The sequence below is a fragment of the Magallana gigas genome, chromosome 4 (genome assembly GCF_963853765.1).
Source record: "Magallana gigas chromosome 4, xbMagGiga1.1, whole genome shotgun sequence".
Lineage (NCBI taxonomy): Eukaryota > Metazoa > Mollusca > Bivalvia > Ostreida > Ostreidae > Magallana > Magallana gigas.
Genome location: NC_088856.1, coordinates 8,935,938 through 9,061,075, shown reverse-complemented (window position 1 = coordinate 9,061,075; position 125,138 = coordinate 8,935,938). Strand labels below are relative to the sequence as shown.

The following is a 125,138-nucleotide window of genomic DNA, read 5'->3' as shown; positions in this document are numbered from 1 at the left end:
TTATCGTAAAAACCTTTTTCATATAGCCTGTAGACAAATCTGAAATTTCATAAAGACAGATTTACTTATATAAAAGCTATATTGCATTTCATATCGTCAACTGTTTTCCGTGTTTTATTTTGAACCTTTATCATACTTGATGCTTTGAATATAATTTTGAATTTACAAACTGATTATGTGCAGAAATAGAATACTTTACAGTTTTACAACTGTATTCATTTCTTTCAATTGTTTAAAAGCCGGGAACGGGCTGGGGATGAAAATCGTCGGTGGTCGAACTATACCAGGAACAAAAACCGTAGGTGCCTATGTAGCCGCCATTTACCAAGGGGGCGTGGCCGAGCAGCTGTTAGGAGAACTACAAGAGGGTGAGCATACATACAACACTCTAAATTTAAAGTTCCATAGTAACCATGCGTGGATCCAGATTTGTTTTGGCAGAGGAGACTAATTTTCAAAAGCGTAAAATTTATGCTAAAATGATATCGCTTTATGACAGGTGATCAGATTTTGGAATGGAATGGGATTGATCTCTCGGACAAGACTTATGAAGAAGTCCAGACAATTATATGTCAGCCTAATGGAGAGATCGAGCTGGTAGTGCGCCCGTAAGTCAGTCTACTAACTTATCTGTATTAGGAACATGCTGAACCTAATTGTTATGATATTATATGCATTGTACATGTTTAAAATGTAAATTTCTGGCCTATGGAGGAAAAATGTGTATTAATTGTCAAACTATTAAAAGAAAAGAACTTGCTTATCCTTCTAGAATAAGGTTTTTTGTAACTGGATAGGGCAAATATATTTTTACCCTATCAAATATATTGATATAATGTGTGATCATATGTAAGACTCCAAGTTTTAACTGTTATATAATGCAAAGCAAATATTTAAAAAGAATTTCTTGCCTAACTGTTATGTGTCTTGTTAACAAGAGCTCCCCATAGAGCAGGAAGATCTAAAACAGAGGAGAGTTATGGTTCTTCCTATGATAACTTCGAGTTCGTCTCTGATGACGTCTATGGTGAGAGGGATTTTTTATATATTTAAAACGATTTTATAATTCATTTGTTATTTACGTTGATTTTTACTTTTTAGTTTTAATTTCAAAAAGATACGTTAATAATCAATTTTTTTAAATGAAAAATGTGAAAAATTGTGTATCGATCATCTTGTCAGGAAATCAAGAAACAAATTACTAATAAATTGTTAAAAGAAGCAAGTCTTAGAATATTGAAAAATTCATTATAATTACCTTAATTCGTTTTTATACTTCATGTAAATTCCTTTAAACGAAAATGTTATATGCTATTAAGTGCCTGAATTCACATTTGTAGAGAAATGCGTCAAGTCCAACCTTGGAGTGGACCCCGGTCAGCTTGCAGCACAGTTGGCGGGAATTAACGACACAGAGTCCCCCAACGCCTCTCAGTCGTCCTCCCAGCACGAGTACTTCACCCCCAGCGTGTCCTCCCAGTGTAGCTCTCCCCGGTCAGACCCTGCCTCCGTGTCCTCGGACAGACAGCGGGGAAACAGCTCGGACGACCGCTCACAGAGAACCAGTTTAGACGATAGACAGACGACGAGAGCAAATGTTGATGAAAAGACCGCAAGAAACCATACTCAGGACAGGCCTCAGAGATCCAGTTTAGATGAGAGGTCTCAGCGGTCCGCGTCGGACGATAGACCACAGAGATGTAGTTTAGATGAGAGGTCGTCTCGGTCAACTTACAATGGCAGGTCGCAAAGAACCAGTTTAGAGAGCAAATCGCAGAGGACTAGTTTAGAAAGGTCACCAAGGCCGTCACCACGACCGTCGCCAAGGCCGAGTGTGGAGGAGAAGCGGAAACAGGTGGCGACCCCTGACGACAGACATCAGTCACGTGTCCTAGAGAAGTCCGACTCTGTGGACAAAGTTGACAAGGTATGGTTCGTCAAATTACAGGAACAACTGTTATGTTTTCACTTCTTGTTGGAATCATTTTACGAGACCATAATGCAAAACATTTTTTATATTAATTGAGTTTTGCATAGAGAAAAATCCGTTTGAACCATCGCTAATATGAATTAACCTCCTCAAAGTTATCTATTGCTTATCATTTAGATGTATTGTGTGATAGTCCAAATAATTGATTTGAAAAATAAAATATCTAATGTTCAGATAAGGGTTGAAATTTAAAACATTGTTATATGATAGTGCTGTATGTGTCATGTAATGTTGTGCTAAAGATTTATTAAATAAATAGCTTTGTTCTTTTCTTCAATGTAGTCTACACAGCAAGAAGACAAATACTGGGGAGATATCCAGGTACGAAACAGAGATCAGCTGAAAAACGGAATCATTCTTCCTTTTGATTTCCAGATATATATTGTTAATTTTATTGATAAGATTAATTGTATCGTAAATCCATGATGACTCTCGTTGTACATTTGGTATCGTCTGAATGGCTGAGTTCTGGATTAATGTCGCGCCTGTTGTTTGTAGCTGCAGCTGGGCCATGATGAGCACGAGAGTAACCTACACATACACGTGATACAGGCGAGGAACCTGAAACCTAAGGACATCAACGGCCTGTCCGATCCCTTTGTCAAGATTTACTTGCTGCCAGGAAGGTGGTAGGTTACAGCTTCTTTTTTTTCCTAACAAAAACACCCCTTTAAGTTTATTTGAATAAACGATTCAGTTCAAGAGCGGATTTTCCATGTGATGAAAGAGTGTGTGGAGAAAGTTGCTTTAAAATCACATCTTCGAAATAGTAGATTTTCGAAATCCCTCTAGATTAGTTATAGTGAAAATAATATATTAGTAAATGAATGGGTTTTAAAAAAAATTGTAATTTTTATGTTTTTAATTAATTAAACAATTAGAGAAAGGTTTCAAAATATCTGTTTGAGTATTTATAATTAGGCCTATATAAGTAAGACAAAAAAGATTAATATGATTTTATTAAAAGACAATGTTTCAGCTTTGCATTATAACTTTTATCATCAAACAGTTCCGAGAACAAGAGGCGAACGAAGCACATTTCACGGACACTGAACCCAGAGTGGCATCAGACCGTGACTTTCCAGAACATCCACCACGAGGAGGTCAAGTACAAGACCCTGGAGATCACCGTTTGGGACTACGACAGGTTCAAGGCCAACGACTTCCTAGGGGAGGTCGTCATCGACCTGGCCGGTGAGGTTCTTGTTGATGCATTCTTTTTGTTCGAAATTTTGCCATTTAAAAAATCTTCACATTTTCTTTACATAACATTAAAATTGACGACATTCTGATATTGACATTTTATGGTCAAGATATTTCTCTTTAATTTTAAACTGATAATAGAATTTCACATCGCAAATCCTATATTTTTTTTATTGTTTAAATAATTTAGAATGGGGCAACGGGGAAATGTTGTGGCCGCAGACCAGTTTATCATTGCAAATAGCAAAATATCCAAATTTAGTCCTTGTGAATGAAAATAGGTTTTACAATCATCGACATCTTTTCGTGTAGTTGAAGGGTTTCTGAATGACGAACCTCATTGGTACCCTTTACAAGACCACGACCCGACAAGAGGGGTGGAGCTTCCAAAGCCAACCGTGCTGCCACCGTCCGGCAAAACTAACGACGTTCGGAAGAACTTCGCTTCACAAAGCGTCTATAGGACCTCTCGGGATTCGCCCAATATGCAACGACGAAAGGTTTGTTATCAAAAGGTTTTTAATATGACTTTTGGTTTATTTTAGCTGCACAACGTTTGAAAAATGTTGAGCATTATAAAGTAATTATGGCAAAAATTTTATCTTTATCGTCCTTTTTCGATCATGCAATAGTGTTAATTTTGGGTTACATGAAGGATTTCTTTGGAAATGAAAAAAAAAGTTATAATCTAAGTCTATTGTTAATAAGCTTTGCCCATCGTGTCCAGAGCAGCCTAACCTATCAAATTAAATCAAACGTAATACAAAAAAAATTAAAATAAATTTGGAATGTTCTATTTTGAAATTGGTTTTTAGCTTTTGAAGATATAGAGAACATGATGCCTAGTACAAACATATACAACCAACCACGGAATATGGACAATAATTTGTCAATAATTAAATAAGTTGAAGCTAAAGAAAGCTCTCTGATTTTTGATAGAAGGAAAAACCAGACAATATGGGGCGAAGACGGCGGTCCCTAGGGAACTTGTCTGATGTAGACCGTAAGACAACATTTACCCTTTACCATATAATGTTGTTAACATGCATGATAAAAACCTTTTTTTGCTACGCCTGCATTGAACATTAATAACTAACCATGCAAAAAATACTTCTTATTTTATGCTTTGTTTCTCGATGATGTTAATTGTGCTGCTTTCTTTCTGCAGAAAACGATGTTTTTATGTAATTTTCTCAATATATATGTAAACATTTGTTCTTTCGTTTTTGCATGTTTGTTCATTTTCCGTTTGATTTTTGTATTTTGTTTTATTCGAACAGAATTAAAGTCAGTCAACATGAGAAATGCTGTTTTTGTTCAGTAAAGTAGAAGAAGGTATTGCCATGTTTTCTTTTTACAAATAAACAAATTTACACATGTATATTTAAATTGCATTATAGAAAATATACTTCTAGTACACTGTGAAGTTGTCAACTTTCAATATTTACTCAGAACGTTCTAGTCGTTATATACTATTGTTTTAATGGTAATGATTTCCATTGTTTTCTTGCAATAATTGAATTGTTTTATGACTTAATATGTGCGTCAGATACTAGTTTGCGAAAATAAAACAATGACTTCTAGTAAAACGGTTAAAATGCATAAAGACATCTCGATATATTTTTTGTTATTCTTGCATTTTTGTGTTTATTGTTTATCACAAGAAAATTTAAACGTCATCCTATACTATTTTACTGACAAATTAATCCTTCAAACGAATGTTTTAGCGTATTTTGTCTTTTGACTAAGACATCTTAACATTCAAAATTTAAACACTTATGAATGCGGTCACTAGTATGAAGACGTTTAAAAGTTCTCTCGGAACCCCTCCAACCTTTGCCTTTTTCTGCTGTGTAGGTTCTTCTACTTCTGACTCCTTGGAAACTTCCTCTACTCGCTCGACACCTCTTCTACGTCGCAAACCACGTGATTTGCAAGTTCAGTGTTCTGCGCATGCACCTGGTAATGTAACCCATTGTTTCAGTGGTTTGTCGCACATCCTGTCTCTAGCACGACACTTCCTGTCTCCCTGTTCCCCGAAGAGAAAACCTCCTTCCGGTGCACGTTCATTTCGGCGGTTCTTTCATAAGAAAAAAAATGACAGCAGGTTATACATATATTGTAGTATGTCTATGTGTCACACCAAATATGGAATGCAATAGATTCAAAAAAGGGCTGAATGAATCAAGTTTTGATATCTGTTTGTTTTTAAAATAAAACCTTTGCAAACCACGTGCACGTTTGCTTTGAACCGCATGATCTTGTAGCAACCTCTGTCATTTCTATTTTCTCTTTGGGAAATGGTGTATTGATTTTTTTCTTTTATTATTAATCTGTATATTTATGATTGGTTTCTTTTACATGAGTGTACGTTTGCTATATGTTGATTATAATCATTATTTGCGTTTTCATATGTCTTGTATACTAACAGAGAAAAAAGGAGGAACTGAACATAACCTCAGATTTTAGTGATATAAACAAAGGCGCTAGTTTTATGTTTCGTTTCATTTTATACTGTTAGTAAGTACTAGCAGATGTTAATCCAAAATGTTTTTAGTGACATTACATCATACGCATGTGTATGTTTGTAGATAATAACTGCAAAGCGTTTCATATTTTTTTAGCTTTTACAGTAAAACAGATTTGTAGTCCTGATTTTAAATGTGCACGTGGAATTCCAGTGAATTAGATATCCATACCACATTCGTATTTTAAAATTTGTTGAAGGAACATCACGGCAAATTTTGACACATCACTCACTCAAATTTGATATATTGTCCAAAATGATTAAACCTATAGCTTTTACTCACTAATTTTAGAATCTTTAGAGCTGTTGCCACATATTGGGACAAAACATTTAAATGGAAGTGTTGCTAATGATGATAATACAATGTATAATAATTTGCAGATAAAGATATTTCTGATACTTTGCCCCATTATTTAGTTATATGTTAAGGTAAAACTCACGCTGAATAATTTCTTTTCCAGGAGTATGACAACCTACTGGCACTATCAAAGTTTTGATTGACCAGAGTGTTCATCTAGGTATAAAGGTTTGAAAATTGTATTGATTTCCTACAAAATTATAATTATAAAGTATTTTTTGAGATACGTTAAAAAGTTAATTTTATATTGACCACAGTTTTCAGTATATCACCCACTTTTAATTATTCTGACGCTTTTAATTTATTCACAATCCATAATTTTCATTACCTCTAACCTTAACGTTGAAAACTATATTTAGGCAAGTTGCTTGTTTCCTCAAAATATCATATACTTAAAGAAACGTTGGCGTGAACCTGATTTAAAATACTCTTGAATTTTTTCATACAAAATTCTCTCCTATTCTAAACACTCTCCATTATATTTTGTTTCAGGTCTTTTTCCAAAGCAACCTGTGATATGAACTTCATCAGAATTGTTTTCAAATGTAAACGGTGATATGTATATTTGACGATCTGTGGCTTTTGCTTGGAAGTCAACAAAAGTCTTACTAAATGATATAGATTGTTTTAAAAAATCTTTTCATTTGAGTATTGTTCTTCATTGAATCGGCAGTGAATCGGCAGTGAAAACAATTTCATTATCGTCTGATTTTGTCACAGTTTGTATCACAGTTCATTATTTAATGCATATACACTGGATAGTAGAATATAAAAATATACTTTCGATTAGAATTAATTGATTGTAGATATTTTACTTTAATTAGTATATATATATATTCCATATTTCTTTTCAAAGAACATGTTTCATGATATGGTGACATTCTGTTAAAATTAAGTGAATTCAAATTTCTTTTGACATTGGTGCAATTTTTTATATGTTATACAGTGTAGATAATGTAGCTAAGATATATCATACCATTTATTTTACATTTTTACTTGGTGTTGATATTGCGACAGATGAAATAATGATTAATTTTACCAACAATATTCTTTAATGATACAAAGGTTGTTGGCTGGGAAACAAACCCAAGAATTCCATTTTTACTCACAAAATACCCATCCCATCTATCATCATTTTTTTATATGAAAAAAAAAATAAAGTAAGTTAAAAAAAAATAAAATGAGTTTTTGTATAGACGACATATTCACCCAACTCCACTGTAATCCATCTTCATTATTGGTCGTTAATTGTGACTCTATTTTAAGTTATTTTAAAGTGTTTTACTGTTAATATATATGTATGAAGTACACTTGTTTACTGTATGAACATATATAATATGCTCTGTAATTGTTGAATTTTCGTGAATGTGATTTTTCGTATGAATTCCAGTTTATAATAATTATTATTTTGTACTACGTTGGAAGTGAGATAGGAAGAGAGGAAGCGTTATGGTTTTGAAGGCAATAAAATAAACCCTTTTTCAAAAGTCTTTGTTTATTTGATTTATCCAGGAAAATAACTAATTATCGATTGAACATTTCATTTAAAAAGCTTTATTATTCAATGAATTACAATATTTAATCAAAATCATCATATAGATATTTGAAAAAAAAATTTTTATACTTTTCTTTTGAAAAGTATTTTGCGATAAATTGAATAGATATTTACATGTATTTACGTGTTTGGAATTTTTAAAGACAATTAATTATCTTTCTTTTCACTGATAGCTTTAAGTTTTATTTTTACCGTATATAACAATTTTTTTTTACTCACAGTAAGTCGCCCAATTTATTCTTACATACTAATGTGTGTGTCATTTTAACTGATGGACTCAAAACATTCATGAAAATAATACAGAAAATTTTCAAATACAATTGTAAAAAAAAGCATTAAATAAAATTTTCTATAGTATGAAAGTAACGGCTGTATCATAAGTGTATTTTTTTCTTCCACAAACTAACCAATTTACTAAGAACTATTTCTTTAAAAGAAATGTCATGTTATAAACTGCATGGTCTATTTGTTCGTATTTTCAAGAAAGGGACTGAAGATAAAATAATTATATTGCCCTTTTTAACATTTTTGAAGTATTGAAGGTTCCAATATTCAAATAAAAATTTTGTTAAATATTTTACAACTGAAATCGGGGAACAATGATTTTTTTATGGGTCAACAAAAGAATTGAATTTAAATCTACTTAGGTAGCGTTTGACCCGGAATTGCTAGCAAGAGGGCAGATCAAAATAATTCTAAAGATACCAATTCTGAACTTTTCTAAGGTTTATTAAATTTATGTCAAATTCCCAAGAAACCGCCCACCGCGGTTGTTTTTTTAAATTTGATTTATACATTAATTTTGCAAATCTAGAGCCTATTTTTAATGATATTCTAACAATCTCATTAAATTGGCTATTTTTCTATTACACGAACTGATTTTGATTTTTGCGAATCAAATCGGGTCATACGCCTGGAAAAAAAATGATAAGCTTAACAGTACTACGAAGATCAAGTACTCACCAGATAAACCTCAGTCGCTGGAGACGATGGACGGTGGTTACATTGGCGGCAGACAGACCACACAGGAATTTGTACCAATAGAAGAGCGCGGGATTCCGCGTGCCATGGTTACTGACCGTTCCGTGAGAAAATTATGAAGTCACCTAATATACATGGACTCTGCAAACATGTAAATACCAAAACGAAGGCGGGTTTGTTTAGGATAAATTCGGTGGTTAACCTTTAAAACTGTAATGTTGTTTTCACGCATTAAAAGGTCTTTATTTTTCGCAAATTCAACAGTCTTTGATATTTTTTCTTACATTTTCTGTTGATTTGGTTTCAGGGAATGTATTATTTACCACGGAGAGAACATCAAAACTTTTTAAAAATCCTAATTGTTGAAAATTTTAATTAAAACAATCATATTTATGATATTTGCTAATCTTATTCTCTCCTCCTCTGTTTAATGACCAACTAAAATGAAAACATCAACACCATGTTTTTTTAATATCGTATTACCATAAAAATATTTTATTAAAATATGATTCTATAATCTTCCTTTTTATTGTTATAGAATACATAAGAATCCTCCGTGATCTGAAGTATCGAGAATTTTGAAATGTATTGAAATTCTCTAAAGAGGAGAGTCTAAAATCGGTATCTAGAATGTGACTTGGTTTGTTTACATGTAAACAAATCTACAACATAATATGATAGTACTTAACGGTTCTCTCTGTCTCACCCCAAGAATGTCTCCACAAGGGGTGAAATGAAAGATAGCAGATATTACTAACTAGGGAAAACTGTATCTTCCCTGCTAAGAATACAAGATAAGATGATTTGGGAGGACTTTACGCGGTTTAATACTAATATGTGTCTAATTTTAAAATGATATCTATGTTTACCAAACTGTCACATTACGCCTAAGTTCATAAGGCAGATATGTTAGTATTGACATGCCTTGATTCTCTTCTTATTACCATAGATACTTAAATGATGAAACAGATACACAGTTTTTTCATAATGAAAAGTACAGCAAAGGACTTTTCAACCCTGGTCATTAGTTAGAAATATAAAATCAAAACACCGGTTCGTAAGAATGGGAATCTTTTAAAGTGCAAGAAATTGAAAGTAAATAAACATATTAAAAATTATAAGATTTCATAAAACATGCATCTATTATAGCCATTGTTCAGATTAAGTGTTGGCATTAGAATGAAAAATACACCTATGGGCAAACAGACTGCCTTAAATACTAACATGTACAAGTAATAATGGATATCTGGTAAAGGCTTCTTTTCTATGAAGTTAAATAAAAAAACCTGATACTTGAATAATTATATTTTTTTTAATTCAATTCCAAATCATTATTATTTATTAACCATTTTAAAGAATTAAAAATTTAAAATTAGACAATTTCTGTATATTTATTTTTCTTAAATGCATAACTTATCAGGAAAATTTTGTGGTTGCTTGTACGTATATTTTTTTGTTAAGATAAGAGTGTAATCTATCATTTTGAAATTTTTTCCAATGATGTACAACTTGAAAGAACATGTTTTTTTTTATAATTTAGATAAAATGCTTAGCGATAGATTGTTGAATAGTTTGCATACATTAAAAGAAGTAGCATATATGTTTAGCCTAATAACATCTAATGGAAGAGTAATTAATAATTAACACCTTCTAAAAATATTCTTTTAACATATCTGCTGAATTGATTAAAACATTTCTAATATTTTTACTTTTCAAAATTAAGTTGACAGGAATATGGTAAATTCCACAGGAAGAATGTTTATTAGAGCAGAATATGAAAGAAATACTTTTCTTGTGATATAAAGTGAATTTTATAATTAAATGAATTTAAACTTTTTTTTGTTTTATATATTATAGATAATTTCATTCATAATATTGTTTATCAATATCATGCATGTATATGTATTAATTTTGCATATTTCACATAATCAAAGCATCTTTAATCGATGAAAATATGCTAAAAAGTTTTCTCCAAAACGAATCACACTCTGTTCTCATTTACTTTAATACAATTTATTTCGGAGGTAATCAGCCATCTTGCTGTCACTTCTAAGTTGAAATAATGTCAGCAAGATACCGGGCTTACCTGATTAAACTGTCCACGTAATGACCTAGATAAGAAGCAGACGATGGAAGAATGTTCCCAGTGACATGGTGACGGGTCCCAAGTTGATTACGGTCAGCAATGAATAAGTTAATTTATGACCACAACATGAAGATATGATTTAAGAGTGAAAGAGTAAATGATTTCATCTTTACTGTCTTTTACTGATTTTCAATCTAAATGTATAAAATTATAACAAGATAAATTATTTGTAATAAATGTATAATGATTTTTAAATTTTCGATTGAAATATAGCAAAGGTTGTTACCATGAAAGATGAAAACACTTATATTTTTCTGATGTAAGTTTGTTTTTTAAGGAAGAACTTATTTTCCTCTTTAGTTCAATTCCTTTCGTTTTATTTAAATCAAAGTCTTCATGGATGGATTGTGGAATTTTCTTTGAACTGTGCTGATTTTAATATTAGAAATTGGTATTATTTCAATGTATATTTTTTAATTTTCTTAATTATTATAAATATTTCAATTTCTTCTTCTGAAACTTTGTTTGGTTGTCAACCAAATTATAGTGCTCTATGTACTGTTCAGAAAGTGTTGCAAGTTCTTCATTCGGAAACCATTGCCGACATTTAAATCATTCTTAAAATTGAAATAAATTACAATAAAAATCGTGGACCTTTATTTTTAGAAATGATCTTACTATTAACAATATATAATTATATATGCATGCCAAGAAAAACACTCTACATTTCATAAAAATTATAATCTAATATAAGAATGAGAAAGCCAATTTCAAAAATTACCAATTGAATAGTACCTTAGAAACTTTTTGTTGTCCAATTTTATCATGAATCATAAAAAAATTATTATTATCAAAACCAAAATATATAGATAAACAAATGTGGAAGATGTTGTATTTCACAATACTCAGGCACGGAAATAAACTATTAAGTTGTACTTGTAGCTATTTTTTAAGTTTGTTTTTTTTTTTAAACAAACGATAGCTTCATCACAAATCTCCACATGGATAAGTTCAGCTTGGGTCAGGAGAAAAAATGCAGCGTTCTTGAGTATGTTTTATAAATATAGGATTTATTGGCCAACGTTTTTGTACTTTTATCGACTCCGAGGCGGAGCGTAATGTTTCTTAAGCCGATGTTTTCTGTATTTTATCCAATAGGAGATAAATTAGCCATTATACAAACACGTTTCAATTAGCCTTATCTGAGCTACTGCAGTTTTAATAGCTTCAACCAGGGCGATACGCAATGCTATCGACAGACATGGTATTGTTTTTACACAATCCGTCAATATTTGTGCGCACTTTTATCTCAAAAACAACAGAAAATACTGATTTGCTGTATCAATATAGAAGACCACGTTTTGGAGTCCTTATGAACTAATCACTTTTTAATTGTCCAGCTTTTAAACAATTATAAGAGCATCTAAAATTTAATTATGATTTTTAACGAAATCAAAGTGTTTACAATTTAAAGTTGCAAAGGAATACATGGTCAATTTTTTTAAAACTGCTATTTATTGAAGTAGATTGATGTTAAACGTTTTTGTGTTTAATTCACATGTAGACATGTATGTGTCTGATTCGTTCTTGAGTGGTGATGTTGGTGAATTATATAAATGAAACTTCATGTCATCTTATTAAAGAAACTTTAGCTGAGAAATATTATGCAACCTCATTTTGACCCATTTAGATAGCCATGTATTTAAGAAAGTTTTACAAACCATGTTCGCCTACTTTGTATAGCAATGTTGTCTTTTGGCATAAACATTAGAATATTTAAAAAAAATAGAACATGTAATTTAAAGAAGGTTTTAGCACAAAATGTTGTATTTAAAAACGTTTTATAATCTATACAATTTTATAACTTTAATTCAGTAACATCTCATATATTGAGTTTACATAAACTGCTTTATAGTTGCAAATGTTTACAGTATGTACATGTAAGTAAATAAATTTGTTTTAGGAGTAAGATACTTTTGTCGTGTGTTTTCGTCTTTTAAATTGTATGATTCATATGAATAAAATAAGAAACTTGGTTGGAGAAATTACATGTACGGCCAGTAAATAGAGTACTACAACTGATAATATGTTTACCTAATGTTAAATTAAAGTAATATATTTAATAAGCGTTATATGTATTTATATATAATGCAATATTTCTTGCACATCACCGCAAGATTACCAAACTGTTGTTTATCTTTATAATTAAAAATATCCTGGTGTTAATTTACCCTCTATAGAAAAGGGACTATTTTGTGAAACATTAATTTTATCATGATATGCTTAGTTTTGTGTTCAAAGAAACAAAATCTACCGTACAAAGTACATAATAAAATATTTTGAAGATAATGTCACTTTTCAAATTATTTCTTTAAAAATATAACTATCTATGCTTATTCTTATTTAATAAAAAGTTTAAAATTATTAAGATAATATTAAAACACGCTTGACAAATTATTCTTAGAAGCAATAAAGTAAATCATCTTATCTAAATTTGTTTTGTATTAACTATTTCATGTATCTGTAATATTTTATGATCAGGATACAAGTTTTGTACATAATATGGAACAAACAAGCCATTCGTTGGGTAATAATATGAAAGACTTAATTTAGAAGGGGTTATATAAAAAAAATATCAGATATTTTGAAATATCAGTCAACATATTCTTAAACTTATTTGCGTATCAATACACGGGTTTTAAACAAAGTTATATTCATCTAAGTAATTGAACATTACAAATAAGAATTGAAATAAATGAATTTGCTTTTATGTAACCATGAATTGCTCAAATTATATCATTTTATGATGAACATTTTTTATCCCATATGATGTGCATTGTACGTGCATGTTTTCAGAAATACAAAGAGATATATTCTTTTTTGTTCCTTTACTTAAAATGTATCATAATGTAAATTTTATTTCCTAGAAATGCTATGTTAAATTATTTTAAATAAGTATTTTGTTTGTTTTGCATGATAAAACAAGGTGTGCAATACAGAGTAATACACCATTTATTTCAAGTTTCTAAGTTGAGTATTGAGTGTAACGAAACAAAAAAAAGATTATGCAATTTTATTTTATTACAGTGTCTTTTGCAAAATCTTTCAAAATTACAAATATCAATATTAAGCATGCTTATAAAAAGATTGGCTAAGTTCCCTACCGCTAAGTGAAGTAGAATCACTCTTCCCAAAATTAAACTATCATTATTTCTAGGTCTTTTACAAGTACACATTTGCACCCGGGGAACGGTTTCCTTTATCTGAATTTGGATTCTCGTATTGGGTAACCCCTAAGGCATGAATCACATTGCATATTTATATATGAGGCGCCGAGGATCAATTTTGTCCCAAACACGGAATATAAACATAGCCATTACGCTTCCATTACGGAAAGTAGGTTTTGATGTGTTTGTCTGGGGCCTTCGCTTACTGCAGAGCACCCGACTTCTTCCCCCCGCCCTTTAGTGTACGCGGCATGACAACTTAAATCTCTTGAAAATTAGCTAAGCTGCTTTACAAAGGTACATGCAGCTTAGTATATTTTAGAGGTGTTGAGTTTTAGCAAAACATCTTTTGTTGATCAAAACTAACGTTTTGAGTTTATACTAAAGCAAGGAGAAGAAAAAAGGAAAAGTCAAAATTGAAAGTCCTTCGAAAAGAAAGTCAAACTTATTTCTCATTACACAAATGCAAATGTCATGTCAAAGTTCGTTTACCATTGACATACCTAAAACAATGGACACGTATTTCAGTCTTCCTTGTACATTATGCAAGGGATCATTTTTTCCAAATTCTAATTTTGATATTTTAATACGTTTTCGTGTTTCGATATATTTCAGTGTTTGGTTTGTCATTCAGAACATATTACATGTATTAAGATAAAATATTCCTCTAGCAATTTTATTTCGGACGTCAGAAAATTATTGATTCTTACATCAGATATTTTAGTTTATGTTTTGATATCTGGAAAATATATAATTTTAAATCATCTTTTTTTTCTTGTTTGATCATGTTTCATTATTTCTTAAAATGAATTAAATTTGTACGACTATGTTTTGATACAGCACATCAAAGTTAAAACGTAGGTCAACGTGAAAAAAAATTAATCTGCATAAAGAAAGAACAATTTATAACAACACTTGTAGAAAAATGCAAGATCAAGACAATGTTTAAAGAAAGACGTGAAAGAAAACTAAGAAAGTTTGAAATTTTATTTATGTTAAGCATCAAACAAAAATGAGCTGAATATGCAATAAACATACTATGCAATGAGGTGATGTAGTCAGTAACAATAATTTCATCGTTGTGTGAAAAATGTATAGTTGTATTCTTCCATCTATTGACGTACAACAAATGAATTATCTATGAAAGAATCTGCAAACAACAAATAATGTAAAACTTATATTATTTGTTTCTAGATTCGGTAGACAATTTTAACTTACTATCAATTCATTGAAAACCAATGTATATTTTTATACATTAAACTTAACGAATTGTATAAAAGTATCGTTAAAATGTAACGCTTGCGCTTTATACTTTTTCTACTTAAGAAAACAATTTTGCTTCAAACATAAATGCATTTTTAAAAAATATATATAAACTTACTTACTAGTAAAGTAAATACATTGTACAATGCTATTACAGTAAATAGTATCACATTCTGTATTTTTTTAAATGTACATTTCTAAAAAAAAAAAAAAAAAAAAAAAAATGTATTTTATATTACATTAAAGAATTACTACAGATTTTGATCAACTGGATCAATTCGAAATAACGCAATCCTATGAAAAATCACCGTACGTAGCAAAGTGTGTTATTAAGTAATTTAATTTTCTATTATTATCAAATTCAGGAAAAACATAGAATGAAAGTATTCTACATGTAAGTAGTAGGACCTGGGCAAATCGAAAATATTATTTTCCTTGAGATTTTCAGAATTAACATAGATATTAAAACTTGAAATTCAAAACATCTTCTAATTCTACTAAGGTATGTCTTTGTACGTATTCTGTGAGCATGGTATTCTTATTGTGTTAACAATATGTTTAGGGGGATCATTAATCTATTCTTTTAATTTTTTTTAATTCTATTAGTTGTACATGTATTTATTATTTTTTTTTTTTACATCTGATAGTTTAATTGTCAATTTTGATTTTTATGTCTAACTACATATCTTTTAATTTCTTTAAAATCAATTTTACACATTTGGATAATTATATTTTTATATATTCATTTGTAAAATTAACATTTTTATAAATCATGGCAATGAGACTTTGGCTAGCTGAATTCGTATTCCGTATAAGGAAAGCAACATTTTATAGAATTCAGTTATAATGGCAAAAACGGTGAAATATATCATTATAATGTAATAATATCTACATCACTGCTTTTAACACGTATGGATTTAAATGAAGACGTCTTGTCGTTGTAAAAAATCCTTTGGAAAATATAGCAATGGTTTATATATTAGTCATACAGTCCTTAGATTAGTCTTCAGTAGGTGACCCTTTTTCTATTCTGATCCAAACAAAATATTCCAAAATTCCAAAGGTCTTATTATAAATTTACATATCGTCAAAAAATGACAGAATGTACAGGAAAGGTCGCCATTCTAAATACCACAATTAAACCTTCCATCGCGAAGAGGTCTAAAATTCTCAGCCAAAGCTCTAGACCTATCAAAACCTCTTAACCTTAGACAGTTAAATGTAAAAATCGGTGTGTTCTTAAAACAAGTACATGTAAGGGTTTACAACTCTTCTGAGAGAGTTTCTCTTGAGCGAATTCCAGAGGTCTTGACGATTTAACAGGTTTGAAAGGAAATCAATTCTATTTTCTTAAACACGATTTCTGTACTGTATCACTTGACCTTTCTTTTGGAAAAAAAATGCATTCTTTTGGTCAACGAATAACTTCTAAATACCAGTTATAAATCTCTGATTTCATGGTTTAAAATATTGTAATACTGAAACAATATTAAGGTTTCATTTAGCCTATGGAGCTCAAAATCATATTAGATTTGTAATGTTTACCAACAAATTGTTTAATTCCTATATCTTTTGTTTCAAGTCTTTAACGCTTATATATATATATAAATTTAACAATCTCAATGTTTATTGAAACGCTTGCCAATGGTTCATTAATTAAACAAACAATATTTAAACAAATTAAATAAGTAGTTGTACCATACCAGCACCTAAAAACAATTGATAGACTTAATCAAAACTAAACTAGTTGCATTACGTGATCTATAACATTTCTTCCGATCAAGGGATGGGTGGGACATCAAGGCTCGATATCGATAGGGAAAGGCCTTGTAATGTATTATCATTTCCATATCGTGGTTATAGATAAAAAAGACCTCCGTCGGGCCAAAGTAGTCCGAGCTGGCTGTGAACCGCTCACGACCCATGACTTCTGTCGCCACCTAGCCGTCAGCTAGATTAGCGTCCGGTGCTTGTCCTGCTTCGACCACAATCAACTCCAAAGACAATTGGTGACGATGTAAATCGTTCTCAAGTGTCCATTAATTTATAAAATTCTCTTGTCCTTTTAAATCTTACCCGCTTCCCCATAGAAAGCGATGTTAGCATTCCAGAGCACCGGTTCACGGACTTGGCATCCGGGCACTTGGCCGACAATTAAAACTACGTCACAAATGATACAATTCGCTTGCAAACACTCGGACTTTCAATAGTCTGTCGACGGCCATATAAATTCCGAACTCTCCACAATCCGGCAGGCATGTCTGCTGTGAAGATACAGGTAGTGTTGTCAGTTCCCACGCTCTGAACACAAGATGAAGACAGAATCGGTTTTCTCTTTAATTATGAACGGAAACAGATAATCTTTGAGTGATGATAACAATTTGAGGTTACGTACAGGCAGTAATCAACCAAAGGATTACAAAATCTAAAGCACAAAAACGTTCTTTTTGAGAATTTTATAACACTGCTCAAAATTCCAATTATGTTCATTTCCAGAAAATAATTTATGTAAATGAGACAAATCTTTGATATTGCTTTAATTGCTGATTGTACGTTGAGATGTTTACCCTTTCACATCTTGCAATGTTGTTAGTAGAACGTTGTAGACAGCTAAAAAGTAGTTTGTCTTTATGTATAAACCTACAAAAGGAAGTATCTTTGTTTTTTCACCCAGTTACACGTTTAACTTTCCTTAAAGAAAACTACTTGTCAGAATGTATTTATGTAGGGTTTATATTTACAATTTATGGAAAATAAAATAACATTTAAGATTTCATTATAAGACATTCATTCAGAATCGTCTGAACACCATTTAAGAAAAATCTTTCTCACTTAAAAATATTATAATCCTTTAAGGTAAGTATCTTACATGTTAGGTGAGATAGTAGAATACAGTGTACATTGAAAACAAAAGTAGTCATGTCAGACTTAATGGTTCATCATTACAAGCACTGAAACACAGTATTGATATTTCAAAAAGATGATGGGTGGTCAACAAATTAGCCATTAGATATACCTTTTTAAATACGGTTTTTTAATGCTATAAACATTAATTTCGTGAAGAAAAAAGTAATTAATTTTAGCTTTAAATTTAAAACACTTTCCCATTTATAATTAAACAGAGCTCTTCTTCGTAAGGAGTCCCATATAGTCTATATATGGCAACGACCATCAAGCTCTCTTTAACCGTAGTAGTAAACCAGCAAACTTATGTCCTCGTGAACTTGTACGTGGTAATATGAAATCTTCGAGCATTTGTTCCAGTGATAAAGCACAGTTTGATATACCGGTATGGTACATGTTTACTAGTATATGACATTTTAGAAATGCGCTTTTGACGGGTGCAAAATGGGATGGTAGCAATAAAATACACTCTGTAAGTTAGGTGTTAAATTCTGCATTTACTACAGTAACTGTATTAATCCAAGTATCCATTTGAAAACTTTTTGACATTACAATATTCGCCATTTTGTTATCAGCTATCTACATTTTTGAAGAAACTGTAGAAAACCTATTGATAGTAAATCACTCTTTTGCCTTTGCTCGGAAAAAAAATAAATGTCTCCAAATAGATTTAAACACTGATACTATAAGTCTTCATGAACTTACCAGTAATTTTAATTGAGATATTTGATATGTTTGAACCCCAGTAATATCAAGCAATTTTATTCCATGTTTGTTCATTGATTAATGAACTACCAAGCAGGACTGAAGTTATGACCATCCAGGAAAATGCTTTCCAGGGCTCAGAAGACCTCCCAACAGCAATATTGTCTCATTTCCTCAGTGGGTAGAGGGGCGAATCTCTGGGAACATGCCACTTAAGTCAGTTCTCGAGAACCTGCTCCTGTTTTAAGTGAACCTGTGCATGTTCCAACTCAGAACGATTCCTTCCTTTGAGACACTCAAGACCAATACGTTTCTGCTCTTTTAACCTTTCAATCCATTTGTCAAGCTGAAATGACATAGAAGTTTGGATACAAAGCAGTTTCTCATTATTTGGTGATCCATAAAGGGGGTGCATTTTCCTATCATTGCATTGGCGGTATTAATTTTGATTTGAAATAAAAGAAGCAAATTTAGCACTTTGTACATTGAAGTTGATCTCAAAGGTAATAAATGGAGAACTAAAAACCTTATAACGGTATTTAATTGATTTGTAGGTTTTTGAATAATCCTTTTGAACATTTGAAAGACGATGTGGGCAAAGTTTAGGAAAAAGGCACTCAAGATAAAAGGAACCCCCCAAAATTACAGTTCACAACGTGAAGATAGTTATTTTTCTTTGTTCTTAAACTTACAATAAAAAAAATCTACCTCTCAATTGAAGTTTAGCCTTTTATTCTTTTTACGTTGTTTTGATATGATTTTGTTGTTACATCTGTTCATAAGTTGTGTCGAAACTCGTCAAACGAAGTTTTGTTCAACCTGATATGAATAATAGGCTGTGTATTTGTTTTAATTATATAATTGCAGGTGTTGTTGCTACTTAAGCAACACTCCTCGTTTAATAGTTTTATGCACGAAATAAAAAGATTACCGTTTTCTTCCATGATTGTTTTGATACTTCGACTCTTGGAACACAGAAGAGTTTTGTTTGCAGATTTGAGTAAATTGTTTTGCATTTATTAATATTGTTTACATGCAACGCAGCAAAACTATGGACTTACAACTGCTTATGCTGAGAAGTTTCTGGTTTTTCTAACAGATTGCCAACGTTCGAGTATATCGTGTGTTTGGTATGTTTTCTTGTTTAGACATCCGACAAAACCTTGTCAAATGTTCTATAAAATGTGCTAAAGCAAAATTTAATTAAATTTCAGATTTCTTTGAATACAAAGAAAATTTGACCATTTTATTAATGTTATTGAAAGAAAAGATGTAGGCTATACTATACATAAACATAATGTAATTTATTCTTACAGTTATGTAAAAATTACATCATTTTTAGAAATATTTTTGTAGAATTAGTCCTTCCATTATTATTACCATTGCTATGATGATAATAATTACATTTGTAACAGAAATATTATCTTTTATTGGTTTAAAATTTATCAATATTTATTGAATTTAAAATAATAACCTCATTCTTAATTAAATCTCTTAACGAATTCATTTCACAACATCTTGACGTTGCTACCTTTATTAATTTATTAATCAATCATTGGTTTCATGGATTTTTGGAGAAGGTTGGATTTTATATTTATCATTTACTTTTCACTGATAATAAAAAATTTTAATGTTAAATTGACCAACTCATGTATCCTTTCAATTTTTCCATGTTTGATGGGTTTTTTTTATTTTGCTGTTTGTGAGTTCTTTGTTTAGAGCTTTGAAGAAGGGTTTCAATGGATTACATGTACGTGTGAAAGTATTGTATAAGTTTCTGTGGTTTTTTGTTTGTTTGGTTGGTTTTTTGTTCTTTTTTATATAAGCAAGACAAAGTAAGAGTGATTTTTTAAGATGATGAAACGCAGTTATAATGAGTCATTGGCCCTTGCGTTAAATGTTCATCAATGAATGAATATTTACCATACAATTGCTCTTAATATTTGTAGTTTACATCGTGAAATGGTAATAATTTTAATTTAATTTCACTATCTGACTTTGGTTTAAGACTGATTACCGATTCCGAGGCATTGTGACTCTTCTGACTGTCCGTTCAACATCATGACTGCCTCGGCTTTCTATGACCTGTTACATCTAACATATATTACTGATACAAGTATGTCTTTTTTTAAGAAGGAAGAGTGTGCTTTTAAAATTACTCTCTTCAAAATGTCAATATGTTTGTGCTAATTTACAATGATTTCGTTGTTAAAGCTAAAAATATTTAATTATTCGTTATATGTTGTCAAAAACAAGAACTACACCTTGAAAATAACACGCAAAGGACACTACAATGCTTGTTTTGAAAAACTGTGATTAAATGTTACTATTGAAAGTAATGAGATTTAAAATGGAAATAAACAATGCGTTTGTTACAAGTTCAAAAGGAACTTCATATATATATATATATATATATATATATATATATATATATATATATATATATATATATATATATATATATATATATATATATATTTTCAAAGTATATGCATATTTTCATACAACCCAAAGTAACAATTTTTCGTACCCATTCCTTTGTTGTTATTTACATTACAGTCATGTGCATATTCAATAACGGAAAGAATTTAATATTTACCTACATGGGTAAGTAATACGATATCACACTTTGTTGACAGTTTTTGCTATATTAATCGCAAAGCGGATTAATAGATAGGGTAAATTGTCTCGAGTTATCTTATACTCGCATAACAACGGTGAACACTAAATTCATTCCTTGTTATGATAACTCTTTACCATTGAGCCCAGAAGTATTATTCATTTAAATCTAAAAAATGATGTTGATTTATGAAAATTATATATTGTTTCGCGTGCGCCTCATATGACGTTGGCAAATTAGATAATTATATGTATGCAACCAAAAAATGCATTAAAAATGCATTGTATCCAGATTTAAAAAATAAAAACTATACAAGACTGACCATAAGAACCTTGTGTAATAGAATAATCTACAATCGGTATTCAATATGGTCCAATATGTATTATACTTGAAACTACAGATAATCTAATATGATGGAGTATGTAATTGGATTAACCGCGCATGCCCACAAGTTAATTTATATTATGTGTGTGATGGGCTTGCTATTTCTATTTTTTCACATTCACAAATATCTTTTCGGATTTATCACGTATGCATTGTATTTGTATGAACAAAATAACTACAAGTTTCTTGTATTTCTAACAATGGATACTTCGTCAATAGTTTGATTGAATCATATGAACATAAAAAGTTGACTTATAATAATAAGGCAATAAATTTATTTTCAATATCAACAAATATCAATAAATGCAAAAATAGAGATGAAGTTGCACTATGATAAAGTCTTTATGTTCATAGAATGAATTGATGCAACGTCCTGTGTTTTCATAAGCCACTTTGAACAAGAGAGGTTGTCGGGTAATTCCTGAAAATAAAATAAGTAGAGTAAGAAAAATCTGTTTATGATGTAAATCTGAACGGGACTGCATATAATCAAAGATAAAATTCCTATCATTGTATTTGTAAGGTATTTCTGTTCATCCTATAATCTGTCTTCTTTTGGTGTAAGTTATTTTCCTAGATTTTCGAAAGTTTATTGCTGTATTTAAGTGTTTATCAATAGTTTGTATACATTGTAGCACATAAAAGAACACGAAAAAAAGAAAATGGGGGAAAATGAGTTTAAAACAATTTATCTACGCACATTTGACAGAATAAAAAATAAAAATCACATAAACTTTTGTATATTTGCTATTTATAGCGACATTTTTAAATCGTGTAGTTTGTTTCTAACAGTTATGAAATGAACGAAATAGTTTTCTGACTATGTACTTTAATCAATCAAAGAATTCTATTAAAAAGATCTTTTTGTCTTACCTCTAATGCACGTACTTTTTGTCTTACCTCTAATGCACGTACTATAATTTACAATCAATTAAGTTTCGCTTTTCCATGTTCTTTGTCTCAATAAAAAATGTTTTTAAAAAATTTTATTCAGAAAAATGCTTCTACTTAGAGTTACCTAGTTTCTCTCTCAAACAAGATTTATTTGAATTATACAATTATGATTACCAAAAGTTGTTCTATATCTAATACTGTGTTACAACTAATCCTGTGTCAGCACGTGTGTATGGTGTTTGTAAACACACTGTAAGATTTTATCTACCGCTTAACACGGTCAAAGCAAGACTGCGACTCGTATCATCTATTATATTAGTTTTGTTTATGTTATGATATTTTGGTTGAAGGCCATATTTGGTATCCCGCTGGTATTTTGTTGGGTAATACTGATGTACCGAAACTTCAAAGGACTATGGCAGCGTAATTTTGCATGGATTGTTTTGTTTCTTAGAATCCATTAGTCTGTCCGCACAGTCAGGGGTAAAATTTTGTCTGATATGTTATTAATTGAATTTTTTAATCATAATCATAAAATTCATGGGTAAAAAAATATCAATTCAATACTTATATTCATATTTCGTTAAAGGTATCGCTCCTATATAACAAGTGTGTTATGGAATTATTTTTATCATTTTCTCATATATTTGAAAGAACATTTGAAAAATAATATTTTTATCCCATATATAATTTCAAGTTTTAAAAAAAAAACGATGCATGATCTTCCTTTCAAAGCTTTTAGGCATTGATAAAGCAAATAACGTTGAAGGAAAGCTGTGAAAAATGAAAAAAAAAATAATAAAGGGAATCTACAAAAATTTAAAATTGCATTTTATCGGATAACAAAAAAAAATTCAATCATTAAAAATGAACAGTTCCCAAATGCATTTCATTTTAGAAAAGGATATTCCCTTCATATATCATTTTTTGCGGGATATCGACATAAATGAATCGGTAGCGCATTGGGTGTCTTGGTGATTGAACTGGAAGAAATTTATCTTATCAGGCAGATTACTGAAATTTGTGTAACGGAGCCACATAGTTCTAGGACCCGGGGTGTCATTCCTGCCCGCTATAGTTACATAACATCAATAGTGTCCAAAACCCCTCGTAATCACTAGTTACTGAATTATTATGATACTTCTTTAATAACAAAATGATACAAACATCATTCAGTATTTCTTCATTATTTAAAGTTACCGAATTATATTTCTTTTATAATGCAATAAATTTATTATTTCATTAAGCAACATGAATATCATTTATGTACGGAAATATACGTCACTATATAAGTTTTTTTTCTTATTTCTTACTTTTAGAATTTGATTTTCGCTATGGTTCAATTCTTCTCCAATTACTAGTGATATGTAGTTTCTTGCATTTACTACTTTTTAAACATATATGTATGCAATGCATGTTGTTTCTATTTAGGAAACAAAATTTATATGAAAACATAAAATACAGCTTATAAACTCATTTAATCAAGGTTTTTTTCATTTCTATTATTCATGATATTTTTAATTTTTTTTTCTTTTATTTTTATACAAATAGGGTGAATTTTCATTAAGTTTATTCTAACTTTTATTTCACCCCCCCCCCCCCTCATTTTTTTTACTTTCAAAACTTGATGACGAAAATAAATGCGAATATAGTTATTTAATACAAATGTGTTTACAACTTTTAATTTTTTCCAATTTAATTTTTTTTATAATAAAGATATTTAAGCGGGAGATTTTTTGAAGAACGATTACATTTTTCCGCAAACTTACCGAGACAGGGGTGAGTGGTAGACGGTCTGTGAGGACTGGTCCCCGTATCCCTGCCACTGGGCGGACGTATTATTGTACATCCCCGTGTTACATCCGCCATTCTGTGCGGGATAGGTTCCATTCGGAACTCCATTGTGGTACCACTTCATGAAAGGATTGTTCATGCTCTGTCGCAAAAGAGCTTCATCTAGTCTATATGCGCGGCGCTCAGCTTCTGTGTACGGTGAATAGATAGAGTTAAATGCGGTTGCGGAGGGTGAAAATGGGACACTTGGTGTGAGAGGGCTATATCCGTTAGTTAAATGATACATTCCTAACTCAACCTCCTTCTTCCTTCCACGTCTCCTGGACCTCCTACGTTGCCTGAAATCGCCCCGCATAAAGTCCTGTATGTTGGCGGGGTGTATGGCCCAGTAGTTGCCCTTCCCATCCTCGCACCTACCCGCCTTGATGAAGCAGTCGTTCAGAGACAGGTTATGGCGTACACTGTTTCTCCAGCCCTGGCCCCGGTTCTGGTAGTACGGATAGTTCTTCTCTATCCAGCTGTATATGGAACCCAAGCTCAACCTTTTCTGTGAAGATTCCAGGATAGATTTTGCAATGAGGGCAATGTAGGAAAGGGCTGGTTTGACGTCCGCATTTCCTCGGGCTTTCTCGTCGTGGCCCTTTTCGGGGTTTGTCTGGTCCACCGGTTCTATTTTGTCATCTTTTGATTCAGTTTTACTACCGCTGTCATTGTGGGTAAGATGAGTTTCGCTGCCTGGAATGTTTGTCTGTAGTCCTTGCATTTCCGGTTTGTACTCCACGGAATTCTCCAGCTTCACGTTATCCTCGTGACTTGAGTTCAAATCTGTCTCATGCATGAGTCGAGCACCATCTGTATCATACCGCGGGGTAATATCAAGTGAGCCAGTGGTCTGGTCCATAATATCGACTTTCGAAAGAATCTGCTCTCCGCCTCCCCGAGTTATTCCATACTCTGGAATTTCCTGCCGTCCTGTGGACATTTTGTAATAAGACGGACTCGAATTCGGAACGAAACCTGGATGGAAAATTGTTGTAGATTCTGCATAAGATGGAGGGTCTCTTGGAAGAAAATTTCCAGGCGATGAAACGTTGGAGAATAAGCCGTTGAAACAAGGATCGGATGTCTCTGAATAATGGCCATGGTGCAATTTGATTGTCGATCCGTCAAAGTTCGTGGAAGACCCATAGATCCCATTTTGAAAACAACCACTGTCATAATGTGCCGGTTGCATTCTGAAGCTTTGGTATATATCAAGAATCAACAAATATGATCACGAAGTTATTAAAAATATTTACGAGAAAACAAATCTTCTTCAGTCGTTTGTTTTTCTAAACATCCACCGCTCTGGGTAACACACAAATAAATCTACTTGGATTTCAAACTCCAAGCTAAACACTACAAAACTCAACCAAACATTTGTACGTTCTGCCAATATAACGGCCAGATCGCCTTATTTTATATTTCCTAGTACACCGGGTCGCTACCTAAATCGGCTCCATATTTGCGTGTCCACATTGAAAACGATATTCGCTACCAGAACGCCTTCTGATTGGTTGAAATTCGCCGTCGAGAGATTCACGAGATGTCACAAAAGAGCGGGAGGCGGGTACCTTGATATGGTTAAATTGTTTTTAAATTGATAATAGTTGTGAAGTATTTAGACTACGACTTAATAGACAAACAATCTATGATCCGTGGCTAATCATGATGCAGTCATCGATAAGAGTTTGTCAACAGAAGTTGATTGACTTATCGCGGCTTCTGGACGCCATAAGTACCCAGAATTATCTCCGCTTCAGTCAAGAATTTCACTGATTTTTATTTATTCTAGGGAAAAAATCTTTTTTAATTACTAAAGTAACATTTACTATCATTCTAGTAGGAAAATTTACATTCATACTAGTAGCTATATTTATAGAAAAAAACCCAGAAAAATATAGAGAGAAAGAAAGTTACCACTATCATGTTGAGAATAGCATAGAAAAATATTAACCCTATATAAATATATTTGAAATTCTCTTTATAGATCAATACATTTAGAATAAAGGAGGTTGACTAGAATACATTTTAGAGTGTTTTTAAAGAAATGCTTGTTATAATAAAAAGTGTTGATTGCCAGTTGTCAATCATATTAAAATTTCATTGGGATAGAGAGAAAGAGATGGAGAGAAGAGAGAGATTTCTTCACGTCTGTTGTCTAGACACATCATCTAAGGAACTGTGGGAAGATTCCTGTGAACACTGTGAACACGTATTGGGGCCATCCACGGACAACATCGCCAGCTTTGACGAGGACCCGGGGAATACCAGGTTTTATTTATATATCCAGGGTCCGCGCTTCTCTGTCCCGCTAAATAGCCCAAATCAAGGCACAATACAATCTAATGTAAACACAATGATTAACACAGAAAACAAATTAGGAGTTTTAGGATACCTTCTTAACTTTTTACAAAAGAGTTCGTAACGCTGTTCAAAGCAATGTTCGTTCGGCAGCATCACGATACCCAGCCCTTTATACTGTGTACTCTGGGAGAGTAGGGGGAGATGTTGGTTTTTATTTGGGGTTCGTTACACCGGGTTTGTCAATACTTACTTTTGGAAGAAGTAAGCGGATAGATTGGTTCAGATCAAAGATGACAGAAATGTGTGGGGATTTACATCTATTTAAAACAAATGTTCTAATTCTTCGTGTCTTTATACACCGTGGTTGTGGAAAGGGTTAACTTAAAAGCAAGACTCCAGACTACATTAAACCGTTTTTTCTATAAAAAAAAAAAAAAAAAAAAAATCAACTACAGCTTTAGAAAAAAATCCTTGGACTTACAGATTATAATGGATTTTACAGAACAAAAGAATTTACGGCAAAATAAAAAAAAGAAAAAAATGTCGCTTTGGTTCCCTTATCAATGTACTTTAAATTTACCGCAATTTGCGATCAATGATGCTTGCCAATACTTTTGGAGAACACATGACGTTGGTTGCAGATTTCTTAGGTTGATTACATGATTACATGCCTGATATTAAGATTTCTCTGCGTTTTCCCCTTACTCCACTTCTTTAACAAAAATGAATGCTCGTTTTTAATAATGAGTTTGCACGGCTGTCTTCCAAGGGAGGGACAGGCGTATTTTATCCTGATTTTTTATGGTGGTGGGGGGGGGGGGGGGGGGGGATTAGTTGAGGCTACTGTAAGTTTTATTGGTGTTGATAATCATGATACACATAAAGTATATCGTTATTTGCTAAATACGTCTAAGTAATAATTATGCTCTCCATGTCACGCTTACTATTGTTGCTGAATTCTTATTTCATTAGATCACAACAGGTAAATATGTAGGTGTGGACAAGGAAGTCAAGGTAATTGAGGAAGTCCAGATTTATTTTTTTAAAGCGTAAAAGTAAAAATGGGAAAGAAACCAATTCCAAATAATCTTTTTATTGCGTTTGTTTATAAATACAATGTAGTCAGAAAAAATATCGTAATAATTGAAAGATAGAGCAGAACAATTACGAATTGTTTACGTTCTTTGAACTGGGTCATTCTATTCACTAATTGTAGTTCTTTTGATAAAGGAGGCTGGAAAGTCAATCAGTTACCACTCAGATCTACCTTAAAATTTTGCGGTAATATGAAAATTCCTTAAGCTTTAAAATTCGAATTGTTTCTTTTGTCCTTATGCGGAACTCTTGTTTCTAAGGAGATTAATACAGTCTTAAAATAACAACGACCATCCATCTGTCTTTAAAAACAATGGTGAATGTGCAATTTATTCCATGTGTAGGACGGGATTTTTTTTAAAAAAAATATATTGTTACGAGTGGAAATCACGACTGAAATATGATAAAAAAAAAATTTCCTTGGGAGCGGAAGAAAATTCCAAATCCAACTATTTAAAATTGAATTTTATATCTACTTGTACAACATGTCCTTTTGCTCCCCTTTTCTTTGTCTCTTAATCAAAATTCAAATCAATACAAGTATTGTACAGTACATATACGGGTTCACGTACAAAACAATTATGCAAAAGATTTCAAAATTCCTTTGACTGATTTTTTGAAAATCTAAAAGAATTGATTTGCATTTTTTTTCATTTATCACATGACAAAAGAAATTAAATTTATTTTGATAAATGTCATTTAAAAAGTTGTTTAATTCTGTCATTTTTTTAAAAACTGTTTCTTAGTCCTTTATTTCTTTATTGAAACGTATTTAGTTTCGGTAGTTTCCGTTATTTTTTTTTTTTTTATTCTCTGACAATCGTGTTTATTATATAAAAGAGATTTGCCGGGAAATGTTCGATTAATGAGACATTCGTTACAAAGCACCGTTGGCAGTTTTGTTTTTTGTTTTTTGTTTTTTTTTGGGGGGGGGGGGTTTGTTTGTTCGTTTGTTTGTTTTTGTTTGTTTGGTTTTTTGTTTGGTTTTTTTTTTTTTTGCTTTCCCTGTCCGCCAAGCACCATCGTGTTTTTCGCTAGGAATGGACATAGAATAATTAATAAGGTGATGGTTTTATTTTTTCTTTTAATATTGTTAAACTCGTGAAATTTGATCCGTATTTGAAACGAACGCAAAATTCTTAACAAATTGTTTACATCTTGTTTTCAATATATTAGTCCAGAAAAAATATTTATGTCTTTAGTGGCAAATATCGGTAAACCGGTCCCTATTCTTGCAGGAAATACTCATAAGTGTACTTGTTCCGGGTTTTTTGAGTCCGCGAATGAACACCCTCCCCAAACCTTATATTATTCCAAATGTGGTTTGATAAAGGATATGTAACTATAAGAGTGTGATTTGCAGTTTAATTCATATTTGAGTCTTTTCATTTGATTAAGCTTTTTGTGTGCTTTTGGTATTATAATATCAACGTTCTGCATACGTGATTATTTTCGCCCCGTGTTATTTTCGCCCGTTTTCACTTGCAAACGGTTTCGTCCCGTCTTGAATTCGCCCAGACAAAGATGAAAATAAAGATAGTTTGAGACATAGGATTCTAAAATTCGCCCGCTGACAATGAGGACAAAAGGGGCGAAAATAAAACTGTCAATTTCATTCGGTCAGTTAATGAATATGTAGACTTTCTATGAAGCCAAATAAGCTGATCTACGAATCGATCAAATAAAAGGTTCTATCTATATAATATAAAGACACTTGCAAAGCTATGTATACATGGAACTAAACTATAGAATGAATGTTACATATATTAACATCATTGATAAACTACATGTACATTTGGTCTGTTTAAATCATTTGTTTTGTGTTGCTTGTTTGTCTGTTTGATAGTTTTTAAGAAGGTCGTCTTCTTTTAAGGGGGAGGAGAGTCAGGGGGTCCTGTTCTTATTCTGTTTTCCTCTTTTCGTTTTTTGAGATAATTTTATCTAAATTATCAAACAAATAAAGTTGTGTCCTTCTATTATCTATTACTACACAATTCAGTATCTACATACACATGTAGTTACATGTATTCATTTTTATTCACCAACGAAGAAAGACGTTGCATTTACTCAGCATCATTTAACCACGTGTACCCCGTCAAATTTGGTGCATTGCAATTAAAAATCTCAACCTGGCAGTATTGATCTTGAAAACCCAAAAGTGCAAGTTGAAAAATTCTACCATCTAAACTCTTTTAATTTCTAATCAATTCCATATAGCCGTCCTTTAATTTTTATACCATATATTAATACACCTTGTTACCCTTATTTACAGATGCCCTTGATAATCTAGCTTAGTACTTTTGGTTGTTATTTATTATCAAATCCTCAGAATTTTTTTCAGGGTGAAGGGGAGAGTGGGTAATCATAGTCTCAAGCTTATAAAAACTCTTTGAAAATGCATTTTCTCAAGTTCATTTCCCGTGCGCTCTAGAAGCATATAAATGTATCTGGATCTTGAGTTAAGTTTTTTATATAGTTATGGTGCTTTGTGTTTATTTTGTTGCTGGTATAGATTGACTATTCCTTTTTTTAAGGGGTGGGGGTTAAATACATGTACCCGTTCTCAAAATCACTGTGAACGAAATCTTAGGAGAAGGTTAATTAAACCCTGACTAAATTGAATGTTGATCAACCTGAACAATAGATTTTTACTTAATTTATATGTTATTCTGCTATAAGAATTTGATATAAACTCTTTAAGAAGTCAACACATATATTACAGTGATTTTCATTTTTAAAAAATTCTCAGACTTTAAAGTACATTTTTTTGTAAAACATTTTTTTCCTGTAATTGTTTTCCTGAGTTTACATTGGGGTGATTTTTTAGAGTCACAGTGGGAGAATGTAATACAAAACAAATTTAAAAAACAATCACGGAAATAAAAAAGAAAGAAAGGAAAACATTTTCTGTGCCTTTTTGTCATTACACCAAGGATTCCAAAATCTTCTAAAAGTTAAGGTCGTACATTTCACCTGTTGTACACAATTAACAGTATGATTTAAATACACAAATTTCTTCGTTCAAATACATGTTAAGTGTATCAATTATTATTGCCATCCTATCAGCATAATTGAAACATTCATGTAAAAAGAAAACCATTACGTGGAAAGTTGGTCTATTTTTTTGACGGGCTATTACTGCGAAATTTTTTGGAGGATTCAATTGTGTGTAATATTTCAGTGATTAGGTTAGACTATAACGGCAGGATCCAATGCAGTCTATTTCTCAGTTTTATTCGATATCGCAGAAAAAATTATTTATTTTAAAATAATTTGTTAATATAAAAAAGCAGTTGGAAAATAGTACAGAATTGTCAATAACACAATTATTCTTTATTTTAAAAAAATTGTATTCGTATCAAATCGTGTCGTTTAGTAAGTTGATAAATCTGAACGTGTTTTGCTTAATAAATAAATTCTTTTAATCAATGTAATTGTTTTATGGTTTTATTATATGCGTAAACAAATTTTCATTTGATATTCAACAGATAATGATTTTTTTTTTCAATTCCTAAATAAAATCTTTAATTAGGTTTTATAAATATGTTTTTCTACTCATATATAAAATCTTTTTTTCTCATATTCTGAGCATAGTTTCTGTTGAAAAAAAATCACATAAGGTGAAATAAAACTACGCATGAACGTTTCCTATATAACCAACTCTCCAGCGCGCAGATTTCACACAGATTTAAAAACTATAATGCAGGAACAATTGCTTTATTTATAAACACGGTCTCCGGTGCATCTCTGCAAAATGTAGTTAGATTACAAAATAACAAGAAAAATGAAACTTTTCTTCTAAAATGCACTCAACTTATAAGTACTTTTCCTCCCTGTAGAGTGCCTGATGGCGCCCAAGTGCTCGTTACAGAAGTCATGTTCATGGTTAAATTATTTATTTGTATCGTCGGCATTCTGGTCGGGATCAAAGTACTAATCCTATAATCCGGATTGGTCAAAGTGATGACGTAACTAAATCCGAAATCTCATTTAACATAGATCCGAAACAAAACATAGAAAATCGCCGTCTTATCCGCCGATATATTTTTTCCATTAAAACTGACCCGTAAATTCGTGTGTTTTGGGAAAAAATGTTGATATTTGCCGCTAATTGTTCAAACACCAGAATTTACTATCAGGCCTCGTCAAACTAAGTCATTTGCATACATCAGCAGCGGAAGACTTTGCAAAAACATGGAAAGATCGCAGCTGATAAACATTTATGTTGCTTCTTCGGCTGTCAACATTTCGGATCAATTTTTCTGAATCCTTTTAATACAAAGAGTCCAGTTTAGCTTTTTTCTGACATATTGTGTCGGTGGTTTTTCCTCACTTTCATGAAAAGCGTGTGAAAAAAATCTTTATAATCAAAGGTAACTTTTGGCTAAAACAATGGCTAAAATATTTAAAATCTACTGAGTCCATGGAAACAATAAATCAAAAAGTATAAATATTATTTTTTTTTAAATATCCAAGGAAAACCTATCAATTCAAAAACAAAGCATAGTCATTATAATTTTCATTTTAAAATCATGACATTTTATACATTTTATCTAACCATGAAAAAAGATTTTACTCTTTCTCCTGATAGAATTTTTTCTGTTCAAACATTTGCCATGCATTGATTGAATTACACTTAATATAGTAATGGCAAAAAACAAAATACAATAAGATTTAATCTGATAACATCGATTAATGATATTTTCAAGTAAAATTGTGCATAAATTAAACACAAAAAAGTTTGGAATTCTTCATCTAATATAGAATAAGAATTTTAAAAAAAAAATTCTTTATCATTATAATTAATTTAAAAAAATATTTAAACAAGACATTTTACAATCTGTTTACCTCCATATGTTTTTCGAATAATTTTAAATATTAGTTTGTTTTAAAAAAAAAAATTGTGCAGCAAAAATATTTATATTTGAAAGTTTTTAATATAATATTTGCAATGGCACGAAGGTTCGGAGTTTCATAGGTTTTGATTTATACATGTGGCTTTTTTTAATTAAAATAAACAATTATTATTTCTTTTTCTAAATTTAAAAAACTTGAATTTGTTTCAAAATATAAGATAGATTCATGACATTACAAACTAAAAACAATAACTTTATTTTTAATTGCACTATAGAGGGTACAGGTAAAAGTTTTCTGAGAATAAAACATTTTGTTACAAGTTATTTTTCATCTTGGAGCTTCATCGTATTTCGTGTATAATTAACCATATGGATACATTTTGTTTTTAATTCTTTACAAATAATTTCTAAAAGTCAAATAGAATAGTGAACTGGAGTGTTAATTTGTTATATATGTTGATTTTGATGATGATGCAAGTAGTTTTAATAAAATCTTTTTGCAAGAACACTTTCACATGAATCTCTTCAACAAACGCATGGCATTTTTTAATATCAATACTGAAATTCTAAATTTGACGTATGTCACCAAAAGTCAAAGCAATCTTAAGAACTGCTTAACTATGCCACTATTCAATGACCCAAAATAGATATTTATCGATAACGTAGTGTACTCTTACATTACAGCACGAGGATCAAAATTTTGTTTCATCTTTTGAAGTGGAAAGTTGGAATTCTAGTTCTTACAACTTAAGTACTTTTTCAATAATGTGTGTACCAAATTTTCGAGTTCAAAGACATGCCACAAGAGAGTCTACACCTCATTGAGAGGTGTTACAATGGCGGTATTTTGCAAACGTGGGCTAATAGGCATCAATAAGCTTGTTTACTGCATTCTGACGAGTCGTGGGACCCCATTCTCTGTGGATCGGGTAGAAATCAGTCCGCGGCCAGACAAGTGCGTGTTGGAGCTTATACCAACAACTAAGCGTCCCCAGACAACGCAATCCACCTCGAGGGTCCCGCTACACACAGGCGAACGAGTCAGGGCTTTAGCGAGTCAAGTTGTAGACCCCTATGGTATTATCGCCAAAATCCCAACCAAAGGCTTCAAAGGGAAGCCAAGCGAAATTTTCGCCCGCGCTGAAGTGCATTGATTTGAATAAACTTTTCTGTATGTTTCTCGATTACTCCACTCTTTGTAATATCAAAGTTTATCCACTTCTGTTTCAGTTTTAGATGGCGTTTAAATTGCTCCCTTATCCCTGCAATGAAAATGAACCCTTTGCTTATGGTGTGAAATATAATAGATTATTATTGAAGCATCCTTTTCATGAACGCAAATTGTATCAACTCATTGTGTAGGAATTTATTCATGAATACTTTGTTTTACTAAAGTACTTATATACTGCAATATAGTCAAATCTTTGGAAAGATCTTTACATTCTTGGATTTGAACATGTATATGAGGGACTGAGAGTATACATCTAACTGTACTCAGGATGTTAGGCAAAGTCATTTAAAACTATTTTATACTAATTTACAATCGGCGGTTGATGTAACTTTTCTTTGTATACACGTAAGATGGACACTGGTCAGTATTTTGGAGTTTATTTTTATGGGTGCAGTGACATAGAAAGACTTAGGCTAAGTTCTGACTCATAGAGTTAACTCATTTGATGACATAAAATCTCAACATTTTGGAAATTATGCAAAATGTACAGATAGCAAAAGGTTAATCTATTCAATGAAATGAGATCTTTTTAACCCGATTACATACTTCACTGCGCACCATATTATTTTTGAATATCTCTTGATATATGTATTTTCATACTCATTTATCCATCACCATTGATTATTGACTATTGTGAAAAATCAAATAGGGGAATACATTTTGAAACAGATCAGTGAAGAATGTACGGGTGTCGCCATCTTGGAACAACCTTAGTTGTGTTCGAAACGATATCAGATTGAACGGAAAATGTATCCCTGAATAATACTGATTATTACATGTACAATATAGTTATAATACTTTCATGTTAAAGACTGAAATCTGATTGGTTTGGACGCAGTTCACAACCCGTTCTATTACCCTCAGCGTTAGCAACACACTTAGCAACGGGTAACACAACGAATTGGTACATGCGCGTAAACTATGCGCGTACGGTTCGCCAAAGAATTCACGTCATTCGTATATATAAGTAGTAAAGATTTCTTTAAAATTAAGACATTCAGTATAATAAAATAAATAGTGCCCTTTTAGGAGGGTAAGAGTTGAAATTTCAACTCTTACCCTCCTAAACAGGCACTATTTATAATAATATTGTTGTATGGTATTTGCGGCATGGCAAGGGCAAACTATCGATCCCTTTTTACCTTTACTGTCAGCTTCAATATAAACGCGGGAAACTGTCTTGAACAAACTGTATTTATTGAAATATAGGCACATCCACTGAGTAGTTTCCCTTTATTTCTTTAAAATGTCGATTGTTGATCATTCTATAAAAAATGTTGTTGTTTTTTCAATTATATATGATAAAAAAGACTTTCAAATACTTGTAGGAATTTTCATATTTGGAGGTTCTTCTTTTTTTATACTCGCTTCATAATTTATGAAAAATTAGAAGAGGGGGGTAAATACACGTACAACAAAGATTTAAAAATTTTCTTTAAGTGTTTCATGCTGATTGTGAAGTAAGCGATCATTGCAGAAATTTTTTTATACATATAATCTGCTGACGGAGGTTATAGGTTTTTTAAATTTTCAAAACTCGCAATCTTTACATATTGCATGTACAAACCTGTATAAACAATAAAATGCTTTCTTTCGTGCTTCATGTGGGTCTTAAGTAATTAAGCTAGCATATGCAGAAAAAATACATAACCCATTAGAGGTTATATTTTTTTCTGCAATGATACATATACATACAGTAGTTAATGTACGTTCATAGCCCGACTGAATCACCAACAAAAGCAATGTACTGTGTAAGTATTTACGTCTATCTTTGAATCCTTTAAATAATAATAGATAAAAATGAGTTAAGATACGTTGATAATTAATATATTCAATTAGAACTTTACACAGAAGGAAGAGCCAGTTTTCCATATATGTGAAGGTTACCATGGTGACTACAGCTACGTTGAAGTCTGTGGTCAGTCCGTGCAGTTTAGAATAGAGAATTTACAGATGAATTAATGTATTATAAACACAAAAGCGACAAGGTGTTGAGCGCCAAAGTGATAAGGAGGTAACAAGTCTTTAGCAATATACCATAGTCTGCCCCAAGTTATTGCTTCCATCAATTTTTGATGATTTTTACTGATAAAAATACACATACCTGTGAAAGAAATGCAGTTGAAATCGATAAAAGGGAAGGAATATAGCCAAGATATCTTCATTGAACAATTATCATTTTTCAGTGGAACGAAAACAAATATCTTGCAGATATTTATAATGGAAAATGTTTACGTCTTTTCTCCATTTGGAAGTACTCGGGATACCTCACGCAATTTTTCAACGTTATCATCCGGGCTTCTTAATGGCTGATACAATGCAAAATCCCCGTAGACTTTCTATTTTTGGATGCATGTGTATTGAAACCTGAAGCATTCAATCTTTATTTCCCCCTTGCGGAGATTTCATGTTGTAAATTACAAAATATAAAGAAAATCAGTCAATCGTACGAAAATAGGAAATAATTGTGAAGACAACGTATATACATATATAATAAGGAAAATATTTATAAATTGTTACATTTGCTCTAAGAATAATAGAGCTATATTGTAGCATGCTGCTGCACTACATTCAAATTTTGCGCAACTGCAGATAATTTGTTTCTTGTTTTCTTTATCTAATAATGTTGTGGATTCAAATCCCCCGAGCAAAAAACTTCATCTCTTAGCTGTGAAAGCTCTACATATAAATGGACATCAAAATTATTGATTAAACTGTTGTAAAACGAATCCCTAACAAAAGCTGTGGATGGACACCCCCAATACAGCATGCTGAAATTGGTTGCTGTAAGTGCATAGACATATTCTGCAGTTTTGGTCTATATACACGGGTGGAATGGTCCAGAGTTTCGCTAGTAATCTAATAAATGGAACTTCATCAAATGAAAATTCAAATTTCCAGAGTCTGATAGGAGAGACTGTATTGTGAAAAACTTTAAACATTCGGAAGTCTGGATCATTTTCCGTGCGACTTCTCCATTCCTCAGTATGGTGATTATGAATCGACTTTTTAACTTTAATTTTCCAATCCTTTTTTTTTGTCAAGCTTCAAGTAAATTATATTTGGCTAGAATTTCGTAAATGTCTTTAAGAAATCCGGAAAATGGTTTGATGCCGTTCTGTAAAAGGTCACATAATCTAAGTAAGAAAATACTTTTCGTCAGACAGTTAATATCAAGCTTGCACAGTTTTCCAAAAAAAATGCTAATTTTCTTTTATCTATTTCCGAAACGATGGGATGTAGTCCAAGCATACTCTCACACATATCTGACCTTGTTGAGATTTTTAGACCTTGGATGTCTTTTATCACGAAATGTTGAAATTTATTTAAATCTTGTAAATATGTTTGCTTTAAATTATTCCACAGTTCACATCCATACAATACAGTAGGTAATACTATTTTTTTGGTAGAGTCCAACAAGAGTTAGATGAGACAGGTCGTTCCGTATTGCGAAGTATGCTTTCCTGCCTTTGTTACAGCTTTCAGTTGTTCGCTCACCAGGCTTGAATTGAGAGTGTTGGATAATACCTAATATCAAGCAAAAAGTGGTGGAGGCAAAAACTCGGGACAGAGTATAATTCAAATGGATAAGTGTTGTTGGTTTTGAAATAAGCATGGAATATTCACGCAAAAGTTTTGTAATTAAAAAAGTTTATTAATTTATTTGACATTTCAAACAATTTTTAAATCTTCAAACGAGAGTGGCCCTGTGCTTCGCGCCTGACTATAAAATAGGCTGAACGCACGGGCAACGGAACTCGGATAATTAATGTAAATATATTGGATGTGCCTGAAAAAGAAACGTGCACATACAGTATATAATTTAGGGCCTAATTTTCCAGTGTTGAACCTAACATTGTGTTCCTGTGCCATTGAAATCTAAGTAAAAAAACGATTGTAAAAATAAACAGTACTGTTTAGCAAATTTCAAGTTGTATAACAGTCGAATATCGAGTGAACGAGTTAATATCAATACAGCGAAGTTTCATTTTCATATCGAAAGTAGAATGCAATATTCCTGTTCGATTGACTATTTTGTTGTTGTCCATGTTGTTTAGATCTCTAAAATGCCTACTAACGCACAAAAGAGATTGTACATTCAAAATCCAGAACCTATTACAGAGGTAAGACATCTCTATGTGCTCTTCATTAGTGAAAATACATACTAAAATAAATGGTAAGTACATATTCGGAGACTAAACTTTCATGATCTCTGGTGTGTTAGTGGTATGTTAGACTGATATAAAGAAGACAGGGTCGGTTTGTTCAGATTGGTGCTTTTCTCAATTGCCTTGGTCTCTTTTCTAACTTAAGTTTTGTTTCAAGTCTCATTGTTTAAAATGAACGAGTTTGTAAAGAAGTATACAGGTATAGGTATACAACTGACACTTTGCATTAATTATCTGTAATTTCATTCCAGCCGGTCCAGACTTCAACCATAGTCATCATACACCCTGGGTCTCTAAATCTCCGGATTGGCAGAGCATCAGACCCTCTCCCAGTAACGATACCTCAATGCGTGGCTAGGAAGCGGATCTCACGAACAAAGACCTCAACCTCACTCATTCTCAGACCAGAGTGTGTTGTAAGTTTCAAGCACATTGTACGGAGGTGATATTGTCATGACACTGTTCTAATATTAATATTGTGAAGTATTGTAAATTTTCTGTGTAAATTGATGAAGATAACGAAGTGAATGTGTCTCTTTGTGTAGATCTTTTCAAAAAATTGGAAATGAAAATGCAATTACCAGAAATGTATTTCCTGCTTGATACTTTGCTGAAATAATTGGCAAGCTTCATGAAATAAGATATGAGGTTTTAAAGTCAGACTTTTTCTGTTCATCCAGCATTCAGAAGCCAAGCAGCAGTTTAAGGCTGGACTCAAACAGGCCGAGGACACTGTATCTACCAGGCCAACCTCCACCGGAGAATACAGGCAGACCTCATCCTATAAACAGGTCTGTCAGACCTCACGTAAACTGACGTAACTAGGATAAATAAATGATAGTAGCGGTGTATGATGAGGCACAAGCTCATTTAAAAATCATCAGTATTGTAAACTAATTCTTGCAGTTCAGATGTAATAAATACACTCCTCATCATCGGAACCCACGGGTTTTCTATCCAGTGTAACGGATAGAAAAGTTAGAAAACCCATGGGTTCCGACGATGATGCACTCCTGTAAATTGTTTAGGATATCACTAGCGAGATTGAGCAATGCCATAGTACGCTATAAAAAAATGAATTCACTTTTATTGCAATGTTTTACACTATTTACATAATTGCTTCAAAAACAAGTTAGAACAAATAAAACCTTAACACTTATTGGGAAAACATCAAAATTTGTACAATAATGTATGTAGTTGGAACATGAATTTCTAATGAGTTAAGATGAAAAATATCAGTATTTGATTCTTTTGTAGTTGTACAATTTTAATCATGGTGTGAAAGGTCAGAGAACAGAGGTCATTTGTCAACAGACCTGGACAAAGACAGAGAACCAGCCAGCCATTATTGTGGGTCAAGAGGTCAGAGCAAATCAGATGTAGATGTGGCATATGTTGGTACAGTGGGAACTGTCATAATGATAAAAATAGATATGTATTGTCTGTTAAAAATTATGTACTTTCCAATAGAATTTGTTTGGATGAATTTATCTGTCATTCACAATACACATGTACATGAACTAGCATATCAGCTGGATAACTTCAAATGACATTTGAGCTTGAAGACTATTATTTTGAAAGACATATAGTGTATAATGTAACTGTGTTATTTGCTGAAGTTAATTTTTATCAGATTTTGCATTTACATCGATGCATCTATTATAGACAATTTGTGTTGGTTTCACAAAGTAATATTTATTTTCAGGCTTTGTATGTAAAGCCCACAGACAATTACGACCTCCACTGGCCAATGAGGCGGGGCAGGCTGAACATCCACCCTGGGCCTGGGGGGACAGTGACTGCGGTGTTAGCTGATATAGAGACCATCTGGGCCACCGCCATACAGAAACACCTGGACATACCACTCAAAGATCTCAAGGTGAGAAACACCGTAATCACTCCAAGTAAAAGTCAATCCGTGAGACATACCACTCAAAGATCTCAAGGTGAGAAACACAGGAAACACTCCAAGTAAATGTCAGTCAGTGAAACAATTTTAATTTAGAGGTCACACACTGTAAATTTCTTATATTACGCAAGTACTTAATTCCACAATCCCGCTGTTTTTTATCAAATTGCGAGAATATAAAATTGCGAACGCAGATCATTTATCCATATTTCTTATAGTTCTTTACTCTCAGAAAATAATGGCAAGGTTTTAAAATCCGAAAGGGGTGCTTCTTGCGATTTTACACGAGTATTAATTCCTCGCATTTAATAAGGAATTTACAGTGCTGAGACATTCAAATGAAAGATTTCAATGAAATATCACAATACCTTACTCAAAGCAAGGCAGAGGTAATGCAAGACTATTTAAAGAAATCAAATTTTATTTTTAAAGTCATGCAATGACTGATTACCTTTTGCAATTATCTTGTGTATTATTCTTACAAGATCTCGAGGTCAAAGAACACAATGATTTTTTTTCTGAATGAATGGTCTGATGACTGTTTTCAGATGTATAAGGCCATTCTGTTGATTCCTGATGTCTTTAACCACAAACACACAAAGCTGCTGGCCAACCTGTTACTGGAGAGGCTGGGCTTTGGCAGTGCAATCCTACACCAGGTGTGTACATCTGTAACACTTTACCAAAGATTTTTTTGTGCCATCCTTCAATAGCTGTGCATGTCTTATGTTAATAATGGGTTCTCAACAGGAACAGTGGTTGGCTCTGGTGAAACAATTTCTATACTTATTTATATTTGCACCCTTACTTACACATGTTATGAAATAATGCTTGCAATTATAAGGTTTACTATAATTATGCATTTTTATGCAAATACCAGTACAGGTGGTGGACATTGACAGCTGTTTATTTTTGTAGGAGTCTGTCTGTGCGTCCTTTGGGTCAGGGGTAAGCAGTGCCTGTGTTGTAGATATTGGGGACCAGAAAACCAGTGTCTGTTGTGTAGAGGATGGAATATCTCACAGGAACACAAGGTGAGGGAACCAAACAATGTGTGTGACATGATTCATGTCAAGGAAACCTTATATTTAGAAAAGAAATACAAGATAAGGAACCAGACAAGATTTTTTAATCATTCATTGTAAACTAGTCGTTTGAAGAAATACAGATAGTATACCTTTGTATTACAAATTTTACAAACTTTGAAATCGTTTTGATTTATAAATGTAATTGTTTCACTCTCTTCTCTATTTTTTAATCAGGGTGACGATGGACTATGGAGGCAGTGACATCACCAGGTGTTTCCACAATGTTATCCAGCGGTCAGGGATAAATCTACGAGAGCTGGATCTCCAGCACACTGTGGATTGTCTGTTACTGCAGGAGATGAAGGAGAACCACTGTAGTCTCGATCAGGTACAGTCCCATGTACTAAACTCGCAAGTCTCTTCTGTTCTTTTATTTTTGGCATAAAAACTAATTTATTGTAGTGCTCTCCATAGACTTTTCACTTGAGAGGCCAAAATTATTAGGTTTTTATGGGAAATACAATGTATGAAGACTAAATTTTTCATATGCAACAAATATTTTCAAAGCCGCAAATATTGTTAAGTTGAATATTTTGTCTTAGTGAATTGGCTTTTTTAGATTTATTATTCTAGCATTATACCAAAAGTGACTTTGTGTAAATTATTTGTTTCAACACAAATATAAATTGTTGTCAGCCAATTAGTTCTAATTGTTATGATGTTATTTATTTTGATTTAGGATGACTGGGGAGTAAAAGAGCACTCCATTTTGATAAAGAAGCCGGAGCAGCACATAGTAAAGTATCCCATCAAGCTTGGCGACGAAGGCATCATCACCTCCATGAGCTTCTTCATCCCTGACCTTTTGACCCTACATGGAGACTTGGCACATGTTCAAAAGAGAAGTGAGGGAGATCCAGAGGACCCTCATGATGAGTTCTATCTCAAGATGACCACAAGGGAGGTAATGACAATCTCAAGTTAGCATATTATAGTAAGACATGGAATATGAATAGTTTTAAACTTGACTCAATCCTTGATGCTTATACAACAGTGATATATAATGTTTGCCATGGTTTTGCATTACATGATCTTTTTACATGTATATTATAATAGATATATAAATCTCGATTTAATTGTTTATTCATGTATTTAAAAAATTCTGAATTTTAGTTTTGCATCCTTCCTTTTAGACCAAGTTAGCAAAAAAGAAAGACAACTCAGATAACAAAGATGCCAACGAGAGCAACATAGGACAATTTGATGACTCGACCTTTCAACCCCAAATGGACGATGACTCAAACGACAACACAGAGTCCCTACAGGTGACTGACAATCAGAAAGGTGGGCGGGGCATGGAGATGGAGGAGGAGCCAGAGGCGGAGTCTGCAGACTCTGAGGTCCAGCTGATGGGGATAGACCAGGCCATCCTACACAGCATTGATAAATGTGGTCAGTGCATATACTGTATACATGTGAACATTTGGGATTTACACACTCTATTGTGATAGGAAATGAATTTTACTTCATTTTTCCTTTCATTTTTTTTTTTTATCAATAATCATATGTAATTCCTGGTAGACTAGAAAAATAAGATGGCATTATAAGCCATTATGTTCTTTTGCTAGTTTAATAAAGTACCGTAGTCTTTTTCTAAGTAAAAGACTGACTTAGAGTTTAACATTTAACCTTGTCTTGTAAAATCTCATATTTTAAATTCTGATTTCAGACAATGATGAGACAAAGAAGAAGATGTACAGCTGTATTGTGGTGGTGGGGGGTGGGATGATGATGGAGGGGGCCCAGCAGTGGCTCCAGTACCGAGTGTGGGTGGGGATGCCTCCTCAGTACCGCCTCATGCTGGAAACCATGGACGTCCTCACCAGACCAAAGGTAAAGACTTGAATAACAACATGGTGAACTCAGTGGTATTGACATCGATAACTTCAATGAACTCAGTGGTTGAAGATACTTCTATGATATATTATTGTTTTAATTAGTAAGTCCACTAACTGGATCAATCTGTAGCTATCTATTGATTTTTAATAAAGTAATGTTCCATCTCAAATTAAACATTTTTAAGGTACCATTTTTGTGATTGCACACCATAAAGATTGATTGGGTTTGGTTACCGGTATGTGAATGAATATGAATGAGAGTGAACCAAAAGTGTTGTGACCACATCGCAGCACAGTTAAGGCTGTCAATAAACTCCGTTCAGACAAAAAGTACGGGAAATGTGCATTATGACATCACTGTATATTACAAACCTCGAAAGTACTTATTAATCTATTTATTAGTAAAACTAACTTATACTAATCTTTAATTTAAAAACAACAAATGCTATTACTTACAATTTTGATGTCCGTTATATCGTACACACTGAAAAATAAGCGAGATGTCTTTCTCGCTGTACTACAAAATATGACGTCATATGCTTCAAAATGACGCATTAGGTTAAATCATTGAAGGCTATCGTGCAGTTTTATAGCGAAGAAAAATAAATGTCATACATTAACGGAAAAGTATAAATGAATATTTTGTTTAAAATTAGTAGTAGTAGAATGCTACCTATATAGTCTTATTTTCATTTTGGTAAAAGTATGCATCGTATAAAGAAGCCACCTCGGTTTTGTATAAAATATCGTATATCTAAAATCTGTGTACCTAAATAAATCACTTAATTGCAAGGGCATACACTTACCTGATCCCGACAAACTTTTACATGTGAATTTGAAATATGCTATGTAACTTAAAAACTTCTACGATCCTTGTAAAATCTTACAAATTAATTATTTTTTAATGAAATTAACCCTGTGACCTTCAGAATTATTCAACATATGCATTATAAATTACGGTTTCTACTAACAAATATTCTTATCTTAAAAAGTTCGCACCGTTTTTCAAAATCTACGATATAACATCAAGTTATTTCATAATTCAGTTGTGAATTTTGACATGATTATGCCCTTGCAATATTGATTTTTTTAAATGACCTCAAAACCACAAATACATCTGCTTGTACCATGCGACTGCCATATCACGTGACCACTATGAACATAAAATATTGTACTGTTATATATATATTTTAGAAATATATTGCATTTGAGTGACTTTTATTGATTTTAAAAAGGACATGCCAGTTTAACTAAAGTATACGTGTTTTCATCACATAAATTTGCCCATATTTTTATTGACCGCCTTAACTGTACTGCGATGCATTTCTAGATATTTTGTTTATACCATGCCACTTTTCCTTCATGACACAGGATCTGGATCCGCGCATGGTTTGCTGGAAAGGAGCAGCCATATTGGCTTGCTTGGACACCACCCAGGAGATGTGGATTACACAGAGAGAGTGGAAGCAATTCAGTGTCCGCATGCTGAGGGAGAGGGCACCGTTCATGTGGTGAAAGAGAAGGGCAGCAACCTTTCTAAAACAGTGTCACAAATCAAGAGATGTAGCTTTCTTTCTGCTATCTATACACCACGAAGGAAGAATATTGCATTGATTGATTGACAATGAAAAATTACTAATGGTCAGGGAAGGAAGACTTTGTAATGTGTTCACTAGTGAAATGTATATCACACCATGTGGTAAAAACCTATTGGAGCCGACTAGTGGTAAACTAAATAGTTCTCAAAGTTAGGAGGACACAAAAGTATCCATGGAAGATCATGAATTCTTTTTATTTGATAAATTTCCAAGTGCAGTGCACAACATGGATTTATGACTGCAGCCTGTACATAGAAACAGTTAGTTTGATTGTCATGTACATGTAGATGGTGGATTCTGAGAGGAATGCATTTGTACCATGTCTTGAGTTGTAATTCTAGTAATTCTTAGTTATCTCTTTGTAATTGCAAACTTGTTATACAACTGATTACTATTATATATGTTTAAATAAACTCAAAAATGAAATCTGGCTCATGATTGAAATTGCAAACATGACCTTGACCTTCCATCATGTGATTTCAGATCAGGTTAATATAAAGAGGTATAGTGCACTTAATATACGATTTGTCCTCAAATATAGCCTTTTACAAACATCAGACATTTTCAATATTATACAATATTTAGTTTAAATATAACCAAAGAAACGCAAATTACACAATCACCATGCTCTAAGAGTCTTAATTATCTTACACGACATCATTAAAATATTCAGGTTCTGTTAGGGATATATAGGAAAGTAGTTAGTATACGATAAAAAATTGAATATTTGACTATTTGAACCACTCTAAACCAAAGACATCTGATTAAAATTAAGTTCTACAGGTATTGTAGTACACGTTTACATTGAATTAGTTTTGGTTTAACGTGGTCTTCGTACTGAAAATTAGACAAATATTTCAATTAGTGTCTTTTCTATTAAATAATGTATATAGCTATATATATTTAAAATGCATCTGCTGAAAATGTTAGATGCGTGGCATAGTGGTAACGCAGAGGTCTTGTCGATTTTGTGGTCGCTGGATCGAATCCGCTAAGTAGTAATTTTTATTCACTTAAATTGAAACATGAACAGAATAGAGAGGTTAAGTTACACGTATCTATTCTTCTGGGTTTTTTTTTTAAATTATCTTGTTTAATTCAGACTGAGTATGAGCACACCCAATATATATAGATCTCTTCATTAACACTTTTAATGAACTCTATTTACATATTCATTGCACTTTGCTTGAACTTATCACGTTTCAGAATATCAACTACTGTTATACACAGAGATTCCCGAATTTATGACAAATCAGTTGTTACAGACACCATTTTAAAATCAGTACAGTGTATCCAGGTTTCGAAAATCATATTGTGACAGCTAGGTAGCTGAAGCTATTTTTAGTAACAGGCGAAATAATGGGAAAAGGCGGCATACCTCTTTAACACATTGTTTACCCCCCACTCTTCCAAGTTCTAAAGTTTCTAGGAATAAAGGTTAGGAGTAGACAGGAATGATTCAATATGCTGTTATGTTTTGTGAATGGTACGTTTCATTTTATGCTGTTACCTTGACCTTTTCTGAAACGCATGAAAAGCCACGGACATGGTATTGAGCAACCTTTTGCATCGAGTATGGGCTTTGTAATTCATTTCTTTAAAGATAGCTATGGACCAAACATAAATTAAAATGAGTATAGACCAAGGAACATTACACTCATTAGGTATATTCTTGTCTGTCTTCTGTTAGACCATATAAAGCTGTAATGTGTATGAAATAAAAAAAGCTTGTCAATATGTACTTTGTTGACATCATGACCTCGGACAAATTTGCAACATTTTAAAGATGGTTACTTAGTTGGAATAATTGTTATTGGTAACTAAGTATGTGAATTGAGTTGATTTATTGACAACAACAAAAAAATAATAAACATGACTGACAGTCACCTAAGCTTGTGCTGACTCTTCTAAAGTGCGATATAGTTCAATAAAGTACTGTACATAAGTTTAACAGTTTTCAATGATACAAGTTATAATGTCATCACGACTTTATAGTAGTTCAATGTAATAAAATCACTCTTCCTTGATCAACAATCAATAAGCATTTCTTCTGAGACTATCATCTAAAATCTCACTCTCATTTTAACATCTCTGTATTAATCACAAATTCACAATTGATTGTTTCTTCAATCATCGCTTCTTTTTGGACTTTTGTTTGTTGTCCTTTTTCTTAGCCATTCCTTGAAGTCTCTTTTTGTGTTTTTTGACCCGTCGTGAGTTCATCCACACTGGGTAGTGGCCGTTTTCATCTCTGAGTGTTTTGGGATCTCTGGATTTTTTGTCAACATCCATGCCATCTGAACCTAAATGTATGGTAATTGTTAAAACAAAGGCATTACACACAAACAACAAAAACCTAAATGTATGGGAATTGTTAAAACAAAGGCATTACACACTAACAACAAAAACCTAACTGAAGGAGTGACACAGCTTTTGTTTTTTACTGCTAATGAAAAATAAATCTTTCCACTTCTCGATGTAAAGTTTCTATGGCATTTCTCCCAAATTTTAACTTTGGATCACTGACGCCACAGAGAAAACACTATGCTAGATGAAGACACTTGACTAACAATCACTGCCATATATACACAGAGACATAAATTCCTTGACAATGGCTAGTTTTTACTGAACCTCAGTAAACCAGCACCCCCTGTAAACCGGCCAATTTGTCCGGTCTGCCAGCCTGCCTTTAGAGAAGTTTCACTGTAATTGGAGACAAATTACAAACAACTCTCAGATCTACAGGACATCTCTTGTCATTTTGACAGTAAGCATAAGCAGGGGTGAAACATAAGACACTATGCATTCAATTATGGTATAAACTGTAGCAGGCAATTTGTGCCCATCAACTCCAGGACCACTACTCTTTGTGAGATTGCAGTAGGTCTTTGTTTCTCCACTACAGTAAAACAAGCTTTTAACGAAGTGCCAGGGACGATCAATTTTGCTTCGTTATAAGCGTAATTCATTATATCCGTCAAATTTACAACATGTAATAAAGTCATGGGGGAATGAAAATCACTTCGTTGAAAGTGTCAATTCATTATAAGCGTGTTCGCTATAACTGTGTTTTACTGTATTACTTTTAAATAAAATTAAATGAATTTTTACCTGATGGTTCACCAGCTGACTTTGCACTTCCAAGGGGTTCTGTCACTAAAATTATATAACACAATTTCATACAATTATAATGCAATTCATATTCAGATCCAATATGTAATATTTAACACGTTTACACATACATGTACCTATAAGTTAAAATCAACTGAAATTAGTATTAATACCTCTTTTTACATGTTTTATCGATGAAAACGAGTATGTATGAAATATGTATATCAAAAAAGATATATAATAATAGATGGACAAGCTGAAAACATTTTTCTTTGAATGACTACCGTGTGTTCGCCGTCAACAGATCGTCAGGGTTTTGGGTTGTTTTTTGTTTTGTTTTTTTACCTGTGTAGAGTTCTTTCATTTCGGTGTCTTTATCTTTTTCCGCTAGAGCCACCATCTCTTTTAATTTTTCAAGATCCTTTTTAGCATATCGTTCTCTCTTTATGTTTCTCAACATCCGTTTTCGCTTACTTCGGATACTTTTTGCCATTTCACTGATCTCAAAATACAGAAATTGTCAACAGTAAATTTTACACACGTGTTGTCAGTTTACAAGTAAGAATCTAGACCGCTAAAGCGTTTCAAAGATGTGTATAATTACAGAACATAACTAAAATCGGTTTCAAGCAGAAAAATAAAAATTATTGAAAATGGAATCGTTTTAAGGTATACGCATGTAAATTAATACTCAAAGTAATGTGTACAATAATAAAATGATTTTTTCTTTTTCTTTTAACGACAGTACATAAATAAATAAATATTCAGGTTCATCAATCGTTTGGTTCATTAGCCCGTACTGCAAGCGTTCAATTGACATTGAAAGAAAAAAAGAGAGCAAGGTTTGATAGCATTGCAGAGCAGGTAATACTAATAATTTTATGTCCATGGAAGTAATGATGATGGCGATAAATTCTGATACAAATCCAATCTCAATACACAGCGTGACAATTAGAATGACACTTTTCTCTGTATAAAATAAAAAAAAAAAGTTTTCTGTCATGAATGGTCATTGCCCCAATTTAATCTCACAACACCTCGATAAATGGACAATGACTCTAGATAAAACATGTACACAAATAACTTGAATACATGTCTGTGTCCAAAGGGGGGACGATGAACAGATTCATTGAAGAATCATTTTATTGTAAAATTTCAAAGACTGTCAATTTAGTTATTAAAAGGTACCGATATCAAACTTTTTGATTTAAAATTATAATATCAGATTGTGCTTAACCCAACTTTTAAGAATTTAAACTGACATAAATCAGTCATCAGCCAACTATTTATGTGATTTATTTAATCTGAGTCAACTTTAAAATGTAAGCAAGACATATACTGTATTTAAAGAAAAATAATGAGTGATATTTATTGCGTATTTCAGCAAACATGTAATACATAAAACTATCTAAGAGATTCTATTCATGCATTGTAATTAAAAGAATTTGGGGCTGAGTTGACTAAGGGCCGATTTATTGTGTTAATACCAAGAGTAAAATTGATTTACCTGCAGGTGAGTTTCCCTAAGTGTTAAATTCACTAGGTGCTACATTTTCCAGATAAGTTGTTTACACCAGCCAACTTCTCCCAGGCATACATTTTATCTAGCAATGTGTATTACATGTACCGTAACACAAAAGAAATGTTAAGATCTATCGGTATACACATTTTTTACCCACATGCATACTAGGATAAGATTCTTTTATTTTATATCATATCTTGAGTCATCTTTGCAAGCTAAGGGTTTTAAGTCCACTAACACTAAGCCCCCCCCCCCCCCAAGTTTATGTTGACCGTAGAGGAAACTTTTGGCTTGCGAAGATGATCTTGAGTTGTAACTGTAGAACAGTTTAGTCAGCCATTACCAAATACGTATTTTCGTAATAATGTAAGTGATCCGTCAACTTAAGTTTATCATAACAGCTTTATTTTTTTTTCATAGATTTATGGCGTCACTGGGTAGAAAAACATGCAGACTCTTTGGTTGTTGTCACATTAAGAAAAGAGAGACAAAATTCTCACAGGATTTGATATGGAGCCTTTCTTCACGTAAAAGATATTTTCATGAGACCACAGGAGAAGTTAAGGACAAATCAAGAACGCAAAGACAGGACAATGTGTTACTGGATCTGATAAAGTACAATAATGATCTTGTCAGCAGTAGTGATCCATTCTACATGATGAATCATCTCTTGAAGAACAAATTGTTTGAGAATGGTAATCTCTCTCTCTCTCTCTCTCTCTCTCTCTCTCTCTCTCTCTCTCTCTCTCTCTCTCTCTCTCTCTCTCTCTCTCTCTCTCTCTCATGAAATATGTGTATATCAGGAGAATTCAATATTCTTCTCACGACTTGAACATTTTTTTCCTAAAACTGTGGCAAATGGCAGTACACCTAAATTTATTATGTTTAGAACACATTGTTGCCTTCAACAAGCCAGCAGGATTTCCAATGACTTGTAAGTACAAACAATATAACGGTATATGTATCACATTAACATTCTATTCTGCAAAATTATGTTAAAATATTAAGATATACAGTAAACCATACTAATTAAAACTCTGTGTTTTCGTCATTAAATTTTATTTAAAAAAAATTATGCATTTAACCAGTTACCATTGCAAATTCTTATCTGTATGTTTATAAGGTTGCTTGTGGTTAAAATCAACCTATGCCTTACTGTCAAATTTTTTATCTTAAAAAATTCTTTAGATCATAGTGGTACATTAAAAATATGATGAAATTTAAGAATTCTATTTGAGAACATAGTATGGACTTCATTTTTTCAGATTATGACATCATAAAGTGTTTGTCTAATACCTATACAACTGTCATGATCTGTAAAAATATTTTCATAATAAAAGTACATTTGAAACTTTCCATTTTGATAGATAATCCCCCAAAGAATATAAGGAATTGTGACTTGGTTGACCGTGTTGTAAACTTGGATGGACTTTTACCAGAGTTAGCCGAGCGCTTGCTCTGTACCAAGCTCTATGTGGCTCTACCAATAGACAGGTGGGTGGTTCTACAAATAGTCAGAAAGGTGGCTCTACCAATAGACAGGTGGATGGCACTAGATTTAAGGAACACCAATTCAATTGAATTTCTCTGCTCATATTAACAGAAAATTTCAGGAATGTGACTGTGAATCCAGAGTGTTGATGAAGATTATCAGATTTATTCAGGTCTTTAGCTTAATTTAACCATTAGCATTTTATTAATGATTATAATGAATCCAATTGCCATCAATATTGACTAATATTTAATCTTAATGGGTAGTTGTGTCCTTTGGAATTATGAATTGTTTATGTTTAGTAACTGATTTTGTAAACAAGGAGGTTATTGCATGGAGGAAGTTTTGAATTGACTGATATGTATCACAAAATTCATCACCATTAGAATCATTTCAAAAAGAAGTACTGGTATAGATCTAAAAAAGAAGAACATGCAGCATGCTCTGCAATAAACTATGAATAACTTGTTTGGTTCATTCTTTTTTTGCAAAAATGACCCATTTCACAAACATGTTGTTATTATGAAGAAATACCAAAGCTTTGCCCTACCAAAATATTCACATTCATGATATTCAACATTTCCAAAGCTTCAATCTAATGGAATTTAAATCTGGGTTTTTTTCTCAGAATGTGCAGTGGTGTCCTGATTTTAACCAAGTCAGAGGATTATAAAGAGTTCCTCCAGAAGAGGTTCAACAGTCTTAAAACCACCAACCAGTACCTTTACCAGCACTGGGAGTAAGTCAGGGGTTTTGTGGGGTTGTAGGGGTGGGAAGGGGGGGGGGGTGAGGCAAGGAAGTCTTTATTTTTCCCCAAATTCAGTAAATTTCTAATTCAACTTGAGGAATCAATATCCATGTAAAATCACAAGATCAATTTTTTTATATCAAATACAGTACAGGCAACGCGGATCCCGTATTGGCCCGCGTTACCGTCACGGTATTTTTATCGTTCCCGCGATACACCATCGCGGTTTTTGATCGCGGTATGGATTGCGACCGTGACGACACCGCGACGGTGTGATTTACCGTTATTCCTGCTGCTGCTTGTTGTTACTTTACCTGTACTGTACATTACAGGCAATGCAGGTCGCGTAAATCCACGTCAAAAACGCGACTTCAGATTTAAGCATAACAGCTGCATTGTAAATAAATTGTGGTCCACATTATTATAAAATTAATTAATTATATTTATGAAATAGAGTTTCATGAAATCGGAAACTACATTCGAATTACAACATAACATGATTATTATGCTGTTAAATTTTGTGATGTGTAAATAAGAACACATATCTTTGTATTTGACGGGCTTATTTCAGTTATTATTTCTATTAGTTGATAATCCTGTTTTTATAACAATCTTAAAATTAAATATTTTCATAAGATGAACTCGTATCAATGCAGAGCAATTTTATCTTCTCATTTTATAAGTTGACACGCATAGCGCCGTAAACTGTCAATACATGACTTGTGTATGTTTTAAATTGAGAAATGAACAAATGTCGGGAATCAACTAAGAAATTTATTTTTCCATTCAATAATAAAATTATCATTCATATATAAAGTTGGTGCTGCGTTAAAGCACATGGAATCATAACGTGTATCAGTATGCGTTTCCTGTGTATACATATAAAGTTTAAGTCACGATCATTTTCTGTGTATACATGTAGTGATTAACAAACTCAGGGTAGAAAACGACATGCCCTTGAGGGTTTTCACACCTATCCACGACAAAAGAAAAAGTCTATATCGCGTACGGCTTCGTCTAATCGCACAACACCTTACGAGAGAGAGAGAGAGAGAGAGAGAGAGAGAGAGAGAGAGAGAGAGAGAGAGAGAGAGAGAGAGAGAGAGAGAGAGAGACGTTTTGGCGTAATTTAACGTACACTTATTTGAAATATACTAATATCCAATACTAAATATTCATAAAATTAGTATTCATAAAAGAATATGGTACACTGTGATTGAATCCATCATGCAATTTCAGATTTGAGTCCACGTGCTGCACATGTCAATCAAATCAACCCGCTAGCTCTACCACGTGTTTCCTCCATGATAAAGTTTCGTTCTATAAGTTTTATTCTTAATAAAGAAAATAAGAAGTATGTTTAACAGTTAAGTTTTTTTACAATGTTCGTGATGCATGATATACTGTGTTTGGAAAGTTTAATTCGTTGTGTTTTTTCCCTATCTCTTTTAGTTTATAATGGAGGTTTTTTGCGGGAAGGAACATCTTCAACACGTTTAGCGGTTAAAGAATGCACTAAAATGAATCAATTATTGCCTGACGTCATGATATAACTATTAGTAAAATTGTTTGATATGCATGTAGAATTCTTCTTGGTCAATCGTTACACAGATTATCTACCTGCCTCATTCCTGTGTATTCTGTGCGTTCAAGCGTAGAGTGATTTCCTGTCAGGGCGACGGTTTCACACCTTTGTGTAAAACAATTGGGACTAAAGTCAAATAAAGTTAACTTCGACAGTCATAAAGCGGTGGGGGGAGGGGGGGGGGGGGGGGGGTAAGGTTACGATACATGCCCACATAAAATGATATCAATACATTTACTGAAATGTTTAAATGTTTTTTTATCGGCATGAAATGCAAAACTTTCAAAACATGTTCTTAATTTCTTTGAAATGTGTAAGAACATAAGAACGGTTTAACAACATTTCCTTCTCAAAATTTTTTATCTAGTTATTCTGTTAAGAGAGAGAGAGAGAGAGAGAGAGAGAGAGAGAGAGGGGCTCGGTCGCGAGCGAACGCTAACCTCCGTCACGGCGGGTAGCTGGTACACCATCACGACACCATGACATGGGATACCCACAATATCTTTCGATTACATAATTTTATGCAACTCTGGGTATCTCTAAGGCTCCTTACTCTCTCAGTCAGACTGAGTCTTGAAGAACACACGGCTTCGCACTTAAAGATTGACGTCGCAAACGTAACGCACTAGAAAGTGGGAATCCTCGCGCTATGACAAACGACGAGCCATATATGTATCTAAAGTAACGCAACACAAATTCACTTAAACGTGAATTCACAAAAAATGTTCTTTACGCGTAGAAGACCTTGTAAGAAATGAACGGAACATGCTAAAAATACCGGGTTGGTAATTTTATAGGAAGCCCTCATTTTTATTCACTTGCTCATCATTAGTTGACACGCATGGACTTCAAAACAAACAATACAAATTTAGGCGGACCAATTAATTGTGAAGAAAACACAATCACACTGCGTACATATTTATAATTTTATTGGCAATTAAAATCATTTCATGACAATTTTTAATTTAACGACCTTCTTAAAATATGATAATGGATTCGAAAATATTTTATTTGCAATTGCTGCACGAGTATTAAATTAAATACTTTTATAATTTATTTAATAGCTATGAAATAAAAAAAATAGTAAAACAGACTCCAAGTATTTCGATATAATCTCTGTCAAAATCTGGTCAAATATCGTCATTAAATATTAAGAAACATTCAATTTATTTGTCATTCGGGGAGATAACTCCCGCTTGTATACGATACTTTTCCATCGATAATTTTACCGTGGCGGGGACAGGTAGATGATGAGTTTACCGTGATGGGAACGCGGTATACCTGTCTCACCTGGCCGATCACCTCGATGTGTTTATACCGTGACGGGGCGCGGGAAACACGGGATCCGCGTTGCCTGTACTGTATCTTTGTTTGCAAGTATTGCCTATTTCCTTTCAATTTCATACAAAATAGCAGAATCATGGAACTTAGTACTTGCATGAAATAAGAATTTATAGTATATGATTTATATGTAGCAGGAGGATTATGCCTTCAGTCTTTGGTTTTATTTTCCATGTTCTACAGTGCTTTGTGTGTTGGAGTCCCTGACAAACTGCCAGCCGAGAAAGTGAAGCTTTACTACAACAAGGAAAAGTTCAGAGATATATACCTTCCACAAGTATGCAAAGCATCTCAGGGAAAAGTTATATCTGTTGAAATTTGATTTATTTTTTTTTGCCATTTTGGTGATCATATTTAGACTATAAAATAATAGAGGCAAAACTTAATCCTGTTAATGTGTATTATGATAAATAAAAAACTAGATACAGTACATGTTATTGATTTATTCGTTTAAAAAAAACTTGCAACAAGCAAGAGAAACACAAACCTATATAAATGTTCACAAAAGTATGAGATTTAATTTCTGATCAGTAATTACATAGAGAACTTGCAGAAATATGTGGGGTCCTTTATGTGAAAATATGTTTTTCATAAAATGAAAATTTAATTGAATTTACAGATCCAGGCTAAAAATGTTCTCTAACTAATCTTAGATTTCTTTCATTAAGTTTCATGTATCAACATATAACATGTTGTGACATAAAGTTATATCCGATATATATTTATGTTTTGGACATGTTTCTTACAGACAGTTTTTTGTACTCCCAGTATGAATACAAGAAAAAGGGGAAATGTGATGTACACATCGTTATCAGGGGAGATAATCACAAAAAATGAAGAGCGCGGAGCCAGGAGTAGCCATGTTAGGGTCTCTGTAACCTCAGGTATTGCTAATTCTTTTGTTGTTTTGGGTAAAGATATTCATGTTAATTTTGCTGTGAAAAAATTAATTTTATTGATCTCTTATGTCTCAACAAAATACACATATTTTCATTGATGCAGATGTTGTAAAGGGAGATAATAGTATACACCAGCTGGTGTTCAGTTTTCTTAGTATATTTATCTGATCTGACTTGCAACTTTAAGGAATTCTACTTAATATAATTATATACCAAAATATCAGAATATATTTATTACAATAAATATACCAGCTCTTTAGTGCTTCTTCAGAACAGTTTCCAGTGAGCTACAATTCGGCAGTTGAACATGTACAGAATTTCATTTCACCTTGGACTATAGTTGTTAAATGGGTACTTTCAGCATCCAATCATGTGATTCCTGCATTCCTGAGCGAGAGTTTCGCCCCGATTCTGGGGGACCAGGAGTACTTCTGGAGAGCGGTGTCAGTCATGGGAGTCAAAATGTCAATACTCAAACAGATCCCCTCCTCAGGAATACCCAGGCCACAGGTAGTACAGGGTTAAAGCTGTCAACTTATTCACCCTGTAGTACAGGACTAAAGCTGTCAACTTCTTCACTACCAATAATTCACCTATCTATTGTATGCACACATACGTGTAAATGTAGATACATTAATATTTTGTATTATTGCATGACTATACCATTTTTCAGAAATAAATAATAATAATCTCCACTGGATAAATTTATGTCTATTTATGTCAGATTTTATACATATGTACATGTAATACAGTCATGTATTTCTTGTTGATAGAACATGTATTATCTCAGAATTAATTTTTGAATTTCAGTGACACTTCCTTAACTTAAAAATGCATGTTAAAGATGGTATTGGTATATCTTAATTATATAATTTACAGGAACTTTCAAAAGGAATTCTACATAACCTTGGAATCAAGCAAGGACATGTGCAGAATTTGCCGGTGTTTCTTCACAGATATGCAGTTGATATTGTGTTTCTGAAAAACGATCACCAAGAAAATTTCCAGATAAAGGCCCCACTACCCGACACTTTCCTCCTGGCGAAATATAAACTTCTAAAAGACAATCAGTCAGAGGCGGAGTGTATGGAACGGTTCGCTGGTGGCCATAGACTTAAATACAATCCTTCAGAGGAAGGAGGAACCACAGATGGAGAATTAGGATTGAAGGAGTGGGAGAAAAATATCATAACCGATACATCAACAAAAGACTCTTGATAAAATAAAGTTGATATTGTTATTTTGTTCAGTATTATGGTTTGATTTTTGGGAGATGATTTTTAAGATCAATTTTTTGTATCCTTGTGTTTGACAATGATTGAATAATCGGCAAAAAGAAAGTTCTTTTCATGACTAGCTGTCATACTGTCTGGTTTTTTACAGTTAGATGGGAAAAAAAACATTTTTGATCTTTGAAATCAAAAGTATTAGATACCACCTATTTTGAGACTGATTGGTCACTACTGGCATTGAACCAACTTTGAAAGTTTATTGTAGAGTCTACAATCCATCTGGCGTCAAAGAATTTGAAACCCCTAAAGTTTGTTCGACTTACTCTATGTTGCATGATAAGAGATGTGTAATATAAATTCCAGTATCCCTGCTTTAAGGCTGCTATCCTACTGACCTTTGTTACACCAATGTCGGTAGTGACCAATGGAAGGGCATTGTCAGACCCAGTATTGTAGACTCCTGGAAGAGGAGATCAAGGTGAAAAATGGAAAATATCCAAAAACATGTATATTAATTTTATGCCCTGCAGGAGATCAAGCTAAATTAATATATAATATGAAAAAATATCAAAGAAAAATAAAATGAAATTGCTGTGGCCTTGACCTTTGACCTGGAAACTTGGTGGAAGCTCACTGCATACTCTTTACCCACAACACTTTCTTTTTGTGACAGTGTGAAGTACCTTAAAAGCAAGATAAGGTCAAGGAGAGAATTTATGGACGTGGATTTAATTTACATCTAGGCCTGCTATGACTTTCAATTCCGCTAGAAATTTGTTTCAAGGTCACTGCATACCCCTATCCCCATGGCAGTCGGTGGGGAACTATACGCCAGATGGAGCTAAGGAGGGAATTTACAGTAATATCGGAAATACAAACGGACAGATTTATTTCTATAGGGTATCTGCAGAGCGGGGTCCTAATTAAAATATAATAAATAAATGCGTATACATATATAGCCCGAGACTCAAATATCAGCCAGAGGGCTGGAGGCTGATAACGGGTATTATAAACAGTGATATGGGGTTAAATTAGCTGTGTATTTATTACTACAAATGTATGTATGTAATAAATGTATGTACACGACAAATAATACAAAGATTTACCAACTAAGATAAATACAACATAAATAAACATTTATGTCTCTGATAGAACTATAAAAAGAATTTTTGATTATTTATAATTAGTCGTATATAGGACTATTTTTTTTAAATCTCATTTATATTACATGCATGTACATGACATTTAGATCAGTTTTACGATTTTTTTTGGAGTCGTAATAACGACTTTTTATCTCGTTATACTTTGGGGGGGGGGGGGATCACTTTCAATTTTACCTCCTCGAAATATTATTTCTATTTTTAATGTTTTAAACATGCCTTAGATCCAATTTTGGAACTGATAAAAAGGCAAATAGATGAAGAAAAACATACATTTATAGTGACAAGATTCTAAAAAACATCATTATCATCCGTGTACTCGACGCATCCCTAATGACCACTGTAATACGGAAAATGAAAGTTAGACCGACATCATTTTTATTTTAGTAACCGAAAATAACCTCCCGTGGTGAGCTGCTGAGGCTGACAAAGAAACTGTTGTTTTCCCATTTTTGTGCATCACCTCCGTCCTGTGCCCAGGTAAATTTTAAGTTGTAGTTTGACGTAATATGTGACTTTTATTTGTGTATCCATGTTTTGTTAAGATGCAGTGTGCGCAAAGAATAATCTGAAATACAGAAGTCTGTCGATCATCATCATCATTGATGTCAGATTAATGTCATTGAAGAAAAGAGTTTATGATCCTCATATTAAAGATGTTTACCTCATGAAAATCATAGATAATTTAGAATCTTATTACTTTAAATTAGTTAATGGCTGAAAGTTGATGAACTCGCCAATTTTTACAGGGTTACCTCGGTTACTGTACATAGTCTGACTCGGTCCCAAGTTTTTTAATTAAAATAAACATTTAAGTCAATGAAGTACAATTCAAATCAATAAAAGTGAAAAAAAAAAATTATTGATGCATCATCTGCTTTTTTGCAGAGATTTTCACAGGAATGAAAACCAAGGCTATGGTTTCTATTTGATTAAGTAGTGTGAAAGAAGGTAAATTTATGAGGTTGTGATTTGGTCCTTTCATTAATCTTTTAGAATGTGTGGGTTTTATGTAACTGCTTTGGTTCTTATGAGCATCCTGCAAATACAACTATCAAGCTCTGATCTTTTGGAACAAGACTCCATTGTTCTAACCTATTCCATGTCTGGATCTACTCCAAGGGAGCTAACTGGAAAAGTGGGACAGCACCTAAGATACTCTATTTTGATGCCAACTGGATTTCAAAGTTATCTGGTGATTTGAAAAGCAAATTGCATTTGATCCTATTATTAAGTTTGATAAAGTAAATAAAGTTCTGATTTTTTATACATATTTCTTTAATAAAAGTGCATTTTATTATGAAGTAAAATTATATAATACCGGTAATACATGGGTAAATTAATCTGCAAAAACCACATTGCTACATGATAGTGTACAGGCAGTATCCTAAATTTTGTAGATGAATAACTCTAACCCAGAAGTCAGTATAAGGGAGGATGGTCTGATTGAAGTTCTCTCTGACAGTCCTGGAACAAGGACCATATCTGTATCCATAATAGACAACAGGAACTCTACCAGTCCCAATGCTACTGGACACTGTTCCAGTTTTCAAACCGATTTACTTATAGAAGTATTGAAGAATGAAACTACAGGTAAAGTGTGATGGCATGGAGTAAGTGCACACACAGGAAAGTTTGCAAGTATTTATTCTGGTACGTGTGAAAATTATGAATGATTGGACTAACAATTTAGAGAACAAGAAAGAGAATTAACCAAAGCTTGCATGACTGAAGCTATCAGTATTTCGAAATAAATTGTACTGCTACAAGTACATACAGTCAAACTTTGTTATCTCGAACTAGATGGGACTGTTCAAAACTTCAAGATATCCGAGTATTTGAGATATCAAGAGTAAAATACTTAAAAAATAAGTAGTTGGGACTTAAAAATCATTTCGACATGTATTTGAGATATCATTGTTTGAGATATCGAAGTTCAAGTGTAATTACAAATCAATCATTTCATGTAGTACACATATTATATTTGATGCTTGGTTGATTTGTACTGATATATTTTACTTGGAATTGTTTGAAGTGTGTGTTAAACCATATATTACAAGTTAAATGAGCACGATTGTAATGATTGCATACAACTTGCCCTGAACACTATGGATTAAGTAATGTACATGTAAATCATTAAACATTGATTCTTGCAGAGTGCTAAAGTCACAGTGCATGTTGCATGATGAGATTGGCTAACTGATGAAATGGCACCCAGAGTTTGAGTGCTGGTGTACTGGCATGCTGATGCTCATAAAATAAATGAGTGACACAGAAAGCACAAAGCATCAACTTCATAGGCGATGTAAGTAGAATTCTGTAAGTAGTTTTGCCTGTAGAATGAGTAATTTTATTGTTACCAGTCTTTATTACATGTACTTGTAGTTGCTTTTACTTGCATATGTATTACATGTACTTGAAAGATAATCACATTTTTAATGAAAGTGTCTGTATGAATGTGGATGAAATATACCCTACATAAATGTGAACATCAAATTCACTGAATTTTGTAAATATACATGTACATCAGTAGATTGAAAACCTGTGATTGAGTAGAATTGACTATATTTGATTATGTAGATATCCATAAACTTGAAGTGAGTGGATATTCTTAAAATTGAGAAGTGTAGATATTGGTATAGTTGTTGATGATATCATTACAATTATGAGTAGGTATTTGCTCTTCTGGTCAAAAGTATGAAATAGCATTATAACTGAAATTGAATGCTGATGTTTTCTGTAATTTAGGTTCTTGTGGTAAGCCACCTGCTCTTAGGAAATCTTTAGACTTTATCACTCTCTCCTTGGGGAAAATATTCCGTCAAAAGCTGGACCCGGACTACTTTTATGATATTGAGGATGGGAATACAGGACAGCTATCTGTTACCATGACAACAGGGTATGGAGACCCATTGCCTAGCAACCATTGGATACAGTTTGATTCAAATAACCAAGTAATCTATGGATTAGTTACGAATGAAACAGCCACACAGGAGGAGGTTTTGTTAGTAGTGGCCAAAGACTTGTGTGGGCAGTCTTCATATGATGCCATTGGAGTTGATATGTCTATTGATAGTTTTGATCACACCAAAGACAAGAAATATGAATTAATGGTTCAGTTTTCAAGTGTCCCCACATGTCCAGTTGAAGATTTAAAGAACATGTTTGTGTTTGTTCAGGAACTTAAAAAATGGTTTAATGACAGTGGAGAAATATCCATAAAAGAAAGAGAGAACTGCAAATTATATTTGTTTATGGAAGTTACGGAAGAGGAAGTGTCAATGGGAGCAGGGTCTGAGGAAAGAACTGCTATCTTTGATGACAAGGGAGACTTAGTACACAGTTTGAATGCTTCTTCCTGCCAAGTTTTCAAATCACCAGTGTTCATTTCATCAAGCTTAATACCTCTCCGCTGGAAAAAGACTACGAATCTCCAACAGCTCACTACTCCTCAGACATCAACCACTGGCTGGAGATCGTCCTTCCTGTGGTCATCATTCTGTGCATCATCGTCATCATCGTCATCATTCTCTATGTCTACTACGCAAGGAAGAAAAAGCTGTACATCTTACAGTCCGAAAAGCCCACGTTTCTAGAGGAGAGGAGCCCGGTCATTTTCCAGACCGAGGTTCCAGTGGAGGACCCCACCCTCAACCCACGGGATCCCATCATTCTGTCCCACTTTGATGAGATTCCCTCGTCTGAGGCAGAGTTACTGGAACACAGGTCCCTCCCGTCCACCCCTGATTACACCCCTCCAACCTGTGAGCCCCCACCCTCTTACAGGCTCCCCCCACCCTACACCACCAGTCACCAGTACTGGTGAAAGTACACAGGACTTCTACTGGAAAAGTGGTTACAATATATTTACGCATGGGGAAATTTACAGTTGTTAGGCAATAAGCTTAAAACTGCAGAAAATACCCCTGCACGTACGGTAAAAAAATTAAAACTTCAGTTTGGTAAATCATGTACAGCTTATATAAGTATGATACCCACGTGTATTATTTAACTCTAGAAAATGCGTACTTAATCACCAGTGTAAATAACCACTAAAAAAGACCTAGAAATGAGTAACTCACTTTTTCATTTCAAAGTTATTAAGTACATGTACCCAGGATAAACACTGTATGCAAACATAAAGGTGTTGGTTGAATTCTAATATGTGACGTTAACACTTTTTTGCGACTGAAAACAAAACTACTCTACCTGTTGTCATGATTTATTTAATTTTTATATTATTATTATAATCATTAAATTATTTATTAGAATATATATTTTCTTGATAGATTTACATATATTTACATTAACCAATTACATCAGAAACCCCCTTTTCAGTAAAACTGAGATGAACCTTTACTCATAAGTGCAAATCTCTCCTTAGTACTAAAGGAATGCTTTCTTGGTTCAACAAGTAAAAAAAGAAAATGTTATCAAGATAATATTGTTTGTTTGCTTCAGGAATACATTTTAGTTCCATCAACGTGTGTATGAATTGATTGTTATACTCTTGATGTTGAAAACTATAATATATATTGAAAAATTCACATACAGTATGTACCTACAAATGTATGTACCTTTTAAGTTAAAAAGTTTCTATATAAACAGATTTTTATGTCATGCTAGGATAAGTAAAAAATTTAGAATCTAATTTTATTTCAGTAGCAAATGTTTTGATATGAAATTTGTATATAATTTCCTTAATGAAATAGAGATGTTTTTATTCTATTTTGATAATATTATATAACAAAATCTAAATAATTACAAATGCCAATAATTTTTTTATGACATAATTGATGATGTCTTTTAAAATTACTCTCTATATTTAGATAAGTTACGCTTACTGAACCTTAGCATGGCAATAAGCATAGATAAGCTGTCTGTCAGTAGATGTAGATTCTCTGTGAACTAATAATATGTGTATATCGCTACTAGTGGCATATTACTACATGTAACTGAAGGCAGTTATTTACCTGTAATTCTGTCAGTATTTTTCTGCTGTGGCAATGCCAATATTTTATTTTTAGACGGTGAATATAACTTTCGTTAACATTTGTAAGTTTCATTAATTTTTTTGGGCACAATGCTCTCTGCTTGTAAGCTGTGAAAGGATACAGTAAAACATGGTTACAGCAAACACGCTTTTAATAAATTTACACTTATAGAGAAGTGATTTTATTCCTCATGACTGTATTACATTTTGTAAACTTGATGGATATCATGAATTACGCTTATAACGAAGCAAAATCTCCCATTCCCGGTGCTTTGTCATAACCTTGTGTTACTGTACTTGGCTTAAAATGGGCCTTAACACATGGATCAAACAGATATGTAACACTAGAAGCAAGATTATTACATAAGAACACAGCGTATCTGCTCTGCGGGAGGGTGCTAATCCAATCAAATAATCTTTAAAATGTATTTTGTGTTTGCTTTTGGATTATTTATATCATAACTCTGTGAAGAATCCAGGGATTTCTGAGGTGACTAGATACACAACGAACAAGAATATATAAAGCTCTTATAGCACCCTTGTGTTTCTGACTTTTTTCAGGATCCTTTTTAGTTTCCTGGGTCTTAAGTTGTCAAACAAGACTAAATTTATCAAAAATAAACTAGCCCAGACAGTAAGACTCTTTGAAGTTCTCTTAATGTAGGAAAGTTCATATGTTCTATCTATATGTAGTCAAGAGTAGAAATCTCCCATACATGATACGAAACTATTATATTCAGTGATGTACTCTAGTTAAAAACTTTTTGAGAGAATTCCATGTTAGGCCTTTAGATGTACATGTATGTACTGGGGAAATCGATATACCATTATCTTCAAACGACATATATCTTTCATGTTGGATATTCTCTTTGATACAAGTTCAAGGGTCTCTAACTGATGTTTTAAAAATTTATGATCCAGATTAAGTGTGGGTTTTGCTATTTTATTATGTTTGATAATGTGAAAGTGCATTATATTTGTAAAGTAGGAACACGTATTAAGCACAGAGTGCTTGGTCTCTAGCCCCCAAAGTGTAAGGAATAATGAGGTCAAGATTAAAGTTAAGGTCAAGGTCAGTGATTTACAAAACAAACAAATTGCTCTTGCCCATTTTATTTCTGTGTGAAGTGTGATGAAAAAATCTGTGAACAGTTTCTTTGAATCTGAGCTAAAGCAAAGTGTGATGAACAGAAGACAGATATTTTTTGCCCTGGATATTTATACTTACTCGAGCATAAAACTACTGGTACATGTATTGTGGTAGCTGTGATTGAATTACATACATATTTATTTAACTTCTCTGGTGAAGATAGTGTGATAGATTTTGATTGATGTATAGTAGAAGATTTATATTTTTGTCAGTAGTAGTATTCAATTTGAATTAATTATTTAAATCTTGAATGAATGATCATATTTAGTGTCGTATTGTTGTATTCGTATTGCATATATAACTATACCCAGCTTATTTACAAATCATTAGTTATGACCTGGAATGAGTTGTTTTTTTTTTAAATCTTGGTCTCAAATTTTCGCTTTTAATATGTCTCTTTTATAAAAACCATAATGAGATCAAAGGAAGGTTACCCAAGTTTCATGGCTCTATAGTCAATGTTCCGGAATCATGATCATGTATCACATCTTGCTGAATTAAATTCATGTGAACATCCATATTTTTTGTAGAATGACTGACTGCACGTGCTAGTTAGGCACAGAAATTGCATTGTATTTTTTTGAGAAGCTGGGTGAAATAAATGATTAAATAATATAGAAAATGGTTTTGGATTTTGTTTTGCAAGTTTCAGTCTTTATTTTAATTACTGTCTTTTACGTCGTATTCCAAGGATTGGGTAAATGTAATTATGATATTACATTGTTCAGTGTCTTTGCCTGTGATAACACTACGTATCGATTTTGTACTATACAGTCCAATAAATTCATATGGCGTATAGTTGGGGCGCAAGCGTACAAATGCTGAAAATTATATGAATACAAGTAATAGAGAATCAATTTTTTTTAAAAATATTATGGGGTGATAATTTCGGTCATGGCGTTATCAAATCTATCGTAAAGCCCTTTGGACTTTATTGGATTTGATCACGCCCGGACCAAAATTATCGCCTCATGATACTCAAAGAATGATTCCTTATTCCTTAAATAAAGGAAATTTGATTTATTGAGTTTCAATGTAGTTATTTTCCAAATAGACACAGCAGCTTTACCCCAGCTAAATTGGCTTCCTGGTTGCATTAATATAGCTGTTCTAATGTCTTATATTTCCTTCTTGTTTACAAATGCAGGGCCACGTCCATTCCGATCGACACCTTTGTCTCTAAGCAAAGTAGTTCAGCTCTCCTTACATAAACACGAGTGTTACAATAGTTTACAACCTTTATAATTCGTGTTGGGTATGATTTATTGGTATCCAAATACGACCGCTCCAAAGGAGAAGGTCTCAAAATAGTCAAACTTTTTCTTCAGCTCCTTTTTGGCGAGGTTAAACAACCTTTTTAAAGTAATATTGACTACCAACTACAAGAGGGTGTATTTTGAGCTGTTATATTTTCTACAAAGATCAAATCATTTTTGGGAGTTGATTTTAATCAACTCTCCTATGCAGTCACTCAGACAAACCGAAAGTGAAACAGTGTTTGGACCTCAGCACAAATCATTGCTGCTGACAAGATTTAGTTCTTGAAAATAATTGATGAATTCGATGTAATGTATGCTAAAGCATTGTTTTTCAAAGAAACCTATTTATAAATACCTTGAAAATAGTCAGATTTTAGATGGTATTAACAATTTAAATATTTTTTTGTAGTCGTATGTATTCCTACGCCAGAGTTCAATATAGTCTCGTTCAACTCGACGCTCGGCGGTCTCCGTAAATCCTTGTCTGAGATTTACGGTGTCAGCCGAGTGTTTGGTTGAACGAGACTAGAGTTTAATATTGCTTGGATCCATACAATTTTCGAGAAATATTTCTATCACTGATACATAGTTTGATTGAATTAATTTTATCTTTAAATATTATTTAACATGATTCATATGGGGGTTTCCCGACATTCTTGTCGAAAAATTCATATTATAAAAATGTGCGTAATTCAAATTAGAAACTACATGTACTTGTCATGCAAAATAACATATCATTGATTTTAAAATAAAATCAACTCCCGTCAGTTCTTCAGTACTTTGATTTTTTTACTTTCTATTAAAATCCTTCATTTTTTAAAAAGTTCTGCCCACAAAGTGGTAATGTTATTATTTACTCATTACAGATTAGTGGAAACAACAAAATATTTATTATGGATATGTTATTAATTGTCCATCAATAATCGTTTGTGTTTGGGTCTATATCACTTGCAATATTCACCTTTTGTATAGCTGTAGTTAAGAGGGCTGGGTTATTGTGTCCATTTTTAGACTAAATGGATCTCCTTAGGAAGAAGAGCACTGTATAAAGATGTAGGAAAACATTCAGGATTTTAAAGTTAAAATATATTTATCAGAATTAGTCTGTACAAAAAAATAGTTTATGGCCCAAAATATCATATCTAAAATTTCAAGGCAGATCTGCATGATGGGCATATACAGGGCGTAGCTAGAACTATATAATGTGTAGACTGTCAAAGAGGGTTACATGCAGGAGGGAGTAATTTTCCAAGATTTTTTTTTTTGAGGGGGGGGGGGGTAATATTATGCTTATCTGAGTACAATATTGTTATACATGTACGTGAAGACATTTTGGATTTCTCATAGTTTTTGTTAGCCCTGTATATAGATGAGTGGTATGAGTATCACAGATCGGAGCATATCAATATGTATAAATGTTCCACAGATCAAATACCATTGATAACTTTGAACATTCAATTTCGTGATAAATCAAATGCAGTGTCATGGTAAACAGTTGTACATTTAGCACAACTTTTATTTTTGTTTGCTGTAGATAAAGTTTTTTTTCATTGGTAATTGTCGAACTGATAAGACATGCGACTTTAAACGTGAAACAGCAGGAAAATTAAGATCTTTTGCGGATTATGAACGAACTCATGTCTGTAAACTCCGAAACAATTTAAAAGCATATCAGTGCAGCTGATCTAATCAGGTTGACCACGAATGTTATTTATAATACAGTGTATAATGAAAGAAAATAAACACATGAAAATAGGGTTTTTAAAAACAATTGAAACATGAGACATGTTGTGGATGTTTGGAAATTAATGTGTTTAATTGATCCGAGCCTAACGAAGCTTCCCTAAGAGTCCTTAGAAGTCATGAGGATTTGTTCGCTCAATTTGCAATTCAAGCACTTAATTTTTTCTGCGATGAAGTTCTTGAACCATGCATACCCCCCCCCCCCTACACATACACACACGTTTATGCAACGCTAGATAAGTTACCCCCACCCCACCCCCCACTGCCATGAACGACTGTATATATAAATCATCTAAATTTATGCCATATTAATTATGATGTCACAGTTGAGTGTTATTTAAAAGAATGAAATTAAATCCTCATTCACACAATTTTCTGGTATGAAAGTCAACTGCTTATATTATCTTTTTTGGGATGGGATGGGGTGTCAATGAAACACGTATGTATAAACCAATTTTTATGGTCACATCACGTATATAAACATATTTATTTTTTCATGGCACTTGGATATCCTATAATTTTCTATTCCAGTGCTTTCCTTTAATTTAGCAGTATATTATTGGCAAGATACATGTATATCAATAATGATTTTTAAAACTATTCCTAATTAAAAGCAGATTGAAATTTAACAAAATTCTGTTCTTTAAAAAGCTAACACCATGTAATGATTGATGAATGATAAGATGGAATATAAATTAGTTTCACCTATAAGTAAGGACTTTGGTTCAAGATATAACCCCGAACTTTGTAGATTATCAGTCCTACATCGTAAGATCCCTTGGCACGTGGTCTTTTTATTTTATACAATATATATCAAATTTAACAACAATACAGGCTCATAAACATATTATGCATAATTCTGTTTTGATGTGAAAGGGAAATGCTTTAATTTATAAATGATATAAGACTATTCCATAGGAATCCATCCAGGATAAATGTAATTACTGGGATCATTGTTGAAGTCTTTTGCATATCTAGAGCCAGGGGCGAACACCTGTTTATAGTACAGAGTCGTCCCCCTTGTCATCCATGCTGCCCACCAGCCGAATGTCCCCACCGACATGATGGTGTGATTGGTCAGTGACAGCAGCGCCATGTCCTCGGGCCCAGAATTCCCTGTCGAAATATACACGTTGGTTTTATTTTTCAACCCGTTCTTACTCCATTTGAGATCATCGGACGCCACAATGAAAAGAACTGCGGGATATAAGTTCTCAAAGTAGTTCATGGCGTTTAGGTAATAACTGATGTTGGGTGTAATTTGGCCGTATTTGTTGACGGCTTTAGACGTGTAATCCCCCCGTCTGATGTGTACCCCGACCAACGTAGAGTTCTTGGAACAGCACGGAAAGTCTGAGGTACTCAGAATGTCATTCAACTGTTTGTTGGCTCTTCGTGCTATTGTATCCTGAAATCGAAAGATTTCTCGTAAGTTATTCTCGTACTGAATCCAATACTTCCAGGACTGAAAGTATCCATTGAATTTGGCACTTGTAAGAAATGGAACTTGGATGATACGATCATCGAACGAACACGGCCACCTCTCCGTGTAGGATTTGACGGTACCACAAGATGCGTGGTTCTCACCGAGACCTTGCAACGTTGTCTTGTTAATCCTGAATACGTCACCGGGCAGGAAGTTATCGGATATAACCGGATATAGACCCTTGCTCATGGACACACTGTACAGGAAGGCGTACTGAAACATCAGGTTACCCAGTCGCCCGCGAAAACCAATGCACGCTATTGGCGTATTTCTTATTTTCACATTGGTGTACGATTTTTTCTTGAACCGTTGGATAAAAACGAACAGACAAGCTGCCAATACAAGTATCCCTATCTCTGTAAGATAAATAGATACCATTAAATACGTATACATGTAGTTATATTGAATGCAAATGATAAATAAATCTTATGGCGGAAAAAAGACAATGTCATGAACATAAGTATGTGTCCTTTTAATATCTAGTGCATGGTCGTGCTATGAAATATCTAAGATTTGACATATTTTTTCAGTAAACTGTATTAGAAATGATATGTTCATAAAAATATCATGTCTGTAATTATTAATATACATGAAAGAACTAATATATGCGCCAAAGAATTTCGGTCAAACAATTTCCATCGTGTCCTATGGAGAGAATGAACTATTTCTTTTCAAGAGTTTGAGCCTTTGGATAAAGGGTATCCGTGCAGGGATTATAACTATCTTACTTCCGTTGCCTTATCACAATTATTAGCATTCTGGGTTAAACTGTCCATTCTACATTATTGGCTACGGATTTAAAATAAAATTGCCGACACCATTTTTTTTATCCATTTCAATGAAAAAAAGTTAAACAAAATGAAGTTGCGTTGTACCTTTCAAACGACTTCCCATAGATAAGAAAATCCTGGCGACCGATTAACTAATGTGATATTAACAGCCACTGATCAAATATTGAGTCTTTCAAGGCAAACAACGGTATCCTTTGTTTTACTTGGGCATGTAATGTTTTGTAGATCTCTTTCAAATTCTAGATCATGGATTTGACATTGTTTTTTTTAATGAAAAAAAGGCGATATGGACATGAAAGTTTCTTTAAATAAATACATGTATGGTATGTACTAATAATATAGAAATCATCATATCTAAGATGCACTGTATAAAGCCTGACGTCACGTCCTTTAATTATTACTGGTAAAAAAAATACAGAAAATAAAGAACTCACTGATGATGTATCTCCATAGTTTCCGCATGTTGTATGAACACAGCACGAGTTTCCCCTTACATTATATGTTATTCTGCAGTACCGTGGTCGCGTACACACATGCAGGTGCCATCAGCTCATTCCGTTCTGATATCAGACACACGTTACCTCACCCTGTCCACAAACAACATAGTCGTACAAATCAAACACCGTCACTGATACCCAGATAGAGCGATGAGAAAAATGAAAGGGTGCATGCGAAGGGGTCCTTAAATTTTAAGTGACAAAACGGGTATATAGCGACAAACAATTCTGCTGACTGGTATATGTACTAGAAATCGGAGAGAAATTGTCTTAGAAGTAATAAACATATTGATTTTGAACAATTTATTTCCGTATATGGATTAGTATTTGTATACATGTATTTTTTAACATCAAACGCAATCACTACACGTAAACTTACAATGTAAACATTTATGAAGGAGTTTATGTTTTAATTTTGTGTTTCACTCACAGTTATCAGTATTTATTTGATAATTTATTAAATTAATAAACGATTACTTTACAGGATGAACCTATACAGCTTTCGTTTGTTATTATCCGACTTTGAATTCAGGTATGCATACGCAATTAAACTTAAATCTGCGCAATTTCATTCAATTTTGGACAACAAGCGATAGCATTATCACATAACAAAAAATGCTGGCCTCATTTTGATAAGAAAAAGATATATACAAGTACATTGTAATATGGGTGGAAAATGAAATAAGTTCATCATCTACATCATAAATTACTCGTTAGTATTCTCGTGTGTTTAAGATAACTTAAAAGAACGGTGTTTTTTTTATATTAGAATTTATCTTCTTTGAATCACCGTAGATCAAAAAGCTTCAAAATGATGCATTTTGTAGGATTCTTACGCTATCAAAAGGGATTACTTATAATACACTCTTTAAGGTGTGTTTGTATATATTTAAGGAAGAATTCATGTAACCTGGCATACAGGACTGTCTGTATCACTTTATGTAAAGCATATGTGTATATATCTGTCCTCAGTAAATGAGATGTTTGGAATTAAAAGGGTCATGGCATTTTAAAACAAGTTTTTGTTATTAGAAAAAAAAATCCCAATTAAGTTCATGATTTTAAGCAAATGAAAAACGTGCATACCAGTGCATGAAATTCTTAAATAGGGACGTTCATATGGGTTTCAGGCTGTGTTTAAGCCTTCCGTCTTCTTAATCTCCTTGAGGTGCAACCCAAACTTAGGAACCACAAAGTCTAATAGTAGTTTCACAAGCAGTTTATTAAAGAGCATGATCGTATAGGTATGTCAATGTTACATCAATAAGAAGCTGTCCAAATTAAAGACCTATCAAATTCCAACATCAAAATTTTAAGCCCAAAAATTAAAAATCTCTGATTCAAATTATAATTTCACATCCAAATAAACTGTCTAACATCATTTCACAGGGGATTATATAACATTTATGTATGATTGACAGATCTGACTAGTTCGGCCCATCTACGATCATTTAGTGTTCAAATTCCAGAGTTATATTTTATTTCTTATGGTGTTCCGATGGGGCCACATCGACCTTCGCACTTTCGCCTATAGGGCGAGGGGGAAGTTGCGACGGCGAGGGGGCAAAAGTGCGAAGATGTGACGGCGAAGATGCGAAGGCAAAAGTGCGAAGTTTCGAAGGCAATTTGGATATGTGTGCCCGCATTCTACACCTGGTTGCATAACATTTAGGAATACTGTGCAGTGCTACAAGAGTCACCGAGTGCATTCTGTTAATTAGTTATCATTACCACAATACATTGCATGCGCAGTATCTAGATATATATCAAAGTACTGAAAGTACTGATAGACGGAGGCATCATTTCGGAGGAAATTAAACTAATGAAATTTTATATGTTTTTTTTTATTTAAGGAAAAACAGCGCGCTTACCGCTTATCATGTCAGAATATTCGCGAAGCGGTTTAGTATTATGGCAATTTAAGGTCGCGAGGATATTTTTCAGGTTGACATCAGAGTAAGGTAGATAATAATAAAATAATTAGTGTTGTTCTCTTATTTTAACCTTATTTATAAGCTTGTTATATTACTTCGTAAAGGTGTTTATTCTTTACAAAAAAGGAAGAAGGAAATTATTTTGCATCACAAATCAACATGGGAAACTGTACATGTTATTAAATCCATACAACTTGAACTCGAAAAATACAATGCAAACTATTTATGTACACATTTCTTTTCTTGTGTATATTTAGTTTAAGTCGATATAATTTCCTGTGTATAGTGATTTGCAAACCCAAGGTAGAAAACGGCATATCCTAGAAGTTTCCACACCTGTTCAAGACAAAAGATAACTTCTAAATTGCAAACTACTTTGTCTAACTGTACAACACCCCCCCCCCCCCTCCTTTTCTATCTTGCAGAAGGGGTTTACGTACATTCATTTGAAATATACTAATATTATGTATTCATAAAATTAGTATCCACAAAAGAATATAGTACATTGTGATTGAATCGAGCATGCAGTTTCAGTCCAAGTCTACGTGTTACCCCTGTTAATCAAATCAACGCGCGAGGTGCACCACGTGTTCCTTCCAAGATAAGGGCAAAAGTTTCGTTCTAATAATTTTCATTTCAAGTAAGGAGAACAGAAGTATGCCTAACAATAAAGTATTCTACACTGTTTGCTATGTTTGATTTCAAGTAAAGAGAAAGGAAGCACGCCTATCAATGAAGTATTCTACACTGTTTGTTATGTTTGATTTCAAGTAACGAGAAAGGAAGCAGCCTATTAATGAAGTATTCTACACTGTTTGTGATGTTTGATTTCAAGTAAAGAGAAAGGAAGCAGCCTATCAATGAAGTATTCTACACTGTTTGTGATGTTTTGATTTCTAGCAAAGAGAAAAAAGTATGTCTAACAATGAAGTGCATGCATGTATTCTACACTGTTTGTGATGTTTGATTTCAAGTAAAGAGAAAAGAAGCATACTTATTAACAATGAAGTATTATACACAGTTTGTGATGTTTGATTTAAAGATTGATATACTGTGTTTGTGAAGTTTAATTCGTATACTTCTTTTTTCTCAACAGAAATCTCTCAATCTCTCTCTCTCTCTCTCTCTCTCTCTCTCTCTCTCTCTCTCTCTCTCTCTCTCGTTAAGACCATGACCGTATTCAAGAAGAAACATGTATCTTAATATATTTAAAACAACTTTGCACATTCCTATGCGCTTGGTGCATTCATCTGGCATTCATCTGGCATCAAAAACTTTTGAATTTCGAAAATTGAAAGAACAATTGTCATAATTTAACCATGCTAATGGCTTAATGTCATTATCTCAAGATGTCTCATGTCCCCAGGTTTCAGAATTAGAAGGTTGTTATATTGGTCTCACAAATACAAAGATAAACTATATTGATTCTTGGACCTTTATCTAAGTACTGTAATAATGCATGGTGCATCGGCCATCTGTCGCGGTTAGAGATCGACGATTCATATCAATTAAAAAATGGACGTTATCTGCACGAGTCGGCAGCAGACCAAACCTTCCGTACATATTCTAGAAACAAGTAGTAGATCCAGACCCCTGTCACCGTGTCTTTTTTATTTGATTACGGTTTTTTTTAGAAAAAATTTATTAGGTAACTTTTTTAATTAGTAATTACCGTTGGAATTAAACGATGCTTCTTTCATACCTCTGACTTTTGAACTGTATATATAATGATTGACCTTATGTACCATTTCATGGTTTGAGCGATTAAACTGAATTGAATTTCATATCCGAAAAAAGGTATTTATTGTTCAACAGTTCTTGACACCCCGAGACTTTTCCTCTCTATGACAATAGGTCACAATATGGCGATTTTAACCCATTGTAAAACTGTTTGTATCGCGCCACGTTTGTGTCTATATCTGAAGCGCAATGCGTACAACTTCGGTCTGCTGATCTTCTTGTATGAATACTATTGGTACATTACTTAGATTTAGAACAAGCAACCACAAACATGATAAACTGCCAGTTGAGGTAGGTAGATGGAACAGGAAACATGTACCTAGAAATCAATGATTTTGTAATTTATGTAAAAATAACATTGGCGATGAATTATCACTATATTATTAGCTGTTATTAAAGAAGCATCACTGGTCACGATTTTGGTCAAGTTCTATTTTTCTGATTTTATAATTTACAATGCTTAAGGAATGCATTTCTAATGATCAAATGAAGTTTGAGAGTCAGTCGTAGAGTTAAAAGCAAGACAGAGCTCACAATTCTTTGTCATGTAAACAAGGCTTGTGTCCTGTTTTTGTTTTCATATATATAGGTTCAATATACCAAATAAAACAATCTTTTTTGAAACTGAATTGTATATCTTCTTATTCATTTTGAGAATGAATAGACACATTTCGTATCTTTAAACACTCATTTTAGGTCTAAAACTGGAATTTTCACTTAAACATTCAAAATGTAAACAAAAGCGTTGTTTACATGTACATAGCAAAGAATTGTAAGCTCTGCAACTCATTTATAACTCAATTCGGACTTTCAAATTTTGGTTGCCTACTAAAATACCTTACTGATGCAATGTAAACATTAAAATCGGAAAAATAATTTTTGCCCCAAATCGTGACCATGCCCCTTTAATAACTTAAGTAAATTTATCGATAAGAGATCGAGTCAACTCTCCAGGTTGATATGTACAGTATACACTCAAGCTCTTTGTATATAACATTGTCTGCATTGTATATATATTTTTTTCTATCTCATTAAATACAATCTGAGAATAAATGAATGAAATTGATCCGCAGGTCCTCAGTTCAAATACGACAAGGATTTTTGCTTTAACCCCCCCCCCCCCCCCCGAACCTTTTTTCTTTAATCCATATTGAAGTCAAACGCATGCTTAGCCATGCTACATTTCCATATCTCTAAGAAATAGATATGTAGGGCTTGTATGCAAAACTTTTCCCCAAAGTTTTTGAGGACCCTTAAATCTCGAGTTGATGTAAATCCTCCATACCAACAAAAATTAATTTACAACCGACACAACAACCAAGAGTTAATCTTTGTCAGCCACATCAACCAAAACTTGATCTTAACCCCCAACATCAATTAAAAGTTGATTTAAATCTCCTAAATCAATCACATGTTGACGCATCATTCAAGCTTTAATCTTAATCCTCCACATCGACTTAGAGTTGATTTAAATCTGTCACATCAACTAAAACTTTACTAAAATCCTACACATACCAAAACCAAAAGATGATTTTAATCCTCCACATTAACCAAAAGCTGATCTAAATCATCCACATCCACCAAAGGTTGATTTAAATAAACAAAAATGAGTTGATTTAAATCTTCCACGTCAACTAAAACTTTATTAAAATCCTACACATCAGCCAAAAGTTGATTTTAATCATCCACGTCAAACCAAAGTTGATTCAAATCCTCCAAATGAGTCAAAAGTTGACCTACTTTGTCCACATCAACACAATCTTGACCTGAATAGTCATCCAATAGTTGAACTACATAGAGTTGATCAACATCAACATATGAAAGTTTATCAGTCTTTTACATGCATTAAAAATTGATCTTAGTTTTTCTAACATTTTCCAAACAGTTTGGAATTAACAATCAAAGGCCTGAAGGGCCACAATGGCGTCGAGTTAAAGTTAATTTGAAGAGTAAAAACCTAAATAATTTTTTAAACAAGTGAAAAGCTGTCAATGTGACAGCTAACTGGGTTTTCTTTTTATATGCGAACTGTATCCATAATCCATGTCAACCCATATCCAGTGAAATAAAGTACCCCATTGCAATATTTTGCTAAAAAAGACTTAGTTCAAAAGCTGGTATTTTTTTCACAAATAATCAGAAATAAAAATCCTAGAAATATGCACACCTCTGATACATGTATAATTGATCTGCAAAAGAACAACTTCTTATCTTGAAAACTGTAAGAAGAGTTATCCGTACAATGAGGGTACGCTATATGCAATATTTTGCCAAAAAATTACTAAATTCAAAAGCTGGTATTTTTTTCATAAATTATCAGTAACCAAAATCCAGCAATAAGCACACCTCTGATATATGTATAACTGATCTGCAAAAGAAAAATTTCCTATCTTGAGAACTGTAGGAGGAGTTATCCGTACAATGAGGTTATATGCAATATTTTGCTAAAAATTGACTAACTTCAAAAGCTGGTATTTTTTTCACAAATTATCAGTAATCAAAATCCTAGCAATATGCACACCTCTGATATATGTATAATTGATCTGCAAAAGAACAACTTCTTATCTTTAAAACTGTAAGAGGAGTTATCCGTACAATGAGGGTACGCTATATGCAATATTTTGCCAAAAATGACTAAGTTCAAAAGCTGGTATTTTTTTCATAATTTATTGAAAATCAAAATCCTAGCAATATGCATACCTCTGATATATGTATAATTGATCTGCAAAAGAACTGTTCCTATTTTGAAAACTGTAGGAGGACTTATCTGTACAATGAGGGTACCCTATATGCAATATTTTGCCAAAAAATGACCATGTTCAAAAGCTGGTATTTTTTTCATAAATTATCGAAAATAAAAAAATAAAAAATACATTAGTCAACTTTAATAAAAAAATAGAAAATGTTATTTATCACATAACTAATAAAATTACAATTCATTACAAATTTGCTCACCTCTTAAAAAGTTTTGAATTTTAATTGAAAATTTAAGTTTATAGAAATATCTTAGGAGTTATAAAATTTTTATATTTTTTTCTCTATTTATATGGAAATAAATATTAAAATTATTTTTGTGTTTAATTCTATATATTGTATACTGCTGATAACCACTCTGTCTCTTATTATCAATTTCATCTAAAATTCACAAGGGTCCAAATGACACGGGCCGAAAATATCGGGGGTAGATAAAAGAAAGCAGTCATTCACGTTGTTTACAAAGTGAAAGTAGTTCACTTAACTTTTGGTTGTAGATGTACTTATCGCTCGATTAGGAAGTTTTTTTTCTACAAGATCAAACATTTGTGCATTGTCAATTTTCGATATGGATACAAAATAATCTATTTTGCAGGCTAGTACATTTCATAACCAAATTGAGTATGTAAGCCCAGCTATCGCATGTGTCTCGGTGCTAGTGTATTTATCCGCTGAAACCGAGACATATTGTTTTCAATAAAATGAGAACATTTTTAAAGACGGCAACCATTTCGAATCTGCAAACTTGTTTTGTTGACGTACAGTTCTGCTCGAAATTGATGTATGTCATCTATTTTTCTTCAAACACATACGAAAACTTTGCACTCATTTGAGTTGTTTGGCTCCTAAAAATGTAACTTCCGGACGTACGATCCCTAGATGGCTTTCGAGCTTCGCTCGACGCCATAAAAAATTAACAAAGTGTGTTTGCAATTCAGTGTTTTTATTTTGTTGCCCACATCTGAACTATCAACATACAAAAAAATGTATGTTCACAATAAAGTGTTCATAATTCATGATGGGTACTCAGATTTAATTGCACATAAATCTAGTACACAAACAATTTTAGAGACACTCGCCATTGTAATTTAAACGATACATAATATATTTCTGGAAAAAAAATATATTGGAAAACATAACACACATACATCAAAATTGTATGTCCACATATACAATCATTTATCAAAAACAACTTATTCTAAATACGTAAGTTTTGGTTGTTAAAAAATTCCTTTTTAAGTAATATCAGTTGAGTTTTTATTTAACATTCAGTATTTTTCTTTTTTTTAAATAATTGTTAATGTCTATTTATTTTCACATGCATATGCATTATATATCTATTATAGCATGCATATAAATTTTATAACTAAGTGTGTGAAGATAATAAATCTAAATGATAGTTTCTTATAAGAAAAAAAAAGGATTTTTATTACAATACTCAAAAATTACTTTTTTTAACATCTGCAATGAATTTGAATTTAATATTAAGTGAAATATGCATTTTGAATGCCAATGAACAAATGAAAACCTTTTGATTATACTTGTGTATGGTTTTTATGGTATATTTATAGCAACAAGGAACATATTACCCAGGAATGACACCTAAACACAGGAACTAGTTCACTGGAATGTTAGTAGATTTACAAAGTATACAAGAAATCTAATGCATTCTACATGTATTACATACATAAGTAATTATAAAAGAAAAGGGCAGTATAAGCTTCAAAAAGATTATTTTTTCTAGCAATGGGTATTAGTCCACATGGACAGAAAACCCTTGTCTGGCACAAAAACTATTAGCAATTTAACCCAAAAGCCTACCAAAGAGTTTCTGAACTCAAAAGTGTAGACATCACTAATATTTAATATATAATACGAACTAATCAAGCAGGATTATCAATTAAAAAATACTGTCAAATCATAACACAATTTAGCAAGATATACAAATGGGGTTCAGACCAGAAATAATTCAAACATTGCTGATACAAGTAGTTGAAAAACTAATCATTTAATTTTTTTTTTTGCCTCAATGAACAATAATTGAAAACTGATAAAGACATGGGAACCCAGTACATGCTTATTAAGTATTAAAACAAAGCAAAAAGATATTACTTTTCAACAATCTTGTGTCCCAATCATGGATAAACAAAAATCACACCATTTATAACCATCAGCTGTTGAGATGGAATGGACAACTTCCTGGATAAGACATTTTATATATCATACCGACATTACAGGTTAATTTTGGAACTCAAATTGCTGTCAGTGAATCATATTTTATGGTGTTAATCATCTGAAGCTGTCTGATTTTGAAAACATCTTAAACAGAAATTCATCGATCTTAGTAGTAACTCATTTAATAGATATATAACCCTACTGATTGAACACTTCTGTTAGATATACTGTATACAAGGAAATATTCTCCCCCTTTCGCCCTTGTTGCCTGGGGGCAAATTTAAGACTGGGTGAATCCCTATATCTCTCTTGAAACACAACTTTATCAGGGCAAATTCAAGATGGGGCGAAACTGTTTGCAAGTGAAGAAGGCGAAAATAACACGGGGCGAAAACAACCCAGTACACAGTAACTGTGGTGAGGATCCATGTTGTGTCTATCCATGAAATCAAATGTTTGGTGAAGTGTGATGTGATGAACAACAGATTTTTATATGACCAATGTCCATGAATCTATGTATCCCTAAACTGTGAAATTTACTAAATGGAAAATGAAAAATGATGCCCTCAAATATGAATGTAACCCACTTTTAATATGCTAAGCATTATAAAAGGTCAAAAAATCCACAGAAACATATTTTAAATGTAGCATAGCAGTTCCTTTCATCAACAAAGAAGAATGGAGCTTGGGAAATCTAACCTTACATGTCTGCTTTATCCAAAATTTATGGAAGGTATTCTACTTTAATCACATTAAGACAATAAAAAATAATGTGTACACATAAAAACAACATTAATCTGTGGTAAACAGTCCTGGTTCATTCTATGCCAGGTTCACATTATCTTTAGCGTTTCGATAGAACACATGTACACAAGCTCTTTAGAATATTGAATCTGCTGTGAAAATACAACATCACTGATACCGATACAGCTTGAGATTGTACATGTATCTGTTAAATCTAGTAGCATCTTAAGAGCAACAGATCTAAAACTTGCATAAATCATATTGTAAACTGAAAGTGAGAAAAATGCAAAAATATTAATATTTTAACTCTATCAGGATCAAATTTTCAGGGGAAAAGTCATGGAAATGTAATAAAATAAGCCAATAGAGTACATGTATATAATACAAAGAGGTGACATCAGTCCCTTTACTTTTTGGAGACCCTCATCATATAAAGTATAACCATATACACGGTACAAGAGATAAGTTGGAAAACCTGTTCATTTTTTAAAGATCTTAATCATAGTAACATCATTTCTAAAATAATATGCAAGCAAACCCACTGCAAAACATTCATTAACAGTATGAGTTACTAAAATGGATTTCACATTTCAGGCAGTTTGAAAACAAATGTCTCGGAAACAAAATATAGCATAATTCATCAAAATCATAGTTAAAAGTTAAGTATTTGATCCACATGGACTATAAATGGATAAATAAATAATAATATGTATTCATATAAAACAAATTTAATATGCACCCTAAATTCAGATATGTCATCACTTTGATATTAACTCTCCATCGGAGTTGTCTTCCCCTTGCTCCATTTTCTGAGTAATGTTTGCCATGTCAATTTTATGTTGGGTTTTCATTTCCTGTCTACGAACTTCAGTATACGCCCCTGATCCGAACAGCACTACAAAATTACTGGTCCACCACAGCGCTGACTTGTGGTCCTGGTAATACACACAGGCAAGCACTGTCTGGGCGCACGCTTTGGCCGTTCCAGATATGTTGTGAGTGAGGGGAGAGGTCACCTGGATCTGTAATCCTGTTATGTAACCAATCGCAAATCCAAATACCCCTCCGATTGTCATAAAGGTCCAGAATGTTGTGTTCCCAAGCTTTGGGAAGCTCCAGACTTCTCCGAATTCTCCAAACACCAACATGAGGGGGAGAAACAGGAAGCAGGCATTGACATTATTGTAGAAGGTCAGTCGCCAGATGTTGTTGTCAACGACGGCGAGGACTTTCTTGGTGAAAATAGAGTTCAAGGCCACACAGGCACTGGCCATGACCCCAAAGAATACACCCATTACCGACAGGGAGCCTGCAAAATAAAGTAAATTCACTGGTGGTCTTCACAGAGTGTAAGATAATGAAAGGATGTTTCTATTATTCTATTATTTAGCTGTATATGCATGACAAAGTTTGACTTGACAGAAAATTTCAAGTAAATTGAACTTTGAAAATTATTACAAAGAACTCTCTTAAATGTGAAACATGCATAACAAGTGATGCTTTTATGATGTTCACATTCAATTTTCTGTGTGATAAGTCATCTTAAATTCTCCTTATTTACATATAAGAAATTAACAGTCCTGAAAAACATCTATATAGTAATATCTTAATAGTTTAATTTCTACGGGCTGGTTAGGAAAAGTAATGAAAATATCATGATGAAAACTTTTTGATAAGCGATACTTTGTGATCTATAGATCCCTCTGTAATTTGTTTTCAATTTATATGTCTGTTAGTATTGAAGATACAGGTGTGCCTTTTCATAAAAATATTTTTTACCTGCCACCCCTTCTTGATCCACTCCCATAAAGAAGCCAGCGATGATGATCAGACAGCAAACGATGGCCTTCAAAGAGGTGCTCTGCTGTAGCATTGTGTAGGAGAACACCTGTTGATTGAGACAAAGTCAGGGAAATGTAAAAGGACAAAACGAGCAACTACCAACAACTGTATTAACTGTATTATTACATCGATTTTTTTTTCATTGACAACAAAATGACTGGAAAACATTGATTCTTGATGAGCATGATGAAGTATAAAACTTACAGGTAATTCCACTATCTGATTGTAGTCTGATTAGTGATATAGATATATATTTCATAAAAAATGTCTACACAACAAAATCAAATCATTTTTGGTCTTGAGAATAATGTACAAACCACATTGAAGACAGTTGTCAGGGACCGCCCTATGTAGTAAAATGCCACTCCTACATACTTCAGACAAAGGTTGTTGAACGAGATCATGCACGCAAACACTATGGACAGAGGGAGCACCTGCAAATGAAAAATACTCTTACTGCTAAACATCGAACAGGTTTTCAAAATAAACATGTACATGCATATGATCTGTTAATATAATTTTCAGTTAGTGTTCATACTGTTAATACTATAGACTTGTCTGTGCAAATTTTTCAACCATTTATTCACGGCATTATATACAATTTAGTCAGTTAAATAATTTGCGCAAAAAAAGGATTCATTGAGGCAAAAATTGACACAGCTCGCACACTAAAATAATGAGTATCAGTAATATAAATTGACATCTCAAAACATTGTCTAATTCTTGTTGGATTGCAGGTTTTTCACCATCCATGAACATCTACATTGCTGGATTTTATCTAAATATTTTCAACTTATCATCATAGTCCTGTCACTAAAACTGCTAACTTTTATATTCTTCATGCCTACCCCTTTTAAGATCTGTGTGTCAATCACTATTGAAGGAAATGAGATCTGGTTGGGGAAAGCCTTGGACAGAGCACTCAGGATGCAGCACAAGCCAACCGTGACCACACACTGGAACCAGGTGATGAACAAGGGGGCGTTCAGCTGGAACAAAAAAAATTCATGATAATGATTATAAGAGTAGTAATTTACAAAATGGATTTTTGTATTACTGGTAATATTTTTCTAATGAATAGTGTTTTGTGTATAAGGTAACTTGACAGCTTTCAAATCCAGTCAGTCTGTTCATATTCATAATCAAAATACATGAACCAGGTATACCAGTATTATATTCAAATTGTTTATGTATAAGTAAGGTGTTTGTGTTTGGATCTTATAATTGTTTTTTAATGAATAACATTGAGCTACAAAAAGTTTCATCAATTTGAAAAATAAACATATATATGAGTCCCTAATACATATGTGAGATCCCCAGCATTGAAACTTTTGATGATTTTCATAAGTCTTACCTTTAAATCTTCACTGCTCAATAGATACTTGTTGAGAAATACCATAGAAATAGAAATAACCCTGAAATTTTAAAAAGTCATTCTAATAGAGTATGTACACTGTTGATGAAACAGTTAAAGGAATATACATCACCACTCACTATTATGCATAAAATTTATCTGACAAAAAATTATCAAATCAAACACATGGTGTTTGAAAGTGATTTAAGACTTCATAAACAATAGAAGCAAGGTTATTTTTTAGATATATTTAGTAGGCAATAGTAGCATTGCTATATGGACCATAGATAGCCTCAAAGGTTGGTAGTAGAGTAGCTGAAGAACAGTATGCCATTAATAGCAAGTTTAAACTTTTTGTGTTTAAATCAAAGTACTGAAGAACTGATGGGAGTTGATTTTATTGATTACTGTTCATTTTTAAATCAAAGATATGTAATTTCGCATAGCATGTGCAAGTAGTTTCTTAGCGCTATGTTAAAAGAATATTAGGCAATTTTATTCTTATATGAATTATCGGGCTTTTCCTACAAGAATTCCGGGCTATAGATCGAAAACTCATTATGAATCATGCTGTGTAATATCAGAGAAATAATCTTTGGTAATATTTAAAAATAGAATTAATGCAATCAACTTCTTAAGAATTCCAAGCTATAGACGGAAAACCCATGATGAATCAAGTTGTGTAATATTTAAAAATAGAATTAGTGCCATCAAATTCTATGATGCATTATGTATCAGTAATCGAAATATTTCTGGAAAATTGTATCTAAGCAATATTGAACTCTGGCGAAGGAACAAATACGACAACAAAACATATCTAAATTGTTTGCAGCATTTAAAATCTGACTTAGTATTTATGAATAAGTTTCTTTAAAAAATAATGCTTCTGAATGCATTCCGAATTAATCAATCATTTTCAAGTACTTAAAAGTACAAAGTCTTGTCAGCAGTGGTGATTTGTGTTTAGGTCCAAACACTGTTTCAAATCCGGTCAGCCAGAGAAACTGCATAGGAGAGTTGATTAAAATCAACTCCCAAAAACTGTAGTTCCACTACTCTCAGTAGAAATTTGACTCAACTTGATATTTGGACTGATACTTCATTCAATCTTGAAACAGTCCTTTATAATTCACCTCAGTCAATGATTCTTTGAAAATTCTGCCCAAATTTTGGTCACTTGTGACAGTTACAACTGTAATAGTGTTTTTGTTTCTCACACTCTTTAGTAAACTTTTCTCTATCACATATTAGGTCATTCAAACAGTTTATCTGGCTGGTGTGTTTGGCTTTTATTTAAAACTTAATCAGTATATCTTTTAAAACAAAAAAGGTTCCCTCAGATTTGTTTTTCTAAGAGAGTTTTACATCAATATGCAATTTTGCGCACATGCAGCATCAAAATTCTTGGGGATGATGAGCAAAAAATGAAACAACATCAAAACAAACACACCAACTGTATAAATTGTGGGCAAATCATTACAGTACCGATCAGACCAAATGTAACAGAAAGTAAACCCCAACTAAACCCTGGGTGTACTTTCTGGGTTTACTAAAGTGGACCCAGAATAAACCCAAAGTAAAGCCAGAGTGGACACTGTAAACCCGGTCAGAAGTATACCCCTGAAAGCAGATGCTATATGTGTATTCGGAATATACAAGGGCCAGGAATTACCGGTACAGGCAGTAGGATGGTAAGATAAGAGACGTGTCTGCTTCACACTTTAGTGTGTACAGCAACTTACAAGTAAACCCCGAGTGGACCCTATTGATTTTCAAAAAGTAAACCTCAAGTAAACCCCAAGTAAACCCCAAAAGGAAACTCCGGGTTTAGTTGGGGTTAACTCTGGTGTTAGCAGTCTAGACGGGACTCCCAAAACGGAGTTAACTCCCAAAACGGAGTCTTTGGCTCCATCATGCATTGCGGTAAAATGGCGTTTCTAATGTAAACAACGTGCGAGTTATGCCCCTTAGTTCTAAATAAATCGCTAAAATTGGCCAAAAACACGACAAAAATTAATTCCAAACTTTCAAAAACATTTCTAAACGTTTATGTGTCATATTAATGTCATATGTTCATAACCGTTTACTTGTATTACGTAAGATTAATTTTTAAAATGAAAAATTCACCCAAAACTTCGATCACGCACAACTATAACTGTTTTGAAAAAAAGTTAACGCTTGGATATGTTTATTTAACATTGTTTGTTAAAAGTATAGTCTCATTTTAATCTTTTTCATGCAAAATTATTTAATTATATTGAATAATTATGTATTTAACATGGCTTCCTAACATCGCAAATGCCGCGAGCGATTATTATTGTTTTGATGATAATTACCAGTTCAATTTAAAGAGTTATTGAATCTAGAGTGACAATTTGTTTCATTTTCTGGGCTTTCAAACAACCAATCCTATTTTTTAAATACCAAAAAGACGTTTTTAATCATCACTAGAGCAACCAGTTTTTGTTAGTAATCGAAGCTTTTTTCGTTTACGCACTTATCAATTAGTATGTTTGGTGATTTTAAATTGTAACACAATACGAAAGAAGTAAAATTTAATGCAATTTACCTTTTATTAACGATTAAATTCCATGAAAAACACAAAAATATCACTTTTTAAGCATCGTCCAAACGTCCAACTTCGAAGAGAAATAACTTTCTTAAGTGCAAATAAACCCCTATTTCGTGCAAATACGATCGATAGTAAATTATATCCTGGGTCTTTTAAAACATGTTAGAAGTCTGCCAACACATGCAGCACTTTGCAAGACGATTTCTTGTTGACCCCATGTTTTCATCGAAAAGTCGCCATATTTTGTACCAGTGCGCATGCGTAGACTCCCAAAACGGAGTCCAAAATGCTTGCAGAAATTCACTTCCGTTGACTCCGTTTTGGGAGTCCGTCTAGACTGGTTAGGTTGTGTCTCACTCTGATCGGTACTGTACAGAGGACACAAAAACAAATATCACGATTTAAACTGCAATGAGCAACCAAAGTTGGGGCAGAATTTCCTAACAAAAATTTTAAGCAACTGTCTCAAGTCATATGGGATATGAAGGTAGTGACATTGCAGAATACATGTATATAATTATGTACATAACCAGCATTAGCAGATTATGTAAAAAAATTACTGCAATGTCACAACCTTCATAACCCTCATGAATCACCAAAGAAAGCATTATTGCTTGTATGTACATCTTTCCATTAACAAGTCATTGTATTAATTGTAAAAGTAGGTAAAATTAACTAAATTAATGTTAATGTACTTAAATCAATGTTAGATAAAAGAAATAATCAAGTTGCCTGCTTATATGGGGATTCAAGTCTGATAATATTTATGGCTTTGTCACAAGTATTTTGTAAACTGAGCCCCATAGATCAGTAGCAAGGGTGTAGCTGGGAGAGCACATGCAAAATATTAAATCTGAATTTAATACACATCAATGGGTATCAGGATAAAACGTACCCAAGAGAAAACGTACCCAGGAGAAAACGTACCCAATCTCTAGGGTATGTTTTCTCCTGGAGAAAACGTACCCTATGAAAATCATAATTATACTGCTTAATAGTTTTTAATACTTTTAAATACTATTTTCATAATAAATATACAGAAATGTAAGAGTTTTATAGATATATGAATTTAATACTTTATAATTTGAAAGGGGTTTGGACATATTAAATAATTTTCAAATGCTACTTTTATGCATATTTCAATGCATAGATGTATAGAAATATATTCATTTTATGAATAAGATCTTTATAATAATTGTAGCAACTTTTATTTTAGTACGAAATAATTACCTGTCATAAAGTGTTATCAGTCTACTTCTTCTAATTATCCATTTAGCGGTAGCCTTACCAATTTGAGTTTCTCTATGCAAGATCCCCTGATTTTAATCATAGTGATAATCAATTAAATACCTGAGCAGTTAATTTATTATTATGTATAATATTATGTATTGCCTCCCCACGCAGGAGGTAGAGATATTCACTCTCCACACATTATACCGGTACATGTCAGTGGCGTCGGAAGCAAATTGACTGTTCAATGTTACATTTCGTAGTAGTTTCCATATATATGAATCAAACAAATATTCAAAAGACCTCAGTAGACTTGGTTTTATTAAGCAACTTTGTTCTATAGATAAATTTAAAAAAAAAATGTTAAAAATAACGCGATATCGACTTCTTGACATACTCATCATTTAGTTATCCAAATGAGATTGCAATAAAAACTTATTATTTAACGGTTTCGTTTATGGTGTATTAATTGTTGACTAATTAAACTGCCCAGGCCATGTCCGTGTATGTGTATGTTACAAACTATTGTCTTAATAATTTAAGTACATGACCATGGTGACTATGCATTTAAAAACTACAGCAACAAATGATACAAATGTTCATTGTATATTTTATTTTGTTTCATTTAAGAATATCTATGGAAACCATTATTTTCATAGGGTACGTTTTCTCTTGGAGAAAACGTACCCGGGTACGTTTTCTCCTGGAGAAAACGTACCCTATAAATTGGGTACGTTTTCTCCTTTGTACGTTTTCTCCTGGGTACGTTTTCTCCAGCATTCCATCAATGGCCATACAAGTAACTGTAGTACTGATCTATTGAAGGGCAAATTGACATGGTTTGGTGCAATATGACATAAGGGCTAAAGGTAAAATACTTCATTTAATTATTTACCTACTAAAATTTCGTCAAAACATATCAATGTGTCCTGCAATAGATCAGTACCGCAGTTACCGTGAAAGGGTCTATTTCCTTGCCACGGCCGCGCACGGATTTTTCCGGTCTCCTTGTATCGACGTATCCGGGTGCAATTTATAAAGTTCTCCCATGAAAGTTGTACATGTAATTAACAGTTCTCATACAAAAAATGCTTAATATAACAACACTTGAAAATGTCGTGCCTATGTTGCTTGCTTTATTGCATTCTTCAGTTACTGGAGATAAAAAACTAAGATGTTCCTGTGATGATTTTTTGTTTTTGTTTTTTTTCCAGATGAATAAAAAGTACACGTACCAGTAGGCAGCCACAACAGACGCAATCTTAACAGACTTGGCGAAGAACGACTCCATTTTGTTCCTCCTTGTCATGCCCGACTGATTATAAAAAATCTTTTACAACTTCGTTAAAAACTCAAAACACTGCGTGATGTTGGTGATCATGCCACGACACTGCACATTTCAGAGAACCAGTTTAAAAACGGGGAACCGGTTTTAAATATATCGTACGTAAAATGTTCGCATGAATTCGTAAATGTTTATTCACTTTTTTCATACTTTTTTTTATAATAAGCGCTAAAAATCTATTATAACAATAAATCTGATATAAATATAAATTGATAATAAAAAATATTTAAACAAACTAATGTTACAAAACAAAAGGCTCCTAGGCCTCAACAGTCACCTTGATTTTTTTAATGCCTAGCATAATTTAAAATTGCTTCAAAAAGTTATTTCATTTGTAGCCTGAAAAAATTCAATATTTAATTGAAAAGGGGTTGGGAAGACATGAGTTCTTGCTGTATATCAATATAGATTATTACATGTCACAGATTATCCTTTATGAACCTGAGAGTCATTATTTTCGTGGAGGTGCTAACTCTTGATTACTGTAACAACGCTGTTATACCGGCTATGTGCTGAGAGTAATGTTTTTATAGCTATGGTTTTTATATTCATTTATTTTCACCAACTGCATGAACTTCTCTTAAATAGCACCAGAACCCCTGATCCAATGGTCAAATTTCAAAATTCTCGCAGCTATGCTAGAGATTAATCCTTGCTCATAACAGCAAAGTAACTGGCTTGCAAGATGAGTATACCAAGAATAAGCAAAATCTAAAATTCAGCTAACAAGGGCAGAGACAATACAAAAAAAGATGCCAGCTATAGAGCACTTTACACATGTACAACGTCATTAATGCCCACAAAAGGTTCATGATATTTTGAGCCAGCATCTGTCTTGTGGTTGCTGGTGTAACAGTGGTCAGTTATTTCCCTCTTAAATCATCCCAGACTATCACGAGATACTAGAGATCATAATCAATAAAGAACAGCAACAATTATTCAGATGTTAAAATGGCTTTAGATTTATTTTATGATACGATATTTAATGAATGAAAACAAATAACAAAATAATTTAAGTAAAGAACAAAATGCTAGGGAAATGTAGTGGATTACTAATGATATTTACCTATGATAGATTTGGCGATTCGAATTTAATGAAGTAAATATTAATAAGAACCTCTGGACGACAATAAATAAATAAAAAAGGAGACAAACTCCTACAGATGTCTGTGACGAACGAAGAAAAACTACCGAATGCTCCAGGGAGCAGAGGAAATGTCCGGTTCCCAGACGATAGCACCAGTTGTCAATGACATCCGCAACTTCATCCAACACGAACCAAGAGACCATATAACTCTAAATAAAAAATACAACTCCACTACACTGGCAAAACACATACTGAGACGATCAATAGAGGCTTCCCCAACACAATATCTTTGAACTTCTAGGGCCATAAACTTCTGTCACAATTTGATACAGAGCTAGCTCCTTTGTCTGCTAATTTTAGTGCTTAGGAGAGAAGAATTGTAAAGCTTGCAATCAGACTGATTCTCTGCCAACTTAATATAAGGCCCCTAGCATGGAATATTATTTTGTATTTTAGCGACATGGACGGTTATACAATTTTAAAGTTAATCCTTTCAACAATGAGAGAATAAACTGCACAACTATTGTCATGGATGTCAATTTATTCAGGGTGTACAATAATTTTAAAATGTTAATAAAAAATTGTCAATAAATCACTGATCATCTTCACTAGCCAGTAATTTAACGATCTGCTCTTATCATCTCCAAACCTGGCAGATTTGGTACAAGTTTCATAGCCTTTGATAAGGGCTTACTACCAGATATTAATAAATGAAATCACATCCGTTTCAATTACACATTGTTTACACATTCACCCTTCTTGCACTTGGTCGAAGGTACAGGCACGTAGCATCACTTTATTGCACAAAAAAGATTTTTCTGAAATTTACGTACAAAAAAAAGAATTAAGATGGAGTTGCCCTCACCCCTTTTATGGGATTGGAAATAAGGAAATAAACAATGAAATTGAAGTTAAAGGTATACTTGACCCCCACTTTCAAAAACAATGCTACGTGCCTGAGGTAAAACACTTTTTGATTGGATGCAATGGTTAGTCACTGTGTCAGATCAAATATAAATAGCTGATGACATGAAACTTTTACTAAATCCTCACAGAGTTGAACAGGGGAGGAGCAGATTGTAAAACCTTGGATTGAGAAGATGATCAATTTAATTCTGATCAACTCATATTGTTTTTACTGACCATATGTACTAAGATTAACTATGAAGAAAGTTCACATTGGTGAATTCTTACACTCATTTTAGGATCGTATACCATGTATTAAATTGTCATGTTGTTTAGCATCAAGGAATGTTCTGACAGCAAGCACTATGATAGACCATGCCTTCACTGTATTCAGTCAATGCATGAATACATCTGTATAGTTTGTGATCAACCTGTTGATTTCCTGTACAACTTTCTGTACATCTGCTTCACTGTCTCCTCTTACGTGAATTTTACTATGTGTTTTTTGAAACTTAAACTCCAATTTTCTTTCCTCGTCTCCTTTAAAATGCAGTCTTATGTTTTTGAGAGAATCATCTTTCTCAATCCAAGAACGAAGCAGAGAGAGTCCAGAGGTGTTCATCACATTTGAAAATTTAACATAAGTACTGCTTGGGGGAAATACAACCATTTCATGTGCTTGTCTATGATACTGCTCTACTTCTTGTTGTATCAGCTGAATCAACAGGCCTTTAACATCTTCCACCGAATGTTGACATTTGGATCTGATGTCATAATATGCATAAATTTCCTCTTCAGAGGTTCTATCCTGGTTCCAACAAAGGGATACTATGGGTTTATTATCTCCATACTTTTTATCCAACACTAAAGGTATTTGTTCCAAGAAAGAAAATATATCAAAATCCTTTGGCAAATTCTCCGGAACCAACAGTTTTCCTTTTGAATAACTTCTCAAATGCTTAAAAGTTTGCATGACTAATTGGTAAAGAAGTTTATAACCTTCTTCTACTTCATGCTCAGAATGTGCATAGACAGTCATTTGTTTTGGTTTGACTCCCCGAGCTGAGAATGATATTCGAGTATTAGTTTTATCTTCTATGGCTCTGATTTTGTAATGACCATCAGCCACTAAGGCTTGAATCATTATAAAAGATGGAGAGTTTCTCTCAAATGGTATTACCAATTTCCGCTTGAAAGAGTGTACCTGAACACCAGTTTTTATTGTTGTTTCGAGCCATTCTCTTACAGGCCCTAGTGCATTTTCAGCCCTTTCTTTTTCAATGGAATGTACATATAAACATATTTTGTCCTCCTTTGTGCTTACACTGTATCCACAACCAGTCTTCAATGATAGAGCGGGAAGCCCTCTCATAATAAAGGCGATCACATGTTCATTGACTGCCGGGATGTTTGTCCTCACCTTCAACACTTCTCTCTCTATTTCCCTCACAAACTTTGAAGGCATTTTAATGTCTATTTCTCTCATTTGTCGTCTATTACGTAATGTTGTGGAATGGTTGTAAACCTTTGGAGCTTCTATGAAACATTTTAGCCTTTCTAGACTCCTAAAAGTAAAAAAAATAAAATAGCATAATTGGATTAAAAAATAATTCTGAACTCAACAAAGTATATATAAACATAGTATATTCTTAATAGATAATTTCTACCCACCACAGGAACCCATTGGTTTTCTATCCACTGAACTGCTTATCAATAAGTGTAAGGGATTGGAAACTTGGGTTCAAATGATGTTAATTATGAACCCAGAACTGGCTTAGCTTATTTTGGTAATCAGATGATCGATTCTGGATGTTCAGGACCCAGATTTTTTTGGACCTCCCCCCCCTCTTTTTTTAATATAAAAAACCCTTGAATAATGTCATTCATCAAGCTTACCCGAATCTCAGCTGAGACCTCATTTGCAGCATCTGACATATCCATTCAAACCTAAAACTTTGCATTTATTAAAAGGTACCTGAGACTTGAATCCAATTTTCATTTTGGCTTGAATTGTTCATGAAGCAAGATTAACAATTTGTTGTGTAAATCATTTAAACTCATATATATATATATACGTTTGTAAATCATAAATTCACATACTTGCAATCCAGTGATTTAAATCTATTGACATATTACCTATGTATAATGTTTTCAAGGTCAAATATTACTTTATACCAGTTTTATTCACCTTACTCTGTTCATGAATGAAATTGTCAATGGATAGTATGATGATGCGGGCATGTCAAGCTGGAAACTATCAAGATATCGTACACACACTGACACAGGCGCTTGTTTATGTATGAAACAAGCGCTTGTGGTCGTACATGTATTATGCGATACGGTAAATCCTTACCTTTGGAATAACTGTGATTCCTTCAAAGTCTTTGAAAAATGAGGTACATATCTACACCAGATGATGGACATCTCGACGGTTAACTGTTAAATGACGGTTTCACGGAATAACATGCCGTCTCTGAATGTGAAAGTAGATTATTATAAAGTGAAAATGGGTTTCTATAATCGGGGTACCAGTTTAAAAAGTTGGTAATTTGATTTTTAATGAAAAAAGTTTAGATAAGCTGTGAAAATTATGATTAATGAATAATAAAATGTTTTTACAATAATAATATCAAAATTAATGGTGTTTTATTTCAATAATTAAAACTTTTTCCGGAATATAGATGGCGCACCAATCTGTTGATGATGCTGAGTGAAAGTTAAGAAATTTTATGCATCGTTTTTTGTGGGGCAGCATATGAAGCCAGAGAGGTACATTCAGTCTTTCTATATAGTAAGTGGTTATATTGGCGTGCTGAATTTGTACGGGACATTTCGTTAATGATTTGGTGAATAAATGAAGAAGTCTTTATCGTCGATTTATTCAGTACAGCGGGCGGTCCGATGTTTGCTCTCTTGACTCATCGTAAGCCCATGTACTTAAAAAACAAACAAACAAAAGTATTTGAATCATTTTCACCTTTTTGACGTCTTTTTCAGCTAAGGGTCCGGAGAGTTTGTTATAGATGGTCCATTTTATAACCCATGTGTCACCAGAATGACGGTCTTCTACCTGATTGTTCTTACTCTCTTCCCTGTCAGCTGCTATGGGCAGACCCAGCAGATCAGTAAGGAAACAGATTTATCAAAATAGATTGAAAATTAAACAAATGAATTTTGGTTGACTGCTTCGACAAATTAATAGCTGTAACTCCTATTTCAATTAAATTTTTATTGTACATGCACAGACAGATCAGAGAGAGTAAAATAGATATTTCTTGACAACAACATTATTATGAATTATTCAATAAAAGTCTTTATAAAATTTAAGAAGATTAAATTTAATAAGAGTTTGACCAATGATTTAATTCATTACATTCTACCTAGTATGTGTAACCGTGGGTTTTATCATCAAATAATAACACGCACAGCCATTGAGATTTCGATTGATGATTTATGGTGATACAATTTAAACACCCTACAAAATACATACAACATAATCAATATTTAATAACAATAGAACGTATTTTATCACATTTGTAAATAATAATAAATAGACATATTTATCATCAAGCATAAAATCTAAAATATTACACTGTTAGCTAACTTCATGAATTTACTATTCAAAAGGAAATAGGTCTTATTACCCAAATTATAAATAGTAAACTTATGGATGGAAAAGATCAATAATTACCGAATTGTGGACTCAGGTGACTATTACACGTAATTAGTCTAATACAGACATTGACAATGTATGATCAGCAATACATGGCTTTGACCTGTATATACAATAAGGTACTTGTCAATCTATGTACAATGATATATAATTATCAATTGGTCAGATTTATATCAATCTATATAACACGTAATAATTGATTGCTATAGCTCCGTGTAATTAATAAAACAACTTGATATTCTTTATATCATCAATTGCTTATTTACTTCTCACATCAATCACTTGCACAGAATCTTTCATTCTCTCACTAGCAATATTGTTAATGGAAATATTAATAAAAGAACTTACTTTCTAAGGTCATTGTTGTGTCCAATATAAATGACTTAAGAAGTATATATAAACCACTTTAGGACCTTCACTCTTTGACTGTAGAGTTGAAATTAAATTATACATAAAACAAACTGAACTCTCTAGGAATTTGACCCTAGAATAACCAATGGAAATCCAGAATTCTTGTTATGACCAATAGACTGTCACTGACCTCTAAACTAGTTCTTATCTAAAACTAGTCCTAATGAATATTTAAAGTAAGCTAAGAAAGATAACTCTAATAATAAATTAGTAAGTTCCTGCTTAGTGAAGTTAGTAGTATGTAAATGTACTACATGTATAATGTGTAGTTTAACTTTTAAATTGTCTTATTTATTTTAAAATATTTTATTTCTGAATTTAATTACTTAAAGTTTATAACCCTTAAAATAACACATTATCACATACTCCCCCCTGTTGAAAAATGACGTCCTCGTCATTAGGAGTATATGCATGAACAGAATTAAAACACATTTACTTGTTCATAATATTTGCAATCAACTGAATAAAAACATTTTCATACTTTTTATCGGTAGTTGCCATGAGTTGCTGTAACATAGACACTCTTTCTTTCCAGTCATCTGATACTCTGTAACAATGATAATCAGATAAATGACTGGGTGGTTTACTTACCCGTTTACTTCTTCTGACTGATCTATGCGACTCTTCCTCATCTTGATCTATATCAGTATCATGAACATGATTTTCTACTTGTTCAGGTTCGTCTGGTGGAGTAACTTCCGCCTCCTCCTGGGCTCCGGAGTTCCCAGTTTCCATCACCTGACTCTCCTCTCTAACCTCAGTACATCTACGCCTAATGTCAGTTGGGACATTTTTATGTACTATCCTTACCAGCTGGTTATCTGAATCTGAATCATCATCAGAGTCGTCTGAGTCAGTTTCTACAGCCTTCTCTCTAATAGGCTGTTTTATCTGTCTTGGTCCTGTTATTCTTGGTCTTGGTTGTGGCTTTGGTCTACTGATACTTCTCTCAACACTAGTCTCTTTATTACTGAATGAAACATCTGTATCTAAGTAGCCAATTGGAAGTAATAAGTTCCTATGTAATGTTCTTTTCTTTCCTTCGCCATCCTCTCTTTCTACGACGTAGACTGGGATATCTGCATTTGGCTGCTCCTTCACTATATACGGCTTTTCCTCCCATCTATCCATTATCTTATGCTTTCCCTCAAATGCTAAAATTTTCACTAACACCCTATCCCCTATATCTATCCTTGCCCCTCTGGCCTTAAGATCATATCCTTCTTTCTGCTTTTCCCTTGCTTTATCTGCAACGTCTTTTGCTATTCTAAAAGCATCCTTCATTCTGGTCTTCAAGTTCTTGACATAATCGTTTAAACCTTTAAAATCTTTTCCACTGACATTTAAAGCTAAATCTATAGGTATTCTTGGATGACGTCCAAACATAAGAAAGTATGGTGTTTGGCCTGTACTTTCATGTCTTGTACAATTGTAGGCCGAAACTAAAGGTGCTACATATTCTTTCCACTTGGTTTTCTTATCTGGGTCTAAAGTTCCTAACATGTCAAACAATGTTCTATTGAAACGCTCCGTCATTCCGTTTCCCATCGGATGGTAAGGTGATGTCCTGGATTTCTGAGTACCTGTAATTTTACAAATTTCATGAATGATCTTACCTGTAAAATTAGCCCCTTGATCTGAATGAAGTCGATTAGGATATCCATAATGAAAGATGAAGTTCTTAAGTAGTGCTTCTGCTGTAGTTCTTGCAGTCATGTTTCTGGTTGGTACAGCTTGGACATATCTAGTAAAATGATCTGTAATAATTAACATATGTTGATATCCTCCTGATGATCTTTCCAAAGTGACATAATCCATACAAACCAACTCTAATGGATAGGTGGTCCTGATATTAACAAGTGGTGCTATCTGGTTGGTCTGTGATTTCCTGTGAACACACCTGCTGCATGACTTTATCCAGTTCTCTACATTCTGTGTCATACCTGGCCAAAAGAATCTATCTTTAAGCAATGACAGTGTTCTGTCTCTACCTGGATGTCCAAATTTGTTGTGAATTTCTGTCAAAATAAAATCTATTTGGTTTGCAGGTACTACTAACTGCTTTCTTGTTTCATCCTCAATTTTGATTTCCTTGAATAAAATATTGTTTTCAATGAAAAATCTATCAAAATTTCTGTTGAGGACATGTGGCAAAAATTTCGCACAAATTTCATCTGATCTAGGTTTCCTTCCACTTCTCACTACTCTCTTCCAGAACCTTAGAGTCTCGTCTTTATCCTGTTCTTTAGCCCAGTTAATGTGCTTGGTAACAATTTTCAGTGATGAATCACTATCTTCCAGATTCTCAAAATTGTCATCCAATACCAGACTCTCTACATAAGGTTGTTGGTGTAAAGTTTGACAAATAGCCTTGATACAGCTAGGGATGATAATACCTGCACCCGATGAGTCTATCTGTTTTTTTTCTGATAGTCGGCTTAGTCCGTCTGCGTCTGAATTGTTCTTACCAGGTCTATAACAAATTTCTAAATCAAAATTGGATAGGGCTGCTAACCACCTATGTCCCGTCGAGTCTAACTTGGCAGTTGTCAGAATGTAAGTTAAAGGATTGTTGTCAGTAAACACTGTCGTTTTCCGTCCATAAAGATAATCAGAAAATTTTTCCGTCACTGCCCATTTTAAAGCCAAAAATTCGAGTTTGTGTGCGGGATAATTTTTTTCTGACCTACTTAGGCTTCTACTTGCATAACTCATAACTCTATTGTACTTACCTTGTTTTTGATATAGTACGGCTCCCAAGCCATGATGACTTGCGTCTACATGTAATTCAAAAGGTTCCTGATAGTTTGGGAATCCCAGAATTGGAGGTTGAGCTAAGTGTTGTTTCAGCTGTTCAAAAGCTGCTTCTTCCTCTGAGCCCCACTTCCACTTCTGCTGTTGAACCTTGTGGCCTTTCTTCTTGATAGGATTTGGAAATAATGCAGTGAGGGGTTTGGCAATCTTACTGAAATTAGGTATAAACCTCCTGTAATATCCTATAAACCCTATAAATTTCCTTACCTCCTCGGGTGATTTAGGTTGTGGCCAGTTTAGCACTTTCTCTGTTTTCTCTGGGTCTGCTTCTATTCCATTCTCTGACACTATGTGGCCTACATACTTGACCCTCTCTTTGCAAAATACACATTTCTTTGGTGATAACTTCAATCCAGTTGTTCTGAGTTTTTCAAAAACCAGTTGCAATCTCTCTAAATGTTCCTCCAATGTTTTTGAAAAAATAATCAGATCATCCAAGAAAATAAAACAAATTTTCAGATGTAACTCCCCTAAACATTCCTCCATTAATCTTTGATAAGTTGCTGGTGAATTAGATAACCCAAATGGCATTCTATTGAACTCGTAAAACCCTAATGCTCCAACTGTAAATGCTGTTCTTTCCTTGTGTTCTTCTTTAATTTCCACCTGATGATATCCTGATTTAGCATCCAAAACGGTAAAGTACTTGTTTCCGGATAAATTCTCTAAAATTTCTTCTATTCTGGGTAAAGCGTAGGCATCCTTTTTGGTAATACTGTTTAATTTCCTATAATCTATACACATACGGAGTTCATTGTTCTTCTTCCTTACTAGAACAATATTGCTTGAAAATGGAGACTTGGATGGTCTAATAATGCCTGTGTCCAAAAGTCCTTGCAAATGATCTCTCACCTCCTGGAACATTGCAGGTGGGATTCTGCGGGACCGCTGCTTAAACGGAGTGTCATCTGTCAGCTCAATGCAGTGCTGCACTGTTGTCACATGGCCTAGATCATTTGCGTTCCAAGCAAAAACATCTCTGTTCTTGGCAAGTAGTTCTCTAACTGCATCATACTGATCTCTTGTCAGGTTATCTGCGTTGATATTCAATGTGTCAATATCCTGTTGTTGTTCACTCTCATCATCATTTTCTTGTGATGCTTCAATACTAACAGGTTGAATTTCAGCTATAATTGTTCTGGGATGAATCTTTATTGTCTGCGTTGTGACATTGCTTAGTACAATTGGTATCTGGCTATTTGTATTTTCATAGTCATACATGATAGCAGTTGGTGTTACATCAACATCCGATTTCCTTTTGTTCATCTGTATCTGCTGAATAATAGCACATGTTCTGCTGTATGGAAGTTTCTTCTCTATAAATCCGTCAATACTCTTGAAAGTATTTGGTGGTATAATGACAGGTTCCCGATTTGCTGATCTGATGACTGCTAGCCTCAATTCCTGTTTCTTAAGTCGTTTCTCCCTAAGATTGATGCATCTAAACGCTATGTACCAATTCGTCCTAAGATTAGCTTTCTGAAGAAATCTTTCACCAAAATATGCTTTAGTGTCTTCCATCAAAGCTTTTAGTATGTTGGTACCAAGTAAAATTGGCACTGTTGAATGATAATCAGTATCATCAACGATCAAAAATAATCCTATATGTTCTTTTTCACTTCCTATTCCATCTGATTGTAATTTTACCTCTATACATCCTTTGTAGGGCAAAATGCTGCCATCAGCACATTTTAGATTGAACATCTCTTGCAGCTCTTGAATAGGATAATTGCTCAAATATTTCTCATGAAAAGATGCTGCCATAGTAGATACAGTAGAACCTGTGTCAAGGAGTGCTGTTGTCTGAATATTCTCAATCTTGATTAAAACTTCCACTGGCTCTCCTACTAATTGATGACGCTGTTCATTCATCTGCAGACCTACTTGCCGCGTCTCGCAGTAGGCCTCCTCATGTTTAAACCATGAGGTCTCCTATGATCTAAACGCACCCTGCATCCATACTGAAGATGTCCCTGTTGTCCGCATCTGTAACATGTTACATCTCCTGCAGATTGTCTCCCTTGAAACTGTCCTTGTCTGTAAAACTGACCTCTTCCTCTAATATTTCCTCTGTAATTCTCAAATCTAGGTGAAGAATACTGTGGAGACATATCTTTGTCCGAGTTCTCATTTGTCGAGTATGCTCTGTTCTTCATATCTAATACATCTTTATTAAGGTTTTGAATCATAGCCTTAATTTCTTCAATTTCCTCTGTTGTTGATATTGCTTGAGTCCTTTCAGTTTTTCTTGACTTCTTCCTCTGGATCATTTCTTCTTCTTTGATCCTTATTTCATGCCTCAAGTCATCAAAGTTTTGTGTTTTGTCAAATATAAATGCTGTGGTGTCTTTCAGCTCTGGTCTCAATCCTTCATAAAACATGTTTTTGAGCATATCATTTACAGCTGCGGTTTGAACTAATCCTTCTTTCCGAGCTTGATTTAACAGATCTTCCAACCTGCAACCCCATGCTGCAACATTTTCTTCTTCCTGCTGTCTTGCAGAATAGAATTTTGACAAAACAGTTGCTTTACTGTGTATGGTGCCATAAACACTCTCAAATTTGGACAGAATATCAGTGATATTGGCATCAGGACCCAACACCATGACAATTCTAGCTGCATCACCCTTCAGTGACCTCCTTATTGCCTGTGATATGACTGATTCACAGTAATTTTCCTTAAGTAAGCACTGCACCTCATATTTCCAAAGATCAAAATTTGTGTCTCCTTTCTTATCCCCACTGAAAATTGGTAGCCTGGGATTTTTTTCCAGAAGTTGAGATGTTGTACCTCCAGCAGTTGCACCTTCTTCTGAAGTAGATTCTCGCTTTACTTTAGGTTTTGCTCCTTTTTGAAATTCCTCTAGCCACTGTTTAAAATGTTCAGGTGTATCGGCTTTGGGTTTTAAACCCATCTCGGTGAAAACTTCCGTCATAGAATCAATTTCCTTTTGTTGTAACATATTGAAACTTTGATTGAATTTGTAGAATTCAAATAAACAAATGATGAAGTATGTGACAAAAATCACAAAAATACATGAAACTAAATGCATTCGCTACCACTGCAAAAGTAATGCCACTCACTCACACGCGACACAAAAACCAAAGAAATTTTGAGTAACTTCGAATGAAATTACACGTCGGATTCGGAATTTTCAACGATTCGCAGAATTTTAATTTGATTAACACTGAAAACAAACTGTTATTACAATTTGTTTCCTAAAATTTGACTTTGATGTTTAGTTTAAATGTTTATACCAGTTTTGTTTTTTTTTTAAACCCCAACAGACAGACAGAAAATGACTGACCTTACTAATTTTATGATATAATACCTTTGTTTAATATGTTTAATATATACTGTTAAATGAACAGGTTTAAGTTTTTACTTGTACTTTATATTTGTATGTGCTCAAAGTTTAAGTGCAGTGAGATTAGTAATGTGCTTAAATTCTAATAAAGTCTTATCTAGACTCTCTAAAGTCTTATCTAGACTATTCTAAACCAAAAGAAAACAAAGAACCAACTGAACTGAAATCAATATCAATCAAGTCAAACCTTAGAAATATCTTACCAAAGAACTGCAACACTGTCTGGTCTACAATGTAATGTATAAGGTCAATAAAGATAGTTGTTAATACTAGTGTTAGAAAAATTAACTTTTCTCACTCAGCTGTAGTCACACACTCTCTCTCTATCCTACTTTCACTTTGAAAAAAAAAATTGCAAAAAAAAAATCACATTCAATTAGATAACTTCAACAAAAAGTAAAAGTGCACTAATGAATAATTATAGGCCTGTTGAATAGTTATTGTAATTGATATTGATGAATAACTGAAACACAAGTATCAAAATATTGCTACAACATGTAGAAATCAATCAGCTGTTCGATGTTCGTCACCACGTGGGTTTCCTCGGAATTGGGTCAATTCAAGTTGAACACAGTATGCATATATTGCAATACAAGGATTGTCTATGCAAAGTTAATAACAGTTGGTTACGATAAGTCTTTGCTATCTTAGTCTTACCACAGAATCTTCAGTAATGCGTCCATACGAAGGCACAGCACATTTTCTTTCTCGCTTCCAATGTTTACAGTCTTTCGGAATACCTCCGGTGATTACTAGTTTCACTCTCGACTTCCGGTGTCTTCGGAATACCCTCCTACGTCACAACACCAATTGGCGGGAATTCAAATCACTCATCTTTGTGAAATCACAAATCACGTTGGGCGCCATTCTGTAACCGTGGGTTTTATCATCAAATAATAACACGCACAGCCATTGAGATTTCGATTGATGATTTATGGTGATACAATTTAAACACCCTACAAAATACATACAACATAATCAATATTTAATAACAATAGAACGTATTTTATCACATTTGTAAATAATAATAAATAGACATATTTATCATCAAGCATAAAATCTAAAATATTACACTGTTAGCTAACTTCATGAATTTACTATTCAAAAGGAAATAGGTCTTATTACCCAAATTATAAATAGTAAACTTATGGATGGAAAAGATCAATAATTACCGAATTGTGGACTCAGGTGACTATTACACGTAATTAGTCTAATACAGACATTGACAATGTATGATCAGCAATACATGGCTTTGACCTGTATATACAATAAGGTACTTGTCAATCTATGTACAATGATATATAATTATCAATTGGTCAGATTTATATCAATCTATATAACACGTAATAATTGATTGCTATAGCTCCGTGTAATTAATAAAACAACTTGATATTCTTTATATCATCAATTGCTTATTTACTTCTCACATCAATCACTTGCACAGAATCTTTCATTCTCTCACTAGCAATATTGTTAATGGAAATATTAATAAAAGAACTTACTTTCTAAGGTCATTGTTGTGTCCAATATAAATGACTTAAGAAGTATATATAAACCACTTTAGGACCTTCACTCTTTGACTGTAGAGTTGAAATTAAATTATACATAAAACAAACTGAACTCTCTAGGAATTTGACCCTAGAATAACCAATGGAAATCCAGAATTCTTGTTATGACCAATAGACTGTCACTGACCTCTAAACTAGTTCTTATCTAAAACTAGTCCTAATGAATATTTAAAGTAAGCTAAGAAAGATAACTCTAATAATAAATTAGTAAGTTCCTGCTTAGTGAAGTTAGTAGTATGTAAATGTACTACATGTATAATGTGTAGTTTAACTTTTAAATTGTCTTATTTATTTTAAAATATTTTATTTCTGAATTTAATTACTTAAAGTTTATAACCCTTAAAATAACACATTATCACATATGTATTTGAAACACATATTCATGAATGCCAGATTTAAATATACCCGTTATTTTCAGATAAATCTGTCAGAAAAATCAAAGCAAAATATGAGTATCAGCAATGTGTGTTTCTCACGATTTTATGCGGCAAATTCCTCATGTTTAATTAGGAATCTACGCTATATATACATTTGCTTATTTTCTTCCCTAAGTGTTCACTCACAGAAGGAGCTGTCGACGTCCCCATCATTATCAGGCAGAGAGTCATTACCTGGTGAGAGCCAAGGGGCCGCTACCCGCCAGACATTGCAACATGACGTTTGCTGAATCAGAATGGAGTGCCAATTCACCAGATCAACAATGCTATTCTCTCTGTATCAAACTCATCAATGCATCCATGACTAGTTGTGATTTTAAAATGACATACTATGATGGAATAGGGGACCCCAAACCTAGGGTTTGTAAACTGGAAATATTATAAATGCATGGTATAGAAAGATTGTATTTTGGTTCATTAAAAGACTATAGAGCTACATAAAACATCAAACTCTTGCACAAATGTATTCTCAGCTGAAAGTTGATAGGTCACAAAGCTCTGTAAAAATTGTCAATTTATTTACAGACCTTCAACTGCAAGAGTTATCCTCCCTCGTTATGGTGCTCCAGCCACATGGAGGTAACTGTGGAGTTGCGTGAGTTGGATAGTTATGACAGACGTGGAGTTGATGGGTATGACCTTACTTTGGAGATAAAGCCTTACTGTCATCAGCCAGCAAGTACAGGTATATACTCTCTGGTGGCTTAGTCAACATACAAATTGCCAGATATATCATCTATCACAGATGTCTAATATCTGAGTCACCACAAACATTGCCTGATATCTCAGCCACTGCAGACATAGTCTGATATACCAGCCACTACAACCATTGTCTGATATTGCAGTCACCACATACATTGTCTGATATCTCAGTCACTGCAGACAATGTCTGATATCTCAGTCTTTACATACTTTGTTTGATATCTCAGTCACCACAGACATTATCTGATATCCCAGCCTTGTCTGATATCTCGGTGTCCGATATTTCAGCCACTGAAGACATTGTCTGATATCTCAGTCTTTACAAACTTTGTTTAATATCTCAGTCACCACAGAAATTGTTTGATTTCTCAGCCTTGTCTGATATCTCGGTCACCACAGACATTGTCCAATATCTTAGCCACTGAAGACATTGTCTGATATACCAGCCACCACAGGAATTGTCTGATATCGCAGTCACAACATACATTGTCTGATATCTCAATCACCGCAGACATTGTCTGATATCTCAGGCTTACAGACATTGTCTGATATCTCAGTCACCACATATTGTCTGATATCTCAGCTTTATCTGATATTTCGGTCACCACAGACATCTGATATCTCAGCCATCACAGACATTGTCTGATATCTCAGACACCACAAATTCATTGTGTGACATCTCTGCCATCACAGACATTGTCTGATATCTCAGTCTCGTGATATCTCGATCATCACAGACATTTTCTGATATCTCAGCCTTGTTGGATATTTCAGTCATGCAAGGCATTGTCTGAAATCTAGGTCACACATAATTGTTACATGCATTCACAAACAGAGTTATTCCAACAAATCCTGAGCTTTCTCTATACAAAAAAATGCTATGGGAGTTTCTGTGTCTAAATGTCATAAAAAAATAGGTATTATTCAAAATCAACTCTGTACAACTTGATTTGATTTGCATAACTTTATAGCCTTAAGGTAGTATTATATGATGTGTTTTTAGTACCTGGGGATGCTTACCTGGACCATTACCTTCGTAAAGAGAAGCGTGACCGTGACACCATCATCATAGCTGGCTCCCTGGTCAGCACGATCTGCTTCCTGTTCGTCATTTTTTGGCTTGTCTATTGCTGCTGGAAACGACAAACCCCACGGGAGAGTTACCAAAGGTCGACAACTCCACTGTCTCATCAGAACAGCTTCAAATCATCAGGCTCAGGTAAAACTGTCTAATGATTGTACAGGTAAAGTATCCAACTCTGTACATGTAGGGAAAACTTTACAATAATTTATCCTTGTACTAACTGCAAATGATTCTTTTCAGGGAACTCTTTTGGTATATATTTGAAAACCTATAATCTGTTTTGCATGCCTGTATACAGAGTAAAATAATAGACGCAACAGGTTCTATGTGTTAATGAATGATTTGTGTGCATTTAAAATTACCTAAAAGAAAATTTCAATTCCATATAAATGATTTTTAAAAAAAATAGATTGTTATTTAAATATACATTTTACTGTAGCATAGAAAACAAGATGCCATTATTTTGTCATATTTTAATTTAATGGGCTTTTTCACATTAAATCTGTTAAGTTCTGACTACCTGTATAATCTAAGGCCTATAAAAGGATGATTTTGTAGTACATGTTAACAGTTTATTCTCAAACTGCTATATATCTACATATACCATTACTTTGTAAACTTCTTCGATACACCAACTTAACAAATCTGCATTATTGATTACAGGACGGAAAGGTCCAGGGACATCCCACTCATCCAATGGAGACCGAACAGAGGCCAAGAACTGGTACCCAATGACCACGAGGTCTCCCCCCAAATACCAGCCCCCTGTGTACAGCAGCCAGGGCTGGGACGCTCCGGCCGACAACAGGTATATAAGGGTCACATCATCTACCTCCTAGTTAGGTACTTGAAGTGTAGATCATTTCTTTTTTATTGCAGAGATTAAGGATGATGCAATACATGACACTTTTGAAAACTATCAAGTATAACTGTGCTATTTCAAAAACACAAACAAGTGTCATTTGCAAGTGTCATAGTTGACACTTTTTATATTTTGTGTATTCAAATATACAGTTATAAATAATGTATGAATGACCCAATTCAGTGCTCTATGATTCATGGAGACATTATTTATTTTTTTTATAAACAATTCTCTGAAATTTATCACTGGAAGTTTTTGTGCAGTCTAATTTATCATAGGTATGACTACTTCAAATTCAATGTATGTAAACAGATGCAGCCCATTTCAATCCAGTCCTATTCTTTTGATTTTAGCAGATACACCGAGCTTCCAGGAACTTCCTATTCTCCTCAAAGGGGCCCAACTCAAGGCTTCCATTTGAGGCAGTTTTCCCAAGGAGAACCATATAATCCACTGGCTCCAATAAGAGAACAACCTCCCATGTACAAACTGACCTTTGAGGTCACAGAGCGATCACATGACCCAGGAATGCCATTCCGAGGACCACCCCCTCTCCCTCCCCGTCCAAATACAGTCCAGCGTCCATCCAAACAGTACTACATTTAGTTGTGTACTAAGAAAGCAGTATTATATTTAATTGTTAATTAGAGAGTCATTAGAATTCACAGGAGCTAATACTGTGGAATCACTAGATTTCGTGGTGGCTCAATTTTCATGGAATTTGTGGGTACCTCTCATCCACAAATTAACATCCCCCACGAATTATTAAATTCTGGCTATAAAGTCATATTTCCTTTTGTACGTATACAAAAATTCTCGAAATTATGTCCCAACGAACCTGTAAATTTTTTAATATTTCACGAAAATTGGCCCCCACAAATTTTAATGACTCCACAGTATTTCTTGATTGCCAATACTTTGTATGTATGTGGAATGTTATTTCATGGATTCACTTGAGTGGGTAAGAGATAAGGTATTTTTTATTTGTTTAATATGTTTTTCGTACAGGAATTCTTTAATGAGGGCACCATTTTAAATTCATGAAAATTTAGCTACTATGAATTCTAATGATTCCACAGTAATTAGATGTGTCTACTGAATGAAAATTTATAAAAATTTATGAATATTTATGTAATTTTTACACTTTTACGAGGTACATATTTTTAGTCTTTATTTTTTTGGTACAATGATCTTAAAAAAATTTCTATATTATGAATGCATTTGCCTATATGATGACAAAAAAGTTATTTTATTATTAAAACTATTTTTTGTGTTAGTATTTTATAATTATGCATGAATGACAAAAAAAATAATGCAAATTATTAAAGTTTAAGGTGGCTCACTACACCTTGAAATTGTTTCTCAAATCAGCAGAAAATTTCTTGATTTTGATAGATTGAATAATGAATTAGAAGTATTTAAGTAAAATAGGTGAAAAATGTGCAATTTTGGATAAAAAATTATATTTTTAAAACTTTAATTCATTTAATGTGAGCAAAGACCCAGGCGGATTCAAACTCTGACATGATGTGCAATTTTACATTTGAATCGCCATCTTGTGACGTAGTGTCTTAAAAAGTAAAAGTCTAAATGTTGTGAGGTGCTTAATATATGTCATGTTTATATCCCAATGTTTATTCTTTCATGAACAGTATTTATTCTAACTAACATGCATTATGGTATTCTTCTCTATCACTTTTATCTTTTTTATTTTTCTCTGCAGAATATTCTTAAATTGAAAAAAATAAATAGCATCAAGAATTTTAAATGCACTGCAAGTTAGTACAGATTATATATTGATACATATTGTTTGTTAATGTTTTGATATGCAATTAAGACCAGTGTGTTCAACTATTTGGGATGTCTGTTAACATTGCACTGAATGATATGTCCAACAGTTACAAGATATGTATTTTATATATTTAGCATGCAACATTTGTTTTTTAGAGGGCTGATTATCAAGGTCAAGATATGTGTTCAAAGTTTCATACTTTATTATCAAATACTGTTCATTTACTGAACTGGTATATATTAATTAGTGCAATGCAATGAAATGGTACATTTTGTCATTAGTTTGCCATTAAATCCGTATTGATATATTACGGTATTGCCTTCAATGCCTTGTGTGATCAATCTATGATGGAAATGAAATATTCCTCTTGGAAAACAGAACTGATCTGTGATTTTATAAAAACTACATGTAGACTATGCAAGTGTGTACAATAAGTGCCTTAAACAACATTTAGAGGTTGTCACAAATATAAGTACATGTTAGTAAGGTTTAAAACTAATACTTTGTTGTTTTACTGATTATTAATGATGTTGTGATTTGTTGTGGTCTTTTAAGGAGAGACTAATACTTTAGAGAATTTATTAACTTCTCTCTGTTGTGTGTACCAGATATAGTTATATCTAGAACCTGTTATCATGGTTTCATCATTATTTGTTAAGCACCAATTTTTGGGAATTTTGTCACAGTAAGACACATGACAGTACATATACATGTACTAAATCCACTTGTCAAAAAATAATCAAACATCGAGGAATACGGTATTTAAGAAATCACTGTACGTGTACAGGTACTGGTATTATGTACAATACGGCGTACTGCCATATGATACTCAATCATACTTTGTCGTACCAAATTTGTATCCATTAATGAATGCTTAAAAGACTGTGATTCATCCATTGTTTTAGCTCAAGAATTAATTATTATCTTATAATGCTAAATAGATTAAACTATATATTACGATGATTAAAAAATAATGCATTGTTGTGTTTTGAATACTACAATTAAACTAAACACATTTAGTTTACGCTTAAGCAAGTTTTTTTTAGTTCATAATCTTCCCATATGTCTTTCTGGCTTTGAATAATATAAACTTTTAAAGCAGCAGGAGGGCTTGCTTAAGAATTTTCTAGTTTTGGGTCCATTTGTTAATTTTCTGTTATCATGGTACGTATAGTACAATCATTTTTGATTATTGCAATCTATTTTTAGCATACTTCAACTAATTCACAAATAAGCACATTTGAATCCAAGCTCCCCTATTTACCCGCTAGTAGTTGTTGAATCATAGATTTATTTAGTATATGTACTTAATCTAGTGGACATAGAGCAGGATGAAAGGTGCTAAATATGATTACATCTAAGTTCTAAGTTCATTTACAGTATTTTTGTCAATATATCTTTAAATTATTTTGTACACAATGTAAGAGTATATTTTTGCTTGATGTACATCTTTAAAGATGTAATTAAATATTTTTTGGTAAAATAACATCATTGTTAATATTTTGACTATAACAGTAGAGAAAGATGTTCATGTATTACACAGAATATGTTATCTATACAATGTGCTTGCATTGAAGTGGAAATTAAGGAGGAGTTAACTCTGACCACCTGTATCTAAGTGAACAGACAGTTCGATCATTACACACTGTTAGTAGACTTTGATTAGAGTGATATATGATATATATACATACGGGTTTGTTTTTAGTTCTATAGTTGTTTTTTTGCCCTCTTTTTATTTGCTTATTATAAACCATGTACATTATATGGATTTTTTGACTGTTTTTCTTCGTTTCTCAAAAATGAGTCATTAGTTGATACATGTACATATATATACGGTTTCCCATGTATGTTTTGTTTTATTTACTGATTTTATAATTTCATATATGCTCCATATTATATATTAGATCACAGAATGTTTAAACGCCAGTCTCCCTGTATGCACCTTTTACCTACATTATGAATTAATAATCTAATAGAACTTACTCGTTTCTTGCTAGACACAGCTATCTCTGTCTGTTGCTGTACAACACACCTATTTTAGGACTCTTTGTTCACACGGGGAACCAAGAAAATTTTACTAAACCATTATCAGATTATTTGAAATTAGTAGTATGTTCATAATTTACACATGTTTATAAGTATTTTGTTGAGCAAATCAAAATGTATGGACCATATTTCATGTATAGACATTGCTGCAGATTCATTGTGACATTCTATATACAGACTGTGACAGTGTTAGATAGGAGTGATATTTCTGTCGTCATAGATATTTATAGACTGGATTTTATTGTGTGCAATGTGTTCTAACAGTCAATACTGTGTGCCAAACCTACCTGCTTTTATATAACTTACATGTGATTTTATTTGCTCTCAGTGATTAAATAAATTGTATTATATGTAAAGTTTGTTTATTTTTAATTCTTCATGTGCCGAGGGGGCATTCTTAAATGTAAGCTCATGAGAATTAAACATGGAACCGCCCCAAACCAACCCACCCCTGAAAAACCATGACCCCATTAGTACAGCATGTTGCAGGTACTGATGTAAGCTGATGTAAGCTGTGCGGCGAAAAGCCAAAAAAACCATTTTTGCTCTCAAACCTCTGGAGAGTTGGAGCCTGTCGTAAATACCAGTTAATGTTTTTAAAATGGGATGGGGATGTTAAGGGTAGATCTTCTATAGGGAAAAGTCATGGATCCGCGTCTTTTCTTTATCTTGATTATGTATTGTTTCACTAGTGATTGGTTACCATGGAAATCTAAGATTAAGTAACTAGGTACATGTACTATCGGCCCTTACAATAAATATTCGGTATGTCTATTATTCCAGGTAACTTTGCATGTGCACCATTTAACAGCTAAGTGGAAGCGAGAAGAGTTGCTAGAACATGAAATAAATTTGTATTAAAATACCGGATTTACAATTATTTATTTCAGTCGAAATTATGTAACTACATGTACATGTACATGTACATGTATATTCAGAACGATCACAGCTTTTAACTTTCTGGCTTTTGATTTACGCTTCAGCTAGCACATTGAAATATGTCATGACTTTCTTAATACTGTGCATAAATGTATCTATAAAATGTGGTTTTGGGATTTTAAATCCTTCTGAAAATTTAAACCCATAATGATCAGTAAAGTTTCAGAAAGTAAACAACATTGATAATTGATCACCCCTGGCCCTCTTGTTGATCCGCCTCCCCTTCCCCGGAGATCCGCCCCGTGGCACACTTGTTATCAGCGGGGTCTGATACGGGCGTTGTGTACACACTGACACGCGTGGTAGATCTAGAGAAGGACTCTCGGCAGTCGCCCTCCCCAAACAATCAGGTAACAAACATTTATCTTTATATGTTGTATTGCTCACTGAACTGCCAAAAGGTGGAGTTTGAAGAAGTAACGAACTATGTCGCTACCTTTTGGAAAATAGCGTGAACAGCAGTATATTGACAGCTACAGTGTAGAAAGCGCGCGAAAAATTTTATCTAAGTAGGTCAATGTATGGGAAACGGTCCATTTCCTGTATATAAATTATTAGAATTTTTCTACTTCAGTGTTTCAATGTACAAGTGTTTATTAAATGTGATAAGATAATAAGTTACATTTTACCCAACTTACTAAATCACTCCAGCGCATGTACATAATCATGTATATAGCAGAAATAAGTAACAAGATTTCAACCTAAACCTGCTATAGACACACTTTTCATCAAGTCATCGGGTTTATTGCGTTGAGAGGTGACGCTCTTTAATAGCCACAGCAAATGACACAAATTTATAAGTTGTATTTTTTTAGTTGAACTCTGTAGTTGACTATGGTCCTCGGAGCTGTCGTGGGCATCGTGTCCTCCCAGTTGCTGGGGGCACTGTGGTACTCCCCCAGGGTGCTGGGTAACGCCTGGATGAGGGTCACATACCCGGGGAAGACGGAGGAGGAAGTTCGTGCTGCCAACAACTGCTCCAAGGCGATGCCGGTAGCCATGGTCTCGTACGCTCTTCTCGGCTTCTTGATCAACTTTGCATTGGGGTAGGTAACTTATGCAATGTGTAATTAGTCCTTCAGTTGATTAGGTAGTTCTTAAATAATAGTATAATTTCTAAATGAATGCATAATTGGACGTATACATATCTATATTCGTGATATTGACGAAAAGGGGTTTCTTTCACGCAACCAAGCAGACATCGCTATTGCCCCTAATTATAATAAGTTCTATCAAAAGACCCGGAGTTGTACCAGTGTCTTTAAAAATATTCTTTTAATGCTTAAAACACGCAAATTGGTTTTTTAAAACTAGTACAAGAATACATGTACATGAGTTTTGCATTCTGTTAACAAATTAGTAATTTTTTTCTTTAAATTAAAATAATACAGAGTGCGCGTGAGACGAAAGCCATTAAATATCTAAACGATGTGATTTTTATTTTTAAAATAGATACCTTCAAGTTTTTACCAATTTTTATTTCCACATTCGTTTGCCCTGTATAAATTTGTTGCCTTTTCTAAAAAAAGAATGGGTCTAATATGAGACCCTTAAACAAATTCGGTAAACAAGTTGACGTTGTAATCGATGCTGTTTTATGGTAATGTTTACAAATTATGCATAAAAAGTGTTGAAAATAAGATATATTTATATATAATATGCTATTTGAATTAAGAAATAACATCATCGATTTATCCGGAAAACTCCTCATAATTGCCCTGAAAATTTAATTTAACCATGATGATTATTAAATTTACAGTCAAAAAGTTATACATGTGTATATATAATATATATTTGTAAATATTTTGATTAGCAGGACAAAAAAATTCTAAACCATCGTCATTGAACATTATTAATACGTATATAAATACCAAAAAAATGGGTCCAGTGATTTAGAATTTTAAACAGTGTGATTAAATATAAAATAAAAATAATTTTTTGAATTTTTTCTACAGGCCATTGTTAAAGTCTGGATCATGTGTTGACGCGATCGTGAGGGGCGTATTGATCTCCATGGTAGTGACCTTGATTGACGTCGCACATTGCATGTTTTCTGCTCGTCCATTGGTCGGATTTGTAATTGACCACGCCTATGATGTGTTCGTCATTACGTTGATGTGTATCTGCATTGCTACCATTGGATGAAATTGATGTTTCAGTTGTGGACTAGTTGATGTAAATGAGTTTGAAGTTACGAATTATATAGAAGAGAAGTGCATTCTTTTTGAAAAAAGTAGTTTAAAAGAAAAGTAATCAATGTTACTGTATATTAGAAAATAACAATATATACATGTTAACTTCAAAGTAGGAAGGCCATAATCATTTTAATTATTACTTTGTTTTTATCTTTTCTCGGTGAAAACACGCTTGAATCACAAAAACTGTGTCCTGTGTTCATTTATTTTTTTTAAACCAGTCATACTTTTCATTTATTTTTTTAGAATTTGTTTTTGTTTTTAGTTTTTGATTGTGTTACTTACTCTTTTACTTAATACATGTATGTTAATATTGACCTCTGTTATTCATTCAACAATATATTGTCTTTGGCTTATCCCAGGGCCATTGCAGACGGATAGGAAGGTTCAAATTTCAATAAAGACTTTTTGTTTTAATTTGGTTTTGTTTGAATTTTTTTTGTCCCGCTGGTTCTGATGAAGACGAAAGTAACAAATTGACGTGTAGGCAGACTATGGAACGTAAAGGGTTCGTTCCTTTGCAGAGTCACACTAATAACAAATATTTTGTTCATACTACCAAACGTTGTGTGATATTTTTTGTACTTTTTTCTTACTGTGGGTCCCTATTTCATACAAGGTGGAGAGGGATTTTATTATAATGTCTTTCGCAAAGTTAGGACAAAACCCTTATAGGTCTATTACAAAGGCTAATACTTAGCGGATCACTATAAAGGGTTTTCAACGAAGGTGAGCATAACTTTTGGAAAGTGTTGATTCAAACTATACTGATAAACTGATTCAACTAAGTACGATTGGAAACCGTTTCTAAGAACGAAGTAGTCTTTGCACGAGTTGACTGACACTTCTTCACCCTCTACCACTTCCGGTTTACGTTTTCACAACAAAAACACGACACAGATGATCTCATTGACATCAGCTGACTAGATGGGACCGTATCCAGGAACAGACTCGGACGACACCTTTGACTATCTTTTTAAGATTGTGTTAATTGGGGACGCCGGAGTTGGAAAGACTTGCGTTGTACAGAGGTTCAAGTCGGGAACATACGTCGAGAAACATGGGTCGACCATTGGGGTGGACTTTACCATGAAGACGTTACAGATTGATGGGAAGCTGATAAAGGTACCCACAAGTAGTCCAACCTAATGTGTATCAAATAAAAGTACCCTCTCTCTAGTTTCGTTTCAAACTTTCAAGATTTCAAATTCATAAGAGGGGGAAGAGATCGGATGTATACTTTCATTTTGCAGTGAATATTGTAAATAAATCTCTTGTACATTGTAGCTGCAGATATGTAGCTCTGTGGAAAAACTCAGGTTGACATTATGTAGAGCTAAAGTTCTTCATATGCTAAAATTTGGAAAAAACTTTATTTTTGTATATAATAATAATAATGTATTCTGTCCCTTTTTTGAATAAGTAGTAAATAAAAATACATCATACATGTCAGTGAAAAAATAATTGAAATCATTTCTTCTTTCATCTTTTTTCCTCTTATTTATAATTTAATTACCATAAGAAATTCAGAAGAATGAAAATGAAATTTCTTTTGGGTACATAACAAATTTTATCCATTAGAAATCCTCAAGACCCCTTTGCCCAATTTCGAAAATATATCATTTGGATACTTTTCATTTTGTTTGCAATACAAAATACCAATAGAATCGTGTGTGTGTATTTAAACAAGAAGTGGTAGAGGGGGTGTTTCAAAACAGAAAAATGGACTTTTTTCATTCACATGGTCAGCAGTGGTGAATGACTGTTGTTTGGGCACAAAGGTATTAATGATTTTCAAAATATTAAGCAGAAAGTGATTAAAACTTAAACTTGGGACAAAGTATAATGCATTCTGGGAAAATATGTGTAGCATGTACTGGTCTAACAAATCATTCAGACATTTGACAAAGTTGTTATCACTAAATTTAATTGCCTCAGACTTTCTCTTGAAGACAAACCTAGGAAAGTGATGTATGTTAAATTCATGTGTAGATTGAGAGCTCCCTTTTACAAAACATGAAAATTAGTCACACTCAATCCCCTCATGTGGCTTGTTAGAGTATTTATAAGAAATTTATAAGCAAGTTAAGTGATTTTAGTTGTAGTAAAATGTCAGAGGAATATTTTTATATTAAAGTACCAAATTATTTGCAAACTATGAGTAGGGAACTTAGATTGATCAGTCCAAAACTAATGCAAATTTATTTACATGTTATTGTATATCATAAATTGTAAAAATTTTGGTATGTGAGGAACTAACATGGCTTGGTATAATTATTCAACCCAAGTTTTCCTTTGAGCTTAAGATCTGCAGCTAAATCTTATGCCAAGTTTTGAAAATCCAAAGGAGTAACGTAGACTAATGCAAGAAAATTTATGATGTCATTAACTATTTATCTATAACATGTCTAATTACACGTTTCAGCTCCAGATCTGGGATACTGCCGGTCAAGAGAGGTTTCGAACCATCACCCAAAGCTACTACCGTAGTGCCAATGGTGTCATAATTGCTTATGACATCACCAAAAAGGGGTCCTTTGAAAGTGTGCCTCGATGGATTGAAGATGTAAAAAGATATGCGGGACCAAACATTGTGCAGTGTATAATAGGTGATTACTCTTATATAAAGTGGAAACCACTTACTGGGAGAGCTTGCGAAACATCCTCAATGCTTTAAGGGTCATATGGCACTTGATATGACAAATGAATTTTCATCCTATCATGTTTATCTTATAAATATCTGCTCACTCTCTAAAACTTGCAATACTACTAGCTTGTGAGTTATCAGAATTAATGTATGATTTTACTATATGAAGTACTAAGTCACGTAAGAATAACACGCATGTAAAACTAGGGGTCTGATCACGTAATTAGTTGATGGATGAAAATATATAAAGTCTTGAATGACTGTAAAAATGTTTACCAGTTGTATATATTTCATTTTCTTTCTTTTTTTTCAAAGTATGCTTTTCTTTGTTGTATCTATGAAAGTTGATTTTTTTTTTCCAAATAAGAATAAATTTCAGAAGGAAAATGATTTTGAAACAACAAGAGCACACTGTTGTAAGCAAATTAATCGTTGACTTGCTTGAATAGTTTGGTGAATCAATTGAAAAAAGGAACATCCTTAAAATTGGATAACACAGTATTAATTGATGTCTATATAGTGATGATTCAAGACTCAAGGTTTAATTCAATTGAAAGATTTTGTGTATATTGTGTCCTGTACTTGTTGGATAAAGAGTACACATAAATGTAAATGTATTGCTCAATTTCCTTTTCTATTATATAAGCAGGATGGAAACTTACACTTTTACATGTTCTTAAAAGAGAGAAAAAGATCAAAATGATTTATTGATTCATATTTCAAGGAAATAGAAATAACAACAAAATCAATCGTCCAAATGAATTTCAGTGTATACAGGTGTAACTAATTCAGCATATTTGTAAAAGATATTATTTATGGTTCTTAATTTACTTTCTTACAAGTTTACAAGAGTTACTGTTCTTTACCTTGCTTCCTTGGTCCTTGATAAGAGCAAGAATATTTCACATGTCCTGAAGAAGCACATATTTTCGTTGGGTCAAAATTTCGTTGTTTTTGAACCAAATAAAATTTCGTTGGCATTTAATTTCGTCATATGCTAACCTCTTTGTATTTATTAATACTTTGGTTAAAAATTCTTCATGGATTTAAATTTGTTGATTTAAAATGCAAACGAAACTAACAAAATTAAATACTCAACAAATATTTCTACTTCTACAGCATTAACTGGTTTTATTTATGTAATGAAAATTGATAACTTTGTTTTTGAGGTCCTAAAACAATTTCCCAATGCATGAAATTAAAACCCAACAAGTACATGTACAATGCCCAGGAATGAAGAAGATTCGTTATCTATCAAAATTCAATTTTGCATTATATAAATTATCATAATATTATTTTAATTTGTTTATTGATGAATGATAATATTCATAATTTAAGGAAACAAGAAAGATATGGAGCACCTGCGGGAGGTGAATTTATCAGAGGCCAAAGCTTTTGCTCAGCATCATGGGATGGTTGATGCCATAGAAACCAGTGCTAAAGAAAACACTAATATAGAAGAACTCTTTATGGAAATGGCGAAGGTAAATTATGTTTCACAATACACAGGAAAGTAACCATCTGTTGATAAGACTTGATGTGCATGGATGTATTCATTTATATAGTGCTTGAAAGTCTTTCTAAGAAAATATTTTTAACTAAATAATTTAATTGGAATTTCAAACAAAGTAAGCACTGTGATGACTATATTTATATATAGTACCATGCAGTTGTGAGTCATTTTGCAAAAAAGCATAGACTGACTGTATTATATGATACATGAATCTGTAATATACAACAAAACATCAAAGATAAGAACGAAGAGGAAAATCCACCCTAAACGATTTATTTATAAAAGGAAAAAAAATGACATTTTCAACATATTTAATTCGAGCATAGCTTGTAAAAGGGGATCTGATTGGTTATCAAGCCTGATATGAATTTCCATTTGCCCTGCTGAAGCTGGGGGTAAATAAAGTGACATCACAATGCAGTGATTATAGACATTAGTGATGTGATGTAACATTGCAGTGTGTATAGGTTTATTTGTTATCTGATATAATTATCATAAAAACAGTAAATAACATCATCAGGTACCATTACCCATCTTCCACCATACTTGCTGCACTGCCTAAATTTTCTTGTTTTCGTGAATTTGATGGTTCCTTCCCATTTTTTTAGAAAAAAATCTCACCAGTAGTGTTGAAATAAATGTAATTTCCCTAACAAGCTATACAAATAATGTGGAGTTTGATAATTAATTGTTTAATGTACAAGATACCAATCAGAGAGAGTTACAGAATGAGAATACAGAGAAAAGGACAAAAAACCAATTTTTTTTTATGAACATGATATTAAACAATTGTGAATTTGAATCACGTTTTACTAAATAATAAACTTAATGCTCATTAAGTTGAGTAAGTTCAGGAATTTTTTTAAAAAGCATAACTTTTGGTTAATTCTGAAGTAAATGAAACTTTTTTGTTGCATTTTATTATTCTTGCTCAGTGTAAAATAAAATGCTCTGAAAAATCTGTAATGTGAAATAAATGGGAAAAAATGCTCAAACTTGCACACAATCTAAAATATATTGTTGACTTAACAATAATTGTTGTTTATCATTATTTTGTGGTAAATTATGATGGTTTGTTTGTAATCTGCAGAGGTTAGTTTTTAATGGCTTTGGAACAACATGGACATATTCACTTGAAATTTCGAAATCGTGACTGTTCTATAAGTCTTAAGATATGAAAATGACTTGCACAGGCATGCATGTATCTTTAATAGCCATTAAATCCTCCAGGTGTAAACTCTTTGGAATATTGGTATATTATTTATAAATGCTTTAGTATGGAATGCCTCAACTGCCTTATGTAGATAATCTTCATAATAGGATGACACTTTAACATTACATGCTGATACTTCAACATTATGTGCTGATACTTCAACATTACTTGCTGATACTTTAACATAACATGATGTCACTTTAACATTACGTGCTGATATTTTAACACTACTGGTGGATACTTCATTATCTGATGTTACTTCACTATGCGGTGGTTCTAAGAATAGGGAAGCGTCGCCTTGGGATCGAAATATGCTAAAACTCAGAACACATGGATGCCTGTAAAGTTTTTAACACTGGGCTCTCCCAATGAATGATGCTATACATGTGTGAGGGACTTTTAAGGGAATCAGAGTACAAGCAATCAACCAGTAGATCCCAGTGCAGGCATATAGCGCTAGCATCATTTAGGGGCACAGACCTACCACTGAATCTCGACAAGTAAATTTAAAAAAAAAAAAAGGGGGAGGGGGGAGGGGGTCAGTTGCACCATATTTTAATATATTTGATCTATTAATCTACATATGATTGAATTCCATATTTACATATGTGTTTTCACCTTGTTTAAAAAAAAATGAAATGGTCAGTTCGTAAAAACTTTTTTTATGTTATGTAAGTTTCCACAAAAAGCATGTCGGTTAAAGGGAGAGTAATTAAAATGAGTTTGGCTTCATCAAGCATTTACAGTGATTATATTGCTTAATTTCAGTATCTTAATGCATCTGCATAAATACTTGTAAAAATAAAAAGGCTGGAACTGAAGAAGTACAGAGTACACTACAGCTCATAAGAGAGGATCTCTACTGAACAAAAATAATGGCGGAACATACGATTTGTTTGAGTGCAATGTATTACGATAACCACACATACAGCTTATAAGATCATGGCCCCATTCATCCAAAGGATAAAACATTGCATTGCTATTGAATCTGATTGTAGCAGTAACTGTACTGTTGAACAAATCAGTGCTTACATTGTCCACTCCTACACAAAAACAGCCCAGTGTTAAAACTTAAAAGGCATCCACGTGCATGTTCTGAGTTTTACTAATAGCATGTTTTGATCCCAAGGCGACACTTCCCTATTTTTAGAACCATAGCATAGTGAAGTATCATCATGTTATGAAGTATCAGCATGTAATGTTGAAGTATCAGCATGTAATGTTAAAGTAGCATCATGTAATGTTAAACTATCAGGTGAGCATGTAATGTTGAAGTATCAGCACGCAATGTTAAAGTTCCATTACATAATGTTGAAGTATCAGCATGTAATGTTAAAGTACCATCATGTAATGTTAAATTATCAGCAAGTAATGTTTAAGTATCATCATATTATGAAGATTATCTACAGAAGGCAGTTGAGGCATACCATACTTTAGTGTCTACGAAACAGTTTAAAATTCGCTACAATATCTGTATGTTAGAATTAATATAAACTTTTATTAACTATTAAAATTTTATTCATTAATTGCATGTAAGAAAAGTTATATAAAATGCCTAAATATAAAACTAGTAGGCCAGAATTAATACTACTTTATATTCATTTTCATTTTTGTTCTTGAATTGCTATATGTTTTTTGAGGGTATTTTTTGCAAATCAAAATTTATATTCTTCAGTATTCAGATACTGAACTCTTTTTTTTTAATGATTTGAAGAAATTATTTAAATATTTTTTTATATCTGTGTTTAACTACATTTGCATTTTTTTTTACATGCATCCTAATGAAGTTTTGAGAAAAAAAATGAATTGAATTTGGAAGCATTATAATTTATAAATGTGAAACTGATATTCACTTCCAGTCCTACATGTAATTAGTCTGAGCATGTACTTCACCTTTGGGACATACCCTACAAATTTGAAATCCACTGCCAGTCTCTCACGTGCTAAATGAATGTGGGCTAAATACATCTTTAATCTCAATTCATTGATGAGAAAACAAGCTCTTTAAGTTATAACGTTACAGTTTTTAGTTATAGTGTGGAGAGTATTAAACAGTTAATGGACAGATTGACATCATACAAGGTTAAACGAAACACCTCAAGCATTACGATTCGTTCTTTACACTAAGGTACGATGCATTTCTCACGTAGTTTTAATTGTATTTTGTGGTATTAATAATGAAGAGTGGTAGGAAATACCATTTACGTAGAATATATTGATATATGTCATTATGGTTAAAGAAACTGTTTTATTCGGATGCAAAAGAGAGGAATAAATATGCTTAAAAAAAATCATTCGACATAGAATTAATGAGAAATCATATACTAACATTTCATAAACTAAGATTAGAATTATATTTTTTCTTCTTTTCTATTGATCGTATACGCTTGCTGTTTTTGAAAAAAAAGTTTTTCATGACATGCATAGTTCCGATTTTTTAATCACTTTTCACAGAAGTAAATTTTTAAAAACGTCCTACTCTTTAAAAAAAAAAACAATTTTCAAAAGTAAATGAAAAGTAAAGACAAAATTTTCTTGAAGTGTTAATCATAATAAAGGTAATGTAAAAATTAGAAAGGAACCTCTTTAAGCAATAATTACGAAACCTTTCAATTTTGCATATCATTCTGTTGAATACGTGGCAGTCTTGATAATGTTGAGTCATTGAAAGTTTATTTCTTATCAAATCTTCTAAGTGCAAAAAATCTTAACAAATTACTGTGTTTTCATTAATATTCAAGCTTATCAATTTTCGTGGATACAGTGAATATCACAGTTTCAAGAATACGTAAATTCGAGACCAATGACCATATCAATACAAAATCTTAATAGAAATTGCACTTCGATGAACATTGGATTTCGTGGATCAAATTAACAACGAAATCCACGAAAATTGGTATTCAACGAATATTGATGAAACCACAGTAGTTGGTAGATCCATATATGTTTCGTTTTATTAATATAAGAAACAAACCTAGTTCATAATTAATAAATCAAGTATCACCTTGGCTGACTCAAATTGTATCATAGAAAAGACAGTTATGGTAGCCTCATTATTCTTTGGGGGTTGTATAAAGTAAAAGAATCAAAATCTTGTTGTGGAGTATTCGTTAAAAACTCACAAAAGATTAAACAGACCGTACATATATTTTAAATCTATTCACAACGTTGTTGAATTTGAAAGATCAATAGTACGTCACTACCTAATACTTGAAAAAGGATAAATTATTGAACTAGAATCAAACAGTTGACTTATTTTTGATAATTCAATCTATCTATAGAGGTAATCTTAAACTCTGAGCAATTTTCTTGACTGTTTGGAAATTGCACATCAGAATGTTGCAATCTGCCGCTTTAGTATTGCTATTATATATAACTCAATAAACTTTCAATTTTCTTCCAAGGAATTGAAGAAAAAATATGGCGGAGATTCTGGCATCGAGAACACTACTTCCTCCAGTAAAATTCAGCTGAATTCTCGAAGTGTTGGAGGAGGTTTCAACTGCTGTGGAAGCTAGTATGAAATCTACAGACTATATTGATTGAACCGATGCGTAATATGAATAGTGCTAACACTGATGAGTACTGTTGATAGCCATAATTTGTGCAATTGACTGTATTTTAGATGAAAATGTCTGATTGATGATGTATGCTTTATTTTGGGGAAGGATATCATGTGCACAATTTCCTGTTTGTGCTAAGTTGTTGTGAATGTGTTTGGCTGATATTCGAGTGTAAAACTGTTCATTCCAAAACAATTGAATGATTTTTTTGTTAAGGAAATTTGGTATGAGGAGTATTGCTTTGACATGTTTTTTTTCATTTCATTGTATTGATGTTACTTTCAGTGAATTTCATTAATTACGATCAATTCCAAGAAACGAAAAAACTAATATGACTTTTTTGTTAAATAACTCATCAAAGTGTATGATATTTTTACGGAGTTAACGCATAATTAAATACAACACAAAATTTTTCACCCATGAAATTGGTGTAGGAATTTGAACAAAAATATTACTAATGTATGACAGGTACGTTTGAGAGAATTTTGTGGAAGAGTTTTTTCTACAAGCGTTTATATATTGTAATCTTTAATAAGAACAATGCAATTTTAGAAAACTCCATAAATTATAAGCATGCCCACGTATTATTTTACTTTCAAATGTTAATGAAATATAATTCAGAAATGCTGATTACCTTCACGAGATAATATTTTTTTCCCTTTGTATTTTTCCTGTAAAACGAGAGTAAGACTATTAGTAAGTATATACACAACCACATATAAATATCAATTTATCAAATTAACTCACTTTTCTTCACATCTTATAATTTATAGAAAGCTATTAAATAAAAATTTCTGTGTATTAATTCATAAAAAGATCGATATGTAAACGTAAGCAGCCAAATTATTTCTTATTTTTTTATGACAGTTTAAATAAAATAGATTTGATTTTTACTTAATTTATAAGTCAGAAACGATTATTCACTGTACAAAGGACAACAAATATTCGTTTCACTTATTATATTTGATTTTTTAAAGATCTTTACCGTAAGATAGGTTAAAGATATAATTTTGATGAAGTTTCCGGCACGATGTTCAATTTCCTTAAGTTTTCTGTCAATTAAATTAATAAAAAACTTATTTAAAGTGAATTTCATCATAATTCAGATATTCGTTTTTGCAATCAGGAAATATCAAGCTTTGACTATTTGATAACTCAAAATGACTAAAATACTAATTTTAACAAACGTTAAATATTCATTTTAAAAATTTATTAACAGAGATTTTAGAATATTTCCTCTTGACTGAAAACTACATTGAAAATAACTGGAAAGTATATTCAATTCGTTGTAATACTGTGGTTTCATTAATATTCAAGGATATCAATTTTCGTGGATTAAGTGAAAAACACAGTTTCAAGGATACGTAAATTCGTGGCCAATGACCGTATCAATACAAAATATAAGTAGAAATTGCAGTTCAATGAATATTTAATTTCAAGGAAAAACTTAGCAACGAAATCAACAAAATTGGTATTCAACGAATATTGATGAAACCAGAGTATCGCAAAAACGCAATATTTGCCTTATAACTCAGGTTGCTGTGTTTATATTATCTATACTATTTTAAACAGTTCTATGTATTGAATATTTTATACTTGGGTAGTATTTAAATGGAGTGTTTATATATACACGAAAAAGACTTCACATGACATATTGGTTGAAAAGCTGACTATTTTCAATCGTTGTTTTTTTTTTATTGACTGAACTTTTTCATGCGATTTTTCGGTTAATTCAAATACCTGCTGTTTTATATATATATATATATATATATATATATATATATATATATATATATATATATATATATTCATATGTTGTATTTAAATGAGTTATGTATTACTAGTAGTCGTGTTGTATTTTTGTTTTATATATTATGAAAGATTTTTGAAAACGGAAACATGCACTCTTATCCACCTCGATGATAAGGAAATATCAGTGTTACTATTGAAAAGATTATCTTTGATTTTCTAGAACCAACCACTTAAATATTACTTAGTTACAAAAAGATTACTTTTATGCATGAAAGTCAAATGGTTTAATTATTTACTTACTCTTACAACACCCTGGTTTTTGAAAAGAGTGTTAATAAAGTGCATTAAATGTCAGTATCTAATTAAGGTTTTATTTTGGAAGTAATGTCTTGGGTGTGAATTGTGTTTTTTCAGTGCTTTTCTCTTTAGTGTTTGTAGATAGCAATAAATTAAAAAGGGGGAAAACTGTTTCCCGCCTTCAAAATTGATTATGTAAATTTACTGTAAGTCCTCAAGATTTAATTTAATCTGATCATTTTTGACTATCCAATTACACGTTTGTCATGGTGTCTTTAATCTTTGATTATATATGATGACAGTTAAAGATCTATGTTTTTCTATTTACATTATATGTAAACAATACTGAAGGCTACTTCTTTATATTTAGAGCTTGACTCATGTAAAGATTACGTATCTTGAATTGTTTACCTGGATTTAAAGTGCTTTCATTCCCTCTTTTTATATATCTCTGACCTTCAGTTGTACTGTACAAGATCTTAATATATAGATAGAAATGAAATGTCCTCTCATTTAAATGTATTTTATCCTTTCTGATTTTACTATTTACCTCAGTGTATAGAATGTCCGATAATATATGTTTATTACTAGTAATGATGTTCTTCCTCTTGAAGTTTTGTAATTATTATATCAGATATTTTGTGATCTTTTTAATTGGAATTAACGATAAAATTTTATAGGAGTCGCTAACTTTTTAAAAATGTACCAGTAATAGATTATTTACATAGTATAAACTAAATCAATGAAATCCGGGTTGTTCGTATAGTCACACACTGATTTGAATGAAGGTTTTAAAAGCATATTGTTTTAAAATAAACTATATTAGATTGATATGTATACCACTGTGAAATGCTCCCCTAAGAATTTTTCTTTAGAAACAGGGATCATCTTAAACAGAATTTGTTCTTTTATTATGGATAGCACATTCTTACCATTCGTTTTTATGGCCATTTTTAACTTCATTTGGTGTCGAGTATAACATTGCTTGCTTTATTGGAAGTTATTTTTGATTATTTTCTTTCTAAAAGAATATCATTGTGAGTGGGTGAAGCAATTGATGTTGATCACAATACACAATATTCTGTTCTTACTTTTGTCATACAGTTTTTGTTTATTAAAATGCTTTTACGGTCAATGCAACGATTTCTTCTTTTTTTGTGATCAAAATATCCTCATAAGGTGACCGCTTCATGTAAAGATGGTTAGAAATTCTAGAATACAATAAATAACATGCTTCTTTAAAAACTAATGATTATAATCATAGTAATTATGGACTTGTCATTAAGAAGGGATCAAATGAACATAACATTTTCTCATTTCTCTACTATTATGGGTTCTTGCACTAAATATGGCAATTTTAATATGTGCAAATTTTGAGTGTGAAGAATTGTGGCATTATTTGATTTATTGGAATAATAAATGAAACTCTTGCTACTAAAAAACCCAAATAATTTTCGTTTTAACGAAACTTTTATGTAATTTTCCTCATTTACATTACAGAAAACTCATGAAAGACAATTTTGGGGTTTTTTTTTGAAAAACTCATAATTTTTTTCTAATACGATTTACTTTGCATTCCAGTTTTCTTTAATATTAGAACTGGACATCGTCTTTTTTCGGGAAACTGATACAGATATAAACTCTTATTATTGTTTAAAATATTTACTCATTTTGTTTTGAAATTTTCTTGGTTATTTTTTTATGATCAGTCAGTAATATGCCGTTTAACAATATACATCACTGGACTTATTAGTAGATAACTAAAGTATTGTGTAAAGTTATTTTTTTTAACTTTTATGAATGCATCGTAACACAGAACGATTTACTATCTCTTAACTGTTGGAAATAATATATGTTCTTTTACTTACTTGAGTCAAAAAATTTGAATTGCAACCCCCTTTTTTATTTTTCTCTTAATTTTAAAAAAGGTCTCCTTAGTCATTGCCAGTTTATATAAATATATATATATATATATATATATATATATATATATATATATATATATATATATATATATATATATATAAAATCAAATTTAAACGCTAAAATGAAACTTTTCAATGCCTAAGAAAAGTTCATAAATTATCAAATCCTATCTCAAAATGTTAAGTAGGTTAATACGTTGACCACCTATCCTCCTTAATTCTTTTTTTGGGCATAAATTTGTTCTATAATTTTTTTCTATTACTGTTGCAATACTTGATTAAAGATAACCCAGGCACTGCGTTTGTTCTGATTTCAAATATTTGTGTATTATCTAATTTATCATATTAACATAATCCAATTATCCAGTTTCTTCCCAATGGTAAATTGCTAATAAACAATCAGAAATCGCTTTGAAGCTGTTTAGTATTATTTTCTAGGGAAAATAAACAATTTCTTATCTAAGAAAAACACAGATGATATAACTTTAGGCTGGATGGTTGCAGTATGGTTTTAATCTATATGTACCTCCATGAAAGGAACTTGTTCATTTAGAAAACAATGAAAAGGCGCTGAGATGATTTTTGAAATAACTTTCATTTAGACATAAATTTTTTTATTTTTATTTTTGAAATGAAAAAATTACAATAACAAACTGTCAACCATCTAAAAAATCCATAAAACGAAGTACAAATTCAAAGCAGAGCAACAAGGACCTCTAAAAAGATAGAGGTAGGATCAGGTCCCAAGGAGAAGTGAGCATCCTCTGCTGACCGGTCACTCCCGCCGTGTGCTCTTTGTCGTAATCGAAAAAAAAATCCGGAAAAGTCCGTAGACAATTAGGTGATTAATTATGGTCTAACAATTAGTATAAAAACGTCAGTCAGCATGCAACCCAGTGGATTGTATTTCTGACAAGGTCGTTGTATCGACCATAGAACTTACGAAAAGATGACTTCAAACGAGACTTTGATAGTCCTGTTTTATCAACTTGTTTGTCAGTAGCTTGCCTCGCCTTAGAAACTG

The 125,138-nt window shown here is 32.8% G+C and overlaps 12 protein-coding genes across 22 annotated transcripts in view; 7 read left to right on the top strand and 5 right to left on the bottom strand.

The window, feature by feature from the left end:
• The window catches only part of LOC105326677 (uncharacterized), a 40,894-nt gene extending 33,329 nt beyond the window's left edge, over positions 1 to 7,565 (top strand). For 2 of the 10 annotated variants that reach the window (XM_020066550.3, XM_020066548.3), the window contains 12 exons: positions 240 to 368; positions 500 to 608; positions 939 to 1,027; positions 1,341 to 1,927; positions 2,273 to 2,311; positions 2,489 to 2,619; positions 3,000 to 3,184; positions 3,506 to 3,693; positions 4,133 to 4,196; positions 5,051 to 5,300; positions 6,182 to 6,238; positions 6,571 to 7,565. In XM_020066550.3, coding sequence (XP_019922109.3) covers positions 240 to 368; positions 500 to 608; positions 939 to 1,027; positions 1,341 to 1,927; positions 2,273 to 2,311; positions 2,489 to 2,619; positions 3,000 to 3,184; positions 3,506 to 3,693; positions 4,133 to 4,196; positions 5,051 to 5,300; positions 6,182 to 6,221 — 1,811 coding nt within the window. In that variant the 3' untranslated portion in view covers positions 6,222 to 6,238; positions 6,571 to 7,565. Of the gene's footprint in view, positions 1 to 239; positions 369 to 499; positions 609 to 938; positions 1,028 to 1,340; positions 1,928 to 2,272; positions 2,312 to 2,488; positions 2,620 to 2,999; positions 3,185 to 3,505; positions 3,694 to 4,132; positions 4,197 to 4,473; positions 4,529 to 5,050; positions 5,301 to 6,181; positions 6,247 to 6,570 lie in introns of those variants that run through there. The other 8 variants (XR_002199422.3, XR_899900.4, XR_002199423.3 and 5 more) reach the window with 8 other exon arrangements.
• A 14,499-nt stretch (positions 7,566 to 22,064) lies between these two features.
• On the bottom strand, positions 22,065 to 25,964 carry LOC105336666 (uncharacterized). The gene is made up of 2 exons (XM_011441087.4): positions 24,467 to 25,964; positions 22,065 to 22,224 (listed from the first exon to the last, which is right to left on the bottom strand). Exons 1-2 carry the CDS (start codon positions 25,723 to 25,725, stop codon positions 22,185 to 22,187), a joined length of 1,299 nt encoding a protein of 432 aa, XP_011439389.1. The 5' UTR covers positions 25,726 to 25,964; the 3' UTR covers positions 22,065 to 22,184.
• Positions 25,965 to 37,982: 12,018 nt separating this feature from the next.
• Positions 37,983 to 45,047, top strand: LOC105336667 (actin-related protein 8). Its single transcript, XM_011441088.4, has 12 exons — positions 37,983 to 38,143; positions 38,440 to 38,604; positions 38,869 to 38,979; positions 39,446 to 39,550; positions 39,894 to 40,067; positions 40,646 to 40,756; positions 41,016 to 41,131; positions 41,360 to 41,513; positions 41,865 to 42,089; positions 42,319 to 42,577; positions 42,855 to 43,018; positions 44,395 to 45,047. The coding sequence occupies exons 1-12, from the start codon at positions 38,087 to 38,089 to the stop codon at positions 44,536 to 44,538; spliced, it is 1,785 nt and encodes a 594-aa protein (XP_011439390.3). The 5' UTR covers positions 37,983 to 38,086; the 3' UTR covers positions 44,539 to 45,047.
• Positions 45,048 to 46,448: 1,401 nt separating this feature from the next.
• LOC105336668 (18 kDa learning-associated protein of slug) lies at positions 46,449 to 48,315 on the bottom strand. The gene is made up of 3 exons (XM_011441089.4): positions 48,078 to 48,315; positions 47,733 to 47,777; positions 46,449 to 46,924 (listed from the first exon to the last, which is right to left on the bottom strand). The coding sequence occupies exons 1-3, from the start codon at positions 48,223 to 48,225 to the stop codon at positions 46,752 to 46,754; spliced, it is 366 nt and encodes a 121-aa protein (XP_011439391.2). The 5' UTR covers positions 48,226 to 48,315; the 3' UTR covers positions 46,449 to 46,751.
• A 180-nt stretch (positions 48,316 to 48,495) lies between these two features.
• LOC105336669 (pseudouridylate synthase RPUSD4, mitochondrial) lies at positions 48,496 to 56,564 on the top strand. Its single transcript, XM_066081193.1, has 9 exons — positions 48,496 to 48,596; positions 49,675 to 49,949; positions 50,144 to 50,188; positions 50,622 to 50,748; positions 51,375 to 51,485; positions 54,604 to 54,697; positions 55,169 to 55,304; positions 55,681 to 55,829; positions 56,199 to 56,564. Exons 2-9 carry the CDS (start codon positions 49,679 to 49,681, stop codon positions 56,535 to 56,537), a joined length of 1,272 nt encoding a protein of 423 aa, XP_065937265.1. The 5' UTR covers positions 48,496 to 48,596; positions 49,675 to 49,678; the 3' UTR covers positions 56,538 to 56,564.
• A 2,249-nt stretch (positions 56,565 to 58,813) lies between these two features.
• LOC105325958 (dystroglycan 1) lies at positions 58,814 to 64,470 on the top strand. Its single transcript, XM_066082301.1, has 4 exons — positions 58,814 to 58,849; positions 59,112 to 59,304; positions 60,460 to 60,874; positions 61,033 to 64,470. Exons 1-4 carry the CDS (start codon positions 58,814 to 58,816, stop codon positions 61,535 to 61,537), a joined length of 1,149 nt encoding a protein of 382 aa, XP_065938373.1. The 3' UTR covers positions 61,538 to 64,470.
• A 3,163-nt stretch (positions 64,471 to 67,633) lies between these two features.
• LOC105325959 (galactoside alpha-(1,2)-fucosyltransferase 1) lies at positions 67,634 to 69,747 on the bottom strand. The gene is made up of 2 exons (XM_011425771.4): positions 69,568 to 69,747; positions 67,634 to 68,698 (listed from the first exon to the last, which is right to left on the bottom strand). The coding sequence occupies exons 1-2, from the start codon at positions 69,593 to 69,595 to the stop codon at positions 67,764 to 67,766; spliced, it is 963 nt and encodes a 320-aa protein (XP_011424073.3). The 5' UTR covers positions 69,596 to 69,747; the 3' UTR covers positions 67,634 to 67,763.
• A 7,237-nt stretch (positions 69,748 to 76,984) lies between these two features.
• LOC105325960 (GDP-fucose transporter 1) lies at positions 76,985 to 87,390 on the bottom strand. Its single transcript, XM_011425772.4, has 6 exons — positions 87,211 to 87,390; positions 82,174 to 82,234; positions 81,668 to 81,808; positions 81,137 to 81,253; positions 80,757 to 80,865; positions 76,985 to 80,286 (listed from the first exon to the last, which is right to left on the bottom strand). Exons 1-6 carry the CDS (start codon positions 87,282 to 87,284, stop codon positions 79,736 to 79,738), a joined length of 1,053 nt encoding a protein of 350 aa, XP_011424074.3. The 5' UTR covers positions 87,285 to 87,390; the 3' UTR covers positions 76,985 to 79,735.
• Positions 87,391 to 88,928: 1,538 nt separating this feature from the next.
• LOC105325961 (uncharacterized) lies at positions 88,929 to 91,823 on the bottom strand. Its single transcript, XM_011425773.4, has 2 exons — positions 91,667 to 91,823; positions 88,929 to 90,878 (listed from the first exon to the last, which is right to left on the bottom strand). Exons 1-2 carry the CDS (start codon positions 91,735 to 91,737, stop codon positions 89,708 to 89,710), a joined length of 1,242 nt encoding a protein of 413 aa, XP_011424075.3. The 5' UTR covers positions 91,738 to 91,823; the 3' UTR covers positions 88,929 to 89,707.
• A 123-nt stretch (positions 91,824 to 91,946) lies between these two features.
• On the top strand, positions 91,947 to 108,426 carry LOC105325962 (uncharacterized). Of its 2 annotated transcripts, none has more exons than XM_020066213.3 (7): positions 91,947 to 92,104; positions 92,311 to 92,438; positions 101,700 to 101,944; positions 102,110 to 102,269; positions 103,290 to 103,505; positions 104,034 to 104,178; positions 104,586 to 108,426. In XM_020066213.3, exons 2-7 carry the CDS (start codon positions 92,369 to 92,371, stop codon positions 104,836 to 104,838), a joined length of 1,089 nt encoding a protein of 362 aa, XP_019921772.3. In that variant the 5' UTR covers positions 91,947 to 92,104; positions 92,311 to 92,368; the 3' UTR covers positions 104,839 to 108,426. The 2 variants fall into 2 exon arrangements, with proteins under 2 accessions (XP_019921772.3, XP_019921771.3); XM_020066212.3 differs by having other exon boundaries at positions 91,969 to 92,082.
• A 775-nt stretch (positions 108,427 to 109,201) lies between these two features.
• LOC105325964 (uncharacterized) lies at positions 109,202 to 111,621 on the top strand. Its single transcript, XM_011425778.4, has 3 exons — positions 109,202 to 109,359; positions 109,825 to 110,055; positions 110,965 to 111,621. The coding sequence occupies exons 2-3, from the start codon at positions 109,844 to 109,846 to the stop codon at positions 111,152 to 111,154; spliced, it is 402 nt and encodes a 133-aa protein (XP_011424080.3). The 5' UTR covers positions 109,202 to 109,359; positions 109,825 to 109,843; the 3' UTR covers positions 111,155 to 111,621.
• A 429-nt stretch (positions 111,622 to 112,050) lies between these two features.
• On the top strand, positions 112,051 to 123,324 carry LOC105325965 (ras-related protein Rab-43). Its single transcript, XM_011425779.4, has 4 exons — positions 112,051 to 112,329; positions 113,630 to 113,813; positions 115,190 to 115,335; positions 119,982 to 123,324. Exons 1-4 carry the CDS (start codon positions 112,132 to 112,134, stop codon positions 120,093 to 120,095), a joined length of 642 nt encoding a protein of 213 aa, XP_011424081.1. The 5' UTR covers positions 112,051 to 112,131; the 3' UTR covers positions 120,096 to 123,324.
• Positions 123,325 to 125,138: the final 1,814 nt, after the last annotated feature.

What these genes read in the sequence shown, in the direction of transcription:
- LOC105325961 (XM_011425773.4), bottom strand. Translation starts at nt 91,737, where the DNA reads ATGTCCATCATCTGGTGTAGATATGTACCTCATTTTTCAAAGACTTTG. An exon ending in GAATCACAGTTATTCCAAAG is followed by an intron (nt 90,879 to 91,666) that starts GTAAGGATTTAC and finishes TTTTACTTTTAG; the next exon opens with GAGTCTAGAAAGGCTAAAAT.
- LOC105325962 (XM_020066213.3), top strand. Translation starts at nt 92,369, where the DNA reads ATGACGGTCTTCTACCTGATTGTTCTTACTCTCTTCCCTGTCAGCTGC. An exon ending in TCATCAGCCAGCAAGTACAG is followed by an intron (nt 102,270 to 103,289) that starts GTATATACTCTC and finishes ATGTGTTTTTAG; the next exon opens with TACCTGGGGATGCTTACCTG. An exon ending in CTTCAAATCATCAGGCTCAG is followed by an intron (nt 103,506 to 104,033) that starts GTAAAACTGTCT and finishes TATTGATTACAG; the next exon opens with GACGGAAAGGTCCAGGGACA.
- LOC105325965 (XM_011425779.4), top strand. Translation starts at nt 112,132, where the DNA reads ATGGGACCGTATCCAGGAACAGACTCGGACGACACCTTTGACTATCTT. An exon ending in TTGATGGGAAGCTGATAAAG is followed by an intron (nt 112,330 to 113,629) that starts GTACCCACAAGT and finishes TACACGTTTCAG; the next exon opens with CTCCAGATCTGGGATACTGC. An exon ending in TCTTTATGGAAATGGCGAAG is followed by an intron (nt 115,336 to 119,981) that starts GTAAATTATGTT and finishes TTTTCTTCCAAG; the next exon opens with GAATTGAAGAAAAAATATGG.
- LOC105336668 (XM_011441089.4), bottom strand. Translation starts at nt 48,225, where the DNA reads ATGGCAAAAAGTATCCGAAGTAAGCGAAAACGGATGTTGAGAAACATA. An exon ending in AATGAAAGAACTCTACACAG is followed by an intron (nt 47,778 to 48,077) that starts GTAAAAAAACAA and finishes ATATAATTTTAG; the next exon opens with TGACAGAACCCCTTGGAAGT. An exon ending in GTCAGCTGGTGAACCATCAG is followed by an intron (nt 46,925 to 47,732) that starts GTAAAAATTCAT and finishes CCATACATTTAG; the next exon opens with GTTCAGATGGCATGGATGTT.
- LOC105325964 (XM_011425778.4), top strand. Translation starts at nt 109,844, where the DNA reads ATGGTCCTCGGAGCTGTCGTGGGCATCGTGTCCTCCCAGTTGCTGGGG. An exon ending in TTGATCAACTTTGCATTGGG is followed by an intron (nt 110,056 to 110,964) that starts GTAGGTAACTTA and finishes TTTTTTCTACAG; the next exon opens with GCCATTGTTAAAGTCTGGAT.
- LOC105325959 (XM_011425771.4), bottom strand. Translation starts at nt 69,595, where the DNA reads ATGCGGAAACTATGGAGATACATCATCA. An exon ending in ACTATGGAGATACATCATCA is followed by an intron (nt 68,699 to 69,567) that starts GTGAGTTCTTTA and finishes TTTATCTTACAG; the next exon opens with AGATAGGGATACTTGTATTG.
- LOC105336669 (XM_066081193.1), top strand. Translation starts at nt 49,679, where the DNA reads ATGGCGTCACTGGGTAGAAAAACATGCAGACTCTTTGGTTGTTGTCAC. An exon ending in AGCAGGATTTCCAATGACTT is followed by an intron (nt 50,189 to 50,621) that starts GTAAGTACAAAC and finishes CCATTTTGATAG; the next exon opens with ATAATCCCCCAAAGAATATA. An exon ending in TAGGGTCTCTGTAACCTCAG is followed by an intron (nt 55,305 to 55,680) that starts GTATTGCTAATT and finishes GGGTACTTTCAG; the next exon opens with CATCCAATCATGTGATTCCT.
- LOC105336667 (XM_011441088.4), top strand. Translation starts at nt 38,087, where the DNA reads ATGCCTACTAACGCACAAAAGAGATTGTACATTCAAAATCCAGAACCT. An exon ending in ACACAGCATTGATAAATGTG is followed by an intron (nt 42,578 to 42,854) that starts GTCAGTGCATAT and finishes TTCTGATTTCAG; the next exon opens with ACAATGATGAGACAAAGAAG. An exon ending in ACGTCCTCACCAGACCAAAG is followed by an intron (nt 43,019 to 44,394) that starts GTAAAGACTTGA and finishes TTCATGACACAG; the next exon opens with GATCTGGATCCGCGCATGGT.
- LOC105336666 (XM_011441087.4), bottom strand. Translation starts at nt 25,725, where the DNA reads ATGCAACCGGCACATTATGACAGTGGTTGTTTTCAAAATGGGATCTAT. An exon ending in TACCACTCACCCCTGTCTCG is followed by an intron (nt 22,225 to 24,466) that starts GTAAGTTTGCGG and finishes TTTTATTTTCAG; the next exon opens with GAATTACCCGACAACCTCTC.
- LOC105325958 (XM_066082301.1), top strand. Translation starts at nt 58,814, where the DNA reads ATGTCTGGATCTACTCCAAGGGAGCTAACTGGAAAA. An exon ending in CAAGGGAGCTAACTGGAAAA is followed by an intron (nt 58,850 to 59,111) that starts GTGGGACAGCAC and finishes TAAATTTTGTAG; the next exon opens with ATGAATAACTCTAACCCAGA. An exon ending in ATTGAAGAATGAAACTACAG is followed by an intron (nt 59,305 to 60,459) that starts GTAAAGTGTGAT and finishes TCTGTAATTTAG; the next exon opens with GTTCTTGTGGTAAGCCACCT.
- LOC105325960 (XM_011425772.4), bottom strand. Translation starts at nt 87,284, where the DNA reads ATGACAAGGAGGAACAAAATGGAGTCGTTCTTCGCCAAGTCTGTTAAG. An exon ending in ACACACAGATCTTAAAAGGG is followed by an intron (nt 81,254 to 81,667) that starts GTAGGCATGAAG and finishes TTTCATTTGCAG; the next exon opens with GTGCTCCCTCTGTCCATAGT. An exon ending in TGACAACTGTCTTCAATGTG is followed by an intron (nt 80,866 to 81,136) that starts GTTTGTACATTA and finishes CTCAATCAACAG; the next exon opens with GTGTTCTCCTACACAATGCT.